Source organism: Salmo salar, chromosome 20 (genome assembly GCF_965601325.2).
Source record: "Salmo salar chromosome 20, fSalSal1, whole genome shotgun sequence".
In the NCBI taxonomy this organism is placed as follows: Eukaryota; Metazoa; Chordata; class Actinopteri; order Salmoniformes; family Salmonidae; genus Salmo; species Salmo salar.
The window spans coordinates 32610263-32732158 of record NC_138310.1 but is presented as its reverse complement, the minus strand read 5'-3'; the positions used below and the strand labels follow the sequence as shown (position 1 = coordinate 32732158).

The following is a 121896-nucleotide window of genomic DNA, read 5'->3' as shown; positions in this document are numbered from 1 at the left end:
CAGGCGCAGCTGGGAACTTTATGGACCGTGGACTTGCCATTAAGCTGGGCATTCCGCGGGTGCCGATAGATTCCCCCTTCCCCGTGCACTCCCTAGATAGCCGACCATTAGGGTCAGGGCTAGTCAGGGAGTCTACGGTGCCACTGGACATGGTAACGCAGGGGAATCATAAGGAACACATTTGTTTTTTCCTTATTGATTCGCCTGCATTTCCGGTGGTGCTGGGGGTCCCCTGGCTGGCTGGTCACAATCCCCGTATTTCGTGGAAACAGGGGGTTCTCCAGGGGTGGTCAAAGGAGTGTTCAGGGAGTTGTCTAGGAGTTTCCATAGGTGCCACGTCGGTGGAAAGTCCAGACCAGGTGTCCACCGTGCGCATTCCCCCTGAATACGCCGATTTGGCGATCGCCTTTTGTAAAAAGAGGGCGACTAAATTACCACCTCATCGACAGGGGGATTGTGCGATAGATCTCCAGGTTAACGCTGCGCTTCCCAGGAGTCACGTGTAGCCCTTGTCACAGGAGGAGATGGCGGCTATGGAGACATATGTCACGGAATCCCTGGGACAGGGGTACATTCGGCCCTCCATCTCACCTGCTTCCTCGAGTTTCTTTTTTGTGAAGAAAAAGGAGGGAGGTCTGCGTCCGTGCATTGATTACAGAGGTCTAAACGCTATCACGGTGGGGTTTAGTTACCCACTACCTCTCATCGCTACGGCGGTGGAATCATTTCACGGAGCACAGTTCTTCACAAAACTGGATCTCAGGAGCGCGTATAATCTGGTGCGTATCAAGAAGGGAGACGAGTGGAAAACCACCTTTAGTACCACATCAGGCCATTATGAGTACCTCGTCATGCCGTATGGGTTGAAAAATGCTCCAGCCGTCTTTCAATCCTTTGTTGACGGAATTCTCAGGGACCTGCACGGGCAGGGCGTGATTGTCTATATCGATGACATTCTGATATATTCCGCCACCCGCTCCGCGCATGTGTCCCTGGTGCGCAAGGTGCTTGGTAGACTGCTGGAGCATGACCTATACGTTAAGGCTGAGAAGTGTGAGTTTTCCAAACGAGCCGTCTCCTTTCTGGGTTATCGCATTTCCACCACGGGGGTGGTGATGGAGTGTGACCGCGTTAAGGCCGTGCGTAATTGGCCGACTCCAACCACGGTGAAGGAAGTGCAGCGGTTCTTAGGCTTTGCCAATTACTACCGGAGGTTTATCCGGGGTTTTGGCCAGGTAGCGGCTCCCATTACCTCACTGCTGAAGGGGGGGCCGGTGCGTTTGCGATGGTCGACGGAGGCGGACGGAGCCTTCAAGAAGTTGAAGACGCTGTTCACCGACGCAACCGTGTTGGCGCACCCGGACCCGTCTTTAGCGTTCATAGTGGAGGTGGACGCATCCGAGGCTGGGGTGGGTGCAGTGCTATCACAGCGCTCGGGTACGCCATCGAAACTCCGCCCCTGCGCTTTCTTTTCGAAGAAGCTCAGTTCGGCGGAGCGTAACTACGATGTGGGGGACAGGGAGTTGCTAGCGGTGGTCAAAGCCCTGAGGGTGTGGCGGCACTGGCTTGAGGGGGCTAAGCACCCCTTTCTCATCTGGACCGACCACCGAAACCTGGAGTACATCCAGGCAGCAAGGAGACTGAATCCACGTCAGGCAAGGTGGGCCATGTTCTTCACCCGGTTTAGGTTTACCATCTCTTATAGACCGGGTTCCCTGAATACTAAAGCCGACGCGCTGTCCCGTCTCTATGACACGGAGGACCGGCCCATCGATCCAACTCCCATCATTCCAGCGTCTAGGCTGGTGGCACCAGTGGTATGGGAGGTGGACGCGGACATCGAGCGGGCATTGGTGTTGTAACCTGCGCCTGCGCAGGTGCCCGTGGGGCGCATGTATGTGCCGCTCGGTGTTTGTGATCGTTTGATTCGGTGGGCGCACACGCTACCTACTGCGGGTCATCCTGGTGTGGCGAGGACAGTGCGGAGTCTAAGGGGGAAGTACTGGTGGCCCACCTTGGCTAAGGACGTGAGGTCCTATGTCTCTCCCTGTTCGGTGTGTGCCCAGAGTAAGGCTCCTAGGCATCTACCGAGAGGGAAGTTACAGACCCTCCCCGTTCCACAACGACCATGGTCGCACCTGTCCATCGACTTCTTGACAGATCTTCCCCCCTCTCAGGGGAACACTGCGATTCTGGTGGTTGTGGATCGGTTCTCTAAGTCCTGCCGTCTCCTCCCATTGCCCGGTCTCCCTACGGCCCTGCAGACTGCGGAGGCCCTATTTACCCACGTCTTCCGGCACTACGGGGTGCCGGAGGACATTGTCTCTGATTGAGGTTCCCAGTTGACATCCAGGGTCTGAAGAGCGTTTATGGAGCGCCTGGGTGTCTTGGTCAGTTTGACCTCCGGTTATCACCCCGAGAGCAATGGGCAGGCGGAGAGGGTGAACCAGGAGATGGGCAGGTTCCTGAGGTCGTATTGCCAGGACCGGCCAGGGGAGTGGGCGAGGCATATTCCCTGGGCTGAATTAGCCCAGAACTCACTTCGCCACTCCTCTACTAACATATCACCCTTTCAGTGTGTGTTAGGTTACCAGCCGGTCCTGGCACCATGGCACCGGAGCCAGACCGAGGCTCCTGTGGTGGAGGACTGGGTCCAGCACTCCAAGGAGACCTGGAGAGCCGTCCAGGACTCACTAAAGGAGGCCAGTGCGCGGCAAAAGAGGAATGCTGACCGCCACCGCAGTGAGGTGCCCGTGTTCGCACCGGGAGACAGGGTCTGGCTCTCGACCCGGAACCTGCCCCTCCGCGTGCCCTGCCGGAAGCTGGGGCCGCAGTGTGTGGGGCCCTTCAAAGTCCTGAGGAGGATAAACGAGGTGTGTTATCGGTTGCAACTCCCTTCCTATTACCGTATTAACCCCTCGTTTCATGTGTCTCTCCTCAGGCCGGTGGTAGCTGGTCCCCTTCAAGAAGATGAGGTGCCGGAGGTCCCTCCGCCCCCTCTGGACATCGGGGGGTCCCCGGCGTACAGCATACGGGCCATTCTGGACTCGAGACGCCGGGCGAGGGGCCTGCAGTACCTCGTGGACTGGGAGGGGTACGGCCCGGAGGAGAGGTGCTGGGTGCCGGCGGAGGACGTCTTGGACCCATCTATGTTGAGGGATTTCCACCACCTCCGTCCGGATCGCCCTGCGCCTCACCCTCCGGGTCGACCTCGAGGCCGGAGTCGGCACGCTGCGGGAGCCGCGCGTCAGGATGGGGGGTACTGTCACGATTCCCACCGACGGTGGCGCCCCCTCCTGCTCGGGTGGCGCTCGGCAGTCGTCGTTACCGGCCTATTAGCTGCTACCGATTCCCTTTTGATTTTCCCTTTTTTTTGGTTTTGGACACCTGTGGTCAATTAGCCCTTAGAGGGGCTATTTAGTTTAGCTGGCCCGCTCCTTGTTGTGCGGGATTGATTGTTGTATGTCGACTTCTTGTTCGTGTCGGCTTTGCATTGTCGCTCATTGTGTTTATTCCCCTGTGCTTGGGAACTTTGTTTTTTCTTCAAGTGTTATTAAAAACACCACTCCCTGTGTTCGTTGCTTCCTGCGCCTCATTCCTGCAACGCGACTACCAAAGCCCTTACACATAACTTACCACTGATGTGTTTGTGGGCTGGTCTTTGGCCTTTTATCCTCAGAAGTAAAGAGAGAAAGATGTAAATGTTCTCCAATTGTGGTACTTATATCTGAGAAGACAGATGTTTTTCAGAGCATGTGTGCAGAGGTCATTCAATTGTACTTTCATGTATTTAAAATTGTAGAGTTCATTCAATTATATTGTTTACTCAGTGAAATTGAACATCAGGTTTAAAAATAATAATAAAATAAAGACTTACTATACTTTCTAAACATCTTCCAAGCGACAAAAGCACCAGCTATCACCACTGCCAACATGCCCAGAGGAATGAACAGGTCTCTCAGGGTTATGGGACTGCTGAAGGAGAGACACATTTAAACTGTAAACTACAGTCCATGAAATATCACAGATAAATGGATGATTAAAATGATCACAGTAATATTTCATTTTTTGTACTGTTGTGATAATTTGGAGATAAATCTGTTTATGTTCAGAATAAAGAACTCATAAGAATAAAGCTACTTATTACTGGATACGCACAGATGTATTCTAGCCAGGAGGACGGGACACTGTAAATAATAAAATACAAGATGTATTTTTGTTAATATCTGAAAATGAAATGAATAGGCTATATTTATTTTAATAACTACTACTGTAATCAATTTGGCATGAGTAGGTCTAAGTAAGAAATAAAGCTAAACGAGTGGTAACCTCTGGTAGTCAATCTCCAACGCTCCCTTCAGCTTCTTGAGTTTGAAGGGTCCGTGTTTGGAGGGGCAGATGGTTGTTGAGTGGTTGAAGTTTGTCCTGTTTTGTGTGATTAAAAATAATTACATTATTCATTGACCAGCGTTCCAGGAAGACACAGGATCAACTGAATATACATGAAACTATCAATAAGTATCCATGACCAATATGTTTTATATAACATAAAGACAAAGTAAACGTAACTTGACAGTAAAGGATTGTTCTGCACTCACTGGTGCTAGTGGTGGGGATAATCTGGGTTTTGGTTTGTGGATCGACTGTGATGTGAACAGGCATCTTCAGGTTTCCCACACTACATCAGTACCAGCCAGTATTTCTCATCTTCAGGTTTCCCACACTACATCAGTACCAGCCAGTATTTCTCATCTTCAGGTTTCCCACACTACATCAGTACCAGCCAGTATTTCTCATCTTCAGGTTTCCCACACTATATCAGTACCAGCCAGTATTTCTCATCTTCAGGTTTCCCACACTACATCAGTACCAGCCAGTATTTCTCATCTTCAGGTTTCCCACACTACATCAGTACCAGCCAGTATTTCTCATCTTCAGTCCACTCATGATCACCAATAAGAAATGTGTTTTGGTGGAATCCTTGATCTGTTGTAATTTCACTAATGTTCCATCTAAAGTCCCAGAATTCCACTTCACACAAGAGCCACCATTCCTGCACCACTTCATATCTCTACTGTTATTAGAGTAACAACGTACAGCGACACTCCCTCTTTCAACATCAGTCACATGTTGTTGGTCCACATACAGTCCTGTTGGAGTACCTGAACACAGAGATAGAGTGAGTCAGAGGTAGGCTATTTTGTGTAACTTAGAATTCCAAACTTAATCCATGTTATCTCACTGGGCACAAACTGGTTGAATCAACGTTGTTTCAATGTAATCTGTAAATGTATTGTGACATTGAATCCACATGGAAAATACATTGGATTTGTTGGTTTGAAAGTGAAATTTCAACCACAGGATTATGTCAATGTGGTAACCAAATTTCAACATAGACAAATCTTGTATGAAATATGTTAAATTTGTACTGAGTGTCAAGCCTCCCGAGTGGCGCAATGGTCTAAGGCACTGCATCGCAGTGCTAGCTGTGCCACTAGAGATTCTGGGTTTGAGTCCAGGCTCTGTCGCAGCTGGCTGTGACCGGGAGACTCACGGGATGGTGCACAATTGGCCCAGTGTTGTCAGGGGAGGGTTTGGCCGGCAGGGATATCCTTGTCCCATCGTGCACTAGTGACTCCTGTGGTGGGCTGGGTGCAGTGCATGCTGACAAGGTCGCCAGGTGTATGGTGTTTCCTCTGACACATTGGTGCAGCTGGCTTCTGGATTAAATGGGCATTGTGTCAAGAAGCAGTGCGGCTTGGTTGAGTTGTGTTTTGGAGGACGCATGGCTCTCAACCTTTGCCTCTCCCGAGTCCGTACGGGGGTTGCAGCGATGACTGTAACAAGAAAAAGGGGTAACAAACAAAAAACAAACAATGTCAGATCTTCAATGTTATATCCAGATTGAAATGGCGTGGTGTTTCCCTATGTTGATAAAAACATGTTATGAAATCTTGTTTGCCAAAAGGATCGAGAAACATAATCCAGACTCCAAAACGATATGGGAAAGATTCTTGTTTTTACATATAGGAATATCATGGCCTTGAAGTACAACATCAGAATAAAGTCAATAGACTGGACAGCACCTCCTACTGGAGAATTGATCTATCTACAGCTACTCTTTGGTCTCCTATCCAGGCTTTTAACCAAGCCCAGCCCAGCCCTATGATATTTGTCACTGACTATTGCCAATGTGCTACAGTATCATGAGATTGACTTTTGAGAGAGCTCCACCTCAAAAGTAAATAGATTCACTGTTGTTGTCAAAGTAATTCCAACGAGTAAGTTTAACAGAGAAAATGAAATGCGATCATACTTTATCACTCACAGTATATATCATCAATGATGCTATTTGCAATGTCACCAACAGCTATTGTTTCAATTCAACCTAGAATTCAACTAAAAATAGACACTACACCAGTGCTATGGCTTCAAGCTCTGGTTGATTTAAAATGTTACGATATTTAGTGAATTGTGTTTGGTTGTCAATGCAACTAAATATCAATATTTGAAGGAGATGTATCTTCTGCTTGGATAGTTCCATCTGTGCCACTGACTTAGTCTGGCTTTATTTCCTGTTTGTCTCCAAATTAATAATTCATATGTTGGATACACTTCTCACCCAATTACTAAAGTTAAAGAATATGACTAAATCAAATCAAACATGATTTAAAGTGCTTTTAAAGTTTAATTTGATTCGATTTAGATTTTGGGTGAATCCAACATATCAATTATTTAGTGTATCCAACATATAAACAATGAATTTGTAGACAAACTGGAATTAATGCCAGTGGCACAGATGGAACTATCCAAGCAGAAGATAAATCTCCTTCAAATGTTGATATTTAGTTGCAAAATATTTAGTTGCAAAAAAAATTCTACCAACCTTGCACAATTCTTATGGCAATACACAGTAGAGGGGTTGGGTTAAGTGCGGAAGACACATTTCAGTTGAATACATTCAGTTGGACAATTGAGTAGGTATCCTCCTTTCCCTTTCCCTTTCCCTTATCCATTGTTTTTGTCAGAATCGCTCAAGCTCAGTACATTTGGTTGGTAATCATTGAAGGACAACTATATTCAAACCTTGTCTCTGATTCGCAAAGAGATTTAAGTCAGGACTGAGAATGGACACTTCAGGAACACTCAACATGTCTTGGAAAGACATTCAGGTGTGTCTTTGGCATAAACATTTGTGTAATTGTCCCGCTGAAAAAACAAAACTCCATACCAGGGTTTGCAGAAGACTATGGCAGGTTTTCCTTTAACTTTTTACCTGTTCTTTGCTCCTTTCATGTGATTCTGACAATCTCCCCAGTCCCTGCCGGTGACCAGCATACCCATAACATGATGCTGCCACCACAATACTTGAAAATACAGAGAATCAACAACATTGCATTAAATCCACATTACTGGCCTGTATGACAAAGTAAAAAGAATGTAGCCTGATTTAAAGAATTTACTCCATTCCGGTGGTGGAAAAAGTACCTAATTGTAAATGACTCAAGTAAAAGTGAAAGTCACCTAGTAAAATACGACTTGAGTAAAGTCTAAAAGTATTTGGGTTTAAATATACTTAAGTATCAAAAGTAAAAGCATAAATCATTTAAAATTCCTTATATTAAGCAAACCAGACAGCACAATTTTCTTTTTGTATTTATTTACGGATAGTCAGGGGCACACTCCAACACTCGAAGCATGTGTGTTTAGTGAGTCCACCAGATCAGAGGCAGTAGGGATGTCCAGGTATGTTCTCTTGATAAGTGCGTGAATTGGACCATTTTCCTGTCCTGCTAAGCATTAAAAATGTAACGACGACTTTTGGGTGTTAGGGAAAATGTATGGAGTACAAGTACATTTATTTCAATTGGAATGTAGTGAAGTAAAAGTAAAAGTTGTCAAAAATATAAATCAGTGAGTACAGATACCCCAAACTTCTTAAGTAGGACTTTAAAGTATTTTTACTTAAGTACTTTACACCACTGCTCCATACTGCTTGCAACAAGGACGTTAAGTAATACTTCAAGACAACACGGCAAAGATATTAACTGTTTGCCTAAATTAAAAACCAATACAACACAACACAGAGTAAAACCCTCTATATTTTCAAGTATTGTTGTGGCAGCATCATGTTTTGGTTATGCTTGTCATCGGCAGGGATTGAGGAGTTTGTCAGGGTCAAAATAATATGAAATGATCAAAGCACATGTAAGTAGGTAGAGGTGCCTCAGTCTTCTGAAAACCTAACCCTGTAATAGAGTTGGATTTTTTACAGTTTTAATATCAAGTTTTAATATCAAAGCCAGACCAGAATGAATTTCCAAGAGGTGTTCGGTGTTTTTGAGTGGTTCAGTCTCAGTCCTGGCTTTAATTTGCTTGAAAATCTGAGACAAGGTTTGAATATTGCTGTCCATCAATGATGGACAGCAATGTTTGGATTTGCTGACTAACTTTGTAGGGGGAATATGTGGGTTAAAGAACCTTGGTTCTTAGTAAAACAACCAGGGTTGGTGTCAATTTTATAAATGTACTCATGAATTGACCCCAACCTTGGCAAGAAAAATGTGTTTAAAGTTACAATGTTTAGTAGGAAACAGCAACCAAACTTGTAATAATCTTCAGATTAAAAGCAATGCTGATCATTTGATCATATATACACATACCCTTACTTGCGAGTCTGGAGAAGATGAGGAGGGAGAAGGAGAGATGAGGAGCCATGTGTGTGGGATTTTGGTCTCTGTCCCTTACCTGGTATGAATGCACAAATGTGTGTTTCTAAGACCAAGGTACCAAAGACAATGACTCTACCTCCTAATCTTCTTAGGCATCACTGTTTATTACTCTCTTCCTGCTACATTTGTGTTAAAATGCCCCCCTCAGTGGCAACTATTACATCCCTTGAGCTAGTTGTCACAGTCACTGTTCCTATTTTTTATCAGTTTTTTTAAATATTTATGTTTAATGTTTTTTTTCTCACAATTAACATAAAAGCCAAGACCTCTTGGTAGCAAAACTCTCAATAGGAAGGCTACATAATGATTCCCCTGGTCTGCACATGTAGTTACCAAGAAATGTGCAGTATCTTGTTCCACCACAAGACTGTCCCATGTACTCACTGACGTGCATATGAGTATGCTCAGGAATGATTACTTAACATTGACAGGGCAGACAATAGATGCTACTCCCTCCTGATTTGCCCTTAAAGCTGTTAAAGCCAGCCAAACAATATGATAAACAGTTTAGTGAGCATTTTGTTCTATAGGTCTACATCCCCATTAATCAGCATGCTTATGAATATCAGCTAATCTCATTAACTCCATGTGATACAGATCATCTTCAGGGCATTTGTAAACATACTTTTGTCAACTTTACACAAATGTATTCTCAACTCTGCGTAAGTCAAGTAATGTATTTGATGTGAAAAGATCTGATGTGATTTGTCAAAATACTAATTAGTGGAAAAAAATATCAGAAATGGGCAACCTGTGTAAATGCAGCCACAGGCTTAGAAGTGTAGCCTTCCTATATGATTGTATATTGCCTTGGCCAAAAGTGTTGGGCTTTTATGGCACAGGTGGTAGTGAACTTGCCCTTTAAATAGAGGTCCTTGGTTCAGCCCTGTTCCGCTCCAGCTTTCCCTTCTCAATTTTCTACACATTCATAAAGTCATTATATCTACACCTACACTGGGTCAAGGTCATTTTGTGAACCACGCTTAATTGGTGGCACCAATGCAAGAGTAAGCTACCCATGTTCACATTGGGTTTGTGCACGGGACCCCCTAAATGAGAGTACTATTACCCTGCTACCAAGTTGCCTGGGCTTTTATGGAACAGGTGGTGGGGGTCTGTTCCATAATCACTACACAATCATATAAAGTTACTCCAAATCAATGGTCTGCAGATGACCTACTACAGGGAGATTTAGATTACTATTCCTAATCCCACGCATGGTGCATTAAAAGTGTAAGTTTTGTCAAAATGATTGTGAACAAATTGGACTGACTGTCAAGCTGTGAGCACTTCAGTACAACCCCCTGTGATTTCTGCATGCGGGTCCACGAACGATAAAAGCGCGCTCCCGAGACTTCAGGTGAATGGGAAGCGAGAGCGGGTTATGGTTCAGTGTGCGTCGGGGAAAAGGAAAAAATAAAGAAAATGACCTGCAACAGCTCGTTCTGGGCACATGTGTTCATGACAGCGTATTTACTATGGGTCACTGGACGTGTTGCTCAGAAAGTAAGTAACACATGGCTGCTCTTTGTTTACAGTCTATATTTGCCTCATAAAAAAGCGTAGTGAATTGTTTCACCCGTCATCGGTCTTCTAGTTTAGTGACTGGCTGAAAACTTGTTAAGCAAGAATTAAACTGTATTAAGTTTCCTTGTTGTTGTTGTGTAGCTAGTTATTTTCCACCCAGGGAAAGACAGAATATAGACTTTACTGGGTCATTTGTAATTATAGTGAGAACTTGATGCACTAAATGCACTGTAAAGTATTGTAGTAGAGTAGTCCGGTATACATGTGGACACCACCCGTGCATACACAGGGCTCATCTCTCCAGAAGTTTGAGTATAGTTTTACATTAATAATCACTTTTTAGTAATCTAATACCATTATCTTATAAAATGATCTACTATCCTATCGAGTGCTACAAAAAGCTTATTGACATTTCAATAGGAAGCTTCCAATAGTAATCACCCCAAGTTCAAAGTCATGCTGGGTTGGTAACTGAGGAAAATAAGTAATTATTTTATGTGATTTTTCCAGTTGATCATTTTGTCGATTTATGCGCAATTGGATATCAGCTTTTCGCAACTGTAAGATATCACACAGAAATATACATCGATATTAGGCTATAGCCAGATGTGTCTGCACATCTTGATAATCAGCTGGCAGTACTCTCTGTAAGGCTGCATTTTCCAACCATGTGGAGGAAAACATCCCATGGAACTGAGCATGCACTCAGTTTTTTGTCCTCAACTATATCTAGTTGAGTTAAAGGCAATGGCATGCAGAGTCAGACAGAGAGAGCAGTGAAATGAGAACCACATGGATGAAGCCAGAGCAGGGCATGTTCACCTCCTGTTGATCTGAGTCTGACTCACTCTCACTTTGTGGTGAAAACAACCCCCACTGCCTGACTGCCTGACACTGACATGGATTTCATGACTTTATTCCCAAACAAGAGCTCCCATAAATCACCCTGTACATACTGTAGAGTAGAGACACCTTACTCCTGCTCTCTGTTATACAACACACAGCAGTTTCTGTCTGACAGGGTTCCTAGTACAGTAGTGTTTAAGTGTAAACCAACCGTTCCCTTACAATTCATTATCAGTGTTACATGGCACTGGATTGCATGGTATGATCAGTGGCTTTTTCCTGGTTATTGGGTTTCCACATTCACACTAAGGTGGGGTTTGGGGGTGTAACACACCTGAAACATGTTTAGTACAGTGGAGGCTTGCAGAGGGGAGGACGGCTCATAATAATGTATGGAATGGAGTCAATGGAATGGTATCAAACACATCAAAGATGTGGTTTGCATGTGGTTGATACCACTCCATTGACACCATTCCAGCCATTATTATGGTCCATCTTCCCCTCAGCAGCCTCCACTGGTTTAGCAGTGTGGTTGTGCAAAAGATGGTGAAGCAGTCCAGGTGACACTCTGGTTTGGGTTTCTTCTCAATTTGGTCCAATTCCCAAACTAGGAAGAAACCTGTATGTAGGCTACATTCTTATTAATATCTGCTCTCCTTTTCTGAGTGTTCTGTATGTGAACATCTGACACTATAGTATTGACTTAAATAGCATAAATATATGTGCAGTATCTGGGTAGAATTAAGCTATTGATCGCCACTGTACTGTAAATGAAATATAAGACAGAGGTGTCACATGACCAAATTAATCCATAACATTACCGTGTCATATAGTGTCTATGGGCCATGGAAGTGTGATATTTAATTATGTTCAGTTATTAGCATTTGGGAAAGACTTCCCTAATCTGTTCAGTGCTTACAGGTGATTAACAGAGTCCGGTAGAAGGCGTTCTTTTTAATCACCAAATTCTTCCTGACAACTTTGGCAGCAGTTAGAATGCAGTGGTACCATAAAATAATTCCCCCCACTTCCTATGTGGTTTCTGGTGCTGTAGCCTCTCCGCAATGATTTGAGTGTGACACGGCCATTGTATTTGCATTCGGAAAGCATTCAGACTGCTTTACTTTTTCCACATTTTGTTACGTTAAAGCCTTATTCTAAAATGTTTTCTCATCAATCTACACACAATACCCCATAATAACAAAGCGAAAACAGGTTTTTAGACATTTTAGCAAATGTATAAATTGTATAAAAAACTGAAATACCTTATTTACATAATTATTAAGACCCTTTGCTATGAAACTCGAAATTGAGCTCCGGTGCATCCTGTTTCCATTGATCATCCTTGAGATGTTTCTACAACTTTATTGGAGTCCATCTGTGGTAAATTCAATTGATTGGACATGATTTGGAATGGCACACACCTGTCTATATAAGGTGCCACAGTTGACAGTGCTTGTCAGAGCAAAAACCAAGTCATGAGGTCAAAGGAATTGTCCGTAGAGCTCCGAGACAGGATTGTGTCGAGGCACAGATCTGGAGAAGGGTACCAAAACATTTCTGCAGCATTGAAGGTCCCCAAAAACACAGTGGCCTCCATCATTCTGCAAACTGACCATCCTACCAATCCTCGACTTCGGCGATGTCATTTACAAAATAGCTTCCAATACCCTACTCAACAAGCTGGATGCAGTCTATCACAGTGCCATCCGTTTTGTCACCAAAGCCCCATATACTACCCACCACTGCGACCTGTACGCTCTCGTTGGCTGGCCTTCGCTTCATAATCGTCGCCAAACACATTGGCTCCAGGTCATCTACAAGACCCTGCTAGGTAAAGTCCCCCCTTATCTCCGCTCACTGGTCACCATAGCAGCACCCACCTGTAGCACGAGCTCCAGCAGGTATATCTCTCTGGTCACCCCTAAAGCCAACTCCTCCTTTGGTCGTCTCTCCTTCCAGTTCTCTGCTGCCAATGACTGGAACGAACTACAAAAATCTCTGAAACTGGAAACACTTATCTCCCTCACTAGCTTTAAGCACCAGCTGTCAGAGCAGCTCACAGATCACTGCACCTGTACATAGCCCATCTATAATTTAGCTCAAACTACTACCTCTTCCCCTACTGTATTTATTTATTTTATTTATTTTGCTCCTTTGCACCATATTATTTATATTTTATCTCTGAACTTTCTTCAAACTACAAATCTACCATTCCAGTGTTTTTCTTGCTATACTTTATTTACTTTTCCACCATGGCATTTTTTTGCCTTTACCTCCCTTATCTCACATCATTTGCTCACATTGTATATAGTCTTATTTATTTATTATTTTTTTTCTACTGCATCATTGATTGTATGTTGTTTTACTCCATGTGTAGCTCTGTGTTTTTGTATGTTGTCGAACTGCTTTGCTTTATCTTGGCCAGGTCGCAATTGTAAATGAGAACTTGTTCTCAACTTGCCTACCTGGTTAAATAAAGGTCAAATAAAATAAATAAAATACAATTCTTAAATGGAAAAAGTTTGGAACCAACAAGACTCTTCCGAGAGCTGGCTGCCCGGACAAACTGAGCAATTGGGGGAGAATGGCCTTGGTCAGGAAGGTGACCAAGAACCCGATGGTCACTCTGACAGAGCTCCAGAGTTCCTCTGTGGAGATGGGAGAACCTTCCAGAAGGACAACCATCTCTGCAGCACTCCACCAATCAGGCCTTTATGGTAGAGTGGCCAGACGGAAGCCACTCAGTAAAAGGCACATGACAGCCCGCTTGGAGTTAGCCAAAAGGCACCTAAAGGACTCTCAGACCATGAAAAACAATATTCTCTGGTCTGATGAAACCAAGATTGAACTCTTTGGCCTGAATGCCAAGCGTCACGCCTGGAGGAAACCTGGCACCATACTTATGGTGAAGCATGGTGGTGGCAGCATCATGCTGTGGGGATGTTTTTCAGTGTCAGGGACTGGGAGACTAGTCAGGATCGAGGGGAAAGATAAATAGAGCAAGATACAGAGAGATCCTTGATGAAAACCTTCTCCAGAGTGCTCAGGACCTCAGACTGGGGCGAAGGTTCACCTTCCAACAGGACAACGACCCTAAGCACACAGCCAAGACAATGCAGGAGTGGCTTCGGGACAAGTCTCTGAATGTCCTTGAGTGGCCCAGCCAGAGCCTGGACTTGAACCCGATCGAAACATCTTTGGAGAGACCTGAAAAAAGCTGTGCAGCAACTCTCCTCATCCAACCTGACAGAGCTTGAGAGGATCTTCAAAGAAGAATGGGAGAAACTCCCCAAATACAGGCGTGCCAAGCTTGTAGCGTCACACCCAAGGAGACTCTAGGCTGTAATCGCTGCCAAAGGTGCTTCAACAAAGTACTGCGTAAAGGGTCTGAATACTTATGTAAATGTGATATTTCAGGGATTTTTTGTAATAAATTTGCAAACATTTCTAAAATCCTGTTTTTTTGCTTTGTCATTATGTGGCATTGTGTGTAGATTGATGGGTTGGGACAATTTAATCAAATTGTATTGGTCACATACACGTGTTTAGCAGATGTTATTGCGGGTGTAGCGAATTGCTTGTGTTTATAGCTCCAACAGTGCAGTAATATCTAGTAAGTAATATCTAATAATTTCACAACAATACACACATCTAAAGTAAAGGAACGGAATTAAGAAACATTTTCTGGGCTAATAATGTAAGAATTAACAAATAAATAAAAAAATACTGCAAAGTTGCCTAGAAACTAGAAGCACGGCTGCCCTATCTGTCTGCGCCATGGTTGTACACCATTTAGAAGAAGGCTGTAAGGTAACAAAATGTGGAAAAAGTCAAGGGGTCTGAATCCTTTCCAAATGCACTGTATGTGTATGGAAATGCCAATTATCTCCTAGAAAATATGCAATTGTTTGTGATTTCATTGGATTACAAGTGTGGCCATTTTGGTTTCACTATCGCAATTTGCTAAGACTTCATTCTAGTCTTGATTGAAGTGTTATTGGAGATAATCTGGGGTTTGTTTCTTTATCAACATTTTCCTTTTAATCTTTTTTTATTTCTTTTGTTTTTTCATTGCAGATTTCTCCCTTGGGTAATTTTTAAATCAATATTAGTAATGACCACACACTAGTACAACACTAGGAAGGAGAATCTCTAAGGCTACGAACTGTCAAGACTCGTCCCCATCCACTGTGACTGAGTGGCGGTGAGCAGTAGAATTCTTAGAACTGAACAACAAAAGCCCTTGGTATATTGAATTGTCAGCGTCCCCAGCTTTAGTGTCTGTGTGCGTAGGGTGCTCACTATCTTTGCAATTATCTGCCTGATGGGGCACTCTAAATGATGCCTTTGTCCTCTTGTCCTCTTTTGTATAAAGTTGATTTTTGGAACAGCGTAAACAAGCTTGGAATTCATTGCATCCACCCCCAAAAGGGAATCTTTCAACTTTGATAAATCCACCACCCTAACATCTAGACAAATGAGAACCACCCGAACATCTAGACAAATGAGAACCACCCGAACATCTAGACAAATGAGAACCACCCGAACATCTAGACAAATGAGAACCACCCGAACATCTAGACAAATGAGAACCACCCGAACATCTAGACAAATGAGAACCCCCCGAATATCTAGACAAATGAGAACCACCCGAATATCTAGACAAATGAGAGCATGTTGGACATTTGAAGTTATGAAATATTACAGTATCTTTTCATAATTTCAGTGCTTATTCTAATGTTGATTTTTAAACAAGCATCAGTTTGATGCTGAGGAATTCACTGAGGAATTCATCCCCTAGCTAAATGTTTAAAGTCCATAAAGAGACTAGTTCATACTGTAAACATATATTGGTCAGACAGTGAGGTTGGCATGATGGTAAATAAACTGTACCGTTACTTTAAATGAGATGAATGGGCCAGGCAGAGGGAGAGAGCTCCAGCTCCAGCTGCCCAGCTAGCTGGCTTGGCTGTTCTGGCTGTGTGTGTTGTTGTCATCCTGCATGGTGGGGCTACTCACTCAGCTGCTGAGAGATTAATTACTGAGGATGCATCCATTCACTGCCTGGATCACATTCCAAATCTGGAAATTATTTCTCCAAATTGGTCCGAACCACCATGGAGACATAACTCTGACTGACTGCATCTCATCAACATGCTTTAATTCCTAGGCTAGGCGTCCTTAGTTAATGACTGTTAGTGCAACCTCCTTCTATCCAGAGAGGAAGAAAAATACAGGGAACACATGACAACACAGCATGGAAGCAACACAACATTAGCAAACATTTTTTTTAAATACTGTTTTTGCTTTGTTATTATGTGGTATTGTGTGTAGATTTGATGAGGGAAAAAAACGATTTAATACATTTTAGAATAATGCTGTGGAAAAAGTAAGTGTCTGAATACTTTCCAAAGGCACTGTAATGTATACGTTGTGGGCTCGTGGATCAACGCCTTTTCACAGCTGTGGACGGACAACACCGGGTGCAAGGATGTTGTGTCTTAGTATAGCGCTTCTATGACACACAGATTCAGTATTCTCCACTGTAGAAATAACCCTAAAGTCTATGCTCTAGATTTCTGTCTGTGTCTGACCTGACCAGCAACAGTGGCTAAATGATTGGATTGAGACAGACCGACAGACATACAGAGGAGTTGCTGAGCCTTGGGTTATATAACACTTCATCTGGGAGTTGGCATAGCTGAAGCGTCAGCCTGTAGAGCAGTGTCACTTTTCTACTCCAGTAAACAGCGCCTGGGAGGATCCCTGCCCGTCTGGCTGTTTAGGAGCCAGTCAGGGGCTGTTTGTGCATGTGAGGGAAGGGAATGAGTGAGTGTGTGACAGCTATTGCTATGGGAAGTCGAGCCTCTGTTTTGAAGGGTTTTAGCTGGGGGTTTCATCATACTAGTTGTATACCTGTTTCAATTCCTCAGTAAGCTCTTCAGTTGTTAGGGAGAGTTTGTTATGATTTAGGGATTGGAATTGTGTTCAAAATTCATATTCCAAACAGTAAATCAATCATAGGGATATACTTTTAGTAGGCTTTGTATAAAGTTCAAACTATATTTCAGGTAATTTGCAGTTCTGGAAATGTTGTTCTGACAAAGGATTCAAGTTGCTTAACAATATCAATATTATGGTCAACCTCGAACTAATCACAGGTTTGCATTTGACATTCCAATGCACAAGTCATTCTACACCATTATATGCTTGGTTTCTCTGCTTTTGTACAGGGATCGTCTAGTCAATCTCCTTGTGTGGCACAACTCGGGCGCAATGACCGACCAGCAGGGTCTTCTGTAAACTTTCTGCCTGCTCCTACTTATTAACATCACTTCATTAAAGTGTTATCTCCCATCCGACCATGAAGTGGTGCAACCAAACGGCACTGCTGCCCATTGTTCCCCATGAGAAAAGGCTTCCTTGAATAATGCCCGCCCTGGCTGCGACTGCCAGTGGAGAGGCCTGTGTCTGTGATGTAACAGAACTGGGATGTTTGGCATTATAAGAATGTCCCATTTGCATTTTACACTGTGGCACTTTGAGGCCATTCATGTCCAGTCTACCATGTACATCACACCACAGTAAGGGTGGCGGACCTCCAGATAGCCAGTCCTAGTGCAGCCAGAGCCAGGAAAATGACACAGTCCCTGTCCCTCCTTCCCTGACAAAGTTCTCTCTCCTTCTATGTAGCCCACACACTGTCAATAGAAAGAGCCTGGCTACACAAAAGTGGATTTGGACACTTATATTGGTCACGGAGACAGACAAACACACCCCTCCCTTCCCCCCATGTTGTCAAGCTGTTCCCTTCATTCTATAGGGTATGGCACAATACCACTACACTGCACAAAACCGTAGAGCAACAACGGAAATTGGCTTCCTTTCTGCAACCTCTCTGGGAATGGCATTTGACCAGTTCAAATGTCATCCGCGTAATTATGTATTGTTGTTGTGGTGCTCATGACATGAGTTCCTAGAAAGTCTAAGGCAATTTTCTATTTTGAACCTTACTATGACATAATGTTTTCATTTGGTTAATGATGTTTGTCCCACATGAGACACTGTAGACCCGGGAAGCCTATTTCACTCCCTCGAAATCCCCAGAATGAATCTAAGATAACTCAAGAAATCTGTAATTTATTCAGACATTTTTGCTGAGGATGTTTTAGTTGGGCAGTATTACATCTAACTAAGGTGTTTGGTGCAGTATTTCTCAAGTAAAAAAAATGTGCAACGTGTTGTTTTATGTAAACAAAGTCAGAGCTGCTGGGCAGGTCTCACTGTCTTTGCTATTGGATAGAGAGAAATCACTGCAGCTGCTCACCCCATGTTAGTGGGCAAATGTACAGCACCAGTCAGAAGTTTGGACACTACTACTCATTCAAGGGTTTTCGTAGATTCTTACTATTTTCTACATTGTAGAATAATAGTGAAGACGTCAACACTATGAAATAACACATATGGAATCATGTAGTAACCAAAAAAATATTATTAAATCAAAATGTATTTTAGATTTGAGATTCTTCAAAGTAGCCACCCTTTGCCTTCATGACAGCTTTGCACACTCTTGGCATTCTCTCAACCAGCTTCACCTGGAATGCTTTTCCAACAATCTTGAAGGAGTTCCCACATATGCTGAGCACTTGTCCTTCACTCTGCTGTCTAACTCATCCCAAACCATCTCAATTGGGTTGAGGTCGGGTGATTTGTGGAGGCCAGGTCATCTGATGCAGCACTCATTCAAGCTCCTTCTTGGTCAAATAGCCCGTACACAGCCTAGAGGTGTGTTTTGGGTCATTGTCCTGTTGAAAAACAAATGATAGTCCCACTAAGCGCAAACCAGATGGGATGGCGTATCACTGCAGAATGCTGTGGTAGCCATGCTGGTTAAGTGAGCATTGAATTCTAAATAACTCACTGACAGTGTCACCAGCAGAGCAACACCACACCATCACACCTCCTCCATGCTTCACGATGGGAACCAAACATGCAGAGATCTGTTCACCTACTCTGCGTCTCACAAAGATCATCAATCAAATGTATTTATAAAGCCCTTCTTACATCAGCTGATGTCACAAAGTGCTGTACAGAAACCCAGCCTAAAACCCCAAACAGCAAGCAATGCTGCACAAAGGCACGTGGTTGCAACCAAAAATCTCAAATTTGGACTCATCAGACCAAAGGACAGATTTCCAGCGGTGTAATATCCATTGCTGCTATTTCTTGGCCCAAGCAAGTCTCTTATTATTATTGGTGTCCTTTAGTAGTGGTTTCTTTGCAGCAATTCGACCACGAAGGCCTGATTCACGCAGTCTCCTCTGAACAGTTGATGTTGAGATCAACTGAAGCATTTATTTCTGAGGCTATTATTTCTGAGGCTGGCAACTCTAATGAACTTATCCTCTGCAGCAGAGGTAACTTTGTGTCTTCCTTTCCTGTGGCGGTCCTCATGAGAGCCAGTTTCATCATAGCGCTTGATGGTTTTTGCGACTGCACTTGAAGAAACTTTCAAAGTTCTTGACGTTCCACATTGACTGACCTTCATGTCTTAAAGTAATGATGGACTGTCGTTTCTCTTTGCTTATTTGAGCTGTTCTTTCCATAATATGGACTTGGTCTTTTACCAAATAGGGCTATCTACCTTGTCACAACACAACTGATTGGCTCAAACGCATTAAGAAGGAAAGAAATTCCACAATTTGACTTTTTAACGAGGCACACCTGTTAATTGAAATGAATTCCAGGTGACTACATCATGAAGCTGGTTGAGAGAATGCCAAGAGTGTGCAAAGCTGTCATCAAGGCAAAGGGTGGCTACTTTGAAGAATCTCAAATCTCAAATATATTTAGATTTGTTTAACACTTTTTTTGGTTACTACATGATTCCATGTGTTATTTCGTAGTTTTGATGTCTTCACTATTATTCTACAATGTATAAATAAAGAAAAACCCTTGAATGAGTAGGCGGGTCCAAACCTTTGAGTAGTACTGTACATCCTCAAATCAAAAACTCAACCTTAATTTACCCGTTGTGACGCATGGATGTTCCAAACTCCGTTTTAGACGAGACTGACTTTATGACAAATTATTCTATTTACACTTTATAGTCAATTTTGACACTAGAATAACTGTTTCTGACTCCTATCGATGCCACATAGGCCGTTTTCAAAGGGATTTGTTGCTTTTTAAAGGTACTCCTTCTTTAATTTCTTTAACAGACGCTGTTATTATAATTTGTCAATTGTATTTAATACAAACCAAAAACACATACTGGATTACTAGCATAACACATGATAAGTTGCGTGGTTCATTTCCATGCATATAATATACATATTTTCCCATGGTTTGAAATAATAGCTGAGATTAATACGCTGTTGCAATGTTTTGATCCAATGTTTTTAGTCCAATGTTGTTCACCAACATATTGCAAAATTGTGGTCAGGATAGGGAGGTCTGAAACAGATTGATTACATATGCTGTTACGTGATGGTCAGGCGATCAGGACTGTCACACCTCTGGCGTGATATCCGTAATAAAATGCATTCAATATTTTCGGTGCATTCATGTGCTTTGAAAACACGTCTTTCATTAACTGTACAGAACACACACACACACACACACACACACACACACACACACACACACACACACACACACACACACACACACACACACACACACACACACACAGAGATATGTATGTCCTTACTGCCCTCCAGCTCTCTGTAAGGGACATTCTGACCTGGCTGTGAGGCTGCCAGCTGTATCAGCAATAGAGAGGCCTTTGAGTTGCAGAGTTGCAGTCAGAAGGACGGAGGGGGTTGCTGAGGCCAAACCTAGCAGCAGCCTCTCTAATACAGTGATGATTGAAAAGTACATCCAGATTTGGCTTCTTAAAATCTGAGGAATGCCTTTGATAAATGCATGCATATGGAGAGATGAGATGGGCCACGTAGTGGCAATCAAAGCGTCTATCTGGCGTGTGTCGATGGCAGTGGTGCGGGTGCTCCTTTTGCACACACACACACCACGTTTTAAAGTGTTCCCAGCCAAACTACTAGTGTTGCCTGGGGCATTGGCTGGTTTGTTACCTGTCTGGTGGTGGAGGCTGTGCTGGTTGAGCCCCGGCTAGGTCGTCGCTCGGTTCCCACAGTCCATAACCTGGGCTGAGAGGAAAGCTCATAAACACACCAGCCCTCCTACAAAGGTCTGGACCTGAGCTCTGGGCCCAGCAGCCCCAGCCACACATCTGCCGCTGCTTAGCCAGGCTGAGGTCCCCCTTCACCGTCCACCCCACACACCTGGGAAGCATTACAGCCAGCTCAGCGTGTTTTAAGAAACCCTCCCCAGGGTTACCCAAGCACAGGCATGCAAGGCACCGCCATGGCTTTGATATACTGGCTGGCAGAAGAGGAGGGTTGAGTAGTTCAGGTCTGGATGCAGTTCATTGTTTTTTAGGCAATGTGCAATTCAGCTCAACTGTATTATTTGTTTAAAAGGCAGCCTTATTTGTATTATATGTACCTAGACTTTATCATCATGTCTTTTTATTAAATGTTTATGTCTGCTGATTTTCTTTAAGTCTTTAACAAGTACTGGTATACAGTAGAAATGTTGATCATTAGAGCTGCTAGCATTTTTACGTACACTCATGTCCCCCTCACCAAGCCCATGTATGTGGTGATTGCAGGTCTACTTTGATTGTGGAGCGAAGGTGGATGTTGTGGATGTCCAAGGCCTCATCCTGTCTCCTGGGTTTCCCTATAACTATTCCTCAGGGACCCACTGTGTCTGGCAGTTCTTTGTGCCCGTCGGCCACCAGCTCATACTGGAGATATTTGACTTTGATGTATTCGAGAGCCACGACCCCTCCACCCAGTACACTGCCTTCTCTAACTTGAAAGTGGAAGATGCTGACGATGGGGCAATGTTCCCGTCTGGCGGTCCTGTCACAGATGAAAACATGTCAATGCTGGCTAAAGACGTCCCTGTAACTCAGGCTCAAGGGGGCAGAGCGAAAGCCCCCCAGTCCTCCTTCCAAAATGACAAGGTCAAGCAGGTGGTGGTGGTGCAAGAGCAGTCCACCAAGATGGAGATCGCCAAAGTCTCCAACTCTGCTAAAAGGTCCACCTCTGACATTGCATCCCCACATCCCCCCTCACACCTCCTACCCAGGGACCAGGCAGCGGTGAACTCAATCACCTCTCCTCTCCACAGAGGCGACCCTGACCTAAACCCTACCCTTAACCCCAGAGCAGCAGCCCCAGATCTGGCTGTGGTTGTAGACAAGGCCACCACTCCGACCTCTCCGCCCCCCATGGACACGGAGTCAGTGAGCTCTGAGACCCAGGTGGTGGACGCTTGCCCCCACGACGTCCTCTACATCTCGGACCTCCTCACCTTCTCCTCGCGCTTCTGTGGCTCCAACCGGCCCTCCAGCAGCCAGCTGGTGTTTGGCTCCAGCCAAGAGATGGTAGAAGTCATCATGGAGTTGATCACCACCACCCACTGGGGCCGCGGCTTCGCCCTGCTCTTTCACTACCACAACCGGACAGAACTGGATGGAGATGACCCCCGGCACGCCTACGCCCCTGCCGGGGCCAGCAAGATGGACTCTCTGCTGGCTGCCATGAGCGGAGCAGCCTTCTTTGCCATGGTGCTCACCAGCGCTCTATGCATCATTTTCAGGTATGTAAAAGCATGCAGAGAGAGTTGCTGTGATATGATATCCATTTGTCACATACGTGTTGTGTTATCAGGGAGTCAGAGCAACCTATTTATATTGAACCAGTACCTCAGGGGTGACATGCAGAGAGAATTGTGCAAATGTGACCGGTGTAGATTGCCTCTGCGTTGTGTTTTGATCGGCTTACATACACTGTACAGTGCATTCGGAAAGTACATTACGTTACAGCCTTTTTCTGAAATTGATTGAATAAAAAAAGATCCTCATCAATCTACACACAATACCCCATAATTACAAAGTGAACAATATATATATATATATATATATATATATTTTTTTTTTTTTGTGCAAATGTATTAAAAATAAAAAACAGAAATACTATGAGACTCGAAATTGAGCTCAGGTGCATTCTGAGATGTTTCTACAACTTGATTGGAGTCCACCTGTGGTAAATTCAATTGATTGGACATGATTTGGAAAGGCACACACCTGTCTATATAAGGTCCCACAGTTGACAGTGCATGTCAGAGCAAAAATCAAGCTCCAGAGTTCCTCTGTGGAGATGGGAGAACCTTCCAAAAGAACAACCATCTCTGCAGCACTCCACCAATCAGGCTTTTATGGTAGAGTGGCCAGATGGAAGCCACTCCTCAGGAAAAGGCACATGAGAGCCTGCTTGGAGTTTTGCCAAAAGACACCTAAAGGACTCTCAGACAATGAGAAACAAGATTCTTTGGTCCGATGAAACCAAGATTGAACTCTTTGGCTTGAATGCCAAGTGTCACGTCTGAAAGAAACCTGACACCATCCATACGGTGAAGCGTGGTGGCAGCATCATGCTGTGGGGATGTTTTTCAGCGACAGGGACAGAGAGATCCTTGATGAAAACCTGCTCCAGAGCACTCAGGACCTCAGACTGGGGCGAAGGTTCACATTCCAGCAGGACAACGACCCTAAGCACACAGCCAAGACAACACAGGAGTGGCTTCGGGACAAGTCTCTGAATGTCCTTGAGTCGCCCAGCCAAAGCCCGGACTTGAATCTGATCTAGCATCTCTGGAGACACCTCCAAGTTTGTGATATCCAATTGGTAGTTACAGTCTTTTCCCATCATAGCCTCTCTCTCGAGTCCGTATGGGAGTTGCAAAGGTCGAGAGCCGTGCGTCCTCCGAAACACAACCCCGCCAAGCCTCATTGCTTCTTGACACACTGCTCGCTTAACCCGAAAGCCAGCCGCACCAATTTGTCAGAGGAAACACGTACAGCTGGCGACCGAAGTCAGTGTACATGCACCTGACCACCACAAGGAGTCGCTAGAACGCAATGGGACAAGGAATATCCCAGCTGGCCAAACCCTCCCCTAACCGGACGACGCTGGGCCAATTGTGCACTGCCTCATGGGTCTCCCGGTCGCGGCTGCCCTATGGGACTCCCAATCATGGTCGTTTGTGATACAGCCCGGGATCGAACCCGGATCTGTAGTGACGCCTCTAGCACTGCGATGCAGTGCCTTAGACCGCTGCACCACTCGAGAGGCCCCGACCAAAAATACAAACATTTGTACATTTTAGAATAAGGCTGTAACGTAACAAAATGTGGAAAAAGTCAAGGGGTCTAAATACTTTCCGAATGCACTGTAACAATAATCTTGCTTCACATAACAGTACAATAACAAACGCAATGTACACTATAATTTATAGGCCTAGGCTAGCCAACTTTCTCAATGACAGTGCACTTGCAAACTGCTAACGGTAAAATATTGTCAACATTTCTTAACAAAAAAAACACGTGGCATACCTGACAATAACAGGAAAAACTTGCTGTGCTGCCCTTGTACGTCAACTCTGCAAAGTACAAATTCACAATGAAAGGGGACATGAATAGCCCAATGACATTGGTCAATAAATAATAATCATATTTTGGCTTTGACCCGAAATGCACTTAGATGCATCTGTAAATGATGGGCAAATGAACATTCATGGATATAGTCTACTGAGAAGAGACAGGAATAGGAATGGTGGGGGTGTAGCACTGTACATTCAGAATCAGATACCTTTTAAGAGAAGGGATGACCTTAATGTATGTCAAGTAGAGGCACTATGGGCTCAAGTACATCTGCCTCACCAGGCAGCCATATTGGTAGGATGTGTGTATAGACCTCCAAGCTCTAAGGTGTCCTATCTGGATGACTTATGCACTGGGTTTGACCAGGCCACAGATAGCAACAGAGATGTATTTATCTTGGGTGATTTTAATATAAATTGGAAGGATCACAATAATACGAATAGAACAAAATTGATGAGATATGCCGAGAACTGTGGTTTGAAACAAATTGTTAATGATACTACTAGATCATCAATTAAGTTGGGTCATTGTTCAGACACATGCATTGATCTAATCTTCTGTAATATACCATTGCAATGTTTAAAAGCCAGATCAATACCAGTGGGCTGGACAGACCATAATATTGTGACCATAACCATGAACACCAAGGTTCCAAAGAAACCCCCTAGGGTTGTGGTCAAGAGAAATTTTAAATTGTTTAATCATGAGCTATTTCTAAATGATTTGGCTGCTGTACCCTGGGAGCTGATTTATCTAGAGGATGATTTAAATCACGCGACAGAATGTTTTATTGATTTGCTCACTGAGGTAATGGACCATCATGCCCCAGTAAGAAAGAGTAGTTGGGGCTTGTCCATCTCCATGGATTGATGATGAACAGGGTGAGGCTTTTTCTCAAAGAAATATGGCAAAAGTCTTAGCAGCCAAGTGAAAATTAGAAATTGATGAACAGAATTATAGAACATTACGTAATTATGCAGTTAAATTGAATCGAAAGAAAAAAAAGTTATTTTATAACATTGTTTTCATTGATTGTAAAAATGATTCTAAAAAGGTATGGAACACAGTTAAGGGCTTAGTTGGTACATCTATCTCAACATGCCCATCTAGTGTGGAGGTTGACGGGAGAACAATAACAAAGCCAGTTGATATTGCCAATCATTTTGCAGATTTTTTTACAAAGAGAATTAATTTACTGAGCAACAATGTAAACATACATTCTTCCAAGCAAGCTATTGTCCAATGGATTGATGATCATATTATGAGCAATAAGGTCTGCTCTTTTAGTCTACAAACGGTGTCAGTGGAGGAGGTGTTAAACCTATTGAAGGCATTACCTGATGGTAAATCTACAGGTTATGGTCTTATGGACAATTTTTTGCTTCGCTGTGCTGCTCCCCAGATTGCAGTTCCACTGAGATATATATTTCATTGGTCACTGGAAAAGGGGATGTTTGCAAATGTATGGAAGCATGCGAAACTGTTTCCTATTCCGAAAGAATGCAAAGAACCCATTACTCCTGCCAATAGTCGACCAATTAGTCTACTCCCTACACTCAGTAAGATATTGGAGGGTATTGTGACATGGAAAAGAATGATCTGATTACACCCAGTCAGCATGCTTATCGCAAAAACCATTCCACTACCACTGCATTGGTTGATATGACTGACCAGTGGCTCAATGTTATGGATAATGGCAAGTTTGTGGGTGTGCTATTTTTAGATCATGAAATAATTTTGACAAAATTAATGCATTATGGTTTTAAGGAGGTAGCATTGAATTGGGTACAGTCATATCTAATTGATAGGAAACAGTCCACCTATATCAATGGTTCATTTTCTTCCCCTCGTGTTAAACTGTGGAATACCGCAGGGCAGCTGCCTTGGGCCACTTCTTTATTTAATATATACCAACGACCTTCCCTATGCCTTAGCTGAAACTCAAGCTACTATATTTGCAGATGATACTACAATTTATGCAGCAAGACAATCGGTTCAACAGGTACAGCAAGCTTTACAAGGAGATTTGGAGAATATCAGGGAGTGGGTTTGCCAAAACAAACTTGTTTTAAACACCAAGAAAACCAAAGTTATGTTGGTCTGTTCCACTAGGAAAAGGCCAAAACATCATGGGATACAATTAAGTATGGGAGGAGTACTAATTGAAGAAGTGGCAGAAACCAAACTATTGGGAGTGCAGCTAGACAACTGCTTATCATGGTCGTCTCAAATAACTAATCTATGTAAAAACATTATTAAAACAGCATGCATAATCAGAAGGATAGCTAAATATTTACCAGGAAAAATTATTCAGCAAATAACACAAGCATTAATCGAGAGTCAGGTGAACTACTGTTCTGTGGTCTGGGGAAATGCATCATCAAGTGAAGTTAGAAGGTTGCAGATTGCACAGAACAAAGCAGCAAGGATTGTTTTAAGGTGGAGATATGGTTCTTCTATTGCAGTCATGCGCAATGTTCTTGGTTGGGCATCACTCGACAAGATAATTGAAAAAAACATGCTTATTTTATTTCATAATATACATCATTTGGGACGGCCAAGTTCTATTCACAATGGTATTCAGTTGGTAAGAGACAGACATTCTGTAAATACTAGGAATAGATTGTCCACCATCTATACGTTATCCAGACAGAAAAGAGAAATAGGCAAAATAACATTTCAATTTAGAGCAATAAAGAAATGGAATAAAAAATTCCTGAGCAAATCAGAAATCTTTCAATATATAAATTTAAACATTATTTTAAAATGATTTAAATATAATACATAGAAATGTTGTGGGACTATAGTAGATGAAGAATCAATATTTTTTAGATTGAGTATTTATTGGGTCATCATGTTAGTATATTATGTATGTTTGTAATAGTGTGTTGTATGTGAAAATGTATTCGTATTATAAATTGTATTTTAATGTTTAAGGACTCTTGGAAGATTAGTCCAAATGGGGACTAAAAGAGATCCAAATCAAATCAATCAATGACGATGTAGCCTACAGTAAAAAGTACAATAGATGGCTAACATGTACAATATGCATAACGTATCTGATAAAAAGTTAATAAATGCATGAATATCCCAATATACTGGTAGGAGACCATAATGTTACACTGTCAAGGACCATGTAAACTCATTATAAGTGTTTTAACATGTAGGATTGGTTATGATTTTCATGACACAATTTTACTGTAACCTACCTCTTCCACATGGGTACATTAGACAGGGAAAGATATGGGGCGCAGGGGATGTTTTGAGGTGGATTACAGGAGGAGAAGGAATGTACAGTAATATCAGGCATGGAACTGTTCAGATTTTGTGTTATTATACAATATGAAATTCAAAAATGTTCTTTTGTCATACACATTTTGATTGCTTTCCCTATTGACTCGTAGAGATATACAGATCTCAAGCATAAACATAAACAAGACCATGCACAATGGGAATGATTGTCTCTTCATGATCCCTGTAGTTCACCTGTGCAACATCTTCAGGTAAAGCAAGCCATGCAGAAAGAAATGAGTCATAAAGATACCTTTGTCAGACACGTTTTCTGTTATAAATATATTTCCCTGACAACCTGAGACATGCAGTTCTCAAGCATAAACATAAACAAGACCATGCACATTCTGCACAATGGCAAGAATTGTCCTTTTCTGACCCTCCAAGGGAGATGGCACAACTGTTGTGTCTTTGATGTGGGCCAGTGTAACAAAGATTCCTCCCATGAATGAGATGGTAGCCGTGAATGGGATAGTCAGCCAGTCAGTCCTCCTCCTCCTCCTCCACTGCTGATGGCCTGCCTGTTGACTCAGCTGGAGGCCTTGGTTGGTCCCTGATGAGACCCAGTGAAAGGTTTGGGTGTAGCTGCCTTGATGTGCAGCATTCTCACCATTATACAGAGAGGGGGAGGGAGAGCGAGCGAGACATGGAGGGAGCGAGACGGAGGGAGGGAGGGTGAGGGCCGTTCAAGGTGCAGCACCTGGCATCGATTCCAACTGACAAAGATAAATGCAGCCATACAAAAGCCAGCGGGAGAATAAGGAAGGAAGGAAGACAAGAAGAGCAGAGATCCTCGTGCTGCTGTGCTGTGAGCCTCTGTTCTGCCGAGGTGCCATCGTGGTTGTTTAATAGAACAAGAACAACATACAGTATCAAAAGGTGTAATTTACAGGTTGTTCTCTCGGTGGATCCCATGGGGAGACAACAGTAGCACATGCTGCTAGTACCAGTTCTAGCAGGGTGTAATATTATCCATGCCAGGTACTCACTAAATGAGTATCGCCGTTGTACTCTAACGGCCTGATTCACATCTCTAGTTCCCTCCAGGAAGGTTTCAATTCCCATACATATAAAACATCTATCTCTATGAAAATTCCCCTCAATCTAGTCAACTAAACTTAAAGGAAAAGCACAGTTTTTTTTATTACTTGTGAAATGTAACATTTTTCTCAGCTTGAAAGCATTCTGTATTGAAAAAAACAAACATACACACAATACTTTATGATATACTGTAGCAACATACTGTACATCTCCGTGAAATAGGTTACACGGTAGAAATTGGTTATTCTCAAAAACCTATGTGTGGCTGTTGAGCACAATAAGCCCATTTGTGTAGTTCTTACTTCTTGCTGCTAATGAAAGGGAAATTGAAAACACACTTCTAATAAAATGAAAGTCTAATTACCAGGAACAACAACACACGGATGAAACATTATCAGAAAGCCAAGAAGGGCATTTCCATCATGCGTAATATTTGTATACATTTTTTATTTTACCCTTCTTTTACCTAGTAAGTTGACTCAAAACACATTCTCATTTACAGCAACGACTTCCACAGCCATGAATGGTTTAGAGAAATCCCTCATGCATGTTGGAGAGCAGTTAGAGTTGTATTAGTCGTGTCCTGGCGCCATGGTTTTTAATTGTACCAGAAATGGGTATACAAAAGCATTTAGATCTCGGTTAATGAACAGAACCCCTCAGCTGCTGGAGCTGCCCTTTAGAGAAACAACCTGGGGCTGTTTGTCTGTAGTGATTTAGCTAGCTAGACTTTTTATGTTTTGAGGAAGAACCTCAGTGAAGGCAATCTGTTCCCATTTCTAATTGTGGGGGAATATGTTCATTTTGTAAAACATTTTGGAGAACAGTTGTTCTAAATAACAGTCAAGCTTTCACAAATAGCATGAAAGAGAATGTCGTCAAAAAGTAAATAATGGTTTTCAAAGATATGTAAAACAGTCAAGAAATGCATAACTGCAATGTTGTGGCTCTTTTTTTGTTTTCCAGACCTAAACTATGTCCGAAAAGAGCCAGCCCCTGCTCATCCAACAACTCTGAGGTAAACAGAAAACGACCCCTGTGTGTGTGTGTGTGTGTGTGTGTGTGTGTGTGTGTGTGTGTGTGTGTCCAGACATTCCTCTGTAGGCTAGCTTCTGACTGGAATGAATCAGGGAACATTTACTTCATATCCTCTAGACTACAGCCACTGGAACAAATGCAAATACCCTCCGCTGGCCTGGCGCTGTTGTTGTCCAACTTCTCCCACGCAGGGCAGGCAGCCTGAGGTAGACTGACTGGGGTCAGACTGACTGACACACACACACACACTGGACAAGTTACACTTCCCTATTACACTTCTATTTGGGATTGAACTTTAGTGTGCTAAAAAGGAAAGAAGCAAAACAGTCCTACAAGTTCTGGTCTCTTTTAGTATTTTATTGCCACGAGATCATAATACCCCATTGGTTATCAAACATTTTATTAATGGATCAAAACAACTTTAGTTCATGTCTGTATTTCATAGTGCTGTGCAGCCCTACTCCCTTGGTGTATGTGCTGTGGTAGGCAGCTGTAATAGTACTTGCTGACTCTAAATTGTAGGTGCAGGAGGGAGTGCAGAACTCTGGAGCTGACGTCCGTGAGCTGCAGCTGGTGGCTCCTAATCAGCCCAGCCTGGAGGTCCCTGGCACGGCAGAGAACGACAACAACCACTCCCTCAGCCTCACACACACAGGTGGGTATGTACGCGCACGCATGCGCACACACACACACACACACCCTCAATCTCGTCTCTCTCCCTCTAACACTCCCCTGTTTTTCCCTCTACTTGTGCTCCAGCCACCTAGCCTAGTGAATCCACTCTCTCCCCTCACTCCCCCTGCCCTGCTCCCCCTCCCTATCTCCATGATTGAGGGGTACCGCTGGGGTGTTTGGTCTGGTTCCGACCTGGCTGACAATGACTTCATCTGCCCCTAAACTGAACTTACATGTTCAACGTAATTGTGGCACTGTTATTTCATTCGGCTGTGAAACTATGACAGAAAAATGGTACACTTGGCCTGACTGTCAGACCTCCAACACACAGTAATAGAGCTGGTAGGATTCTCAACAATAATAGAACTGGTAGGATTCTCAACAATAATAGAACTGGTAGGATTCTAAACAATAAAAGAGCGGGTAGGATTCTAAACAATAATAGAACTGGTAGGATGTTGAACAATAATAGAACTGGTAGAATTCTAAACAATAATAGAGCGGGTAGGATTCTAAACAATAATAGAACTGGTAGGATTCTAAACAATAAAAGAACTGGTAGGATTCTAAACAATAATAGAGCTGGTAGGATTCTACACAGTAATAGAAATAATAGAACTGGTAGGATTCAAAACAGTAATAGAACTGGTAGGATTCTAAACAATAATAGAACTGGTAGAATTCTAAACAATAATAGAGCGGGTAGGACTCTAAACAGTAATAGAACTGGTAGGATTCTAAACAATAATAAAACTGGTAGGATTCTAAACAATAATAGAAATAATATAACTGGTAGGACTCTAAACAGTAATAGAACTGGTAGGATTCTAAACAGTAATAGAACTGGTAGAATCAAAACAGCAATAGAACTGGTAGGATTCTCAACAATAATAGAAATAATATAACTGGTAGGATTCTAAACAGTAATATAACTGGTAGGATTCTAAACAATAATATAAATAATATAACTGGTAGGATTCTAAACAGTAATAGAGCTGGTAGGATTCTAAACAGTAATAGAGCTGGTAGGATTCTAAACAATAATAGAGCTGGTAATATTCTATACAGTAATAGAGCAGGTAGGATTCTAAACAATAATAGATCTGGTAGGATTCTAAACAATAATAAAACTGGTAGAATTCTAAACAGTAATAGAGCTGGTAGGATTCTAAACAATAATAGAGCTGGTAGGATTCTAAACAGTAATAGAGCTGGTAGGATTCTAAACAGTAATAGAGCTGGTAGGATTCTAAACAATAATAGAGCTGGTAGGATTCTAAACAATAATAGAGCTGGTAGGATTCTAAACAGTAATAGAACTGGTAGGATTCTAATCAGTAATAGAACTGGTAGGATTCGAAACAGTAATAGAACTGGTAGGATTCGAAATAGTAATAGAATTGGTAGGATTCTAAACAGTAATATAAATAATAGATCTGGTAGGATTTTAAAAAATAATAGAATTGGTAGGATTCTAAACAATAATAGAACTGGTAGGATTCTACACAGTAATAGATCTGGTAGGATTCTAAACAGTAACAGAAATAATAGAACTGGTAAGATTCGCAACAGTAACAGAACTGGTAGGATTCGAAACAGTAATAGAACTGGTAGGATTCGAAATAGTAATAGAATTGGTAGGATTCTAAACAGTAATATAAATAATAGATCTGGTAGGATTTAAAAAAATAATAGAATTGGTAGGATTCTAAACAATAATAGAACTGGTAGGATTCTACACAGTAATAGATCTGGTAGGATTCTAAACAGTAATAGAAATAATAGAACTGGTAAGATTCGAAACAGTAACAGAACTGGTAGGATTCGAAACAGTAATAGAACTGGTAGGATTCGAAATAGTAATAGAATTGGTAGGATTCTAAACAGTAATATAAATAATAGATCTGGTAGGATTAAAAAAAATAATAGAATTGGTAGGATTCTAAACAATAATAGAACTGGTAGGCTTCGAAACAATAATAGAGCTGGTAGGATTCTACACAGTAATAGATCTGGTAGGATTCTAAACAGTAATAGAGCTGGTAGGATTCTAAACAATAATATAAATAATATAACTGGTAGGATATCGAAACAATAATATAAATAATATAACTGGTAGGATTCTAAACAGTAATGGAACTGGTAGGATTCTAAACAATAATAGAAATAATATAACTGGTAGGATTCTAAACAGTAATAAAACTGGTAGGATTAACAACAATAACAGAAATAATAGAACTGATAGGATTCTAAACAGTAATAGAACTGGTAGGATTCTAAACAGTAATAGAACTGGTAGGATTCTAAACAATAATAGAACTGGTAGGATTCTACACAGTAATAGAACTGGTAGGATTCTAAACAGTAATAGAACTGGTAGGATTCTAAACAGTAATAGAACTGGTAGGATTCTAAACAGTAATAGAGCTGGTAGGATTCTAAACAATAATAGAGCTGGTAGGATTCTAAACAGTAATATAAATAATAGATCTGGTAGGATTCTAAAAAATAATAGAACTGGTAGGATTCTAAACAATAATAGAACTGGTAGGATTCTAAACAATAATAGAGCTGGTAGGATTCTACACAGTAATAGATCTGGTAGGATTCTAAACAGTAATAGAAATAATATAACTGGTAGGATTCTAAACAGTAATAGAGCTGGTAGGATTCTAAACAATAATAGAAATAATATAACTGGTAGGATTCGAAACAGTAATTGAACTGGTAGGATTCTAAACAATAATATAAATAATATACCTGGTAGGATTCTAAACAGTAATAGAGCTGGTAGGATTCTAAACAGTAATATAAATAATATAGCTGGTAGGATTCTAAACAATAATATAAATAATATAACTGGTAGGATTCTAAACAGTAATATAACTGGTAGGATTCTAAACAGGAACAGAACTGGTAGGATTCGAAACAGTAATTGAACTGGTAGGATCCTAAACAGTAATATAAATAATATAACTGGTAGGATTCGAAACAGTAATAGAACTGTTAGGATTCTAAACAATAATATAAATAATATAACTGTTAGGATTCTAAACAGTAATAGAACTGGTAGGATTAACAACAATAATATAAATAATATAACTGGCAGGATTCTAAACAGTAATAGGACTGGTAGGATTCTAAACAATTATATAAATAATATAACTGGCAGAATTCTAAACAGTAATAGAACTGGTAGGATTCTAAACAATAATAGAAATAATATAACTGGTAGGACTCTAAACAGTAATAGATCTGGTAGGATTCTAAACAATAATAGAGCTGGTAGGATTCTAAACAGTAATATAAATAATATAACTGGTAGGATTCTAAACAGTAATAGAGCTGGTAGGATTCTAAACAATAATATAAATAATATAAGTGGTAGGATTCTAAACCGTAATAGAGCTGGTAGGATTCTAAACAATAATAGATCTGGTAGGATTCTAAACAATAATATAGCTGGTAGGATTTCTAAACAGTAATAGAACTGGTAGGATTCTAAACAATAATATAACTGGTAGGATTCTAAACAGTAATATAAATAATAGATCTGGTAGGATTCTAAACAATAATATAAATAATATAAGTGGTAGGATTCTAAACAGTAATAGGTCTGGTAGGATTCTAAACAGTAATAGATCTGGTAGGATTCTAAACAGTAATATAAATCATATTACTGGTAGGATTCGAAACAGTAATAGGACTGGTAGGATTCTAAACAGTAATATAAATAATAGATCTGGTAGGATTCTAAACAATAATAGAGCTGGTAGGATTCTAAACAGTAATAGAAATAATATAGCTGGTAGGATTCTAAACAATAATATAAATAATATAACTGGTAGGATTCTAAACAGTAATAGAACTGGTAGGATTCTAAACAGGAATAGAACTGGTAGGATTCGAAACAGTAATTGAACTGGTAGGATCCTAAACAGTAATATAAATAATATAACTGGTAGGATTCTAAACAGTAATAGAACTGGTAGGATTAACAACAATAATATAAATAATATAACTGGTAGGACTCTAAACAGTAATAGATCTGGTAGGATTCTAAACAATAATATAAATAATATAAGTGGTAGGATTCTAAACCGTAATAGAGCTGGTAGGATTCTAAACAATAATAGATCTGGTAGGATTCTAAACAATAATAGAGCTGGTAGGATTCTAAACAATAATATAAATAATATAAGTGGTAGGATTCTAAACCGTAATAGAGCTGGTAGGATTCTAAACAATAATAGATCTGGTAGGATTCTAAACAATAATAGAGCTGGTAGGATTCTAAACAATAATTGAACTGGTAGGATCCTAAACAGTAATATAAATAATATAACTGGTAGGATTCTAAACAGTAATAGAACTGGTAGGATTAACAACAATAATATAAATAATATAACTGGTAGGATTCTATACAGTAATAGAGCAGGTAGGATTCTAAACAATAATAGAAGTGCTAGGATTCTAATCAATAATATAAATAATATAACTGGTAGGATTCTAAACAGTAATAGAGCTGGTAGGATTCTAAACAATAATATAAATAATATAAGTGGTAGGATTCTAAACCGTAATAGAGCTGGTAGGATTCTAAACAATAATAGATCTGGTAGGATTCTAAACAATAATAGAGCTGGTAGGATTTCTAAACAGTAATACAACTGGTAGGATTCTAAACAATAATATAACTGGTAGGATTCTAAACAGTAATATAAATAATAGATCTGGTAGGATTCTAAACAATAATATAAATAATATAAGTGGTAGGATTCTAAACAGTAATAGGTCTGGTAGGATTCTAAACAGTAATAGATCTGGTAGGATTCTAAACAGTAATATAAATCATATTACTGGTAGGATTCGAAACAGTAATAGGACTGGTAGGATTCTAAACAGTAATATAAATAATAGATCTGGTAGGATTCTAAACAATAATAGAGCTGGTAGGATTCTAAACTGTAATATAAATAATATAACTGGTAGGATTCTAAACAGTAATAGAGCAGGTAGGATTCTAAACAATAATAGAAATTATATAACTGGTAGGATTCTAAACAGTAATAGAACTGGTAGGATTCTAAACAGGAATAGAACTGGTAGGATTCTAATCAATAATAGAAATAATATAACTGGTAGGATTCTAAACAGTAATAGAGCTGGTAGGATTCTAAACAATAATATAAATAATATAAGTGGTAGGATTCTAAACCGTAATAGAGCTGGTAGGATTCTAAACAATAATAGAGCTGGTAGGATTCTAAACAATAATAGAGCTGGTAGGATTCTAAACAATAATAGAGCTGGTAGGATTTCTAAACAGTAATACAACTGGTAGGATTCTAAACAATAATATAACTGGTAGGATTCTAAACAGTAATATAAATAATAGATCTGGTAGGATTCTAAACAATAATATAAATAATATAAGTGGTAGGATTCTAAACAGTAATAGGTCTGGTAGGATTCTAAACAGTAATAGATCTGGTAGGATTCTAAACAGTAATATAAATCATATTACTGGTAGGATTCGAAACAGTAATAGGACTGGTAGGATTCTAAACAATAATAGAAATAATATAACTGGTAGGATTCTAAACAATAATAGAGCTGGTAGGATTCTAAACAGTAATAGAGCTGGTAGGAATCTAAACAGTAATAGGTCTGGTAGGATTCTAAACAGTAATAGATCTGGTAGGATTCTAAACAGTAATAGAAATAATATTACTGTTAGGATTCGAAACAGTAATAGAACTGTTAGGATTCTAAACAATAATATAAATAATATAACTGGTAGGATTCGAAACAGTAATAGAAATGGTAGGATTCTAAACAATAATAGAAATAATATATCTGGTAGGATTCTAAACGGTAATAGAGCTGGTAGGATTCTAAACAATAATATAAATAATATAACTGGTAGGATTCTAAACAATAATAGAGCTGGTAGGATTCTAAACAGTAAAGAACTGGTAGGATTCTAAACAGTAATAGAAATAATATATCTGGTAGGATTCTAAACAGTAATATAAATAATATAACTGGTAGGATTCTAAACTGTAATAGAGCGGGTAGGATTCTAAACAGTAATATAAATAATATAACTGGTAGGATTCTAAACTGTAATAGAGCGGGTAGGATTCTAAACAGTAAAGAACTGGTAGGATTCTAAACAGTAATAGAAATAATATATCTGGTAGGATTCTAAACAGTAATATAACTGGTAGGATTCTAAACAGTAATAGAAATAATATAACTGGTAGGATTCTAAACTGTAATAGAGCGGGTAGGATTCTAAACAGTAATAGAACTGGTAGGATTCTAAACAGTAATAGAAATAATATAACTGGTAGGATTCTAAACTGTAATAGAACTGGTAGGATTCTAAACAGTAATAGAAATAATATAACTGGTAGGATTCTAAACTGTAATAGAGCGGGTAGAATTCTAAACAGTAATAGAACTGGTAGGATTCTAGGTGTGATTGGGAGGTGGGAAGTGCAGCATTAGAAGTCTCAATGGAAAATGGATTTAGTTTTGGCGTAACACTGGGTTTATCCCAGAACAATCCAAAGGCTCTCTCATTGTAGCTGAGCCCACAGAGAGATTTACAGGTCATGACATTTAACCTGTATAACAGCGTGAGAGCATTAGGAACACCATGTTTCTCCTCACGCTGAGTTCAACCATGTCATCATTAGTTTTTTTTCTATTTTTAGCACCTTGCAATGTCACCCTTCTGTATTCTTTCAAGAATTCATTAAAATAAGTATATTATTTTTGCATCTCGGCCTCCTTGGGTTATTCCTTTTCATGGATTGAGTGCAAGCACCTTTGGAACTCACTGAGTTAACAGAAATATGAGTGGACAAGTACTGTGGCTACAGTGAGTACACAGTGTACTGGGTACACAGTGCAGTAATATACAGTAGCCTATGGAGACCAAGCTGTAACATTCCATTTCAAGCGCTCTTTTAGGGAAAAGCAGTGGAAGTTAGCGTAAACTAAGGTGTGATGGTGCAATGCATCTGACTGTTGTGCCTTCAATGTAGCAATGTTTTAATTGTATCTGTCACAACTAAATTATTAAAAAACAACTATCCCTTCCTTTCCTTCCCAGGTTCCCCGGTCAGTGTTGGTGGTGATATGTCTGAGCATGCTGAAGTGGACCTCTTATCCAATGGTCTCACGGAACTGGACTTGGGGACAGATGAGGTGTTTATCATTTCATCTGCGCCCAGTCCGAGCAGCAGACTGCTGTTCTCGGCCCATACGGTAAGGAGCGAGGCGAGGCAGGTAATGCTGGCTAGGACCAATCGAGGTGCCCTCCTCTAGAGGTGACGCCCAGGCAGTAGCAGAGAACCTCCTCTAGGGGTGACACCCAGGCAGTAGCAGAGAACCTCCTCTAGGGGTGATGTCCAGGCAGTAGCAGAGAACCTCCTCTAGGGGTGACGTCCAGGCAGTAGCAGAGAACCTCCTCTAGGGGTGACACGCAGGCAGTAGCAGAGAACCTCCTCTAGGGGTGACGTCCAGGCAGTAGCAGAGAACCTCCTCTAGGGGTGACACACAGGCACTAGCAGAGAACCTCCTCTAGGGGTGACGTCCAGGCAGTAGCAGAGAACCTCCTCTAGGGGTGACGTCCAGGCAGTAGCAGAGAACCTCCTCTAGGGGTGACACCCAGGCAGTAGCAGAGAACCTCCTCTAGGGGTGACACACAGGCAGTAGCAGAGAACCTCCTCTAGGGGTGACGTCCAGGCAGTAGCAGAGAACCTCCTCTAGGGGTGACATGACACCCAGGCAGTAGCAGAGAACCTCCTCTAGCGGTGGCATGACACCCAGGCAGTAGCAGAGAGGTATCAAAGTATATAAACGCAGCGACAGGAGATTGGGGGTAGGAGAGGGTATGACCCAGCATTTTTGCTTATGCTCTATTGGAATAAGAGTTGGCATAAGGCAGACCTGTCAGATATTAGAGAGCTGGCGAGCTTTCCTGCAGCCTAGCCTAATGGATATATTATCAGGGGAGCCAGTTTCCCAGCTTCAAGTGTGTCTGTGTGAGGTGCATGGTCTGTGTTTGTAAATGTTCAGACTTTTAATGGGAAGATATAAAAACATCCTTTTCAAGTCATTACTTCAGAGTCATAAGTTATTGTTCTAATATCACTTAGTTTGTCAGACAACAATCTTAGCCTGTGTGTGTGCATGCTGAGAGGGGGTCTCCTCTAGACTAAGCGAGCTGTTAGTGATTCTCAGTAAGGATTATTTCTCTTTCTGAAAGGAGCAACCCCTTAAACCTCTACCCCACCAACCTTACCCTCCCCTGATTTACTAGCTGACTGAGGGGGGACACGTGACTGATGGGCCCTTCACCTCTGACCTGCCATTTATATCAATGAGACAACTACCGTAAAGACTCACCGAGGCGGATTTGCCAACTCAGATTAAGCCTAGCCCTGGACATGGAGATTCTCCATTGAGATTACTTTTGAGTCCAGGGTGGCAGGTAGCCTAGTGGTTAGAGCGTTGGGCCAGTAACCAAAAGGTTGCTGGATTGAATCCCCGAGCTGACAGGGTAAAAATCTGTCCTTCTGCCCCTGAACAAGACAGTTAACCCACTGTTCCCCGGTAGGCCGTCATTGTAAATATGAATTTGTTCTCAACTGACTTGCCTAGTTAAATAAAGGTATAACAAAAAAAATCTGGGAAGGGAAAACTGGCCTTCGGAGTAGGAGAGCAGATCTTGGATCAGGCCCCCCCCTCCATGTATATTTTTTTAATTAGGATCTTAAAGGCAACACTGATCCTATATCAGCACTCCTATTCTGAGAATCTTTGTGAGTATGGTTCTTGGAATCATAGAGGTAGGAATTACTGACTGCACCCACTACCAGGCAGCACTTTGTTGTTGTTTTGGATTACATGCCTGATTCAATGGTTTGCTTGTTGCCCTTTTTAGGTCAACTGTGATTTGAGGTGCAGGTCAGTGCTTGAATATAATGCAACCTCTGATACTATGCAGCTATTTTTATCCAGCTATCTTGTGAGTCTTTCTCTTCCTAGCCAATGTCTCATTTACGCTCCGATGCCACTGGTGGTGAAAATTCCATTGACTGAGTGCTCAAGTCAATCGAATATGCATTGTATTCACACAGTGGCTCATTTTCCTATGGTCAAATAAAATTAGGAAATAATCACATGTAGGTGCTTCCAGGTTTCAGAATAAGAAGTTTTCTGCCATGGCAGCAGTTTGTAAAAAAATGCACTGTGTAAACATTGCTACAGCGGGTTCACTGGGTTTAAGCGTTTAACCTCTTTCAGATGCTTTTCCATTGAAGAACTCTGTTTGTTTACTACTCCCCATGAACACAGACACTGCATGGTGGGTTTGATTGAATTATATTTGATTTGTTTTTTTGTGTCTCCTTCCTATGAGCAGCGGGAGAGGTTTCTGAGGCACAGTGACACCAGCCCTGGCCCTGTCAGTGACTGGCCCTCCCCAGACCCGGCTGCCTCGCCCACAGAGACCCATGCTGCCCAGGATAGCAGTGCCAGCTGTGCCCGACCCCGGCCGCGGGCCTGGAGCGTCCGCACCTTCCAGGACTTCCTCCCTCCACTGCCCCAGTTACACAAGAAGTGGTGCAGTTGGAACTCCACCAGTCCCTTCACTAAGCTGGTGGACAGCGTTAGTAGTTTGGTCATTCAGCAGTGCTGTTGAATAATAGTCACACCATCATAAACTGTATATCTTTACATTTTTGTTATTTAGCAGACGCTTTTACCCAGAGTGAATTACAGTCATTTAATGTATGTTTCTGTGGATTTTTTAAATCATTTTCAAGACTCATAAAAAAAAACAATGAGTGTCATGTTGCACTGCGGAGAGATATGTGCTGACTAGATGTTGTTCCCCCCCCAGGCCCCGTCAGGCTTTGTGTCAGACTGCCGTGGGGATGACAGCAGGAAAGTGTTCTCCGACCCCCAGTTGGAGGCCCAGGATGACAGTAACGCCTCCAACTCCTCCATGAGTAACGTCTCGTATCCCCTCACCCTGCCCGCACAGAGGCAGCGCTGCCTAAACTCCGCTAGCAACATGCGGCGCTCCCGCTTCACCGGGCCCTGCTTCGGCCTGCTCTCTGGGTCCAGTCCCTCAGACAGCACCAAGGCCCCCGGGGGCCCCCTCCTCCAGGCCTCCCTGTCCCAGCCCTCTGGGCAGGGGCAGCCGGAAGAGGTGCAGGGTGGGAAGCGCCGTGATTTCCCAGCAGAGAGCGACCACGTCAGTGTCCCGGTGTTTGCCATCTGTGAGGAGGAGGACCGGCAGCCCTTGATTCTGGCTGAGCACTTGGGGCATTCCTCCATGCTGAACGGACTGAGTCGGGGGGTGTATGAGGCAAAGGGGCCCGCCGGCAGAAGCCACAACCCTGGCCCCCAGAGCGCAGCCAATGGCCCCCTCCTCCAGAGGGGAAGGTCAGAGTGGAGGCCATGGGGGAGTCAGGCCTCAGGAGGGGCCAGTCCTTACCCTCTCCCTCACCCCTCTGACTCACACACAGCTACCAATACTAACGAGTTAAAGTCCGCCTTCGTGCACAGCACAGCCAATCAGATCCAGATGCCTTCCCTCAGCCAATCAACAGTGCCATGCAGTGTGACGGGCAATGTGATGTGACCAGTGACAGTCCAGCATCCAGTTCATGTGACAGGAGAGCGGACAGACAAAGTATGGACTCTTGGGTTGGCCCAGCAAAGCAATAATAAACTATTTTTAGTGCCACCTTTGTAAAATGCAAAAACTAACTTTTTTGATTACTGAAATCAACTTTTATATGGCATTTCTACATTCTTGAAGTCAATTGCTTTATGGTGACAAACTGGATGTTTTCATACTAGTACACACTATATATATTTTTATAAAGTTAAAGGCCCAATGCAGACTTTTTTTATCTCAATATCAAATACTTTCTGGGTAACATTTAAGTACCTTACTGTTATAGTTGTCCAATAAAATGTAAAAAAATATACAAAAATAGCTTTTTAGCAAAAAAATATTTCTGAAACAAGAATTTTGTTAGGACTGTCTGAGAGTGGTCTAAGTGAGGGGCCTAATGGGGGGGGATATGGGTTGTTCCACAAATTCGGTGCCTTTTGATTTCGCCTAATTTTAACATTGTCATAAAGAGCACGTACAGTTTTAGTCGGAAGTTTACATACACCTTAACCAAATACATTTAAACTCAGTTTTTCACAATTCCTGACATTTAATCCTAGTAAAAATGTTCATCTCTAGGAGACAGAACGCGTCTCCTTCCTGAGCGGTGTGATGGCTGCGTGGTCCCATGGTGTTTATACTTGCGTACTATTGTTTGTACAGATGAACGTGGACCTTCAGGCATTTGGAAATTGCTCCCAAGGATGAACCAGACTTGTGGAGGTCTACAATTTGTTTTCTGAGGTCTTGGCTGATTTCTTTAGATTTTTCCATGATGTCAAGCAAAGAGGCACTGAGTTTGAAGGTAGGCCTTGAAATACATCCACAGGTACACCTCCAATTGACTCAAATTATGTCAATTAGCCTATCAGAAGCTTCTAAAGCCATGTCATAATTTTCTGGAATTTTCCAAGCTGTTTAAAGGCACAGTCAACTTAGTGTATGTGAACTTCTGACCCACTGGAATTGTGATACAGTGAATTATAAGTGAAATAATCTGTCTGTAAACAATCGTTGGAAAAATGACTTGTGTCATGCACAAAGTAACCAACTCCTAACCAACTTGTCAAAACTATAGTTTGTGGAGTGGTTGAAAAACGAGTTTTAATGACTCCAACCTAAGTGTATGTAAACTTCCGACTTCAACTGTATATTAAAACGAGATGTCCGTTCACCTAACAGGGTTGACCTTAAAATGAGGGACAGGTTTATTTATTTTTTCTTAAGATTAATCACAAATCCCATGAAATAAATTATAATCTTCAGAAATTACTTTGTCAAAGCAACAAAATAACTTGGGCTTTACAATGATGGAGAACACTTTGAGGTTAAGTGGGTTAAAATCTCCCTGAAAGTCACAGAGGGCTAACAGAGGGCGCACGGAGGGACTTTAGCAAGTCTTTATTAGTATAAAAAAATCTGATTTATTGAATTCTCCATTAAAGGGCACTTCACTGAATATAAACAGGCTTTTAACATTCTATTCAATATTTGTGCACAATTTCTACTTAAAATATCAAAGGGATGCAAAAGACACTCATTTTGTCGAATGAAAATGAGCTGTTATTGGCAAAGCGTTTTGGAACTCTTTGTTATTGGTCTATTTACTTATACCGCCTGGTGATGTCACCAGGCAAGCCAAAATACCACCCATGCAAACCTGCTGATTTAGAAGGTCCTGTATAAATTGTATTTTCAACCAGCAACTATCAGGAAATAATGCTGATAAAAATGTTTACGCTTTTACAGTGTTCGTGCTAGATTCAATCAGATTGACATCCGTATTGCATTATTTTGGCGGAATCTGAGGTGGAACTGCGAGCTGTCAAATCAAGCGACTCTTTGCGTTACCTTTTTCAGACATTGGATGCAACGGAACCACACCCGACTATAATCCGACAAATCCCATGCAGCCACGTTAGAAGTTCATGAAGCCACGTTAGAAGTTCATGCAGCCACGTTAGAAAGTCATGCAGCCACGTTACAAATTCAAACACTCGAATTAGGCTACTGGGCATAAATCCCCCCATCCAAATGAACATGAAACCATGCATTAGCCTTACATCAATGGTTTGACATTTGAGAGTCATTATTTCCACCATGGATAGAGCTGACACTTTCTAATGCCGTAGGGATACTAAGGAAGGGAGTGGTTTGTGACACATAGAGCAGCTGCTCACTAAATGTCAGCTAATACCGCAGTTACACATCCAACACCGCCAAAACATCTGCTATGCGGATGTCGGCCAACGCTGAAATCCACACAGATTGAATCCAGGCCTCAGTTTTATCAGCTGTTGTATAATATGATACAAAACACAGGAAAAACTGAATGTTGCCTGCAATGGGCCTTTAAAACATCATCAATATTTGCTGTTTACCACACAAAGGCATTTTCAGCTTCTGTATAATAATTAAACAACGTTAGATAATATTGAATATGGATGGAAACATTGTTTTTATTTTCCAAGACCAGTTCATTTCCCAACTCCTCTGAGCACTTTTCTACCAGTTAAAGGCCCAGCGCAGTCAATTGTTTTTCTTGTGTTTTGAATCATATTGTACAACAGCTGATGAAACTTACACTGATTAAAAATAAAAATCACACTTTTACAGTTATTCCTAATTTTTATTTTATTTAACTAGGCAAGTCAGTTAAGAACAAAAACTCCCAATCACGGCCATTTGTGACACAGCCTGGAATCGAACCAGGGTCTGTAATGATGCCTCTAGCACTGAGATGCAGTGCCTTAGACCGCTGTGCCACTCGGGAGGTAATAGTTGCTTGATGAAAATACAATCTACACAGGACTTTCTAATCAGCAGGTTTGCATGGAGTTTCAGCTTTCCATTGTGACATCCCCATGTGGTAAATTGGTTAAAAGACCAATAACAGAGTTCCAAACCTCTCTGCCAATAACAGCTAGTTTTCAGTTTTCCCCTCCCCATGCAAACTACTCCCATACAGTCCTAGCTAAATTCTTGCTTGAGAATAAATTCTTTGCTAAAAAGCTATTTTATTTTGCCCATTTCAATGGAATCTATTACAGGAAGTTACTTAATTGTTACCCAGAAATGATTTGATTGGGAATTTAATCCATTTGATTCTTTTTATAAAATTATAAAAATCTTAAACATAAGCACTTCCAACGCAATAGCGCCCTCATGCTTGTGTGTACTTCCACCTTTGGTCCAACAACTTTGACCTTGGAGCAGTGGATGATAGTAGTTCCACAGAGGTCCATGGAGATGGTTCATGCCAACACTACTACTCTGTGCCCTCCAGTGTTAAACTGATGTAGCTCACATGCAGTATATTAACGTCAATGCTACAACAATGTATCCAAATGTATTCCTAAGGCTGATATTGAATTCTAAAAGGGAATTAATCATTGTAAAACGAAATGACAAATGCAGTAACTAACCTTTCAATAGAAGTAAGCATATATGACTAGCTATAGAAAAACATAGCAATTGCAACAGAAAATAAATAGGCTTGGTGGGAATTTGTGCAAAGAACTTTTAATAAAGGTTTACATAAATTGCTGCTTCAGTTTTTGATAATTTGATGTCCATTGAAAGTGGTCAGTAGCAAGTCGTGCATCTTAAACACAATGAGGGAACACATTTAGCAATACTTTATTAGTGCACTAAAACAGACATGTTAGAGCCATATACATAAGACGTATTTTAGCATTGCTAATACAGGGGGCACAAAAAGCTCACAAAGGCATTCAACTAGGAAGCACAACTCCAGTCCTTAAGAATCACAGTCCCATTGGTTTTCATTTATACCTGGCTATATATTGATACATCAATACCACTTTATTAAGTTGATTAACTAATTGATCAGAGTGCAGTGCATACACCTGGTTGAACTCCCAGCTTTAAATTGGTCGCCGATTGACAAAGGCAAGAAAAAATAAAACAAAACAGCAGCCGCTTTCAACCCAGAGGACCAGTTGTGTTCCCCTGCATTAAAACGTAACAGCGCTTCTCTAACTGCCGTCCAGTCAGTCCCCCACTTATTAGAATCCACAAAAAATAAAAGTACAGACCAGATTGTTCAGAACGTCTCGGGAGCTTTGATGAGGTAGAATTCAACTTGCCCCGACCAGGCCTTTATACTGTCTGGTCATACTGTTAGTACAGAGCATCTTGGTCCAGACTTTCTCACAAAGTGAGGAAATATTTTCCCTAGAATACAGCGTTTCCCTCTAAGAATGCAAAGCACCCTCCAAAGCCTCCTAACACCCATTCCTGATCGGTGGCTTGCACTGTTGTTGGCTTAGGGTGCCCAGATCCTCCTGTTATAATTAAGGTTCAGCGCTGCTGTAGGGAGGGATCAGCTGGCTGGGGGGTGTTGTGCTGAGCTATTGCCTGAGCCTCTCAGGAATTCCACAGTATGAACCCACAACAGGGAAACCGCGATTTAGGGCTCTATTCAATCCGTTGCACTGAAGATCCGCTTTATAGCGCGATTGACAATTAAAGGCAATGTTCTCACGGTCGCGGAGACGGCATTCACTGTAAACACTGCATATGTCAGCTCAATCGGAAGTGATCTTTACGCTGATCTACCACGATACGGATTGAATCCAGCCCGTAAGATCACAAATAAAAGACATGAGCTCTGGCAGAAAGCGTGCCCATATTTGCCCCCCTTTATACCAGCCCAGAAGAGTCGGTCTGAGAGTGTGAATATTGCCACTAAACAGTCCCAATGAGGGTATATTGTTACATAGGTAGAGTTTCAGCTCCAAACCTGAGTTCCACACACATTGATTGCACAAGGATATTTCTCAATGGATGTTTCAATATCCATTGAAGTTACAGGACAGAGTTGTAGCCTGCACCATTTCTGCAGTGCTTATTACAGTTCAGCTTGGTGCCAGGATTCAAACAAAACGCAGATAAAGTACCAGTGTGGTCCGATGGACTTTTAAAGGTAATTCCTGCTTGAGCCGACATCCGTGGCCTTTACAGATAACGTGATCTCCATGAACGTTTGGGAAGTTGCCTTCAAAAGTCTATCGCTGTGAACAGGTCATTAATCTGTGTTTGTTTGAATCCCAACCTAATTGTAATCTTGGTTAAGTCTTCAAATTAGTGATTCATACTTTCAATGTGTGCGAGCTGAATTATAAAAGTAAATAACCTCAAAGCTAGACTTGCTTGTAAACACTAAGTTTGAGCAAACTACTTTTTCCTCTTAAATCATTGTCAATTTAATGTCACAATTCACAATCTACTTCACTACTAACAACTTAGTTATCTTTTTCCTACTTTTCAATATATAAGGCCTCATGAAGAACATTAGTATATCAGGCCATTCTATCTAGACTAAAGGTCTGCAGACATTGGGCCGATTTGACTTCCATAATGATTTGTCAGTAATTTACAGAGAATGTGACCGATGTCTCAAAACAGTAAGAGACAAGTGTCTACTGTTTATGGTTCTACACAACATTATGGACATCTGGTTGTTGATAGTAGCCTTCTACTAAGACAAAACGCAGAAGTAAGACACAGCCAGTTGTCTCGGGTTGATCTATAAAAGTGACACCTGTATCTCTGTGAGTACTGAATTAGACAGGCAGGATTTCTCGCAACTAAGCTGCATTTACACAGGCAGTCCAATTCAGATATTTTGCCCAATTATTGGCAAAAAGGGATAATCTGATTATTCAAAAAGACCAATGAGTGAAAAAATGATCAGAATTGGGCTGCATGTGTGAATGCAACCTAATTGTCTCATACTATAATCCTGGAGATTTTAGATCACCCCAGCAGTTCTTCTACAGCAACATGTCTTGCAGCGTGAGACTTTTACACCTCTAGTCTCTTTTCTAAGAGCAATAGAGCCCACTTTCAGTCTCCATTGTTAGAAATGACAAAATGTTGTTTTCTTCAATTCCAACTTGGTAAGGGTGCTTTCACTGCCAGATAAAAATGCCTGACCAAATAGCAATGTGTTATTTCCTCAGTTATTATGGGAAATTGCACCAATTAAGGGTTTAACTGATGAGGTTTGACCAAACCATGGTATTTGTTCATTTGTGTCTCCAAAACAATACAAACATAGCACAATAGAGTTAAATACCCCTCTGACAAACAAAACTATTATAAGATCTATCCAACATTCTCCAAGGTAACGCTTTCTATATATTGAAAAACATGTCCTTAATGTCCTCAATCCTTACGTTTTTAAAAATGTTTTATGTAACCTTTATTTAAATAGGCAAGTCAATTAAGAACAAATTCTTATTTACAATGACACCCTAGGAACAGTGGGTTAACTGCCTTGTTCAGGGGCAGAACAACAGATTTTTACCTTGTCAACTCGGGGATTCGATCCAGCAACCTTTCGGTTACAGGCCCAATGCTCTAACCACTAGGCTACCTGGTTCTATCATACTAATAAGTATGATAGAACCCGTATGATCAAGTTGCTTGCTTAATATATTTAGCCAACACCACTAACTTAATATAATGTAACAATGAGGAACAATGTCACCCCCTAAACTCTAGCAAACCAGTGTGCATTCTAACAAAAAAACTGCATTGGCTGTTAGTACTAGTCTAGGTCTGAGAAAGCTTCTCTAATGCACCATTTTAAAATCAGCTTTATGTTGATTACCCTGAGCAAAGCATATAACTGAATACCCCTGCCTTTCCCAGCCTCAGATAAAACTACATTTCCACATATAACCCTTATCCCTGCCGGAAGAACTGAAATCCTATACAACTAACTTTCCCATTGATTCTAGTTGAACCATGTTATTCTCAGCTTTGACAGGGCTTTTTGCCCTTGTTGGGAAATCCACATCAAACTAGCAGAAATCCCCCTTTTCCCAAAACTAAGTACAACTCCCTTTCCATTGCACTTGTCTTTTCAGTTAGCAGTCTTATTAATATGCAGAAGCAGCAACAGTCTGAATTCAAAATGGTGCCACTGAATCTGTCATCCATAAATATGAACCACAAGAAACCTCAAAGTCTGTATATGGATAAGTCTTTTGATAACATAGCTGTGCTTCAACCTAGTTTGTTTGGGGGAAGTTTCTATTATCAACATATGAATACTACTTAGATGTTTAGAACACCACAGTAAGCGGTTGAGTAGGAAGCTGTAGATTCTAATTCAAACACATAATTCTCCAAGATATCTAAAGTACTAGACCACAAGTTAAGAGAAAGGAAAACAGTTAACTACTCAGTTAATTACTCAGGCACACGGAAATAGGAAAAGTATCAACATCTTACTAATATCAATATGAGCCTTAAACTGTCAAAAGATGGCACTGTGTAACAGCACGTATGGCCAAAGTCCATTTTGATTGCCAATGGTCTTCAGCAGATTTCTTTAATATATCCCTCGCCCAAAAGGACATGATACTGGAATGAAGGGTGATGATGATCATATTCCACATAAGATATAAGTCTGTCATCATCATATAGGGGAATCCGCTCGTACTGTGTGGAGTGCACAGCACTATCCCACTCACCCCTACTATACCTAGAACACTAGGCTGGCTAATCATGACCTAGCCAAAAGAGTGTGATTGCAATTTCAGCATATCATCAAATACATAAGTCTATAAAGCCTGTGAGAGAACTACAAGTAATATTACCTAAGAGATACCTTTCCTCACAGCAAGGCGCTGCTTAATAAGGGAGTAAAATGATCACTGTACATATGAGAGTAAGACAGGAGATCCTTGGAAGTCTGTGTACACTCCAGTGTTCGCAGGAGAGCCTTGCATAGCAGGTCACCTACGAGGCTCTTCAGCTCTTGAAACGGGTCTGCTCACATATGTGGTTGAATTTCCTGCAACAAAGTAAAAGGGAAACAATACAAAACATGTCCCATCTTGTATCAGAAGCAGAGCTGCTGTGTGAGGAGCTGTGAAGTGTGAAGGAGTGATTGTACCTTTCCTCTAACACCAGCTGTGATTGGCCAAGCTTATACAATAACGCCCTCTGTTGGTAGAATGCATGTACAGCCACGCAATAGAACGCATATCTCCCACAGGAGGCTACAGAGGGGAGGACGGCTCATAATAATGGCTGGAATGGAGAGAATGGAATGGCATCAAACACATGGAAACCACATGTTTGATACCATTCCATTTATTCTGTTCCAGCCATTACTATGAGCCCGTCCTCCCCAATTAAGGTGTCACCGGCCTGTGATATCTATCCATACAAAATCTTAAAAACCCAGACTATGGAGACCTATTCAGAAAATGGAATAAAGGCCACATCTTGTAACTTACGTGGCGTGGTGTGCCTTGACTTGAGTACGGCAGTTGCGTCCCCAATAACAGTCTGGCCGAGACGTCACAACAGCTGTGGGAATGAATATCAAACAAATAAAAGCTTAACTCATATTTAACACATGCTAGTTCACTGTATTGATATATTGTGATTGCTTCCAAATGAATTGCCTCTGAGGACATTCAAGTTTTCTGAATGGGAATTGTCATCTCCCAGTATCCAGCATTTAGAGCAGGGGTTCCCAAACGTATTTTCTCACGACCTCAACCATGTGAAAAAAAACTGTTTCCTAATTAACAGCCAATGGTTTACTTTATTTGGGCCTATGGCAGAAAATAGAAAAACATTCTAACAGTATTTCTGATTGTCTTAACTCACCATCACATACTTTTAATGTGGAGCTATGACAGTCAATTGCAAATTAGTCAGACATAATGTGTCTTATCTCACCACCACTAATGAGATGGGTGTGCTTGAAGCATGTCGCGTCTGAGGTTCTCAAAGTCAAGGGGCGTGGTCGACGCATCTCATCTCTGCTGTCACATCCAACCTGGATCGATATTTGGTTTTAATGCAGACGAGAGCACTGAATCCAGTTTCACACAGATATAATCTGGCGAAGGGTACCATGAGTTTTATGGTTGATTTCAAGACGACTGGGAACTATGAGGTCAAATCATGACGTCAGTGATCTTCAGATCGGAAAGTCGGAATTCTAGAAAGAGGCCATAGTTCGAGTTGGAATTCCGAGTTGGATAACCGTTCAAAAATATATTTTTTACGAGTTCCCAGTTGTCTTGAACGCACGGAAGTCTGAGATTTACAAGTTACCAGTTGTTTTGAAGGCAACATCACTGCTCAGAGGGAGATGGCATGTTATTTCCTTTGGGTCAGGAACCAAAACTCCTCCGTAGTGACCCGTGAATGCATTTGGTCAAGACAGCTCGATCAGCTGTTCGAGTTCACTTACCGGCATGTCAACTGAGCCAGAATGACAGTCAAACGGATTGGGAAGTAGGTCCCTAAGTGCTCTTCCAAGAGTTGGTGGTGAGCAGTAATCACTCGTGTGGAACACTTCGTGACCACGTTTACTAACAGTATTCTGGATATTAGCTCATATCCCACTTAAGGTCTTATTCTGGATAAGTTGTTTACATGCACCTTTAATAACCCGCTCATGAGTATCCCTGTGACCATGAATAAACAAAATATTCCTAATTTAAATATATGGGTTAAATGGAATAGTAACTGAAATATGGACTCTGACTTTAGGGCCTATAACCACTCACATGTAGCGTAATATAATATTAACTCCTGGAGAATTGTGTATTTCTTGCGGTGAAATTATTCAACAAATGTTAGCTTGGTCTTGGGAACAGGAGTGGAGAAATATTTACTTGTTTCAGCATCTCTCGAGAAAATGCAAATGTGCCATCTTTGACACTTATGCAAGCAGACAGTATTTCAACCACATAAAATATTCACCCAAGACGAATTGAAGTCTTATCTGAAAAGTGTTTAAATCGTGTTCTCAGCTTTTCATTTCCTTATAACCGGTCAAACGGATGACATTAGACTATTTTTCCACTGTTTTGAAGTTATTGCATATTCTACCCGGTTCTTAAACGAAACAGACAACTTTACCTATGTTAACCAGGTTACTAATGCATTCATTCTATCGATGCAAGACATTCTGGTGAGCACTACTTTATTTAGTCTTCTGGTGCAATACGTTGACAGAAGAGAAGCTGCATGTATCTAACTAGTTGACAAACAAATGGCCTACCAAATGTTGGAAACCATAATAATGGCCTACCAAAATGTTGGAAACAATAACAATGGACTACCAAAATGTCGGCAATAAGCAGAAACTTAGTAGTAAATTATAGTGAATAAATTATAGACTAAATTATTATGGTGGATCGAACTGCGCAGGTAGCCTACTTTTTGAAGGGATTCGTTTGAAAATCAGATGAAAACATCCCACAACACCCATGACATGCGAAACTGAGCCTGCGCAGAAACAACAGTAAACGGGATAAAATGCTACAGCATCCCTTTCTTAAATCAGCATATGCCAGGTATTTTACCCGGGTTTTTCATAACCGGGATACAAGCTTTTTCGGTGTTTATGTGTCAACTCAAAATCAGAATACTTCATTATCCTGAATAATAATGGGATATTGGTGTGCATGTAAACGTGGTCACTGATGCCATTTTCTGTTAGAAACATGCACAGCCGATGGAAGGGGGCATGTTTCGCTTTAGAAAGACTCTCCAATAAAACATTTTTCACACATGTGTAGAATGTGGAGATGATCTGATCCCAGATCTCCACATTGTTTCGCAAACAGGCGTGCGCGCAGTGTGTGGCTTGATGTGGTTTACAATCAAAGTTACCTGCTGCAGTATATCCCCGAGATCTGTGCTCAGCTCTTTTACCGACAGTTGCTCTCGGTGTATCATACAATGCGTCCATAAGGCAGAGGGAGACATACTCATAACTAGAGTGCAGAGGCCTGCCTGCCGTCCCGCCATAGATGGAGGGTGCAAAAGCCCATCCTTCGATTGTTTTCCGTCTTTATAGACTTGAAGCACACTGAACATCCCATGTTCCGTTTCATGCTTGGGAATCGTGAGACAGAACAATCTGTTCTCGTGAATATTATCCCTGACATGTAAAGCAAAAGTCAATGCATGGGCATCTCGGCCCTCACACATAACGTCCATTTGGAGATCATAAGCTGGGGAGTTTGAGTCGTTCAGTTTCCTCTTGATTGCTAGCAATAGCATACATTCTTAGTTTAACAGTTATCTATCAAAAAGGTATTGATGTGAGTTTGTGCCTCTGCTGCCCCCCCCCCCCCTTTTCACCATATCAATTGCGGCCGGTAATATCAAAGTCTCTGCAATAGTGTGTGGTTTATTAGCATAGCGGGTTTAGCCATTCACCGTGCAGCCTTTTCCCATGATCTAAAGGAGCTCTGGTTTAATTTAAATCTTTTAGATTTTAATAATTTTCCTTTTTATTTTTAAAAGGTTAAACCACATTACAATGATTGAGATATAATATTGTCTAATTAATTCAGTGCATTTGAAAAGTATTCAGATCAATTGACTTTCCACATTGTTATCTTACAGCCTTATTCTAAAATGTATTAAAATTGTTTTTTCCCCCTCATTAACCTACAGACAATACCCAATAATGACAAAGCAAAAAACAGGTTTAGAAATTTTTGCAAATGTATTAAAAATACAAAACTGAAATATCACAAGAATTCTGTCCTTTGTTGAAGCACCTTTGGCAGCGATTACAGCCTCGAGTCTTCTTGGGTATGATGCTACAAGCTTGGCACACACCTGTATTTGGAGAGTTTATCCAATTGATCTCTGCAGATCCTCTCAAGCTCTGTCAGGTTGGATGAGGAGTGTCGCTGTACAGCTATTTTCAAGTCTCTCCAGAGATGTTTGATCGGGTTGAAGTCCGGGCTCTGGTTGGGCCCATCAAGGACATTTAGAGACTTGTTCCGAAGCCACCCCTGCGTTGTTTTGGCTGTGTGCTTAGGGTCATTGTCCTGTTGGAAGAGAGTCTGAGGTCTCTGGAGCAGGTTTTCATCAAGGATCTCTCTGTCCATTGCTCCGTTCATCTTTCCCTCGATCCTGACTAGTCTCCCAGTCACTGCCACTGAAAAACATCCCCACAGCATGATGCTGCCACCACCATGCTTCACCGTAGGGATGGTGCCAGGTTTCCTCCAGATGTGACGCTTGGCATTCAGGCCAAATCTTGGTTTCATCAGACCAGAGAATCTTGTTTCTCATGGTCTGAGAGTCCTTTAGGTGCCTTTGGCTTTTACTGAGGAGTGGCTTCCGTCTGGCCACTCTACCATAAAGGTCTGATTGGTGGAGTGCTGCAGAGATGGTTGTCCTTCTGGAACGTTCTCCCATCTCCACAGAGAAGCTCAGGAGCTCTGTCAGTGACCATCGTGGTCTTGGTCACCTCCCGGACCATGGCCCTTCTCCCCTGATTGCTCAGTTTGGACGGGCAGCCAGCTCTAGGAAGAGTCTTGGTGGTTCCAAACTTCTACTATTTAAGAATGATGGAGGCCACTGTGTTCTTGGGGACCTTCAATACTGCAGAAATGTTTTGGTACCCTTACCCAGATATTTGCCTCGACACAATCCTTTCTCGGGACTCTACGGGCAATTCCTTCAACCTCATGGCTTGGTTTTTGCTCTGACACACACTGTCAACTGTGGGACCTTATATAGACAGGTGTGTGCGCCTTTCCAAATCATGTCCAATCAATTACGTTTAACACAGGTGGACTCCAATCAAGTTGTAGAAACATCAAGGATGATCAATTGAAACAGGATGCACCTGAGCTCAATTTCAAGTCTCATAGCAAAGGGTCTGAATACTTATGTAAGTAAGGTATCTGTTTTTTATGAATTAGCAACAATTTCTAAAAACCCATTTTCACTTTGTCAATATGGGGTAGTGTGTGTAGATTGAGGAAAATCATTGATTTAAACCATTTTAGAATAAGCCTGTAACAAAATGTGGAAAAAGACAAGGTGTCTTGAGTACTTTTTGAACGCACTGTATATACACACACACACACACACACACACACACAGGTTTTAGAACACCTACTCATTCAAGGGTTTTTCTTTATTTTTACTATTTTCTACATTGTAGAATAGTGAAGACATCAAAACTATGAAATAATACATATGGAATCATGTAGTAACCAAAATATATTTTATATTCGAGATTTTTCAAATAGCCACCCTTTGCCTTGATGACAACTTTGCACACACTTCGCATTCTCTCAACCAGCTTCACCTGGAATACTTTTCCAACAGTCTTGAAGGAGTTCCCACATATGCTAAGCACTTGTTGGCTGCTTTTCCTTCACTCTGCGGTCCGACTCTTCCAAACCCATCTCAATTTGGTTGAGGTCGGGGGATTGTGGAGGCCAGGTCATCTGATGCAGCACTCCATCCCTCTCCTTGGTTAAATAGCCCTTACACAGCCCAGAGGTGTGTTCGGTCATTGTCCTGTTAAAAAAAAAATATGATAGTCCCACTAAGCCCAAACCAGATGGGATGGCGTATCACTGCAAAATGCTGTGGTAGACTGGTTAAGTGTGCCTTGAATTCTAAATCAAATCACAGACAGAGTCACCAGCAGAGCAACACCACACCATAACACCTCCTCCTCCATGCCTTACGTTGGGAAATACACATGCAGACATAATCCGTTCACCCATACCGGGTCTCACAAAGACACGGCAGTTGGAAACAGAAATCTCCAATTTGGACTCCAGGACACATTTCCACCGGTCTAATGTCCATTGCTTGTGTTTCTTGGTCCATGCAAGTCTCCTCTTTTTTATTATTTTTCCTCCCCAATTTCGTGGTATCCAATTGGTAGTTACAGTCTTGTCTCATCGCTGCAACTCCCATACGGACTCGGGAGAGGCGAAGGTCGGGAGCAGTGCATCCCCCGAAACACAACCTAACCGAGCCGCACTGCTTCTTGACAATGCCCACTTAACCCGAAATCCAGCCGCACCAATGTTGTTGGAGGAAACACCGTACTCCTGGCGACCATGTCAGCGTGCACTGCACCCGGCCCGCCACAGGAGTCACTAGTGCGCGATGGGACAAGGACATCCCTGCCGGGCAAACCATCCTCTAACCCGGACGACGCTGGGCCAATTGTGTCGCGGCCAGCTGCGACAGAGACTGGACTCGAACCCAGAATCTCTAGTGGCACTGTTAGCACTGCAATGCAGTGCCTTTGACCACTGCGCGGCTCGGGAGGCCCAAGTTCCTTCTTCTTATTGGTGTCCTTTAGCAGTGGTTTCTTTGCAGAAATTCGACCATGAAGGCCTGATTCACACAGTCTCTTATGAACAGTTGATGTTGAGATGTGTTTGTTACTTGAACTCTGTGAAGCATTTATTTGGGCTGCAATTTTTGAGGCTGGTACCTCTAATGAACTTATCCTCCGCAGCAGAGGTAATTCTGGGTCTTCCTTTCCTGTGGCGGTCCTCATGACAGCCAGTTTCATCATAGCGCTTGATGGTGTTTGCGACTGCACTTGAAGAATAGTTCTTGAAATTCTCCATATTGACTGACCTTCATGTCTTAAAGCAATGATGGACTGTCATTTCTCTTTGCTTATTTGAGCTGTTCGTGCCATAATATGGACTTGGTCTTTTACCAAATAGGGCCATCTTCTGTATACCACCCATACCTTGTCACAACACACCTGATTAGCCTAAATGCATTAAGAAGGAAAGAAATTCCACAAATTAACTTAACAAGGCACACCTGTTAATTGAAATGGATTCCAGGTAACTACCTCATGAAGCTGGTTGAGAGAATGCCAAGAGTGTGCAAATCTGTCATCAGGCAAAGGGTGACTGTTTGAAGAATCTCAAATATAATTTTGATTTGTTTAACACTTTTTTGGTTACTACACGATTCCATGTGTGTTATTTCATAGTTTTCATGTGTTCACTATTATTCTATAATGTAGAAAATAGTAAAAATAAAAACCCTTGAATGAGTAGGTGTTGTAAAACTTTTGACCCGTAGTGTATACATTTAAAAATCCTCCGTATTTTGGAAATTCTCCCATGACCCCATTTTAATAACAGGCAATCCCATTTGCATATCAGGTGACCCCACATGGCGTTGCGACCCCTAGCTTGGGAACCGCTGAGTTAGAGGCTGCTCTCGCTCACCAGGAAGCGCCGAGGCAGGGATGTTCTGTCTGTATTTGTAGGCCAGCTCCCCGAAGGCTCGCAGGCCACAGCAGAAACAGAGTATGGCGTTACTGTTGATGCGATAATCTGAGATACAAAACATGGAGAGAGAGAGGGAGAGATAGAGTTACTAGTGTGTCCCAAAGTGAGTTGGAAGGATGCTCTGCACTGTCAATAAGATTGAGAACCATGTTCAAGATGGGAAGCTTAAAGGTGGAATTGCAGCTCATCGTTTTTGCAGTCACGAGATATGGAAATAAAAGACCTGGAAATGGTGTCTCAGGAAGCACATTTATATGATGTAGGAATTTTTGGAGATGTGCAATGCAAATGCAAAAAAGACAACCTGGAATGCTTCCAATCTCAAGTTTTATGTGAGGTGACGAGGATAGTGTCAGACTGACCAGACAGATAGAAGGTTCCCTGTTGCAGGCCCTGAAGACCCTCCTGTAGCATGTCCCTCCACGACATCCCTCTGGCTGACAAGTAACTCTATAAAGGCGGAAGGATGACAGGTTATATATTAGACGTTAGTGATCGCTGTAGTAGAGAAGTTATAAACAAATGCAAAGGAAATAGATTCACTTAACCTGGGTTATGTAACCAGGCACCAGTTTCCCAATTCCCAGACACAGATTAAGACTATTCATGGACTAAAAAGCATGGTCAATGGAGAATCTTCATTGAAATAGCTTTTATATCCAGGACTAAGCTTAATCTGTGTCTGGGAAACCGGCCCAAAGAATGCAGATGCTGTTTCTGGGTGTTCAGACCGATCAATGGTTAGAGCCGAAGAGTAGAAAGGAAGTACCTGGAGGATCTCTGATTCATAGTTATTGCTGTTCAGAACACCGTCCAGGCATTTGTCTGTAAGGTTGAGTTCTGTGGACAAAGACATGGATATTATATTTCTCATACTGGTAAACATGATACTGCAATGTGATAACAAATTATGTGTAAGACATAGGGACAATACAGGCAATATTTTGGTAAATTTCCACCACTATTTTCAATAAACTAACCACAATGATAGTGTTACCTCGGAAATCCCTCAGAAGCTCTGGTTTAACTAAGCATCAATCAGCCCAGAGCAAAGTTTCTACCTGTTTATTTACTAAGGTCAATTAAACAAAATATGCACAAACCTTATATGCGATCAAGTACTACAACCTGATACCAATTCTCCTAACCTTACCTTTTCGTTCAACCTTGAATGTTTATTTACTGTTGAAAGTATTAGTGACACACTTTGAAAGTAAATCTAGGAGTAGTAGAGCAGAGACGCACCACTGAAACGTGCGAGGCAGCCCTGACAGCCGATCCTCTGGCAGCCCCAGTACATGTGACAGAAGGGCCGCAGGCACGCCACACCTAGCCAACACAAAGAACCACACCCATCAGCACCTTCAGCCAAAGCACTCTTGCCATTGGTCCATTAACATTGATTGACAGGCCTGCGGGCCACTCACATTGCTGAGTGGAGAGTTGCTGGCCAATGAGCTCGGCGCGGCGGTCTGGCATGGGCTGCAGGCAGCAGGTGCAGATGACATGGCTGCCCAGAGGAGGACATGTGTAATCCTGAGGAGCTGCAGGAGGACAGGACACAGAGAGACATGTCCTCTGGGTCAAGGTCCTACAGATCCAACAATTACGCTACAAGCATTGTCACATATTTCTGTGTCCAGGCGAGTGCAACATACTGATATTTAATTTGAGCTGTAAGTGCACTACATTGTGTTGTCATAACTCCCTAATCAACCAACACAACATAAAACACTTACATTTATTTAATGCTTTTATTTCTAATATGTAAGCCGTTACCATGAGCAACAGATGGACACATAGTTCAGTACCTGTAGTGGGGACATCAGAGCATGTTGATAATGTTGATTCCCCAGCCCCAGGGGGTTTCCCTGGCCTGTCCTCAGGAGTTGGTGGGGCTGGTCCTAGAGGGGCCGGTAGGACTGGTCCTAGAAGAGCTGTTGGGGCTGGCCCTGTGGCCCACAGTACCTGGCTGACCTCCTTCCTGTAGCCTGGACACTGTCTGCAAATCACAACGGGCTGGCTGTGGAAACACAACAACAGGAAGAAGAATGTTTTAGAGGGAGAAAAACAAACCACACACTCTTGGTCAACCATACACACAGGGTCACAGACATGGTCACAGTCACACACACAGCTACTCTTCTGTCTGACCCGATATCGGAGGTGTCACTGTCGTTGTCGGAGAGCTCAAAGAGATAATCGGAGCTGCCCTCTTCATCAGAGAAGGAACGCTCAATCTTTGGCTGCAGCATGTCCCGAGTTATCTTGTTCCGGCTGTCCATGCTCTTCAGGTCCTCCTCACTGCGACACTTCTCTGTGGACACAAAGGGTCAACACAGGGTCAACATTTCCATGCTTTATTTGGGTCCATCCACACAGAACAAAATAGGAGACAGACGTAGACACAAATACAGAGTTTAACAGGGGGAAGAGCTGGTCGCTATCCACAATAGTGTTAATGGGGGTACAAGGGTAGAGTCGGGCAGATTGAATACAAACCTGGGTGTTGGATAAGGTAGGCCTCCACCAGGTTGTTGAGGATGTGGTTCTTGCGGATCCTCTCTACAGGGCAACGGCAGGTGGGGCAGAGAGACGAGCGCTCCATCCAGCCAGAGTAACATGCAGCACAGAAGGTGTGCATACAGGGCTGCAGGCTGCATGGGGGACACACAGGGAGCTGATACCATTAACACGCAGTAGAGGCACCTTTCTGTCTTATAGAACAAAATTAGAATTACTAGGAATTATAAAATGTTGTGTTAATACGACTCTTGATATATTATATTTATTGAAGCATTGCTATGTTCATCTGCTGCGAGGAGCCACAAGCAATGAAATAGAGGAGTGGGCCTATTTTCTAATGTAGTAGTAGGTAGAGTCTTGCTGTACCTGACACAGTCATGAAGTAGGTCCTGACAGATGATACAGGTGAGGGACTCCTCCATCTTGTCAGTCTTGCCTTCTTCCACAGTCACAGCAGCTTTTCCCAACAGATCCCTGATAAGAGAAACCTTAGCTGGGCTGGGGCCGAACACCGCAATACTGGAAGTATGAGGCAGTCCAAAATCATAGTCCTTGTCTAGGAAGGGAAAGGGGGACAACACTGTTACAATCAAGTGTCACCAACCAAGTGTCAATATTCCACAATGTAATGACACTGAATGCACTGACCAGCACTGTCAGTTTTCCTCCTTTTTCTCTCTGGCTCCATGTCCTTCTCCTCCTCCTCCTTATACAACATTGTGACTCGGTTCTGGGCTTCAGTCTGTCGTGTGTCTGTTGAGCAGAAGAGGTTAGTGTTGTGCTGTCCAGCCTTGCCTTCAGCAGCAGCAGGAGAAGGGAGAAAGGATGCACAACAGAGAATGATCAAAAGGCCATATGATTGGGGCAAATTCAGTTACCTGTGCCTGTTCTTGAATATGGGAAGATTTACAAGTAGTTGTGATCATAAAAGTCTGGCATAATATCATTCGGCAAGAGCTGTCCTTTGAAAGAAGTAAGGGAGAGTGAACAAAGCTGGCACAATCAAGGGGAGACCATGCTATTCCGGTCGAAGAATTTGAGGAGGAGGGTGAAACACAGATTTACTTCCCAGTCCCTGCTTCCCCTCAATGAGCACCATAAAGAGGAAGCACGGGCCAGATGGAAAGCCTACCTAAGGCAGAGGAGTGCAGGAGGGAGGCTGCAGAGGAACAGGCTGTGTGGAGGTGATGGGAGGAGGTGGAGGGCTGGGGTTCATCCAAGGCCTGCTGCTCCCGTGGAGGTCCAACAAGGAATGGCTCCACAGACACACATACTGCAGCTGTAACAGGGCAGGTCTGGGCTTTCTGCTGCATTACTGAGCATCTGGTGGCACCACCTGACATGGTGAGAAAGGGTGAAAAGCAACAAACAAGATAATTAAAATCACCCTATAAATGTTTTTCATAAAAAATATGCAAAGTCAAGAGGTAGCAATCAAATATCACATTGATTTGGTTATTTTATACTTACCAATTGTGTCTTGTGAGAATGTCCTCTCTGGTTTTATGGACTGATACATGTAGGCAATGTCTGTAGAAGCAAGAGATTGTTATACTTCACTCAATTGAATTTTTTTTTACTGACTCCTGAAAAAAAACAAGGAAATGACAAAGTTAAGAACTATAAGAAGACGACACCAGGCCCATCCACATTGACTCAGAACAAATAGAATCAGTTGAGCAATACAAATATCTTGGAACTATAATTGACTGAAAACTCTCCTGGACTGCAAACACACAGACATACAAAAAGGGACAACAATGACTGTATTTCGTGAAGATTAAATAAATATCAGGTAAGTAAAAGAATATCAACCATATTCTACACATCAATTGTTCAGTGTTCTCACTTTCTGTTTCCAAGCCTGGTACAAGCAGATATCCATCATAGCAAATAAAAAAAAATTGTAGTAAAGATGTCAAGCAGAATCAGTGGAGATAATCTGAAGAAAATGGAAGTGCTGTTCTTGGAGAGAGTGGTGGGCAGGAGCGAAAATTGCCACCAATCTGACACACCCACTCAACCAGGAGTAGTACCAGCTCATACCATCAGGCCACTGATACAGAGGCCATCTTTACAAAACCGCCAGAGCCTGGAAATCCACCAGTATCCACCAGTATAAATAACTGCTCAACCCTAACTGAATTATGAACGGTATCCACATGTGTTGTCTGCTGTAGTTATTGCTTGTGATTTATGTATGCATTTAGGTACCTGTTGGTGATGCTGTGCTGTTTGGTGAGATGCAGGGACACAAAAGTTTGTGTACAATTCGTTAAATATCCCCAAAAAGGGAATATTACTCTTATTTTGAGAAGTCATTCTTGGCCAACTGGTCCAACTCAGTTTACACACATTATGCAAGTTCACTGTGTACAGTTTGCATTTATAACCAAGTTGGCAGCACTGGAAGGTACACAGGAAAACAAGTGGACTAAAAGACCTGTATGCACTAAATCAAATCAACATTTATTGGTCACATGCACATGGTACAGTGAGATGCTTTCCTTGACAATGCTTAACAATGGTGTGCACTATGCAGTATACTACGGTTGCAAAACTACTGGTAATTTATCAAAGTTACTGGAATTTTCAGTCATTCATAATTATTTTTTTTGCATATCCAAACTCCCACTGAGACACCCTTGAGAGAGTGGGATCACGGCCAAGGTCAGCCCTTATAAACGGCAACCCTGGAGCAATTCGGGTTAAATACCTTGCCCAAGGGCACATCGTCATATTTTTCACCTTGTCGGCTCGGGGATTTCAACTAGCGACCTTTCGGTTACTGGCCCAACGCTTTAACCACTAGGCTACCTGGTGCCCTGGTCTACGGTAATCTATTGTAACTTTGGACATTTGCACTTCTATAACTTTAAATAAATATACATTTTATATAAAATATTCATGTGTCCATACTGTGTCCATATTGTCCATGACTTTCTAGTGGATAGACCATACGTTTCAAGAGTAAATAGCCTAATTAAATGGGGGAAAAAAGCATCTAAAAACAACAATGGCATCATTTTCAATTAACTCTGCAAGTCTTCCAACTATTGATTTTTTTCGCACAACTAGTTTGGTGCAAAAACATTTACAACAAAGACATAGTAAAATAAATAAGTGTGTAAAAAAATTCTAAAATAAAGGATCTCATGCTGAAACCCTCATACTAAACACAAACGGTATTCACCAAGTTGATGGGTTATATTTAGGATAATTCTTTATAGCTGTGTCATTCTATTTGTTATATCATAATCATCTTATTTCATGTTACATAAATTCAAGAAAGTTCTCAAAATTCCAGTAGTTTACTGGTAAACTTAGAAAGTTACCATTTACATACCCTCACTTTGTAACCCTATGCACTACTAATTTATACACACCTTCTGAAGAAAATAAGGAACACGTTATGTTCTTTCTACAATACTCCCAAAATAGTTCTTTATACACTTACAGATGGATCTTAATTTGATCACCTGCTGTTACAAGAAAATTCCTGCACGGTTTAAAAAGGCTTTAAAAGTTTGTAATTACCACTTAAAAATATCAGACTTAATTTGCCCTAACTAAAAATGTATGAACCGCTACAAAAATGAGAGCTAAACACTCCAGTCAAAATAGGAAAAAAAACGTACTTTGCTCTGGTTCGTTTTTCCTGTATACAAAGTAGATGACATCTCCATGCTGCAGCATATGAATCTGCTTCTTCACCAGCTTAGACATGTTAATCACTGTACCATTGGTGCTAGAGGTGTGAAAAACAAAACAAAAACACTGGTCTGTCATTGTATTCAATGTATTCAATCAGCAACCTTGGAAGATATCGAAGACAAGAGAGGACTGTGTCTCAGTTTTGGCTGGCTAGAAAAACTTTGCTGCAGTTATTACTATAGTAACTATTAAATAGTAGCTTATCTTCATGGGATATATAGGGATGGAATCTTAACCTACACTATTGAGATACTACACTGTCGCATTCCATCTTTCTATTGGAAAGGCATCCACAATATTCAGGAGCAAAACAGTTAGAGCTGCCACTTTGCTCAATGATGTAAAGCCTAAAGCTTACCGTATGCTTCCCAGCCCCAAAAAATGGTGCATATATTATGACCACATTTTGTGAAGTTTTCTTCGTTTTGGATTTTCGGATGCATTTGGCAAGGTTTTTTCCCCCCGGCTGTTCGAGCACACACATTTTTTTCTTAAGGCTTTTCGAAGTTCGGTATCCAAAGTCTACCCCCTTCTGTGACTGGTCAACAGTAGGGATTCTTCAATAAAGTGTTTGTTGTCATTCAACGACAGACTAGTTCTCAGTTTCACTTGAGAAATACTGCACCAAACATCTTAGTTAGATGTAAAATTGCATGACTAAGACCTCTTCGGCAAAAATGTCAAAATTAATTACAGATTTCTTGAGTTATCTTAGATTAAATCATACTATTTTGAGGAAGTGTATTTGTTGCTATGGTGTTTCAAGAGGGACAAACAGTAATATTGCCGCTTTTTTTCAACAGAATGTATTTTAAGGAAGTACAGACGTTCATGTCGCCTAGCCAAGTTCTGCTAGGAGCAAACCGAACCTATGCATGCGGACGCCTTAATGCAGTGTGTGCACACTAGAGAAATGCGTGTAGAGAAAATGCCTTTCATCTTGCTGACTTATTAGCGCATGGTAAAACACAACCTCTTTAACTGATGGTTAGTGTAATTTGCCAGCTGGTTGCTTACACTGAAAATTAGACTACACTGTGATGTGCAGTGCTGGGCAGGCAGATATCTGTTCAATCCACCATGAAATACACTGATCAGTCACTATAAACAGGATTACAAACAAATACAATCTGCATAATACATTTTCCTATAACAATAAAACATAAACGCAGGTTAAAATCTATTTAGCCTAATTAACTAATCAAAATGCTCAACATTACCATATTATCATATCATTAAACATACATAATTGAGTTTATCCTTGACAATGGACCTACATTGAGCCTATAAAGTACTTAGAAAAAAAATAAAAAAAAGACTCCCTTCATACCTTGTGTCCTCCAGCCACACCAACCCTGAGCTCTTATCTTGCACTATCTTACAGTGATCCCCTGAGACCAGTTTGTTAGCAGGAAAGGAAAGATCACAGCCTGGTGAAAGAAAAAGTTGGTTACGGTTAATAAAATGCACCAATTTTTTTTTTTACAACATAGTCAAAGATGACTATTTTCAACATAACTTGAATAAACTAGATTTTGTCATACAGTAGGCTAGTGTTGTGGAGCTTTTGTGCTATATTGTGTGTAAAAAGCATTTTGTTAATGTCATGTTACTGTAAACAAAGACAATTTGGGCCTACTCATTACCTATTTTAAAATAGCAGGAAAACAAGTATTTAGGCAATGGCCACATGGCTGATGATATCGTCACGAGTGAGCTTGGAAAATACCACATTGAGATTGTATGACTATGCCGATTTATTGTTTATGCATTCCTCTCTTCTTTTATACCATATTGTGGGTGCTGCATAACAGACTAGCTCATTAGCCTCAGTATCTTTGTATCGGAAAGCAGACTCCTGGAACTCAATATAATAGAGCAGAAAGACACAGACAGAAACCTAGGAGATATAACCTTTCCTTGGTCAAAATCCATACAAAAAACTAGCCTACTTAATATTCTGCACACATGTTCTCAATAGACGGCTTTGTTATCATCAGAGAGGGTGTCTAAGTTTGGTGAACTAAAGACTGGGGGTATTGTGCCTTGAATTAACTGGTTTTATTAAAGAGCCCAGACACTGCCCGACTCATGTCTAGGATATGGTATTTTCTGTCTATAAACATCAAAACATTTATAAACAAGTTCCTCAAAACAAGCAACATACATTTAATTAAAAGTGTTCAACTATAAAAATAAAAACACACTAATGAACAGTGTTACTTCTTAAGTTTTTACACATTATTATGATTGTGCAAGCAATAATCATTAAAATCGATAACAGGGCGTTTTGGTAGTTCACAAAATATTGAAAATTTATATATAATCGTTAGCTAGGGTCCTACCGCATTACTTTCTCTCTTTTATAAATTAGCCTACAATATGGTGGCTGAGTTTCTCAACTCCACGATATGTTGAGCAACTCAGGTAACAATATGGTGAAGTGATTGTGTTAGTGTCACTGTGTGGGATAGTAATTTTACCTTTTCTTCGCCCGACAGTGCATTCCCTGTTGACAAGCAATACTTCAGATCGAGTGTCCACTTTTACTAACTTCCCCCATGGTTGACTCCTTCCATGCTTCTTCTCCATGTCCAAAGCTGATACGTTCGTTTTCTATATTGATCAAATCATGATGCAATCTCTGCTTTAAAAACACTCTACTTAGATCAGTGGCAGCAAATACGTCATTCAATAACTTAACCTAGCTAGTTAATATTATTTTAGTTGAGAAATATGGGGCACTTTCTAGCTAGCCAACTACCGTTTCCTTAGCCTAACAAACTGTAGCTAACGTTAGTTTAGTTGGGAAAGATAAACAATCAAGCAACCCCCCCCCTGTCTGGAACAAGAAACGTCTGGCTAACTTGCTAGCTAATGTAAAATATTTGATTAGCAAGGCATTTTGAGTACGTTCATGTTAGAAGTTAGTCAATCAAACAACTCGATGGTGGACATGCGACAACAAGCAACTTCATTTTCAAAATAAACCTGGCTTAAGCTTGCTACTAACGTTAGCTGGCGAGCTAACGTTAGCTTGTTGCAAACAGCTAGCTATTAAATTCAGGAGCAAGAAAGAAATACGATGTAGCTAACTAGTTAGCTACCTTGAAAATATAATTACTATACCCTCAAAGGCACGATTATTTCGTTCGGTTATTTTTGCTTGAAGATATTTTGCCCCTTAATTTTCCAGTTGGCACACACACTAGTTCACTTCCTGACAACCAAAGGTATTTACAGCTATCAGCTGGAGGAGGGGCGGGGAATGTAGCCTGAGAAAATGAGGTATTCAAGGCGTCCGCCTGCCTCTGAACCACCACTACACGCGAAGAAGAGAAAACAAACTCCTGCTTGTTATCTAATTAGATTAGATTTTTGTTGTGTTCTTATATGCACCTTATATGCATGTTCTTATTGTTTAGCTATTTAGATTCACCACATTTCTCCCAGTAAAGCTAATCAATGTCAAAACCCTGGATATACAACGAGGCTTTCATTGGGAATTTGGAGATGACGGAAGCCTATTTGGGGGAGGGGCCAAATTAAGGTTATGGTTACATTTAGGGTTGAACCGTGATGTGGACATGAAGTTAGGGCTAGGGTTAGAGTTGAACCGGGATGTGGACATGAAGCTAAGGTTAGGGTTAGGTTTGTTGTGGTTGAGGCTAAGGTTAAACTAAGATGTAGACATGAAGTTAGGGTTAAGGCTAGGGTTAGGGTTGAACCGGAATGTGAACATGAAGTTAAGGTCATGTTTAGGAGGGATTTAGTTTGTGATGGTATCAAACCCTAGGTTGCATGGGCCTATTGCAGCTTCCTGCATTGTCTGTCTTAGGTCAAATCATTCTGGTCTGGAGAGGCTGTGGGACCATGGGGCGGTTGTTTGCCAGAGAGATCAACAGTCAGAGGGGTCAGCTTTGATGGTTTAATATGGGGGACAGCTTTAATGGTTCAATATGAGGGTCAGCTTTGACAGTTCAATATGAGGAAGACATGGGCTGATGAAGTGCTACGGGTAAACAGGTAGAATAAATAATATTAATGCATGCAAATGCATCAATTAATTAAATAAGAAACAATTAAATAAGTAAATAATTAAGTAAATAATGAAAAATCACACCAAGGGATCAAAGGGATTAAGTGCTGTAAAAAGTGAAGTGCTTAATATAAGAATTAAAACAGATTAAAGACAAAATACTAAATATAGAGACAAATGAGACAAGGCAAATCAATAATATTCTTTCTTGAAATTCCTCCTTCTGTTGGTGGCCTTTCTGGCTCTCCTAATTGGTTCTCCAGCCCTCCACCGACCCCACCAGGCAAAGGCCATTCATATGCCAACCCTAACCTTAGCTCCTTGTCCACATCCTGTTTCAATCCCACCGCTACCTTCAATCACAACCCTAACCCTAGCCCTAGCTTCATGTCCACATCCCGATTAAATCCTAACCTTCAACCTCAACCACAACCAGAACCCTAACCTTATCTCCAGTGATATAGTGGTATTTCTTGTGATTTTGTTTTTGCTGATTTATTATCAATGACTTACGAGCAGCTGTAACAAGTTGTCCAATGTAGGAAATTCTCACTTTTACCCTAGTTTATAGAAAGACTATGTGTCTGACTGCAGTCATAAATAGCCAATTATTGTCAGCTCGTGCTTACACGGTCTGCGTGTACATACAGTCGTGCCCAAAAGTTTAAAATAGGTGGGTAAACGATTATTGCTGTTCGCAGTGAATAAAGTAACGCTCCCTATACTTTCAATGCATTTTTCCGCAATAGTTGGCTAAACCCTCACGCAAAATATAAAAGGTGCGCAAACTGTGGTTACCCTCCACTACACCACTGCGTATCTCTAACCCTAGGTCCAGCTTTTACCCTATTTTACATTACTGGAGCTCGGCTCCACCTGGCTCTACCTTTGATCCAGAAGGAAGGTACAATCAAAGTAACAATGCAAAAAATTATTCTATGTATGGCACTTTATCAGGCAATTATGAATAGTAATACTATGTTTTACCACACCTTAATATCATAGATTGTCCATTTATTTGATTACATATCCCAAATCATTCCACACACCAACTGCATCTTCAGTGCATTCCAACCACAACCGAGACAGATCCTCTCTTTACTGGGATCAGGTGGTGGACTAACAGCCTATGTGATAAAATAATTTATATGTTTAAAGATAATGAATAAATAATTCTACCCTGAAACGTAACCATTAGGGATTATAGTTTATGTAGCATGTATAAGGAATAATTAAAGTATTCAACATAAGTCCAACTAGGTTGGACTGGGAGGGAGATAAATGTGTGTGTATGTGTGTGTCTAAGAAAATACCGAGAACAATTACCCGACCAGGCTAGAACTCTGAGAAACTTATGATTGGAAAGGGAGTCATTTTCAAGGTTTCTCTAATCTAGGGGGAATGGAACTGACAGCGCTGGGTAGTGATACACAGTGGTGAGAACTCTGGAGAAGCACACAACTCACCTACTGTTCGTGTGTATGTATGTGCGTGGGATATCTACTGTTTGTGTGGATGTATGTGCGTAGGTAGGAAGTGAACTATAAAATGGATGTCTTTGTATAATGAACTTCAGAGTACTCTCGTGAATAAACATTTTGACTACTGTAAGCTGGGACTCTCGTCTGTTTCATTCAACCAGAATCTTACAAACTCTGGGTTGCAGACTGAGTAGATTAATTTAAGTTTATGAACATTGATAGCAAAATTCACATAACACTATGTCAAGCCTATCACCAGGAGAACCTGCCGGTCGGTCGGCCTGCAGACAGCAGTGACGTGAGTTAGCGGGCCAAGCTGAGGCAGCAGCAGTTAGCTCACCTCGCCGCGACGGCCCTAAGATGGATGGAGGGTCCCTGAGGGTCCCCGGCTGGGTCAATGGATGTCTCTTCTCTGTCTGTGTCTGATAGCAGAGTGACAGCCTCTTTAATCTCATTGCCTGTCTGTGCTGCTCTCCTCCCCTGGCTCTCCTGTCTATCTGCTGCTAGATTTGGGTGTTATCACTTTGGATGGGTGACAAATACCAGCTGAGAAATTCTAACCAAAAGAAAGAGAGACTGTAGATTCTTTAACCAACAACTTTATTCTAAGATTTGCAAAAATGGAGCAGTTAACAATCTGTCACGTCCTGACCAGCAGATGGAGCTGTTGTTGTAGTTTTGGGGTCAGGACGTGGCAGTCTTGTGTGTGTGATTGTTCTGTGTTGGTCTTGTGACTCCTGATCAGGAACAGCTGGGGATCGTTGTTCCTGATTGGGAGTCATATATGTAGGAGTATGTTTGTCACTTGGTTTTGTGGGTAGTTGTTTTTGCACTGCGTGTTGTGTGCCTGCAAAACTGTTCCTGTCTTATATATTGTTTGAATTGTTAAGTGGATGCTCTACTCCTTTATTTTAATTAAAGATGAGTATTCACATACCTGCTGCGCCTTGGTCCATTTTTACAGAAGACAGCCGTTACAGAACTACCCACCAAAGGACCAAGCAGCAGAAGAGGAGGAAGCCACAGGAGAAGAAAATGGAAGAATGGACCTGGCAGGACGAAAGAAAATTCTGGGCGGACAAGTTAAGGGAGCTAAGGGAACCCGAGAGGCAGCCCCAAGATTTTTTTTGGGGGGGGCACACGGGTAGTTTGGCCAGGCCAGGGAAGAGCCGTAAGCCAGCTACCCGTGACTACAGGGAGGTGCGTACGAGGTGGAGGGCGTCATGTTACGCTGAGGTGCGCACCATCTCGCCTATACGGACGCACAGCCCACTTCGCCCAGTACCAGCGCCCCGCAGGTGCCAGGGCAAGGGGAGCATCGAGCCGGAAGGGGTGATGCCAACCCTGCACTCAAGACCGCCAGTGCGCCCTTTCGGTCCGGTGTTTCCCGCTAGACACACTAGCATGGAGGTGCGTGTCTCCAGGCTGGTACGTCCAATACCTGCCCCACGCATCAGGAGTCAACAGTCGTCATCAGAGCTGCCCGCCAGTCAACAGTCGTCATCAGAGCTGCCCGCCAGTCAACAGTCGTCATCAGAGCTGCCCGCCAGTCAACAGTCACCAGAGTTGCCCGCCAGTCAACAGTCGTCAGAGCTGCCCGCCAGTCAACAGTCGTCGGAGCTGCCCGCCAGTCAACAGTCGTCGGAGCTGCCCGCCAGTCAACAGTCGTCGGAGCTGCCCGCCAGTCAACAGTCGTCGGAGCTGCCCGCCAGTCAACAGTCGTCGGAGCTGCCCGCCAGTCAACAGTCGTCGGAGCTGCCCGCCAGTCAACAGTCGTCGGAGCTGCCCGCCAGTCAACAGTCGTCGGAGCTGCCCGCCAGTCAACAGTCGTCGGAGCTGCCCGCCAGTCAACAGTCGCCGGAGCTGCCCGCCAGTCAACAGTCGTCGGAGCTGCCCGCCAGTCAACAGTCGCCGGAGTGGCCGGACTGCGCTGAACTGCCGGAGTGGCCGGACTGCCCTGTTCTGCCGGAGTGGCCGGACTGCCCTGTTCTGCCGGAGTGGCCGGACTGCCCGGTTCTGCCAGAGGTGCCCGCCTGCCCTGATCTGCCAGGGTGCCCGGCCTGTCAGGATCAGCCCGAGTGGTCCTCCTGCCCTCCGGTCCAGCCCGAGTGGTCCTCCTGCCCTCCGGTCCAGCCCGAGTGGTCCTCCTGCCCTCCGGTCCAGCCCGAGTGGTCCTCCTGCCCTCCGGCCCAGCCCGAGTGGCCCGCATGCCTTCCGGCCCAGCCCGAGTGGCCCGCATGCCTTCCGGCCCAGCCCGAGTGGCCCGCATGCCTTCCGGCCCAGCCCGAGTGGCCCGCATGCCTTCCGGCCCAGCCCGAGTGGCCCGCATGCCTTCCGGCCCAGCCCGAGTGGCCCGCATGCCTTCCGGCCCAGCCCGAGTGGCCCGCATGCCTTCCGGCCCAGCCCGAGTGGCCCGCATGCCTTCCGGCCCAGCCCGAGTGGCCCGCATGCCTTCCGGCCCAGCCCGAGTGGCCCGCATGCCTTCCGGCCCAGCCCGAGTGGCCCGCATGCCTTCCGGCCCAGCCCGAGTGGCCCGCATGGCTTCCGGCCCGGCCCGAGGGGCCCGCATGCTCTCCGGCCCGGCCCGAGGGGCCCTCCTGCTCCCCGGCCCGGCCCGAGGGGCCCTCCTGCTCCCCGGCCCGGCCCGAGGGGCCCTCCTGCTCCCCGGCCCGGCCCGAGGGGCCCTCCTGCCCCCCGGCCCGGCCCGAGGGGCCCTCCTGCCCCCCGGCCCGAGGGGCCCTCCTGCCCCCCGGCCCGGCCCGAGGGGCCCTCCTGCCCCCCGGCCCGGCCCGAGGGGCCCTCCTGTCCTCCGGCCCGGCTCGAGGGGTCCGTCTGCCTGGCGCAGCTATCGGCTCCACCGAAGTGGGCGACGCCGAGGGTGGAGCAGGGTCCACGTCCTGCACCGGAGCCACCTCCAGGATAGGTGGGTTGGGGAGGGAGGGTGTAGCACAGTGCCGTCGTTGACGGCAGCCACCCTCCCTTCCCTCCCTTATGTTTAGGGGTTATTGTTTATGGGTTTTGTTGGGGATTTTGTTTGTTGGTGTTTTTTCGTTGTTAGGTGCATTCCGGGGTCTGCACCTTGAGGGGGGGGTACTGTCACGTCCTGACCAGCAGATGGAGCTGTTGTTGTAGTTTTGGGGTCAGGACGTGGCAGTCTTGTGTGTGTGATTGTTCTGTGTTGGTCTTGTGACTCCTGATCAGGAACAGCTGGGGATCGTTGTTCCTGATTGGGAGTCATATATGTAGGAGTATGTTTGTCACTTGGTTTTGTGGGTAGTTGTTTTTGCACTGCGTGTTGTGTGCCTGCAAAACTGTTCCTGTCTTATATATTGTTTGAATTGTTAAGTGGATGCTCTACTCCTTTATTTTAATTAAAGATGAGTATTCACATACCTGCTGCGCCTTGGTCCATTTTTACAGAAGACAGCCGTTACACAATCACTCAATGCTGCAGAGTTAAGGGCCTAACGAACAAAGTTGGGTCTCAGCTTTTCTTTAAAAAAGTTGCACAGTTCAAATCAAACTTTATTTGTCACATGCGGCGAATACAAGTTTAGATCTTACCATGAAATGCTTACTTACAAGCCCTTAACCAACAGTGCAGTTCAAGTAAGAGTTAAGAAAATATTTACCAAATAAACTAAAGTAAAAAATAATAAAAAGTAACACAATAAAATAACAACAACGAGGCTATATACAGGGGGTACCGTTAACGAGTCTGTGTGCGGGGATACAGGTTAGTCGAGGTCATTTGTACAATTTGTAGGTAGGGGTGATATGACTATACATAGATAATAAACAACGAGTAGCAGCAGTGTACAAAACAAATGGAGGGGGGGTCAATGTAAATAATCCAATGGCCATTTGATTAATTATTCAGCAGTCTTATGGCTTAGGGGTAGAAGCTGTTACGGAGCCTTTTGGTCATAGACTTGGCCATCCGGTACCGCTTGCCGTGTGGTAGCAGAGCAAACAGTCTGTGACTTGGGTGACTGGAGTCTCTGACAATTTTTTGGGCTTTCCTCTGACACAGCCTAGTATATACAGTAGGTCCTGGATGGCAGGAAGCTTGACCCCAGTTATGTACTGGGCCGTATGCACTACCCTCTGTAGCGCCTTATGGTCAGGCTGTGATGCAACTGGTCAGGATGCTCTCGATGGTGCAGCTGTAGAACTTTTTGAGGATTTGGGGATCCATTACAAATCTTTTCAGTCTCCTGAGGGGGAAAAGGTGTTGTCGTGCCTTCTTCACGACTGTCTTGGTGTGTTTGGACCATGATAGTTCATTGGTGATGTGGACACCAAGGAACTTGAAACTCTCAACCCGCTCCACTACAGCCACGTCGATGTTAATGGGGGCCTGTTCGGCCCTCCTTTTCCTGTAGTCCACAATCATCTCCTTTGTACTGATGTCCTGGCAACACACTGCCAGGTCTCTGACCTCCTCCCTATAGGCTGTCTCATCTTTGTCAGTGATCAGGCCTATCTGTTGGGGCAGTATGCAAATTGGAGTGAGTCTAGGATTTCTGGGATAATGGTGTGGATGATTCGTGTATTGTTAGCTAGCTACATAGTTGTCTCTGCTGTCTTTGTATCAAGGATAAAGGTGTAGCTCTGAGGAACTAACAAGGTTAGTTAGCCAGCTGTATTCGTTCGTTCGCGCCGTTTTCCCGAAACGGCGTCAATACCATAACACCACAGCTAGCTAGCCAACTTTACCAATTAGCAGTACTGTAGAAACTATATACATTACAATGGAACGATTTGACTAGTGTAATGTTAGCTAGCTACATAGTTGTCTTTGTATCAAGATAAAGGCATAGTACAGAGTAACTATCAAGGTTAGCTAGCCAGCTACATTCTCTAACATAGTCAACAACGCGCCCACTGCTAGCTAGCTAACCCCACCAGCTAGCTGTATAATTTTTTGTCAATAAGATTTTTGCTACGTAAGCTTAACTTTCTGAACATTCGAGATGTGTAGTCCACTTGTGTAGCTAGCAGGACTGACTTTGTGTTAGCTAGCCAACGTTTAATTACTTCTGCGTTATAAACTAGACACGGACACGAATGATCCATTGGTAGCTTGTTGTTACCAAGTATTGGTGCTAACCGTGTGTTATAGGATGCTCGCATGCTAGTTAGCTAGTTAGGTACGGCGTCATAGGACACGGCGCACTAGGTGGGTTTTCACGGAAGAATACTGTACCAAGTTATCTAGCGGAATAAACTAAGTTTGAGCCTATTCCTGAAACATTGAACCACTGTAGTTTACATCAATTTTAATTTCTAGTGGTAGCTAGAAAAGTTATATTTTAGCATTTCAGTGAATTAATAGTGAGGGAGGCCCTGCTCTCTCGCTTCCCCAGTTGTTTAGTTAATTTTCATGCCAATCTCCCTTGCATTAGCGTAGCCTATCAACTATGTGTCGGTCTATCCCTGTTCTCTCCTCTCTGCACAGGCCATACAAACGCTTCACATCGCATGGCCCCAGCGCGCACGACCCACGTGGAGTTCCAGGTCTCCGGCAGCCTCTGGAACTGCCGGTCTGCGGCCAACAAGGCAGAGTTCCTCTCAGCCTATGCTACCCTCCAGTCCCTCGACTTCTTGGCGCTGACGGAAACATGGATTACCACAGAAAACACTGCTACTCCTACTGCTCTCTCCTCGTCTGACCACGTGTTCTCGCACACCCCGAGAGCATCTGGTCAGCGGGGTGGTGGCACTGGAATCCTCATCTCTCCCAAGTGGACATTCCCTCTTTCTCCCCTGACCCATCTGTCTATCTCCTCCTTTGAATTCCATGCTGTCACAATCACTAGCCCATTCAAGCTTAACATCCTTACCATTTATCGCCCTCCAGGTTCCCTTGGAGAGTTCATCAATGAGCTTGACGCCTTGATAAGTTCCTTCCCTGAGGATGGCTCACCACTCACAGTTCTGGGTGACTTTAACCTCCCTACATCTACCTTTGACTCATTTCTCTCTGCCTCCTTCTTTCTACTCCTCTCCTCTTTTGACCTCACCCTCTCACCGTCCCCCCCTACTCACAAGGCAGGTAATATGCTTGACCTCATCTTCACTAGATGCTGTTCTTCTACTAATCTCACTGCAACTCCCCTCCAAGTCTCCGATCACTACCATGTATCCTTTTCCCTCTCGCTCTCCTCCAACACCACTCACTCTGCCATTACTCCGATGGTATTGCGCCGTCGCAACCTTCGCTCTCTCTCTCCTGCTACTCTCTCCTCTTCCATCCTATCGTCTCTTCCCTCTGCTCAATCCTTCTCCAACCAATCTTCTGATTCTGCCTCCTCAACCCTCCTCTTCTCCCTTTCTGCATCCTTTGACTCTCTATGTCCCCTATCCTCCCGCTCGGTCCTCCCCTCCTGCTCCGTGGCTTGACTACTCATTGCGAGCTCACAGAACAGGGCTCCGGGCAGCCGAGCGGAAATGGAGGAAAACTAGCCTCCCTGCAGACCTGGCATCTTTTCACTCCCTCCTCTCTACATTTTCCTCCTCTGTTTCTGCTGCTAAAGCCACTTTCTACCACTCTAACTTCCAAGCATCTGCCTCTAACCCTAGGAAGCTCTTTGCCACCTTCTCCTCCCTCCTGAATCCTTCTCCCCCCTCCCTCTCTGCGGATGACTTCGTCAACCATTTTGAAAAGAAGGTCGACGACATCCGATCCTCGTTTGTTAAGTCAAACGACACCGCTGGTCCTGCTCACATTGCCCTACCCTATGCTTTGACCTCTTTCTCCCCTCTCTCTCCAGATGAAATCTTGCGCCTTGTGACGGCCGGCCGCCCAACAACCTGCCCGCTTGACCCTATCCCCTCCTCTCTTCTCCAGACAATTTCCGGAGACCTTCTCCTTACCTCACCTCGCTCATCAACTCATCCTTGACCGCTGCCTACGTCCCTTCCATCTTCAAGAGAGCGAGAGTTGCACCCCTTCTCAAAAAACCTACACTCAATCCCTCCGATGTCAACAACTACAGACCAGTATCCTTCTTTCTTTTCTCTCCAAAACTCTTGAATGTGCCGTCCTTGGCCAGCTCTCCTGCTATCTCTCTCAGTATGACCTTCTTGATCCAAATCAGTCAGGTTTCAAGGCTGGTCATTCAACTGAGACTGCTCTTCTCTGTGTCACGGAGGCTCTCCGCACTGCTAAAGCTAACTCTCTCTCCTCTGCTCTCATCCTTCTAGACCAATCTGCTGCCTTTGATACTGTGAACCATCAGATCCTCCTCCCCACCCTCTCTGAGTTGGATATCTCCGGCGCAGCTCACTCTTGGATTGCGTCCTACCTGACAGGCCGCTCCTACCAGGTGGCGTGGCGAGAATCCGTCTCCGCATCATGTGCTCTCACCACTGGTGTCCGCCAGGGCTCAGTTCTAGGCCCTCTCCTATTCTCGCTATACACCAAGTCACTTGGCTCTGTCATATCCTCACATGGTCTCTCCTATCACTGCTACGCAGACGACACACAATTAATCTTCTCCTTTCCCCCTTCTGATAACCAGGTGGCGAATCGCATCTCTGCATGTCTGGCAGACATATCAGTGTGGATGACGGATCACCACCTCAAGCTGAACCTTGGCAAGACGGAGCTGCTCTTCCTCCCGGGGAAGGACTGCCCTTTCCATGATGTCGCCATCACGGTGGACAACTCCATTGTGTCCTCCTCCCAGAGTGCTAAGAGCCTCGGCATGACCCTGGACAACACCCTGTCGTTCTCCGCTAACATCAAGGCGGTGACCCGATCCTGTAGGTTCATGCTATACAACATTCGCAGAGTACGACCCTGCCTTACACAGGAAGCGGCGCAGGTCCTAATCCAGGCACTTGTCATCTCCCGTCTGGATTACTGCAACTCCCTGTTGGCGGGGCTCCCTGCCTGTGCCATTAAACCCCTACAACTCATCCAGAACGCCGCAGCCCGTCTGGTGTTCAACCTTCCCAAGTTCTCTCACGTCACCCCGCTCCTCCGCACACTCCACTGGCTTCCAGTTGAAGCTCGCATCTGCTACAAGACCATGGTGCTTGCCTACAGAGCTGTGAGGGGAACGGCACCTCCGTACCTTCAGGCTCTGATCAGGCCCTACACCCAAACAAGGGCACTGCGTTCATCCACCTCTGGCCTGCTGGCCCCCCTACCTCTGCGGAAACACAGTTCCCGCTCAGCCCAGTCAAAACTGTTCGCTGCTCTGGCACCTCAATGGTGGAACAAGCTCCCTCACGACGCCAGGACAGCGGAGTCAATCACCACATTCCGTAGACACCTGAAACCCCACCTCTTTAAGGAATACCTGGGATAGGATAAAGTAATCCTTCTTACCCCCCCCCCCCCCAAAAAAAGATATAGATGTACTATTGTAAGTGGTTGTTCCACTGGATATCATAAGGTGAATCCACCAATTTGTAAGTCGCTCTGGATAAGAGCGTCTGCTAAATGACGTAAATGTAAAAAAATGGATGTGAGCCTTGACCAGCCTTTCAAAGCACTTCATGGGTACCGACGTGAGTGCTACGGGGTGGTAATCATTTAGGCAGGTTACCTTCGCTTCCTTTGGCGCTGGGACTATGGTGGTCTGCTTGAAACATGTAGGTATTACAGACTCGGTCAGGGAGAGGTTGAAAATGTCAGTGAAGTCACTTGCCAGTTGGTCTGCGCATGCTTTGAGTACACGTCCTGGTAATCAGTCTGGCCCCGCGACTTTGTGAATGTTGACATGTTTAAAGGTCTTGCTCACATCGGCTACCGAGAGCATTATCACACAGTCGTCCAGAACAGCTGGTGCTCTCGTGAATGCTTGAATGTTGCTTGCATCGAAGCGAGCATGAAAGGCATTTATCTCGTCTGGTAGGCTCTCGTCACTGGGCAACTCGCTTTGGGTTTCTCTTTGTAGTCCATATTAGTTTTCAAGCCCTGCCACATCCGACGAGCGTCAGAGCCGCTGTAGTAGGATTCAATCTTAATCCTGAATTGATGCTTTGCTTGTTTGATGGTTCGGAAAACGGGTAAACTGAAGACTTTCTTAGGCTTAGTATATTACAATCGTAAATGACCTCCCTTTTCATTGAGATTCAAACCTTCATATAGTGCAATTCATTCTCAGAAGGGGAAAGGAACATATGAATTAAACATATGTACATGCTTCATCACCACACACAAGGCAATCGCTTCGTTGACACTGTCCACAACGCCAAGGGTCACCATGGTAGTGGCCCCTAACTCTATCTTGGGAGCACCATCTACAGAACCCGCATCGTGGGCATGGCCTATGGCCATGCTGCATCATTAAATCAATGTTTTTACCTCGATGTTCTGGATTATCATCGTCTTCATCAGACATGTAATCAGGCGTAGGAAATAAATCAGATAAATAAATCAACCAATGAAATATTGTATCCCCCCAAGTATCAAACAATGACTGGACCCATCCAAACGGATTCCAATCGTTCTCCGGTTGGTGCTCATTTGTGAGATCACCGCTGAGCTCTTTCAGATGTTCCACTGCAAAAGTAAAGTTACCCTCACCCCGGGGGATGAATGTACAGCAATGATCACCTATTATTTGGCACACTCTACAGGAGATGTGATGCTACTACAACAGCGAACTTCCCTTCCGGTGAGGTGGCCTCCTGTATACAGGGATCTGTGGCTATTCTTTCAAGCGTTGTACCATCTTTGACAATCCCCTCACTGAAAGTTGACAATAGTGTCTGAAATGACAACACTATCTCTGCTAGAATCTGCAATTAACACCTGTATGCAAACATTCTGTCTCAAACACATGCCCCGTATGTATTTAACGTCCGTTTACAAATACATTTGCACATAAATCATTCCATCTTACCCATAACCCGTTAGTCACTACTGCTAGTCCACTTATATAGTTATTAAAAAACATGCTCAAGTCAATTGTACTGTATCATCCAGATAGCCATATGTATTGATGCGCTGTAACATTAGAATTCTGATAACATGGTAGAACAAAATTACAAGATTACACTGTCGCAAGTGGCATGTTAATGACAGATCGGTATCTCAATGCATTATTTTACCTAAATGACCATACATATCCCAGTGTGCAGACCTCCACAATCAACCTGATACCTCAAATAAACAGTTTATGGCAAACCTAAATCAATTTACGGGCACAGTTGACCACCCCCTCTTTCCTGGCACTCTTCTTCTGGTGTTTCTTCATGTTCTGCTTCAGATAGTTTTTCAGTTCGTCTTACCAATGGCACATGTTCAAAGTGGATTGCCCTTGATAATGTCTCTTATCTGAGCCGCCACTGTCCTTCACAGTCCATTATGTCTTGTCTATTTTCCTACCAGTACACTAGCAGCATGAGATAAGTTTGGACGGGATCTCTCTCCATGCTCACTCCACGTGAGCTCATGTCACACTCCTGAGAGAAAAGACAGTTGTAGCTTCGACTGGATGCTGTGGTTGCTGGCTCTGGCTCAGGTCTCACAGTAGAAGTGGTTAAAGACAGGGCCATATTGAACGCCATTTTCGCCATTACTTCAACCGGTTAGAGGGGGTGAGGTTCACACTGTTCTCCAAAGTATCCCTTCCATGCATCTAGATACCATATGTGGTCACCTTAGCTATAACTCAAGAGAGGACAGACCAAAACAACAGTTTTACCCTTGTGTAGTCTTAACATTCTGTATACTAAAAAAATGACCCGCCTTCACTAAACCCCTAAAATAAAGCAGCTTTATTTTGCATGAAGAAACAGCCTGCCATTCATCACAAACACTGTGACTATCTGATCTGTTTCACCTGTCTTTGTGCTTGTCTCCACCTCCATCCAGGTGTCACCCATCTTCCCCGTTATCCCCTGTGTATTTATACCTGTGTTCTCTGTTTGTCTGGTGCAAGTTCATTTTTGTTTGCAGAACCTACCAGCATTTCCCCCCCTTGCTCCTGTCTTTTCTTAGTTCCTGTTTTCTAGTTTTTCCTGGCTTTGACCCCTCTGCCTGACCTGACCCTGAGCCTGCCTGCCGTCCTGTACCTTTTCCCCACTACTCTGGATTACCAACCTCTGCCTGACCTGACCCTGAGCCTGCCTGCCGTCCTGTACCTTTTCCCCACTACTCTGGATTACCAACCTCTGCCTGACCTGACCCTGAGCCTGCCTGCCGTCTTGTACCTTTTCCCCACTACTCTGGATTACCAACCTCTGCCTGACCTGACCCTGAGCCTGCCTGCCGTCCTGTACCTTTTCCCCACTACTCTGGATTACCAACTTCTGCCTGACCCTGAGTCTGCCTGCCATCCTGTACCTTTGCCCCCACCCACAAGGTGTATAAACAACAACAATAAATAAGAATAAAATAAGATAATAGATACAAAACAAAAACATGAAGAACATAAATCAATCAACTCTAATTAGCACACATAGGACAGTATGCAAGTGTCTTTTCACATGTGCAGCACATAGTATTTGTTTTACAGTCCTTCTTTTGGGGCAGAATTGGCATCTCTTTCTCTTGCCTGCCCCAGCTGCAGCCTCAGGTGGATCACGACAAGATTCAGCCCCCTGAACAGCTTTCACAAGTGCTGCAGAAGTTGCTGTGCGGGGTAGGCACTCCCTTCTTTGAATGTGTGGGGTTACAAGCGCCTTTCCTAGCTTCTCCAGGAACACACTCCTCTTGTTCCGCTTATCAGGCATCCAGGTAGGGTTGATCTTGTTCCATTTCATGAAGGCATTGTATGAGGACACATCAATGATGTTATGGAAGATGACCAGGGGCCAGCGGGCAGCCATCCTCCTGCAGCTGTAAGTTCCAATCACCTTGTCCAGGTTGTCCACACCGCCTTTGTTGTGGTTGTAGTCCAGGATGATGGCTGGCTTCCTGTCCTCATGAACACTGATCTCAGCCCTTTTTTTCAGTGTGCTCAGGAGGACCACATTCTTGTTCCTCTTTGGGAGGTAAGAAACTAGAGTGGTGGTGGGGGTGAAGGCAAACTTTCATGAGAAGGACTCTCTCCCCTTTGTTGCGAGGAGTGCAGGGGTGAGCTCAGGCTTGTTCTTTCTAACTGTGCCAACCATGGTGATCTTCCTCTTCAGGAGCTGCTGACTGAGTTCAGGAGCTGCTGATGGAGTCCATCCAAATAATCTTGTTTCCTGGACTCTGTCCACGCATTTCAAGGCTGCGTTGAAACAATGCCTGGTAAATGATCCAAGACCAGCTGCCTTAAATGTACTTCATCTTATGGGCATTGGCAAACACAATGTAAGTCATTTAATTTATTTACCCCTAATTGCACCGAATACATCTGTTTATCCTACAGCTATTGTAAGCAGTAATCATGAGCCTATAAACCAGAGTTACACTGTTAGCACTGAGGCGGTGTGCAATAGTTGGAAGACCACTTTATGCAGCTCACCCTGCACTATCAGCTCCAACGTAAATAACATGAGTAAGTCTACTTTGATAAGCTTCCCAGTAAAGCATTAAAAACAATCAAGCAACCCAGAAAAGTGCTGAAAATAGCCCATATTAACATATGTAGCCTAAGAAACAAGGTCCATGTAGTCAATAACTTGCTTGTAACAGATGACATTCATATTCTGACTATCTCTGAAACTCACATAGATAATACCTTTGATGATACAGTGGTAGCAATACATGGTTATAACATCTACCGAAAAGACAGAAATGCCAATGGAGGTGGTGTTGCGGTCTATATTCAGAACCACATTCCTGTAAAGCTTAGAGATGATCTAATGTTAAATACTGTTGAAGTAATATGGCTACAGGTTCATCTGCCTCACCTAAAGCCCATTCTTGTGGAATGCTGCTATAGACCACCAAGTGCTAACAGTCAGTATCTGGATAATATGTGTGAGATGCTTGATAATATATGTGATATCAACAGAGAAGTATATTTTCTGGGTGATTGAAATATTGACTGGCTATCATCAAGCTGCCCACTCAGGAAAAAACTTCAAACTGTAACCAGTGCCTGCAACCTGGATTAAATCAAATCAAATGTATTATAAAGCCCTTCTTACATCAGCTGATATCACAAAGTGCTGTACAGAAACCCAAACTAAAACCCCAAACAGCAAGCAATGCAGGTGTAGAAGCACGGTGGCTAGGAAAAACTCCCTAGAAAGGCAAGAACCTAGGAAGAAACCTAGAGAGGAACCAGGCTATGAGGGTGGCCAGTCCTCTTCTGGCTGTGCCGGGTGGAGATTATAACAGAACATGGCCAAGATGTGGCCATGTGGGTCAAATATGTAGGTCAAATAATAATAATCACAGAGGGGGAGAGGGTGCAACAGGTCAGCACCTCAGGAGTAAATGTCAGTAGGCTTTTCATAGCTGATCATTCAGAGTATCTCTACCACTCCTGCTGTCTCTAGAGAGTTGAAAACAGCGGGTCTGTGACAGGTAGCACGTCCGGTGAACAGGTCAGGGTTCCATAGCCGCAGGCAGAACAGTTGAAACTGGAGCAGCAGTACGAAGGGGTGGACTGGGGACAGCAAGGAGTCATCAGGCCAGGTAGTCCTGAGGCATGGTCCTAGGGCTCAGATCCTCCGAGAGAGAAAGAAAGATAGAAAATAGAGAAAAAGAGAGAATTAGAGAGAGCATACTTAAATTCACACAGGACACCGGATAAGACAGGTGAAATACTCCAGATATAACAGACTAACCCTAGCCCCCCGACACGAACTATTGCAGCATAAATACTGGAGGCTGAGACAGGAGGGGTCGGGAGACACTGTTGTCCCGTCCGACGATACCCCCAGACAGGGCCAAACAGGCAGGATATAACCCCACCCACTTTGCCAAAGCACAGCCCCCACACAACCAGAGGGATATATCCAACCACCAACTTACCATCAAATCAAATCAAATGTATTTATATAGCCCTTCTTACATCAGCTGATATCTCAAAATGCTGTACAGAAACCCAGCCTAAAACCCCAAACAGCAAGCAATGCAGGTGTAGAAGCAAGGTGGCTAGGAAAAACTCTCTAGAAAGGCCAAAACCTAGGAAGAAACCTAGAGAGGAACCAGGCTATGAGGGGTGGCCAGTCCTCTTCTGGCTGTGCCGGGTGGAGATTATAACAGAGCATGGCCAAGATGTTCAAATGTTCATAAATGACCAGCATGTAAAATAGTCATATGTTTGAAAAATTGAAGTTTTTGTATTTTTGAGGAATTTGTAATTCACGCCACGCCTATCATTGGATATTGGAGCAGGTGTTCCGTCTAGATGTAAGAGGTTAACTACATCTTTAACCTCTATGGGCTAGGTGGGACGTTTTTTATCCGGACGTGCAAATACTGCCCCCTAGCCCCAACAGGTTAATAATTAAGATACTTTTGCAAAAGCATCTTTGACTTTCAACGATTCACCATTTCTAATGACCCGTTAACTTCTTTGGGATAGGGGGCAGTATTTTCACGGCCGGATAAAAAACATACCCGATTTAATCTGCTTACTACTCCTGCCCAGAAACTAGAATATGCATATAATTAGTAGATTTGGATAGAAAACACTCTAAAGTTTCTAAAACTGTTTGAATGGTGTCTGTGACTATAACACAACTCATATGGCAGGCCAAAACCTGAGACGATTCCATGCAGGAAGTGCCCTGTCTGACAATTTGTTGTCCTTCTGTTGCATCTCTATCGACATTACAGCATCTGTGCTGTAACGTGACACTTTCTAAGGCTTCCATTGGCTCTCTAAAGCTGCCAGAAAGTGGAATGGGGTGTCTGCTGTCTCTGGGCAAAGTAGAGGGGCAGAGTTTATAAGTGGTCAGCCTGGGGACAGTGAGACTGGAGATGCGCGGTCACGAGAACTCGCCATTTTTTTCTTTCTCTCTTTGAATGAATACAACGTTGCCCGGTTGGAATATTATCGCTATTTTACGAGAAAAATAGTATAAAAATTGATTTTAAACAGCGTTTGACATGCTTCTAAGTACGGTAATGGAATATTTTGAATTTTTTTGTCACGAAATGCGCTCGCGCGTTACCCTTCGGATAGTGACCTGAACGCACGAACAAAATGGAGGTATTTGGATATAACTATGGATTATTTGGAACCAAAATAACATTTGTTGTTGAAGTAGAAGTCCTGGGAGTGCATTCTGACGAAGAACAGCAAAGGTAATCACATTTTTCTAATAGTAATTCTGAGTTTAGGTGACCCCGAAGTTGGCGGATGTCAAAATAGCTAGCCGTGATGGCCGAGCTATGTACTCAGAATATTGCAAAATGTGCTTTCACCAAAAAGCTATTTTAAAATCTGACACCGCGATTGCATAAAGGAGTTCTGTATCTATAATTCTTAAAATAATTGTTATATAATTTGTGAACGTTTATCATGAATAATTTAGTAAATTCACCGGAAGTTTGCGGTGGGTATGCTAGTTCTGAACATCACATGCTAATGTAAAAAGCTGGTTTTTTATATAAATATGAACTTGATTGAACAAAACATGCATGTATTGTATAACATAATGTCCTAGGAGTGTCATCTGATGAAGATCATCAAAGGTTAGTGCTGCATTTAGCTGTGGTTTGGGTTTATGTGACATATATGCTTGCTTGGAAAATGGCTGTGTGATTATTTGTGTCTATGTACTCTCCTAACATAATCTAATGTTTTGCTTTCGCTGTAAAGCCTTTTTGAAATCGGACAATGTTGTTAGATTAACGAGAGTCCTATCTTTAAAATGGTGTAAAATAGTTGATTGTTTGAGAAAATTGAATGTGGCATTTTAGTTGGTTTTGTATTTCGTGCCGTGCGATGCCATTGGCTGTTGGCTAGGGGTTCCGCTAGCGGAACGTCTGTCCTCAACAGGTTAAGAGTGTTAACACAATGGCTACTGAGATCTTTATAGCAAGATCCACCCCCTTTTGACATGACAAACCACAGATAGTTAGGAACGGTTCACAAAGAAAGACTGTTTACTTTAGAGAGGAGTATCCACAGCCAGATAGCATTCGCTATAAATTATCGTTCAGTTTAGTCCCTATGACGAGGTTCTAAACTCGTCCCTGGTACTTCATCGAACAAAAACACCATTTCATCCAATGGCATATATCAATTGTCAACTCTAGATACTCCCATCTCAAGCAAACCCCCTCTTGACGCCACTCCTGGACAAGCTCACTGAGGGGAGTGACGTGCACACAGACATTGTGGAGACAAATAATTGGTTCCCCATTAATCATGCCATCCCTTCACATGGTTTAAGAATAGGTAAAGACACTCACATATGAAGACAATATTTCATTCTGTCCTCCTCTCTTGCTGATATTCTGCATAGCAACAGAGACATGTAAAAAACAAATCTGACCTCTCCCCTCTCTGGGCCCCAAGTGACTGAGCCCCAGCTAAGGGAAACGTGCAACTGAAAGACACCAGAGTCCAAAGGACACTTTCTAATGACAAGAATCTCACATAAGCATATTATACTAATAAAACATCTTAATTATCTATGTTACCCAACTAATTCTGATTCATCCACCACAAGCCCCATCCGATGATACCCCCAGACAGGGCCAAACAGGCAGGATATAACCCCACCCACTTTGCCAAAGCACAGCCCCCACACCACTAGAGGGATATCTTCAACCACCAACTTACCATCCTGAGACAAGGCCGAGTATAGCCCACAAAGATCTCCGTCGCAGCACAACCCAAGGGGGGGGGCGCCAACCCAGACAGGAAGACCACGTCAGTGACTCAACCCACTCAAGTGACGCACCCCTCCTAGGGACGGCATGGAAGAGCACCAGTAAGCCAGTGACTCAGCCCCTGTAATAGGGTTAGAGGCAGAGAATCCCAGTGGAGAGAGGGGAACCGGCCAGGCAGAGACAGCAAGGGCGGTTCGTTGCTCCAGAGTCTTTCCGTTCACCTTCACACTCCTGGGCCAGACTACACTCATTCATAGGACCTACTGAAGAGATGAGTCTTCAGTAAAGACTTAAAGGTTGAGACCGAGTCTGCGTCTCTCACATGGGTAGGTAGACCATTCCATAAAAATGGAGCTCTATAGGAGAAAGCCCTGCCTCCAGCTGTTTGCTTAGAAATTCTAGGGACAATTAGGAGGCCTGCATCTTGTGGCCGTAGTGTACGTGTAGGTATGTACGGCAGGACCAAATCGGAAAGATAGGTAGGAGCAAGCCCATGTAATGCTTTGTAGGTTAGCAGTAAAACCTTGAAATCAGCCCTTGCCTTAACAGGAAGCCAGTGTAGGGAAGCTAACACTGGAGTAATATGATCAATTTTTTTGGTCCTAGTCAGGATTCTAGCAGCTGTATTTAGCACTAACTGAAGTTTATTTTGTGCTTTATCCGGGTAGCCGGAAAGTAGAGCATTGCAGTAGTCTAACCTAGAAGTAACAAAAGCATGGATTAATTTTTCTGCATCATTTTTGGACAGAAAGTTTCTGATTTTTGCAATGTTACGTAGATGGAAAAAAGCTGTCCTTGAAACAGTCTTGATATGTTCGTCAAAAGAGAGATCAGGGTCCAGAGTAACGCCGAGGTCCTTCACAGTTTTATTTGAGACGACTGTACAACCATCAAGATTAATTGTCAGATTCAACAGAAGATCTCTTTGTTTCTTGGGACCTAGAACAAGCATCTCTGTTTTGTTCGAGTTTAAAAGTAGAAAGTTTGCAGCCATCCACTTCCTTATGTCTGAAACACAGGCTTCTAGCGAGGGCAATTTTGGGGCTTCACCATGTTTCATTGAAATGTACAGCTGTGTGTCATCCGCATAGCAGTGAAAGTTAACATTATGTTTTCGAATGACATCACCAAGAGGTAAAATATATAGTGAAAACAATAGTGGTCCTAAAACGGAACCTTGAGGAACACCGAAATTTACAGTTGATTTGTCAGAGGACAAACCATTCACAGAGACAAACTGATATCTTTCCGACAGATAAGATCTAAACCAGGCCAGAACTTGTCCATGTAAACCAATTTGGGTTTCCAATCTCTCCAAAAAAATGTGGTGATCGATGGTATCAAAAGCAGCACTAAGGTGCAGCACCATCCTGAGACAAGGCCGAGTATAGCCCACGGTTGTCAGTCAACCAACCAGGGTAGTTACAAACAACACAGGAATTACCTAGTCAACAGCCAGTGGAATCGCGTGGCGCGAAATACAAATACCTCATAAATGCTATAACTTCAATTTCTCAAACATATTACTATTTTACACCATTTTAACCTGTTGGGGCTAGGGGGCAGTATTTGCACAGCCGGATAAAAAAACGTACCCAATTTAAACTGGTTACTACTCTTGCCCAGAAACGAGAATATGCATATAATTAGTAGATTTGGATAGAAAACACTCTAAAGTTTCTAAAACCATTTGAATGGTGTCTGTGAGTATAACAGAACTCATATGGCAGGCCAAACCTGAGAAGATTCCATACAGGAAGTGCTCTGTCTGACAATTTGTTCTCCTTCTGTGGCATCTCTATCAAAAATACAGCATCTGTGCTGTAACGTGACATTTTCTAAGGCTTCCATTGGCTCTCAGAAGGCGCCAGAAAGTGGAATGACGTCTCTGCAGTCTCTGGGCGAAAAACAGCAGGAGTTTTTGTGAGTGGACAGGCAGGGAACAATGACACTGGAGATGCGCATCCACGAGACGACTCCATGTTTTTCTTTCAGTCTTTGAATGAATACGTCTCCTGCTTGGAATATTAGCGCTATTTTACGAGAAAAATCACATAAAAATTTATTTTAAACATCGTTTGACATGCTTCGAAGTACGGTAATGGAATATTTTGATTTTTTTTTGTCACAAAATGCGCTTGCCCTTCGGATTGTGACCTAAACGCACGAACAAAACGGCGCTATTTCAATATAACTATGGATTATTTGGAACCAAAACAACATTTGTTGTTGAAGTAGAAGTCCTGGGAGTGCATTCTGATGAAGAACAGCAAAGGTAATCCAATTTTTCTAATAGTAAATCTGAGTTTGGTGAGGGCCAAACTTGGTGGGTGTCAAATTAGCTAGCCGTGATGGCCGGGCTATCTACTCAGAATATTGCAAAATGTGCTTTTGACGAAAAGCTATTTTAAAATCTGACACCGCGATTGCATAAAGGAGTTCTGTATCTATAATTCTTAAAATAATTATGTATTCTGTGAACGTTAATCGTGAGTAATTTAGTAAATTCACCGGAAGTTTGCGGTGGGTATGCTAGTTCTGAACATCAGCTAATGTGAAAAGCTGGTTTTTGATATAAATATGAACTTGATTGAACAAAACATACATGTATTGTATAACATTGTAACGGCTGTCTGGAAGAGGGAACCAAGGTGCAGCAGAGGATGTGTTCATCATTAGAATTTTAATTCAAATAAACAAGAGAACACTACAAAATGAACAAAAACGACAGCAAACAGTCCTGTTAGGGAAATACTCAAACAGAAACAATTACCCACAAAACCCAAAGGAAAAACATGCTCCTTATGTGTGACTCCCAATCAGCAGCAACGAGCTTCAGCTGTGCCTGATTGGGAGCCACACACATGGCCCAAAACAAAGAAATACCAAAACATAGAAAAAGGAACATAGAACGCCCACCCAATGTAACACCCTGGCCTAACCAAAATAAAGAACAAAAAACCCCTCTCTATGGCCAGGGCGTTACAAACATAATGTCCTAGGAGTGTCATCTGATGAAGATCATCAAAGGTTAGTGCTGCATTTAGCTGTGGTTTTGGTTTTTGTGACATATATGCTTGCTTTGAAAATGGCTGTGTGATTATTTTTGGCAGGGTACTCTCCTGACATAATCTAATGTTTTGCTTTCGCTGTAAAGCCTTTTTGAAATCAGACAATGTGGTTAGATTAACGAGAGTCTTGTCTTTAAAGCAGTATCCAAATCCATAGAATGTAGTGATAACAATATAATAGCCATATCTAGGAAAACCAAAGTTCTAAAGGCTGGGCCTAATATAGTGTATAAGAGGTTTGTAGTGATTCATATGTTGATGATGTAAAGAATATTTGCTGGTCTGTGGTGTGTAATGAGGAGCAACCAGACGCCGCGCTCGACGCATTTATGAAACTATTTATTCCAGTTACTAATAAGCACGCACCCATTAAGAAAATGACTATAAAAACTGTTGAATCTCCTTGGATTGATGAGGAATTGAAAAATTGTATTCTTGACAGGGATGAGGCAAAAGGTAGGGCAATTAAGTCTAGCAGCCCAACTGATTGGCAAACATATTGCAAATTAAGAAATCATGTGACTAAACTAAATAAAAAGAAAAATAAACTACACTATGAAACAAATATACATTATATAAAGAATGATAGTAAAAAGCTTTTTGGCACCGTAAATTACATTTTGTGGAAAAAAGCCAACTCAGCTCCTTCATTCATTGAATCAGAGGGCTCATTCATCACAAAGCCCACTGATATTGCGAGATAAGCAAACTTAGGGATGACATGCCAGCAACAAACGTTGACACTACACATCCAAGTGTATCGGACCAAATTATGAAAGACAAGAACTGTACTTTTGAATTCCGTGAAGTCAGTGTGGAAGAGGTGAAAAAAATATTGTTGTCTATCAACAATGACAAGCCACTGGGGTCTGACAATCTGGATGGAAAATTACTGAGGATAATAGCAGTCACGTCCTGATCTGTTTCACCTGTCCTTGTGCTTGTCTCCACCCCCCTCCAGGTGTCGCCCATCTTCCCAATAATCCCCTATGTATTTATACCTGTGTTCTCTGTCTGTTTGTTGCCAGTTTGTCTAGTTCGTTCAAGCTTACCAGCAGTTTTCCTCTCAGCTCCTATCGTTTCACAGCCTCTCTTTGCTAGTCCTGCTGGTTTTGATATTTTCCTGTCCTGACCCTGTACCCGCCCGCCTGACCTTTCTGTGTGACCCTGAGCCTGCCTGCCATCCTGTACCTTTGCTCCACCTCTGGATTACTGAATCCTGCCTGTCCCTGACCCTGAGTCCACCTGCCGTCCTGTACCTTTGCCTTACCCTGGATTTTTGACCCCTGCCTGCTTCGACCTGTCTTTGCCTGCCCCTGCTGCTACAATAAACAGTGTTACTTTGACAGTCTACATCTGGGTCTTACTTTGATTCCTGATAAGCAGACGATATTACCACTCCTATTTGCCACATCTTCAATTTAAGCCTACTAGAGAGCATGTGCCCTCAGGCCTGGAGGGAAGCTAAAGTCATTCCGCTACCCAAGAATAGTAAAGCCCCCTTTACTGGCTCAAATAGCCGACCAATCAGCCTGTTACCAACCCTTAGTAAACTTCTGGAAAAAGTTGTTTGACCAGATACAAAGATATTTCACAGTAAACAAATTGACAACTGAATTTCAGCATTCTTATAGGGAAGGACACTCAACAAGCACAGCACTTACACAAATGACTGATGATTGGCTGAGAGAAATTGATGATAAAATGATCGTGGGGGCTGTTTTGTTAGACTTCAGTGCAGCTTTTGACATTATCGATCACAATCTGCTGCTGGAAAAACGTATGTGTTATGGCTTTACACCCCCTGCTATAATGTGGATAAAGAGTTACTTGTCTAACAAAACACAGAGGGTGTTCTTTAATGGAAGCCTCTCAAATACAATCCAGTTAGAGTCAGGAATTTCCCAGGGTAGCTGTTTAGGCCCCTTGCTTTTTTCAATATTTACTATTGACATGCCACTAACTTTGAGTAAAGCCAGAGTGTCTATGTATGCGGATGACTCAACACTATACACGTCAGCTGCTACAGCGACTGAAACGACTGCAACACTCAACAAAGAGCTGCAGTTAGTTTCAGAGTGGGTGGCAAGGAATAGGTTAGCCCTAAATATTTCTAAAACTAAAAGCATTGTATTTGGAACAAAACACTCACTAAACCCTAAACCTCAACTAAATCTTGTAATAAATAATATGGAAATTGAGCAAGTATAGATGACTAAACTGCTTGGAGTAACCCTAGATTGTAAACTGTCATGGTCAAAACATTATGATGCCGTTAGTCGCTAAGATGGGGAGAAGTCTATAATAAAGCTCTGCTCTGCCTTCTTAACAACACTATCAACAAGGCAGGTCCTACAGGCCCTAATTTTGTTGCACCTTGACTACTGTTCAGTCGTGTGGTCAGGTGCCACAAAAAAGGACTTGGCTCAGAACAGGGCAACACGGCTCACCCTTGGATGTACACAGAGAGCTAATATTAATAATATGCATGTCAATCTCTCCTGGCTGAAAGTGGAGGAGAGATTGACTTCATCACTACTTATATTTATGAGAGGTATTGACATGTTGAATGCACAGAGCTGTCTGTCTAAACTACTGGCACACAGCTCGGACACCCATGCATACCCCACAAGACATGCCACAAGAGGTCTCTTCACAGTCCCCAAGTCCAGAACAGACTATGGGAGGCACACAGTACTACATAGAGCCATGACTACATGGAAGTAACTACAGAAAGTAACTCATGCAAGCAGTAAAATTAGATTTCAAAAACAGATAAAAAAAAACACCTTATGGTACAGCGGGGACTGTGAAGCAACACAACCATTGGCACAGACACATGTACACACACACACACACACACACACACACACACACACACACACACACACACACACACACACACACACACGATTTCATACGCACTATACATACACATGGATTTAGTACTGTAGATACAGTATGTGGTAGTGGTGGAGTAGGAGTAGGAGCCTGAGGGCACACAGTGTGTTGTGAAATCTGTAAATGTATTGTAATGTTTTTAAAATTTTATAAACTGCCTTAATTTTGCTGGATCCCAAGAAGAGTAGCTGCTGCTTTGGCAGCAGCTAATGGGGATCCAAATACAAATAAAATACAAATATGAGGTGAAGGAATTGTCACGCAACATTGTGCCCCCTCAGTTCATCTGTCACATCAAGCACAACCCGCATCCTCTGGTTCTGTTTCGGGCCTCCACTGGTCGGCTTCCCTGTGTAGACTTGTATCTTCCAAGCGTAGCTGGACTGTGTGTCACAGGCCACCCATATCTTGATTCCATACTTTGCTGGCTTGCTAGACATATACTGCCGGAAAGGACAGTGACCATTTGACAAAAGAGATTACTATCAGTAATTAGTATCAGTGTCAATACATAATAAAATGAACAGTGAAAATCACTTACATTACAGATATGAAAATAAAAATGAACCTGAATGGAACCAGTTGCTCATCCACTGTTACTTCAGGCCCAGGGTTGTAGCGGTATGGCAGATGCTCCACCCACTTCTCCCAGACCTCTCTTATGGCCGCCAATTTGTCTCTCACACGTCTTGCAGGTCTTGACTCACGGTTATCAAATCGTAACATTCTTGAGAAAGTGTGAAAGACTTTCAGTGGCATCGTGGCACCGAAAATCGGCCTTCCTCTCTACATCCCAGAGACTACATGTAGCCTCGCCTCGGGACCTATACACACCCGCTAATACTAGCAGCCCTATGTAGGCATGCAGGTCAATGTCATCCATCCTTTTCCAGTTGTCTCCATATTTACAGAAACCCTCCAAATTTGTCATCTCCAGGATGATTTTTTCGATGGCTGGTGTGATGAACATGTAGAATGAGGCGATGTCCTGGGCGTGGGCATCTGCATGTCTTGTGAGCCCTGGGGTCATCCTTATGACATTTTGTGCTGCCATCCTGCCCTGGTTGTCATATGGTGACAAGGACCATGTTAGGTTGCTGTTCTTTGACAAAAATATCTCTCTTTCAGCTTGGGGGATTTCTTCTTCATCTGAAGATGATGCATCGTGCTCTGGGTTGTATTCTTCCCCATCTTCATCTTCAGATACCTCCTCCTCTTCTAAATAATTGTTCTCTTGTTCCTCCTGGACATCTGAAAAAATCAGATCTATGACCTGTCGGGCACTGAAACGTGCACTCATGGCTTCAGCAAAGAGAGAACTGGGGGAATGTCATTTGCAGCACCTTTATATCCTCTGACTGCATTCCCCATTAGTAAACAATGCTTTCAAGAAATTTTTATTTTGTCTGAAATGTTGTTTATTTTGTCTGAAATTTTGTTTCTTTTGTCTGTGAACTTGAGTCATGTGTGCGGTCGTGGAGGGGAGATGCTGCACATGCACAAGAAAGTTTCCGTTTTGTCTGACACCGTACCCAAACCGGCCGAGCGCATGCACCATCGTGCGCAAATTGATTTTGTCCCCCCACACAAAACGCAATCAAGACACGCAGGTTAAAATATCAAAACAAACTCTGAATCAATTATATTGATTTGGGGACAGGTCGAAAAGCATTAAACATTTATGGTAATTTAGCTAGCTAGTTTACAGTTGCTAGCTAATTTGTCCTATTTTGCTAGCTTGCTGTTGCTAGCTAATTTGTCCTGGGATATAAATGTTGAGGTGATATTTTACCTGAAATGCCCAAGGTCCTCTACTCCGACAACTAATCCACACATAAAACGGTCAACCGAATCGTTTCTAGTCATCTCTCCTCCTTCCAGGCTTTTTCTTCTTTGGACTTAACCGGTGATTGGCAACTAACTTTCATAAAAGGTGTATTACCACCACCGACCTCCGTTCGTCTTTCAGTCACCCACGTCGGTATAACCAATGAGGAGATGGCACGTGGGTATCTGCTTCTGTAAACCAATGAGGAGATGGGAGAGGCAGGACTTGCAGTGCGATCAGAGTCACAAATAGAACTGACTTCTATTTTAGCCCTTAGCAACGCAGACGCTCATTGGCGCGCGCGAGCAGTGTGGGTGCAATAATTGAATACGCTCGCGCACGCAATTCTCTAGGTGTAATTATTATTGCGATGTTTCACTTTTTCTAATGTTGAGGTCATTCTAGGAAAGTCATCAAATTTCAAGTTGAAAAAATATAATTGAGGGGGATTTCTCTGCTGTTAAACATAGTGGCGGGTCATTTTTGACCCTTAAGACAACACAAGGGATAAGACATTTCTGATTCAGGAAATTCAGACCAGCTATTCACCGTATGACAAATTATTACATTCCCAATTTTCATAATACCAACATTTCTCAGACAAATGTTAAAGAGCATAACAACACACTTGTTGAAACAATTTTTCAAATTTGCTTATACTCCCTTATCATACTGGCGACCTCATGGCAGAGTTACAGGGTCAGGGAGTTACAGTGCTAACCCTCAGGGACAAATCCCAACCATAAAGCAGACCCAATATGGTGAGATTTATATCGAAACAAAGACAAAAACAAGAACAACCAAAACAACAGCAATACACTTCTTCATATTATACTTAACCCATTTAATCTTGAATTTTTCCCAGACATGAAAATATCCAAATCTTTTGTCATTAGTAAGCCTTTGAAATAATCATTCATAAAAAAAAAATAATTTTCATGGAAAGGTAGGTGAAAAAGTGTGTTTTATGGTCGGTCACAATTGTGGCCGGTGGGATAATGTGATGTATACTGAATTAACATATTTCTCCTATGCAGTCATGAAAATTCTTATATATCCCAGCCCAGTTATTAACACATTTAAAACTCTGTTACTGGCAGTCACCAGCATTGCTACTAGAATGCCCATCACATTCTAGTTTGACTATTTTACATATTAAAAACCCTTTTACAACACCGATATGAATACTGAGAGCAAAAACAAAAACACAACAACCATCAACGTATTTCAACATTGTTACTTTATTGTAACATACAGTGTAACATTGTTACTTTAGTGCAACATGTATTGAAACATTAATATTCTGCAGGTGGGGACCACAGACCACTTCTCAGTTCCTATGTTTCCTGTCTGATGTTTTGGTCACTTTTGAATGCTGGCGGTGCTTTCACTCTAGTGGCAGCATGAGACGGAGTCTACAACCCACACACGTGGCTCAGGTAGTGCAGCTCATCCAGGATGGCACATCAATGCGAGCTGTGGCAAGAAGGTTTGCTGTGTCTGTCAGAGTAGTGTCCAGAGCATGGAGGCGCTACCAGGAGACAGGCCAGTACATCAGGAGACGTGGAGGAGGTCGTAGGAGGGCAACAATCCAGCAGCAGGACCGCTACCTCCGTCTTTGTGCAAGGAGGAGCAGGAGAAGCACTGCCAGAGCCCTGCAAAATGACCTCCAGCAGGCCACAAATGTGCATGTGTCTGCTCAAACGGTCAGAAACAGACTCCATGAGGGTGGTATGAGGGCCCGACGTCCACAGGTGGGGGTTGTGCTTACAACCCAACACCGTGCAGGACGTTTGGCATTTGCCAGAGAACACCAAGATTGGCAAATTCGCTACTGGCGCCCTGTGCTCTTCACAGATGAAAGCAGGTTCACACTGAGCACGTGACAGACGTGACAGAGTCTGGAGACGCCGTGGAGAACGTTCTGCTGCCTGCAACATCCTCCAGCATGACCGGTTTGGCGGTGGGTCAGTCATGGTGTGGGGTGGCATTTCTTTGGGGGGCCGCACAGCCCTCCATGTGCTTGCCAGAGGTAGCCTGACTGCCATTAGGTACCGAGATGAGATCCTCAGACCCCTTGTGAGACCATATGCTGGTGTGGTTGGCCCTGGGTTCCTCCTAATGCAAGACAATGCTAGACCTCATGTGGCTGGAGTGTGTCAGCAGTTCCTGCAAGAGGAAGGCATTGATGCTATGGACTGGCCCGCCCGTTCCCCAGACCTGAATCCAATTGAGCACATCTGGGACATTATGTCTCGCTCCATCCACCAACGCCACGTTGCACCACAGACTGTCCAGGAGTTGGCGGATGCTTTAGTCCAGATCTGGGAGGAGATCCCTCAGGAGACCATCCGCCACCTCATCAGGAGCATGCCCAGGCATTGTAGGGAGGTCATACAGGCACGTGGAGGCCACACACACTACTGAGCCTCATTTTGACTTGTTTTAAGGACATTACATCAAAGTTGTATCAGCCTGCAGTGTGGTTTTCCACTTTAATTTTGAGTGTGACTCCAAATCCAGACCTCCATGGGTTGATAAATTGGATTTCCATTGATTATTTTTGTCTGATTTTGTTGTCAGCAAATTCAACTATGTAAAGAAAAAAGTATTTAATAAGATGATTTCTTTCATTCAGATCTAGGATGTGTTGTTTAAGTGTTCCCTTTATTTTTTTGAGCAGTATATATTATACACATACATATATATACACACACACACACACACACACACACTCACACATACACACATACATACATACATATGTAACCGATGTGAAATGGCTAGTTAGTTAGCGTGGTGCGCGCTAATAGCGTTTCAATCAGTGACGTCACTCGCTCTGAGACTTGAAGTAGGGTTTCCCCTTGCGTTGCAAGGGCTGCGGCTTTTGTGGCGCGATGGGTAACGATGCTTCTTGGGGTGTCAGTTGTTGATGTGTGCAAGGGTCCCTGGTTCGAGCCCGGGTTGGGGCGAAGAGAGGGACGGAACCTACACTGTTACATTGATGCTGTTGACCCGGATCATTGGTTGCTGCGGAAAAGGAGGGGTCAAAAGGGTGGGTGAGTGTAACCGATGTGAAATGGCTAGTTAGTTAGCGGTGGTGTGCGCTAATAGCGTTTCAATCAGTGACGTCACTCGCTCTGACACTTGAAGTAGGGTTTCCCCTTGCATTGCAAGGGCCGAGGCTTTTGTGGTGCGATGGGTAACGATGCTTCTTGGGGTGTCAGTTGCTGATGTGTGCAAGGGTCCCTGGTTCGAGCCCGGGTTGGGGCGAAGAGAGGGACGGAACCTACACTGTTACACATACATACATACATATTATAGAGGTAGGCTTCAGAACCAAGTGCACTATTTTGAACTACGATCAGTCAGACCTACTGTCATACAGTATGTCTTGAATCAATTGACCTTTTCCAAAAACATTTCAGTCATTTTGATTGTCTTTTTCCCTTTTTCGTCAACTTTTCTTTTCTTGCTAGAGTCCGTTGTACTGCTTCTCCTCACCCTTTAGTGACTTTTCAAATTTTCCTTTACTGACTTTTTCAGCCCTTTTTCATTCGCTCTTATCTCCTTTTCTACTGTCCGTGGTATATCTTGAAGCACTCAATATGCAGTGGCGCTTTGCATTTCTCACATGGATAGGCAGTGCGTTTGTCACAATGACGACATCTATGGAACCGGTGCATCGTGTTGATTGGCCAGTAAGAAGATTTGTCGTATATTGCCTGATCTTCAACAGTAGCAGCCAATAGAGATCTCCTTCTGTGGCTCAGTGGTTTTGTGCCAAACTTTTGCATAAGAGACTGTGCCAATATCCATGAGAAGGTGAGCAGGTTGATGGTCCCTCCCATAACATCTCTGTAAAATAAATGGCTGTTTATGAGTGCATTGTTGAGAGACCATGCAAAGATGGGCCACCACCACTTCTTACACCTGATGGAGATATGGTATCTTGAAACCTGTAGGTTGTGAAGTTCAACACCACCATATGCTCATTGTATCAGTTGATGCATTTTGGTTGTGGGACTTTGTCAAAAGGCACGTCGCTCCTTGTTCCATCTCTTGACAGTATATTTCTCCTCCATGTTTGTTGCCACTGTGACAATATTATTGTCTTTCTAACGGTCAACCAACTTGTCTCCTTGGGTCAGAACCTCAGAGGTTCCCCGGGGTAACTTCATGAAGTCCTGTGGCTTGAATGGGACATCAAACAGACGATTTTGCCTCATCATTCCAGAGCTCCCATATCCTCTTTTTGTCATTTCATCGAGGAGTGCAAGCGAAGTGCAGAGGTTGTCATGAAGGAACTTGCAACCTTGAGGCACCTGAGATTGCTCTGCAACACCAAGAACGACACTGGGTCCATGACCTAACACAGTCTCAGGGAGGAAAGTGTAGGGAGGTGAGGAGTAGGTCATCATCACTGATAACGTTGTTCCTGTCATGATCAGTTTGCATAGGTTCAGCATATACATTCAACAGCCTGGCTGGCAAATGGCCTGTGTCCCCCTCATAGTCCATATCTGACCCATCGCTATCACAATCTCTCAGGGATAACTGCAATGTTGCACGCCTTGTCTGAGCAGTCACCTAGATCCAACATATCCAGAACTTGACTCAAAGTGAAACTAAAAGAAAGAACAGAGTAGAAAGCTAGGTAGAACAAGAACTATGTATGTGTATAAGTATATGTAAACCTAGATGCACTGTGTTATCCCGCCGGTCACTATTGTTACCGTCAACATGTTTACTCATTCTATGACCACACTGAACAATATTGAGTAATTGCAAATGCATATATCAATACTAGACACCTTAAAGATGATGTGTACCAAAAATCATTGTCCAATCTTAACAGACACATCTCAACATCTGTCACGGCTGTCTGAAGGATCGGACCAAAATGCAGTGTGTTTGTAGTTCCACATCTTTATTTATTCGTGAAACGTAATGCAATACATAAATACTTGAACTAACAAAAAACAACAAACCATGACGCAGAGAGAAAGCACAGTACTCAAAATATAATCACCCACAAACACAGGTGGGACAAACATCAACATAAATATGACCTCCAATTAGAGGTAACGAGGATCAGCTGCCTCCAATTGGAGATAAACCCAAACAACACCAACATAGAAATACAAAACTAGAAACTGAACATAGAAATACAAAAACAGACAAACACCCCCTGTCACGCCCTGACCTACTCTACCATAGAAAATAACAACTTACTATGGTCAGGACATGACAACATCAACTGTTCAGAGGAGACTGCGTGAACCAGGCCTTCATGGTCAAATTGCTACAAAGAAACTACTACTAAAGGACAGCAATAATAAGAAGAGACTTGCTTGGGCCATATGTGGGAACTCCTTCAAGACTGTTGGAAAAGCATTCCAGGTGAAGCTGGTTGAGAGAATGCCAAGAGTGTGCCAAGCTGTCATCAAGGCAAAGGGTGGCTACTTTGAAGAATTCTAAAATATATATTGTTTTTTGTAACACTTTTTGGTTACTACATGATTTTGTAACACTTTTTGGTTACTACATGATTCCATATGATTCCAAAACTATTCCAAAACATTTGATTCCAAAACTATTTCATAGTTTTGATGTCTTCACTATTATTCACTATTATTCACTATTATATTCACTATTCTACAATGTAGAAAATAGTAAAAATAACTTCTTGACGGTCGCCTAGGATAGGGGGTGCTACAGCGATTTTTGAAAAAAATTCGTGCCCATTTTAAACGGCCTCCTACTCAAACTCAGAAGCTAGGATATGCATATAATTAATACTTGTGGATAGAAAACACCCTAAAGTTTCTAAAACTGTTTGAATGGTGTCTGTGAGTATAACAGAACTCATATGGCAGTCAAAACCCCGAGACAGATCGTAACAGGATGTGGAATTCTGAATTGCAGACTCAACTTCATCACTTTGCCTATAAATCACACCGTGAGCTATGGTTCATTGAGCACTTCCTATTGCTTCCACTAGATGTCCCCAGTCTTTACAAAGTGGTTTGAGCCTTCTACTGTGAAAACTGACAGAATGAGAGTCACATGGGGAGGGCCATCACCATTATGACGCCGGTGCCCCTGGCTACCCTCCCCTTTCGAAACGTTTTGAAAGACAATGCAATCGTCCCCCTTGAATGTTATTGGAGCTCTGGTTGAAAAAGGCCCTAAAGATTTATGTTATACAATGTTTGACATGTTTGAACGAACTTAAATAAATAAAAAATCAATTTTGGTAAGAGAGGAGTCCCGCGCACGACGATACTTTTGGTGCAGCCTTCAGAACGCGCTAACAAGAAGACATAAAGGATTAACTTTTTCGAACGAAAATACATTTGTTGTGGACCTGGGATTCCTGGAAGTGCCTTCTGATGAAGATAATCAAAGGTAAGGGATTATTGACAATAGTATACAAGACTAGATTTGATATGCGATTGTTCCAAGATGGCGCTGACCTGTATTGCTAGCCTATTTTTCTGAGTATCGCGCACCCCCTTTTATCGCAAAGTGTGATTACCCAGTGAAGTTATTTTTAAATCTGGCATTGCAGGTGCTTTCAAGAGATGCTAATCTATAAATCTTAGAATGACAATATTACATTTAAAAAATGTTTTCGAATAGTAATTTAGTAAATTGTAGCGCTGTTTCACCGGATGCATTTGAGGGAAAATAGTTAGTCAACGTTACGCGCCGATGTAAAATGCTGTTTTTATATATAAATATGAACTTTATCGAACAAAAGAATGCATGTATTGTGTAACATGATGTCCTAGGAGTGTCATCTGATGAAGATTGTCAAAGGTTAGTGCTGCATTTAGCTGTTTTTTGGTTATTTGTGATGCATGTGGTTGGTCAGAAAATGGCTATGTGGCGACTTTTACGATATACTGCTCTAACATAATCTAATGTTTTGCTTTTGCTGTAAAGCCTTTTTGAAATCGGACAACGTGGTTCGATTCAGGAGAGGTGTATCTATAAAACGATATAAAATAGTCCTATATTTGAAAAAAAAGAAATATATTAAATTTTGTTATGGAAACGGCGATAGGATTTTTCGCTGGATGTCCATCCCGCATACGGGACGGAGCCCGTCCAGAGGATAAAGAAAACACCTGGAATGAGTAGGTATGTCCAAACTTTTGACTGTTACTGTATGTCAATTATAAACATTTTCCAAAAAAGTGATACCAACTTCCCCGGAGAGTAGTCCTTGTATTTGTGCCTTTTAATTGGTCATGACACCTAAAACCTTGTATTAGAACCAATACAGAAGCGTCTGCCAATTTGCTACTGGAGAATATGGGAGACCTAATGTCTTATACCAGTGTCACGCTTCAAATACCAATGTTGTTGACAATACATATTCCCAAAATTAGGGTCCATCGTCCGTTCATCAAATAAATCTCTCATCAATGCACACACATTCAGGAAACAAAAACAAACACACAAAACAAACAGTATTTGGTTAGGAGCGTCTTCCTTTCTTCTAATTCAAATGGAGTTATTTCTTCCCCATCAAAATATTTTCTAACAAGTTAATGTAATGTAGCACCGTCACGTCTACTCCCGCTCTTCCCCTCCGGCGTTCGACGTCACCAGTATACTAACCACCGGCCCTGCGATCCATCATTACGCACACCTGGCATCGATCATTACGCGCACCTGCAGATCATTATGATACTCACCTGGACTCCATTACCTTCCTGATTACCTCCCTTCTATCTGTCACTCCCTTGGGTTCCTTCTTCAGCCGGTATTGTTCTGTCACGTCCTGACCAGCAGATGGAGCTATTGTATTAGTTTTGGGGTCAGGACGTGGCAGTTTTTGTATGTGAATGATGGTGTTGTTGATTGGGACTTCCAATTGAAGGCAGGTGTGTTGAGTTGCCTTTGATTGGAAGTCCTATATAGGTGTGTGTGTTTTTCTTTGGGGTTGTGGGTGGTTGTTTTTGCACTGCGTTTAATAGCCTGCAGAACTGTAGCTGTTGTCACCTTTATTGTTTTGTTAAGTGGATGCTTTACTCCTTTTTTTGGAAATTAAATATGAGTATTCACATACCTGCTGCGCCTTGGTCTTCTCTCCATGACAACTATTGTTACATGTTCCTATGTTCATGCATTATCACCACTGTTATGTTGTCTCGTTTCATGTTTGTTGTTTTATTAACTTCTTATGGGCAGGTGGGACAGGAGCATGCCACCTGGCCAACATCCGGTGTAATTGCAGAGCGCGAAATTCAAACTACAGAATTATAAATATTTAATTGGGGCTAGGGGGCAGTATTGAGAATTTTGAAAAAAATATGTGCCCATTTTTAACTGCCTCCTACACCAACTCAGAAGCTAGAATATGCATATTATTGTTCTGGTTTGGATAGAAAACACTCCGAATTTTCTAAAACTGTTTGAATGGTGTCTGTAAGTATAACAGAACTCATATGGCAGTCAAAACCCTGAGACAAATTCTGACAGGAAGTGGATACCTGATGTGTTGAATTACCTTTAAGCCTATGCCATTGAAACACACAGGGGCTTATTAATTGTTGAGCACTTCCTATGGCTTCCACTAGATGTCACCAGTCTTTAGAAAGTGTTTTGAGTCTTATACTGTGAGAACTGAACGAACAAGAGCCTTGGAACGGTGATGGCCGATTAGACTCTTGCGCGCGAGTTCATGTTGGGTACTCTCGTTCCAAAACGTTTTAAAAGAGAATGCAAACGTCCGCCTTGAATATTATTCATGTTCTGGTTAAAAAAGGCACTAATGATTTATGCTATACAACGTTTGACATGTTTGAACGAACGTAAATATTTTTTTCCCCCTCGTTCATGACGAGAAGTCCGGCTGGCATAGATCATGTGCTAACAACACGGAGCTTTTTGGACATAAATTATGAGCTTTTTCGAACAAAACTACATTTGTTATGGACCTGGGATTCCTGGAACTGACATCTGATGAAGAGAATCAAAGGTAATGGATTATTTACATAGTATTTTCGATTTTAGATCTATCCAACATGGCCGTTAGTCTGTATCGCAAAGCGTATTTTTCTGGGCGCAGTGCTCAGATTATTGCAAAGTGTGATTTCCCAGTAAGGTTATTTTTAAATCTGGCAATCCGGTTGCGTTCAAGAGATGTAAATCTATAATTCTTTGAATGACAATATAATATTTTACCAATGTTTTCGAATAGTAATTATTTAATTTGTTGTGCTACTTGACTGGCGGTTATTGGAGGGAAACGATTTCCTCAACATCAACGCCATAGTAAAACGCTGTTTTTGGATATAAATATGAACTTGATAGAACAAAAAATGCATGCATTGTCTAACATAATGTCCTAGGAGTGTCATCTGATGGAGATTGTCAAAGGTTAGTGCATCATTTTAGCTGGTTTTCTGCTTTTGGTGACGCCTGTCTTTGAATTGACAAAACATTACACACAGCTATTGTCAATGTACTCTCCTAACATAATCTAACTTTATGCTTTTGCCGTAAAGCCTTTTTGAAATCGGACAACGTGGTTAGATTAAGGAGATGTTTATCTTTCAAAGGGTGTAAGATAGTTGTATGTTTGAGAAATTTGAATTATGACACTTAATTGTTTTCAAATTTGGCGGTCTTGATATTTCACCTGTTGTTGATTGGGTGTACCAGGGGTGGGACGCTTGCGTCCCACATAGCCCATAGAGGTTAACTTTCATAAAATCACAAGTGTAATGCATCAAAATAAAGCTTAACTTCTTGTTAATCCAGCCACTGTGTCAGATTTCAAAAAGGCTTTACGGCAAAAGCACACCATGTGGTTATCTGAGGACAGCACCCCACACACAAAAGCATGAAAAACATTTTTCAATCAGGTAGGTGCGACACAAAAGTCAGAAATAGCGATATAATAAATGCCTTACCTTTGATGATCTTCTGTTGGTACTCCAAAAGGTCCCAGATACATCACAAATGGTTCTTTTGTTCGATAATGTCCTTCTTTATATCCATAAAAACTCAGTTTAGCTGGCGCGCTTCTGTCAATAATCCACCCAGTTTCCCTCCATCAAAATGCATACAAAATGAATCCCAAACATTACTAATAAACTTTTCCAAACAAGTCAAGCAACATTTATAATCAAACCTTAGGTACCCTAATATGTAAATAAACGATCAAATTTAAGACGGAGAATCGTTATTGTCTTTACCGGAGAAAAATACCAAAGAACGCGCTCTCTTCCACGCGCTTGGAAACAAGGGGTTCATGGCTCTGTTTAAATGTATTTTTGATCATCCCCCGGAGGGCAGAGAGGGAGGTGAGCGTCTACTGCAATTATGGCAGGGGGACCAGATGGCTGCCGAGTACGCGCTCACCTTCCAGACAGTAGCAGCATCCAGTGGATGGAATGAGTCGGCGCTTCATAAGCTATTCAGAAGAAATTTGCGTGAAGAGGTCCAGATGAAACTGGCCTGTCGAGACAACAACCTCACCTTGGATGCTCTCATTGCGATGGCCATCCGTATCCGTCTGGATAACGTATTTCGGGAGCACCGGTACTCTCATCGCTTCTCTCCCTCCCTCAGTGAACACTCGGGATCAGAGCCTGAACCCATGGCGGTAGAGGTCACACGCCCCCCTGCGGCAGAGCGCCGCAGACGGATACAGCTGGGACTCTGTCTGTACTGTGGATAAGGAGGGAACAAGCTCCAGAGGTTTCCGGCATGTCCGAATCCGGGATCCACAAGAGCAGAGGGAAGGAGTGAGTATTCCATCTTCATCACTGTTTGCTAGGTTATTTTTGGTGTCCATCACACTAGCTGACTGTCCCTCATGTAGTTTATACAGCTTTAGTGGATTCCAGTGCTGCAGGGAACTTTATTGACCATACCCTTGCCTCCTCTCTTAACATCATCTCATACCCTCTCCTTTTCTGGTTCAAGCCTTTGATAGTCAGCCTTTAGGATCCTGAACCATCACCCACATCACTCAACCACTCACCCTCACCGTGAAGTCCATTCATCAGGAAAACACCCCCTTCTTCATTGCCAGTGCACCAGTCCTCAGGATCATCCTTGGCCGACCTTGGCTTCAATGTCATAACCCTACCATCTCATAGTTGAGGATGAGAATTAAAGACGGGTCACCCGAATGCCAGAGGACCTACTTCCCTGTCCCCTGTGGTTCCACGCCGGTTGAGAGTCCTATGGTTGCCCTTCAGCCCAACATCCCGGAGGTATACCAGGACCTGCGGGAGGTATTCTCCAAGACTCACATCACCTGTCTTCCTCCTCATTGCTCCTGGGACTGTGCCATCAACTTGCTTGCAGGTTCAGCGCCTCCGTGCAGACACATCTACCCTCTGTCGGTGGCTGAGACCCAGGCCATGGAAGATTACATCCAAGAGGCGCTCCAACAAGGTTTCATCTGCACATCCACTTCCCCTCAATGAAATCACCACAAAGTATCGGTACCCTCTCCCATTGGTGCTGTCGGCCATCGAATAGCTCTGCTGGGCCCGGTTCTTTACCAAACTGGACCTACTGAGTGCTTACAATCTCATCCGCATCCGGGAGTGGGATGAGTGGAAGATGGCATTTAGCACGATGTCTGGTCACTACAAGTACTTGGTGATGCCATTTCGTTAAAGCGCTCGTCCCGCATGCGGGATCAACATCCAGCGAAAAATCAGAGCGCCATATTCATAACCTAACCATAACCAAATGTAATATATTTTTTTTCTCAAACATAGGACTATTTTACAGCGTTTTATAGATACACCTCTCCTGAATCGAACCACATTGTCCGATTTCAAAAAGGCTTTACAGCAAAAGCAAAACATTACATTATGTTGGGAGAGTATATCGTCAAAATAGCCACACCGCCATTTTCCGACCAAACACATGCATCACAAATAACCAAAAAACAGCTAAATGAAGCACTAACCTTTGACAATCTTCATCAGATGACACTCCTAGGACATCATGTTACACAATACATGCATTCTTTTGTTCGATAAAGTTCATATATATATATAAAAACAGCATTTTACATCGGCGCGTGACGTTGACTAACTATTTTCCCTCAAATGCATCCGGTGAAACAGCGCTACAATTTACTAAATTACTATTCGAAAACATTTTTAAAATGAAATATTGTCATTCAAAGAATTATAGATTAACATCTCGTGAATGCACCCGCATTGCCAGATTTAAAAATAACTTTACTGGGAAATCACACTTTGCAATAAAAGGGGATGCTATGCTCAGAAAAATAGGCTAGGCGATACAGGTTAGCGCCATCTTGGAACAATGTAATATCAAATATACTCTTGTATGCTATTGTAAATATTCCCTTACCTTTGATTATCTTCATCAGAAGGCACTTCCAGGAATCCCAGGTCCACAACAAATGTAGTTTTGTTTGAAAAAGTTAATAATTTATGTCCCAATAGCTTCTTCTTGTTAGCGCGTTCTGAAGGCTACTCAAAATGTACCGTAGTGCGCGGGACTTGTCGTCACGAATGTGCAAAGAAAATATATTTAAGTTTGTTCAAACATGTCAAACGTTGTATAACATAAATCTTTAGGGCCTTTTTCAACCAGAGCTTCAATAATATTCAAGGGGGACGATTGCATTGTCTTACTAAACGTTTCGAAAGGGGAGGGTAGCCAGGGGCGCCCGCGTCATAATGGTAATGGCCCTCCCCCTGTGACCAAATTCCAAAGCCTCTCTTTGGGTCAGTTTGTACCATAGAAGACTCAAACCACTTTGTAAAGACTGGTGACATCTAGTGGAAGCCTTAGGAAGTGCTCAATGAATCCTAACTCACGGTGTGTTTTATAGGCAAAGTGCTGAAGGTGAGTCCACAAATCAGATTTCCACTTCCTGTTAGGATCTGTCTCGGGGTTTTGACTGCCATATGAGTTCTGATATACTCACAGACACCATTCAAACAGTTTTAGAAACTTTAGAGTGTTTTCTATCCAAATCTACTAATTATATGCATATCCTAGCTTCTGAGTTTGAGTAGGAGGCTGTTTAAAATGGGCATGTATTCTTTTCAAAATTCGCTGTAGCGCCCCCTATCCTTAACATGCGTTAAGAGGTTAACGAGGTGTTCAGGAACATGCTCGGACGCCAGGTGGTCGTGTATATCGATGACATCCTGATCTACACGGCTATCCTGGAGGATCACATCACTCACGTTCGAGCAGTCCGGGAACACGTCCTGGCTAACCACCTGTTCGTCAAGGCTGAGTAGTGCCAATTAGGCTACAAATCAGCCCGCAGTGTGTGAGGATGGATGACAAGAAGGTAGATGTAATCAGGTCATGTCCAGTCCCAACCACCATAAAGGGATTACAATGGTTTTTGGAGTTTGTCAACTTCTACCGCTGCTTCATCAGGAACTTCAGCTCTGTCGCCACTCCTCTCACCTCTGTCCTTAAGGGAGGGCCGGTAGGTTGGTGTGGAGCCCAGCATCTGACAAGGCCTTCTGTCTCCTTATTAAGGGACTTTTCACCTCTGCCCCATTGCTCAAACATCCAGATCCCACGATATCCTTTGTGGTGGAGGTGGATGCTTCAGAGGTAGGCGTGGGGGCAGTTCTGTCTCAACGACAGGGCAATCTACAGAAATTGTACCCCTGTGCTTTTTACTCTAAGAAACTGTCCCCTTCAGGGAGGAATGACGACATCGGGGATCGTGAGCTGCTGATGGTGAAGTTGGCATTAGAGGAGTGTAGACACCTGCTGAAGGGCGCAAGGGGTCATTTTTCATTCTCATCTACCATCGGAACCTGGAGTACATACGGACAGCGAGGAGGCTGAATCCATGCCAAGCGAGGTGGGCCATTTTCCTTGGTTTGCATGAAGGTTTGACTTCACGCTGACCTATTGCCCATATTTAAAGAACACCAAGGCCGATGCCCTGTCCCATCTTTCCGATTCGGGGGAGAAGGTCCTACATCCTCCTGAATCGTAGCTCCTGTGGTCTGGGACATAGATGTGGACATCCACCAGGCTCTGGAGAGGGAGCCCACACCCACTCACTGTCCTCCCGAGTGCATTTACATTCCCACAGGGATAAGGGACTGGTTACTGACCTGGGCACACACAGCTGTTGTCGCTGGACATCCAGGTATTTCTTGCACTACCCAATCCATCTCTGTGAAATACTGGTGGCCCACCTTAGCGCAGGATGTCACTCGCTACGTCAACTCCTGTTCTGTATGTGCCCAAACCAAAATCTCCCCTGAACACTCCAGCAGGGAAGCTTCTTCCCGTGCCTCAGCACCCCTGGTCACATCTATCCATTGACTTTGTAACTGATCCCCCCTCCTCTGACGGTTTCACCACCATTTTGGTGGTTGTGGATAGATTTTCAAAGTCCTGGCATTTAATCCCTCTTTCTGGTCTCCCCACTGCTCTCCAAGTTGTTGAGGCACTCTTCCAGCAGTTCTTCAGGCATTATGGCCTTCCGGAGGTCATCGTCTCTGATCGTAGCCCCCAATTCACATCACGGGTATGGAAGGCCTTTATGGAGAAGCTCGGGGTCATGGTCAGCCTCACTTCTGGGTACCGGTCTCAGTCCAACTGGCAGGTGGAGAGGATGAATCAGGAGCTGGGGAGGTTCCTGAGGAGTCACCGTCAGGACCAGCAGGGAGAGTGGCCGCGATTCCTTCCATGGGCAGAGTTTGCCCAGAACTCGCTACTTCACTCCTCCACTGGGTTGACCCCTTCCAGTGTGTTCTAGGTTTTCAGCCTGCCCTGGCCCTGTGGAGTCTGGGCCAGACCGACACTCCTGTGGTTGATGAGTGTTTCCGGTGTGCAGAAGAAGTGTGGAGCGATGCTCACGTGAGACTCCAGTGCACCGCCCAGCGTCAAAAGGAGAAGGCAGACCGCCACCGCAGTGCGACCCATGTGTTACACCCTGGGGATCGAATCTGGCTTCCTACCAGGAACCTCCCACTCCACCTGCCCTGCAAGAAAGTGAGCCCCCAGTTTCTGGGGCTGTTCAAGGTTCTCCAGAGGGTCAACGAGGTGACATATAGGTTACAGCTTCCCAGTCACTATCGTATCTCACCTTCTTTTCATGTCTCCCTTCTCAGGCCGGTGGTTCCTGGTCCCCTAGCTGATGCTGTCCCCCACGACACCCCTCCACCCCCCTGGACATTGAGGGGAGTACGGCGTATGCTGTCAGATCCCTACTGGACTCCCGACATTGTGGGGGTTGGCTCCAGTACCTGGTGGACTGGGAGGGGTATGGCCCAGAGGAGCAGTGTTGGGTTCCGGTGAAGGATATTCTGGATCCCAACGTCATCCATGATTTCCACCTTCACCGCCCGGACCAGCCCGCTCCTCGGGGTCGTCCCTTTGGATGGTGTCTTCCTGCGGCGGGAGCCATGCGTCAGAGGGGGGAGTACTGTCACGTCTACTCCCGCTCTTCCCCTCCGGCGTTCAACGTCGCCGGTATACTAACCACCGGTCCTGCGATCCATCATTACGTACAACTGGCATCCATCATTACGCGCACCTGCAGATCATTATGATACTCACCTGGACTCCATTACCTTCCTGATTACCTCCCCTCTATCTGTCACTCCCTTCGGTTCCTTCCTCAGCCGGTATTGTTCCTGTGTTCATGCATTATCGCCATTGTTATGTTGTCTCGTTTCAAGTTTGTTATTTTATTAAACGTTTCACCTGCACCTGCTTCTCGACTCACAGCGTCTCCATGCCCACATGGTAATATTCCCTACACAAATTGTTATATAGTTTGTAAATACGTGACGGGATTCCCAATCATAACCAATTGTTTCTCACATCCACTGATCAATTATTAACCTGTTGGTGACCCTTTCCTGTTCTCATCCCGTTAACGGGATTGATTTTGACCACAGCCAGTGGAAAATCAGAGCGCCAAATTTAAAACAGCTAAAATCTCATAATTCCATTTTCTCAAAAAATCAACTATTTTACACCATTTTAAAGATAAACTTCTCGTTAATCTAACCACATTGTCCGATTTCAAAAAGGCTTTACGGCGAAAGCATAAAATTTGATTATGTTAGGACATAAACTTCACAAGAAACACCACACAGCCATTTTCCAAGCAACTCGATGCATCACAAAAACCCAAAACACAGCTAAATGAAGCACTAACCTTTGACGATCTTCATCAGATGACACTCCTAGGACATTATGTTACACAATACATGTATGTTTTGCTTGATAAAGTTCATATTTATATCCAAAAACAGCATTTTACATTGGCGCGTAATGTTGAGAAATGTTTTCCCTCCAAACCTGACGGTGAATGAGCACAATGAGCACACATAGTACGTAAATTCTCATCGTAAACATTGATCAATATAGAAGTGTTATGCACAGAATTATAGATACACTTCTCCTAAATGCTACCGCTTTGTCAGATTTCAAAAAAGGTTCACAGAGAAAGCACAATTTGCAATAATCTGAGTACAGCCCAGATGACACTAACAACTGGCAAACAGAAACCCGCCATCTTGGAGTCAATAAAACTAAGAAATTAGAATATAAATATTCACTTACCTTTGATTATCTTCATCAGAAGGCACTCCCAGGAATCCCAGCTCCATAATAAATGTTCGATAAAGTTCATATTTATTTCCAAATAATCCATTTTGTTCGCGTTAGGTTCACTATCCAAATCCACGACGCGCGTGCTTACTTAGTCCAGATGAAAAGTCAAAAAAGTTATACTACAGTTTGTAGAAACATGTCAAACGATGTATAGAATCAATCTTTAGGCTGTTTTTATCATATACCTTGAATAAAATTCCAACTGGACCTATCTGTTCTCTTTAGGAGTGAATATGAACTCAGCTCGCTCCCAAGTCCTTGCGCGTGACTTGAGTCCATGCCTTATAATGGGACACCAGTTTACCACAGCTGGTATTCCCTTCAAATTCACCATAGAATCTTCAAACACCGTTCCAAAGACTGCTGACATCTAGTGGAAGCTTTAGGGAGTGCAAAATGAACCCTAAGTCACTGTATACAGTCAAGGCAATCACTTGAAAAAACTACAACCTCAGATTTTCCACTTCCTGCTTGACTTTTTCTCAGGTTTTTGCCTGCCATATGAGTTCTGTTATACTCACAGACACCATTCAAACAGTTTTAGAAACTTCAGAGTGTTTCCTATCAAAATCTACTAACAATATGCATATTCTAGTTTCTGGGACAGAGTAGTGACCTGTTTAAATTGGGTACGTTTTTCATCCGGCCGTGAAAATACTGCCCCCTAGCCCTAAGAGGTTTTAACCTGCAGGAATATTTTCTTACTTCTACCTCAGGACCCTGTCCTGGTATCTCTAATATGCATGACCTATTCCTAGAACAGGATTTTCTAAAAGTTCCCAGAACTTTCCCCAAATTGGAGATTACTATGTTCAAAACAGAGCCTCAGTTCCCAGAACTGATTGTGCACAACCTGTTCCCAGAACAGGAGTTCTGAAGGTTCCCAGAGCCTTCCCTCAATTGAGAGTTGTGTTTAATAAAATCAGTCTCACCCTGAACTCTATCTGTTCGGGATGGTGTATCCGTCCACTGACAATTCCTGCCGGGTCAGAGGTGGGTCCCTTTCTGCTCCACTTAATCAGAGAGTGGGCTCCCTGAGCCACGTCTACTTTAGCCCCCCTGCACGGTTAACCCTGGTCAGCAGGCGGAGTTAGCCATCCCATCCTCGCTGCCAAATTGTCATGGAAATTCGAACCAAAAGGAAGAGAGACTGTAGATTCTTCAACCAACAACTTTATTATATGATTAGCAATTACTCAATTGTGCAGATTTAAGGGCCTAACGAACAAAGTTGGGTCTCAGCTTTTATAAAAATCTATTGCACAGTTAGCAGATATGTGGAAACAATGGGTGATACATAGTTACGAAACTAGTGATTATAATTTCTTCGCACTATCTGCTGACACCGGGTATAGTCTGAATGATTAGATCATGATACTGCTAATCATGCTATTCTCTGTTCTCCTCAGCATGTGTCCACACAATTGGGATTCTGTAGATACTGAGTAACAGGATGTTTCACATATTGTGGTTTCCCACAATCTTATGACTATCAGTAGAGAAACACAGAAGAGACAGTTTTCTAAGGTTAATACAGAATAGACAGAGCCTAGTTTGTAATTTTCCACCACAGGGGTTCTTTGTGAGTGTGTGTGTGTGTTGGGGATTTGGTGAAATAGCAGCAGGCAGCCCTGGCCTCCGTGTCAAATGTATCTGTCTAAACTGTGATTTATGGATGAGGACCTAAAGTTCCCCTTAAAGTAGCTTGAATAATTATTCTAATGATGGGGGAGAGGATATATGTTGGCTTTGACATTCATTTTCAGACAGAATGGTCTTCTCAGATGACAGGTGACTGAAATTGCGTCTATTTATTTCATATTTGGAGTCTTCCCTTTCAAACCTGATATCGCTGATGTGATTTTTTTTCAATCAACACCAGGAATTAATGCTTGTGAAAGATATTTCGGAAATAATGGGAACCTTCCTTCACAGTAGAATGTGTTCCTTTCATAGGCTGTATAGATACCTTTGTATTAGTTCCTATATGAATATACACATTACATTTAGTCCTATCGTCACGTACGGTTATTATATGGTTATCTACCATTATGAAGGAACTGCATTTATAATGAAAATTATGAAGCTGTTTGGAGCTGTACTGAATGGACTCTGTAATCATTGATCTTGGTTTAAGCCTTTCACTACAACATCACAGGATCTCTCTCATGCTCTGATTGGGTGTGTTCGTGTGGGTGTGTGTGTGTGTGTGTGAGTGTGTGACTCACTCTGACTTAGTGTGAACAGAACAGAAACCATGCTGTCAGAGAGCTCTGGGAGCACTTGGTCCAGAAGGGACCACTAAAAACTTTGATATAGGATTTTTATAAACTTCAATTACAAGTGTACTAATCTTTCCTGTTTAAGAAACACCAGAGCATCTGTGTAATAGAAATAGCAAATGAGTGCTTAATGCAGGGCTAATCTCTGCAATTCCCCCTCTTCTCTTCCCCAGCAGACAGGCAGTGCATTATTAATGAGCAGAGTGGAGGCTGATGCGGGCAGGGGCCTCTCTTCACTAATGCATTCATTTCTCATTGTTAGCTGTCTGTCTAGAGAAGACAGCAAGGCACGCAGCAGTCACACAAACACATGCACATGAGACATACACACAGTGGGGTTTTTAGACATGAACGGCCGCTTAGGGCCCCACAGCCGCAAACATTTATTTGTATTTTTAATTTATTTTATTAGTTAGGATAGTAGAATACACAATATGCGAATTCGAAAATTGGTAGTGCGTCAGCAGTTTTCCTGTTGTTATGTCAGTCACTGACAGTCACTCAATTAGCCCATGTCAGTTAACATTTTATAGATTGGTAAGTTAGTCAAGCTAGCTCTCTAAACCTTGAAGTAATCATGGCCGAATTACTGACCGCAAGGCACATGCACAGGGGCCCTGACCTCCAGGAGGCCCTCATTGATTTTGTTTGTCACTCTCACTCAGATATCATATAAACATTGCGTTGGTCATAGCAAAATGTGTAGAATTGCAGGCAATTAGCTTTAAAACTGCAACATTTTCTCTCCATCCCGTGGCAAAATGTGTAGAACTACAGGAAATTCGATTTAAAACTGAAACGTTTTTTCTCCGCCCCATGGAAAAATGAGTAGAATTGCATTAAATGAATATTAAAACTGTAAATTTTTTTCTGTGCCCCACGGAGACATTTGTAGAATTGCAGAAAACGTGCTTTAAAACAGCAACATTTTCTATATGACCCTTGGCAAAATGTGTAGAATTGCAGGACATTAACTTTAAAGGTCCAATGCAGCCGTTTTTCTCAATATCAAGTAATTTCTGGGTAACAATTAAGTACCTTACTGTGAGTAGCAAAGAGCAATTTCTCAAACAACAATTTAGCATGGACTGTCTGGGAGTGGTCTGAGTGGGGAGGGGAAAACTGAACATTTGCTGTTATTAGCAGAGAGGTTTGGAACGCTCTTTCTTATTGATCTATTAACTAATTTGCCACATGGTGATGTCACTATGGAAGGCCAAAACTCTATCCTACCTAAACAGGCTGAAATTTCAGGCTGTCTTTTCAAACAGTTCTTACACTATAAGGGCATTATCATCATTTTCAAAATGTAACAGTATTAAATACAGTACCAGTCAAAGGTTTGGACATGCCTACTCATTCAAGGGTTTTTCTTTATTTTTACTATTTTCTACATTGTATAATAATGGTGAAGACATCAAAACTATGAAATAACACATATGGAGTCATGTAGTAACCCAAAAAATGTTAAACAAATCAAAATACATTTTATATTTGGGATTCTTCAAAGACGCCACCTTTTGCCTTGATGACAGCTTTGCACACTCCTGGCAAAATGCTAGAAACAGATCTGTGTACAGTGTCCCATATCTGACAGATACAGGTAAATGAACACCTGCTGTCCTACCTGAGAGATCTGTATGTTACAGTGAGGGACTTGACCCTTCTGAACTTCCTGCTCACTGCAGAACAGATTACTCAGGGGTGGGGCTCAGGAGCGTGTGTGCATGTCATACACAGTGATGAACTCAATTTGTGTGTGTCAAGTTTTTTATCCCCCAACACATACTAATTAAGTTCATCACTGTTTATTACCAAAATAAGGAAAAACTACATTAATTGGCAGCAGAGCAACTATGTGCCTTACATTGATTTCATTTCTGTGAAGACAATTATACTTTTTTGAATGTAGTACAAACATATTTAACGAAGATGAATGACAGCAATGAGATATAATGTCTCTCTCTTTCTCTCTCATAAGACAGGTTGGTTGTTTAGCAACAAAACCGATGTGTGCGCAACCACGGGGCAAATCAGATGGGGTTGGCTTGGATTGTTGACAATATGTAAACTATATTTCATCTCGAATGTTTCTCTCAAATACATCATTGCAGTTGTTGGTTAGCGAGCTCAATAAATTTTGCCAAATTAGCATAGACATCAGTCAAAACACCTCAAAACAAGACATGGTATCAAGAACAAGATAAAAAATTGCTGAAACGAGTCATATACAATCTGGCCATCCAGAATCACAACAACACACAGACTTCTGCCCCATTGAAGCGTGCACATCGTTTTCATGATGATGTCAGCTAAGCTGTCTATGTACAGGTAACTGCAAAAATAAAGGAAACAACCAATATAAATTGTACTAATAGGCCATTGGGCCACCACGAGCCAGAACATCTTCAATGCACCTTGACATACATTCTACAAGTGTCTGGAACTCTACTGGAGGGATGTGACACCAAGCTTCCTCGAGAAATTCCATCATTTGGTGTTTTGTTGATGTTGGTAGAAAACACTTTCTCAGGCACCGCTCCAGAATCGCAGAAGTGTTGAATTGGGTTGAGATCTGGTGACTGAGATGGCCGTGGCATATGGTTTACATCTCTTTCATGCTCATCAAACCGTTCAGTGACTACTTGTGCCCTGTGGATGGGGGCATTGTCATCCTATGGGGGCATAGCCATTTATGTGGGGGCATATGAGGGGCCAAAATAATGGGCGACTGGGCATTTTTATACATGACCCTAAGCATGATGAGATGTTAATTACTTAATTAACTGAGGAACCACACCTGTGTGGAAGCACCTGCTTTCAATATACTTTGAATCCCTAATTTACTCAAGTGTTTCCATTATTTTGGCAGTTACTTAATTAACTGTGTATAACATTGGAGCCTGCTGAGGGGAGGACGGATCATAATAATGACTAGAATGGCGCAAATGGAATGGCATCAGACACATGGAGACCATGTGTTTTAAGTATTTGATACTATTCCAGGTAAGGGTAATGTGTGTAGGTGTGTGTTGTTATCAGGGTCAGAGAATGACAGCTTACCTCTGTCCCAGTCCAGCTGCACTCTGATCCTCTGGGGTTTCTGTCTCACTGTGATGGGAAAAACTCTCCCTGATGGGGAGCTTGCTTCGTATTGACCTTCATAATAATATACATTCCACCTTTGAATCCTCATCCCTCCCTTCCTTTAGGCAGACTCTGGTATGACACCCATGAACCATCTTGTATTGTCCCCAAACTCAACGTCCCAGGTGTGTGTCCCTGACTTAAGGCCCTCAGAGCCCAGGACCCATCGCCAGGTATCCAACCTTTCTGGGTTGTCAGGAAGCTGCTGTAGCTCTTCACTGATTCTCACACTGGTCAGATCCTCAGACAGGATGAAACGTGGGTTGGCAGTCTTGGGGACCAGAATCACAGGAGTTGAACAGAGGGACCTAGAGATTAGAACTGGTCATGATATCAGGACTGACCAGGAGAGAGGGAACTTGTAATTAGAAACATCATGTATACATGTTTATTGTCTTTGAACGCTATACTTGTTGTGCATCTATTTATTGTAGTATAAGAACATATTGACTAAGTACAAAATAAGAATATATGTTTGTGCATTTCAAGTTAATTTAGAGAAGCTCATACATGTTCTCTTACTGTTTGTCTGAACAAACAGGTAAGTGGGAACTTAGGCTGACAGTTCAATTATACTCACTGAGTGTCACAATCTTCTCCCAGACTCTATATTGTCTGCATATTACAGAGATATTGCTCTTTACCTGAAGGAATGAGATGTCTTAAGCTCTCAGCTCCTCCTCTATGGCTTTAATTGTGTCTAAAAGAGATATCGCTCTGTTCATTTCATCAATCTTCTTCTTCATCATCTGACTCTTCTGCTCCTCTTCCTCCCTCTGCAGCTATCTTGGCCTCCTCTTCCTCTCATAGAAACTGGTGAAGCTTCTTAAACTCATCATTAATCTGCCTTGATGTGTGCTGGGTCTGGCACTGGAGATAAAACATTCTCATGTAATTTTTTCTTATCATCATTCTCACTAAGCCAGACACTCTCTGTGTAATTTCAATACACGTCTATTGCATTGTAATAACATGTTCTTACCTTAATATGTTCAGCTGTTTGATCACAGGTTAGTTTAACTTCATTAAAACCTCTACAGGATCGATGTCCCCCCCCGCAGGACGGTTGAGTTAACTTAGGCTAATGTGATTAGCATGAGGTTGTAAGTAAGAAGAACATTTCCCAGGACATAGACATATCTGATAGGGGCAGAAAGCTTAAATTATTGTTAATCTAACTGCACTGTCCAATTTACCGTAGCTATTACAGTGAAAGAATACCATGCTATTGTTTTTGGAGAGTGCACAGTTATGAACTTGAAAATCTATCAATGAACCAGTTAGGCACATTTGGGCAGACTTCATACAACATTTTGAACAGAAATGCAATGGTTAATTTTATCAGTCTAAAACATTACACATACAGTGCTGCAATCTAGCGGCCAAAATCGAAATTGCGCCTAACATGCAATTTTTATTTTATTTATTTTTATTTCACCTTTATTTAACCAGGTAGGCTAGTTGAGAACAAGTTCTCATTTACAACTGCGACCTGGCCAAGAATAAAGCAAAGCAGTTCGACACATACAACAACACAGAGTTACACATGGAATAAACAAACATACAGTCAATAATACAGTAGAAATAATCTATATACAGTGTGTGCAAATGAGGTAAGGGAGGTAAGGCAATAAATAGGCCATGGTGGCGAAGTAATTACAATATACCAATTAAACACTGGAGTGATTGATGTGCAGAAGATGAATGTGCAAGTAAAGATACTGGGGTGCAAAGGAGCAAGATAAATAAATAAATACAGTATGGTGATGAGGTAGTTGGATGGGCTATATTACAGATGGGCTATGTAGAGGTGCAGTGATCTGTGAGCTGCTCTGACAGCTGGTGTTTAAAGCTAGTGAGGGAGATATGAGTCTCCAGCTTCAGTGATTTTTGTAGTTCGTTCCAGTCATTGGCAGCAAAGAACTGGAAGGAAAGGCGGCCAAAGGAGGAATTGGCTTTGGGGGTGACTAGTGAGATATAACTGCAGGAGCGTGTGCTACGGGTGGGTGCTGCTATGGTGAGCAGTGAGCTGAGATAAGGCGGGGCTTTACCTAGCAGAGACTTGTAGATGACCTGGAGTCAGTGGGTTTGGCGACGAGTATGAACCGAGGGCCAGCCAACGAGAGTGTAGAGGTCGCAATGGTGGGTAGTATATGGGGCTTTGGTGACAAAATGGATGGCACTGTGACAGACTGCATCCAATTTATTGAGTAGAGTGTTGGAGGCTTGTAAATAACATCGCCAAAGTTGAGGATCGGTAGGATGGTCAGTGTTACGAGGGTATGTTTGGCACAGCATGGGTGAATGAGGCTTTGTTGCGAAATAGGAAGCCGATTCTAGATTTAATTTTGGAGATGCTTAATGTGAGTCTGGAAGGGGAGTTTACAGTCTAACCAGACACCTAGGTATTTGTCCACATATTCTAAGTCAGAATCATCCAGAGTAGTGATGCTTGACGAGCAGGCAGGTGCAGGCAGCGATTGGTTGAAGAGCATACATCTAGTTTTACTTAAAAAAAAAAACATTTTTAGTCAATTAGCAGACACTCATATCCAGAGCAACTTACAGTAGTGAATGCATACTTTTCATATTTTTTCCCCCCCATACTGGTCCCCCATGGGAATTGAACTCACAACCCTGGCGTTGCAAACACCATGCTCTACCAACTGAGCCACACGGGACCACTTCAACTTGCATTTAAGTTGGAGGCAACGGAAGGAGAGTTGTATGGCATTGAAGCTCATCTGGAGGGCTTTATCTGTTCCTGGTTCTACATTTTTTGAATGGAGCATGCTTATTTACGATGGTGAGAAAGGCACTTTTAAAGAATAACCAGGCATCCTCTACTGACGGAATGAGGTCAATATCATTCCAGGATACCCCAGCCAAGTCGATTAGAAAGGCCTGCTCGCTGAAGTGTTTTAGGGAGCGTTTGACAGTGATGAGGGGTGGTCGTTTGACCGCAGACCCATTACGGATGCAGGCAATGAGGCAGTGATCACTGATATCTTGGTTGAAAACAGGAGAGGTGTATTTGGAGGGCAGGTTGGTTAGGATGATATCTATGAGGGTGCCCGTGTTTACAGATTTGGGGTTGTACCTGGCAGGTTCATTGATAATTTGTATGAGATTGAGGGCATCAAGCATAGATCGTAGGAGGGCCGGGGTGTTAAGCATTTCCCAGTTTAGGTCACCTAGCAGCACGAGCTCTGAAGATAGATGGGGGGCAATCAATTCACATATGGTGTCCAGGGCACAGCTGGAGGCAGAGGGTGGTCTATAGCAAGCGGCAACGGTGAGAGACTTGTTTCTGGAAAGGTGGATTTTTAAAAGTAGAAGCTCGAATTGTTTGGGTACAGACCTGGATAGTAAGACAGAACTCTGCAGGCTAGCTCTGCAGTAGATTGCAACTCCGCCCCCTTTGGCAGGTCTATCTTGGCGGAAAATGTTATAGTTAGGGATGGAAATTTCAGGGTTTTTGGTGGTCTTCCTGAGCCAGGATTCAGACACGGCTAAGACATCCAGGTTGGCAGAGTGTGCTAAAGCAGTGAGTAAAACAAACTTAGGGAGGAGGCTTATAATGTTAACATGCATGAAAACATGCAATAATACATTGTGACCTTTCTCTTGCATTTCAAAGATGCTGGAACAAAAGAAAATGCATGTTTTTTCTATGTGTTATCTTTTACCAGATCTAATGTGTTATATTCTCCTACATTAATTTCACATTTCCACAAACTTCAAAGTGTTTCCTTTCAAATGGTATCAAGAACATGCATATCCTTGCTTCAGACATTACAGAAGCTGTGGCCACATGATAGAATAACCGGATCCGTGTAAATGTCATGGCACACAGGACAGGGGAGATCCTCGTCTTGGAAAGAATGGAATCGCTGTCACTTCTCTCTAACAGCCTCTGAAAGTTGCAGACAGTGACTTTAGTCTTGTTGTTTAGTATACAGCTAGTCATTGAAGTGTTGTCAGTGTTGACAATATTATCCAGCTCTTCAGTAGATCTGTGAGTCTTGAAGTCTTATTTAGTTAAAGTTAGTTGTAGGCTAGTCATGTTTGAGTCCCATGTGGTCTCCTGTATGAGAGTGGGGGGGGGGGGGGGCTCAACTAAGCTAGTTAGTTAGGATAGTAGAATACACAACGTGCAATTTTGAAATTTGGTAGTGCTTCAGCAGTTTTCCTCTTGTTATGTCAGTCACTGATGCTCACAATTTTTTTTTTTAGATTGCTAGATAAGGTTGTCTAGCGAGCTATCTAAACCTTGTAGTAATCATAGCCAAATTCCTGGCAAAGCATATGCCCAGGGGCTCTGACCTATAAGGGGCCCCCATTGAGTTTGTTAGTCACTCACTCAGATAACATATGAACATGGCATGTCACGGCAAAACGTGTAGAACTGCATTACATTAGCTTTAAAATAGCACATTTGTCTCTCAACCCCATGCCAAAATGTGTAGAATTGCAGGAAATTTGTTTTAAAAGTGCAACATTTTCTCTACGCTGCCAAGAGGGAGGTGACTTTTTTTTTGCCCGTGAGGTGTTAGAAATGGCTCTGCATACACACATGCGAGACACACACACACGCAAACACATGTGCAACACGTACTGTATCTCTAATATTACACACATGCATGCACACACATGCAGGCACACAAACACGCACGCATGCACGCACACAATTCTTGCAGAATAAAGCATACCACCACCATCAAAAAATGAATTGTCCTTTGAAAATCAAGAAATCACTTCACACAATTGTGAATTTTTGGCAAGTTGTCAGACACCAGAGATGTGATTATGAATTAGCTACAAAACACCTGAAACACCTACAATTCCAATCAATATCTCCTAATTGGATCAAAGATGACTCATGACAGCTGTATAAAACATCAAACAACTAATTAAATGAATAAATGGGAAATAGACGCTTAATGTTGCCAAATGGGAACCAGAGGAGCCGACTCAAGCCCAGGAAAAACGATTATTTTCTGCCCTCTGAAATTATCTCGCTGACTCTGGCTAATTGCTGGAGGATGTCCTCTTAACTAACTGTGAAAAGCTGTGTCTAATTAGTGCAACATTAATCAGGCATTAGCATGTTATCACAAGGTTAACTTATCAGTAGGAGACAGAGGCAGCTGGAGGTGCCAACCATCACATACTGTGCGCTGGGCCAACACTGCCACAAGGGGTAGTGGTTGTTCTATGCATGAATCATTATAACACTGATTCTACAGATAAAGCTGAACTGAGTAGGAGGAGACTTTAGAGTGGTGTATATGCAGTGATTTCAGATGTCTGATTAAAAAAGAAATGTCCAAATTCAATGCAAGCACCCATTTCCTATTGCTGGTAGTGCACAGTAAGGATTAAAAAAAAACATTAATTCAAATGGCATTAAAAGGTATTGATCTGCTTCTAATTTTCTGTTAAAGTATTTTAATGTCAAGGGCATTAACATGGCTTCTAGCATTACAGTGTCTGTCTCAAATGATCCACATGATCAATGCCAAGCAATTGTGTGCTTGGTGGAGCAGTAGATTCCACTAATAAAGATTGACTAGATGGTGATTTCATCTTGATTGTTCCACCAGTGATATGTGAATATACAGTGAGCCCCAAAATTATTGGCACCCATAAAGATGAGCAAAAAATACTGTTTAAAATCAAAAATACAAATACTGAGCTATATTGAATGCTCGGTAAAATGTGAAAATTATATTATTTTATACTAATAAAATTGCTCACAAAAAATGTATTTTGTTGAACAAGTGATACATTTAAAAAGATAAAAGATAGGGGTCAAAATGATTGGCACCCCTGTTTTCGGTACTCCAGAAACTTCCCCTTGCGACAATGACAAGACTGAGCCTTTTTCTAAAATGTTTTATGAGATTGGAAAACACATTGGGAGGGATCTTAGACCATTCCTTCGTCTGCACTTATGGCCTGCCCTCTTCAATTCAAACCACAGGTTTTCAATGGGGTTCAAGTCGGGAGACTGACATGGCCATTGCAAAGTGTTGATTTTGTGGTCAATTAAGCATTTCTTTGTGGAATGTGATGTGTTCTTGGGGTTATTGTCTTGCTAGAAGATCCAATTCCCGCCAAGGCAACCAGGTTTTTGCAAAAATGTCCTGGAACTTGGTAAAGTTCCTCATGCCGTTGATCCTAAGAAGGGCCCCAGGATCAGTGGAAGCAAAATAACGTCAAAGATCCACCACCATATTTTGCAGTAGGTATGAGGTACTTTTCTGCATATACTTCCATTTTCCGATGCCTCTTTCTCTGAACAATTGTATTAGCATACATTTTTTGGGAGCATACAATATAGCTCAGTATTTGTATTATTTAGTTCATACGGTCTTTTTTGCTCATCTTTATCAAGGGTGCCAATCATTTTAGACCTGACTGTATCTAAAACAAGACAGCATGGGTTCTCTGTAATTGCAGACAAAGACTACTGTATTTTATCAGAGGACATTTTCAGTGAAAAACAATGTAATTTTGTAACTCGTGCAGGAACAATTTCATATGAATTGTACCATTTTTATTCCATTGTGTTATGATAAACTCGACGTTAAACAATTAGATCATTTGTAGAATACAAAAAGGCCATAATGTGATACCTGGATGCATTGTCATCATATGTACAGTATAACACATGCTGAACAAAAATATAAATGCAACATGCATTCATTTCAAAAATTGTACTGAGTTACAGTTCATATAAGGAAATTTGTCAATTGAAATGAATTCATTAGGCTCGAATCTATGGATTTCACATGCCTGGGCAGGGGCGCAGCCATAGGTGGGCCAGGTAGGGCATAGGTCCACCCACTTGGAAGCCAGGCCCACACACTGGGGAGCCGGCCCAGCCAATCAGACTGAGTTTCATGCTGTTTAATCAGCTTCTTGATATGCCACACCTGTCAGGTGGATGGATTATCTTGGCAAAGGAGAAATGTTCACTAACAGGGATGTAAACAAATTTGTGTACAACATTTGAGAGCAATACGCTGTGTAAGAAACATTTCTGGGATCTTTTATTTCAGCTCATGAAACATGGGA

General features: G+C 42.7%; 2 protein-coding genes across 4 annotated transcripts; one reads left to right on the top strand and one right to left on the bottom strand.

The window, feature by feature from the left end:
• The first annotated feature begins 10087 nt into the window (after positions 1–10087).
• LOC106580460 (uncharacterized) lies at positions 10088–44057 on the top strand. The gene is made up of 7 exons (XM_014161559.3): positions 10088–10238; positions 21802–22799; positions 29941–29992; positions 30535–30667; positions 37814–37968; positions 40130–40375; positions 40610–44057. Exons 1-7 carry the CDS (start codon positions 10158–10160, stop codon positions 41354–41356), a joined length of 2412 nt encoding a protein of 803 aa, XP_014017034.1. The 5' UTR covers positions 10088–10157; the 3' UTR covers positions 41357–44057.
• A 961-nt stretch (positions 44058–45018) lies between these two features.
• On the bottom strand, positions 45019–66213 carry LOC106580459 (E3 ubiquitin-protein ligase CHFR). Of its 3 annotated transcripts, none has more exons than XM_014161557.3 (18): positions 65847–66213; positions 65223–65355; positions 64070–64169; positions 62664–62773; positions 60496–60555; positions 60158–60361; positions 59674–59778; positions 59392–59581; positions 59002–59156; positions 58654–58816; positions 58311–58522; positions 57927–58043; positions 57745–57828; positions 57269–57339; positions 56862–56949; positions 56437–56544; positions 49675–49747; positions 45019–49226 (listed from the first exon to the last, which is right to left on the bottom strand). In XM_014161557.3, the coding sequence occupies exons 2-18, from the start codon at positions 65329–65331 to the stop codon at positions 49184–49186; spliced, it is 1992 nt and encodes a 663-aa protein (XP_014017032.1). In that variant the 5' UTR covers positions 65332–65355; positions 65847–66213; the 3' UTR covers positions 45019–49183. The 3 variants fall into 3 exon arrangements, with proteins under 3 accessions (XP_014017032.1, XP_014017031.1, XP_045559194.1); XM_014161556.3 differs by having other exon boundaries at positions 65869–66212; XM_045703238.2 differs by lacking the exons at positions 62664–62773; positions 65847–66213 and having other exon boundaries at positions 65223–65356.
• Between the last annotated feature and the right edge of the window lie 55683 nt (positions 66214–121896).

Bases quoted from the DNA above. Each gene is read 5' to 3' on its own strand.
- LOC106580459 (XM_014161557.3), bottom strand. From the start codon at position 65,331: ATGGAGAAGAAGCATGGAAGGAGTCAACCATGGGGGAAGTTAGTAAAA. The intron at 59,582-59,673 runs GTCAGTGCATTC...TTCCCTTCCTAG, and splicing joins GAGGAAAACTGACAGTGCTG to ACAAGGACTATGATTTTGGA. The intron at 58,523-58,653 runs GTCAGACAGAAG...GTGTTTCCACAG, and splicing joins AGTGACACCTCCGATATCGG to CCAGCCCGTTGTGATTTGCA.
- LOC106580460 (XM_014161559.3), top strand. From the start codon at position 10,158: ATGACCTGCAACAGCTCGTTCTGGGCACATGTGTTCATGACAGCGTAT. The intron at 10,239-21,801 runs GTAAGTAACACA...TGGTGATTGCAG, and splicing joins CTGGACGTGTTGCTCAGAAA to GTCTACTTTGATTGTGGAGC. The intron at 29,993-30,534 runs GTAAACAGAAAA...TCTAAATTGTAG, and splicing joins GCTCATCCAACAACTCTGAG to GTGCAGGAGGGAGTGCAGAA.